The 144,179-nt window shown below is 47.2% G+C and overlaps 1 protein-coding gene and 2 long non-coding RNA genes across 7 annotated transcripts; 1 reads left to right on the top strand and 2 right to left on the bottom strand.

Moving 5' to 3' along the window:
• Positions 1 to 46,098: 46,098 nt before the first annotated feature.
• On the bottom strand, positions 46,099 to 47,950 carry LOC105278714. The gene is made up of 2 exons (XR_893816.3): positions 47,000 to 47,950; positions 46,099 to 46,851 (listed from the first exon to the last, which is right to left on the bottom strand). It is a non-coding gene; the product is annotated as an uncharacterized LOC105278714 (long non-coding RNA).
• Positions 47,951 to 54,054: 6,104 nt separating this feature from the next.
• On the bottom strand, positions 54,055 to 55,507 carry LOC113561660. The gene is made up of 2 exons (XR_003406349.1): positions 54,223 to 55,507; positions 54,055 to 54,125 (listed from the first exon to the last, which is right to left on the bottom strand). It is a non-coding gene; the product is annotated as an uncharacterized LOC113561660 (long non-coding RNA).
• Positions 55,508 to 57,891: 2,384 nt separating this feature from the next.
• Positions 57,892 to 143,939, top strand: LOC105278717 (optomotor-blind protein). Of its 5 annotated transcripts, none has more exons than XM_026968235.1 (7): positions 57,892 to 59,994; positions 68,063 to 68,384; positions 88,971 to 89,084; positions 90,782 to 90,935; positions 131,115 to 131,261; positions 131,967 to 132,043; positions 137,544 to 143,939. In XM_026968235.1, exons 1-7 carry the CDS (start codon positions 59,235 to 59,237, stop codon positions 138,358 to 138,360), a joined length of 2,391 nt encoding a protein of 796 aa, XP_026824036.1. In that variant the 5' UTR covers positions 57,892 to 59,234; the 3' UTR covers positions 138,361 to 143,939. The 5 variants fall into 5 exon arrangements, with proteins under 5 accessions (XP_026824036.1, XP_026824034.1, XP_026824035.1 ...); XM_026968233.1 differs by having other exon boundaries at positions 90,782 to 90,944; XM_026968234.1 differs by lacking the exon at positions 88,971 to 89,084 and adding an exon at positions 88,446 to 88,559.
• The last annotated feature ends 240 nt before the right edge of the window (positions 143,940 to 144,179 follow it).

Below are 144,179 nucleotides of genomic sequence, written 5' to 3'. Positions count from 1 at the left end.
GCTTGTACATTCGATCACTGACGTGTCATCACAACCGTGTGATTATGTAGCCAGTCTGTTGTAACTGTAATAAATTGTAATAACTGAATATTCTATTGTACTTTGTCAGGGGTGTCTCCGCGACCACGCTTCCTATTAATGACGGTCAACGGAGGGATCGATCACTGGTTAGCTGAATTCTCGATTTTCGCTCTTCGTGTCGTAGCCAGATAGCTTATTTCTGAATCTTCTTAACTACTTATATTTTTTTTAAACTAGAAGTGATTACTTATGATATCTTTACTTGTAATTTTGCGTATTATGAATTTTACACAATGTTGTGCAAATGTAATGCCTACAATTTATTCGTCTAACATGTTATTTTTTTATCAATATCAACGATGGACGTGCAACTTGATAGAAAAATGATGCGTCACCTTTCCTGGTGCACGTAAATTTCACCAGGCCGAAAATAACGTAATAGTTTCGCTCTCACGTTTCACGGGTGTATTTACTGGCTGCCACGGCGATTTACGGTCCTGTCTTCCTCAATCGCGCGGGCTGCTTCGCATTGCGGCTACCGGCTACCATTGTGACAACATTGTGACACTGTAATATGCCCACCGTATGCTTTTCTCTTCCTCTTGTTCTCCCCGCGTGACTCCTCTCTTCTCGGACGTTCTCGCGACGGCTTATTCGTTACACACGACCAGCAAGAAGACGACAGGCTACAATGTAGGTAAATGCACGTGGACGCACGCACGAGGTGGAGCGGCGCGAAGCTAATGGCCGACTCTGTCGTTCATGCAGCCACGCTCGGTTTCCGGTGCTGAGCTGGTCGAACACCGAACCGACAGTGCCGATCACTTCATCCCAAGTTTTATCTCAAAGATATATGTAGCCGTGAAATAAATAATTATCCCACGGCAAATACACAGATAAAAGTTTTTTTAAATTCTGATTTTCTGAGCTTTAAATTATTACATCGATTGATGGAGTCTTTATATACGCTTTCTCTCGTGTACCTTACGCATGAGGCAACTTCATTACACATAATCAATTAAAATATACATTTTCAAATTAGCAAAAACATTCTTATCGCTACGGCAAATAAATCTCGCGAGATTACACAATTCATAATTTTCGCACACGATAGTATCTCGGGAACACACTGTGTGGGGCGAGAACCATTCACGTACGCGAGTTATGCGCCTTCGGTCTGAAGGCGAGCGCGCCTCCATACGTTCTCGATTAACGCATCGGCTAGTAACTCGCGCGCACGTGCGTAATTTACGCTTATTGCCGACGCCGTTTTGAAATACGAAGTTCGACTCGCCGTCCGTCCGAATTCGGTGCCAAGGCACTAAGTAAATTCACCGCTCGATCGGGCATCCGCCGCTCGTCGGTGGAGAAACGTCCGCTCCAGGTGCTCCGGGCAATAACTTTAACTCACGTTCGCCGAGATGTTAATGCTCGAAACGCGCGCTTCGCGCAGCTGACGTGCGCGGGTCACGGTGCACTATTATCGATACTCACTGCCTTCGCGCGTTCGTAGCGAGTAGGTGAAACGATCTCACCTTGCGCGCACGCCGATTTACGACCGCCGCCGCTGGGATCCGGCTGCGACTTTATTTATATAGCGAGGAACGAGCACGGAACGGGACATGGTCCTGGCTTTCCCGTTTTGTCTGATACGCTGTCGCAATGACCGGCAACACGGCGAAATTTGCATTGGAGCGAACGTTTGTCACGACATCGCGTTGGGTCTCTCTCTCTCTCTCTCTCTCTCTCTCTCTCTCTCTCTCGGCTCCTTCGGCCGTGTGGATTACATCGGAGAAATGCTGATTGAAGTTTTGTGGTACCTGATCGAGGACAGATTCTTCTTATTAAACGTGTTAAGGAGATTAAGAAAATTAAGCAGAAACTTTGTTTTGTCATGTGTTCTTTCAGTTGAACATTTACGATTGTATTGATTAAATGTAGAATTTTACATATAGACACAAGCACATACATCATACGTCAATATAATTTGAGTCAAGATGAGCAGAAATGGTAACGTCCTACGGCAATTTTGTCATTTGCGTGCACGCATATGCAGTGCGGCCACCAGCGTAATCATTAATGGTTATTGATTGAAAGAGAGAGTTTACTCGCTACTTTTTATCATAGTTTTTCCATTTCCATTAGATTCATTTACCTCGCGCAAGATTTATTTAGACACTTTACTTTTCTTCGTAAAACTTTATTACTATTGTATCAAGATTGCAATATTTACATTTTTCAATAAATCTTTATTAAATCCGCAGCTCTTCAGAATTTTCAGATGTTATTCATATGTTATATTTATATATTACGCATCAGCATTTCGACTACAGAAATTAAGATTAAGTAGCAATCGGAAAATCACGCATTCCGACGTGCGTTCATATAAACGCAAGTACACGCGGAAAATCTCGAGACCGAGGAAACTTGTGGGGTGGCCGGTGGTGGTGGAGACAAACTTCGAGACAACGATATTTGCCGTGCACATCGGACTTACGCCACCCGACAACGGTAATAAATAATGTTCCCATCCCATCCGCGAAGCGTACTCAACTCGCGCTTCCGCGTTCGTGCGGCGCATCGATTCAATTCGTCGATGATCAAACGTTTTTCTAGATCCGGCAAAGTTCGAACCCGCTTCAATCGCACTCGTATCGTTCACGTAAACACTTCGCATAAGCGCATTAACCCTTTCGCGATGAAATCAATCTCGGCGACGCGACCCGTCCATGAAAGGGAAAACCTATAATTTTCTTATTCTACGTCGCGTTCTTTTTTTGCAACTCGTTTTCCGTGCCGCGATTCGCGCGTACAATTATCGTCGATACATCTCGGAAAATATATTAGACGTGGGATGCGTCAGAAATCGCGTGCTGCGCTCCGATTTGGCGAATTTGTAGTCGATTTTTCCTTGTCGAGATCCCCGGCTTGACGGAGGATCTAATTATGAGCTTGCTTAACGTTGAAAATAAAAGGAATTAAGGGAGATAGACAAGGGAGTGTTGGCGCACTCCATGTTGAGGATTCGCGTGGAAATAATAATCTGTCGCGAACGATTGCTTTTCGCGTGGGTCCCCGTCCAAACCGTGAATTTCCGCTAGATTACTATAATCTCGGTTATGGTTAGACTGCCATCTCGGTGGGCGAGCTGTCAGTCCGCGCGAGGAACTCCTCCTGCGCTCGTCTGCGAGGTGCACTCGCGCGCGGTGTCAACATTTAATGAATTCCAACGCGTCTCGCGTCAAGTTGGACGTAAGTATTTAGATTGAATGTAGGGAATTTCAGAGATAATTGACGTTACGGTTAACACTCGCGATCTTTCGCAACATATAAGGAGCATGAACGTGAGCCGTCGACACGGCTTGCTTTCAGATCGGCGATACCGTAATTGGAGACTGTGAAATAAATATCGTTCGAGTGCACAAGTGAGAAATCGTTACAAAATATGTAACGTAGTATTTAATATTTATTAAGGCTGAGTTTTAACAGAATTAAGCTGTGAAGCGATCAAATTAATATCGTGATTTTAATGAGGGAATTTTATGTTTGCCCGTGCAAAATATAAAATTATAATATCTCGTTATATCCACAATTTAATAGAGCTGACGACGTATTGTACACATCGATAATTGCATTCACATTATGTCGTGAAGCGCACGTTACGGTTATCAATTCTGATCAAGTCTTATATAGACAATCTTCAATATTAGATAACGTTAGAATAATTTTACATGTTCATACAAGTGCTCACGGTAAATCATTACGTTTACCGTGAAGATTAATTATTAATTTAAAGATTAGTTACTGACAACTAATAATCTAACCGAATTATTTTCTCCTCTGACCGCGTTTTATCGAATTTACTGTTTTATCGAAATTTCTCCTCGCGACTCGCTTCGTCGATACAAAAGAGCGTCCTCGACGGCGTCGGGAATTCATTCTCTCGCGGCGCAATTAATCCGTACTTTTCTTGCTTTCGCGGCCCTTGGCCACGACGATTTCCGTTTGTGTATCTCACGGATCGATGCGGGCGCATGACGAAAGCCGCGCACGGTAACCATAATCGGAGACGTGGGTGGCCACTATGATTTCTTCAGGACTATCTGCCGATCTCAATAGCCGAGTAATTCCACGTTAACTCTCTTTCCTCGGTCCCTTAATCCCCCCGGCCGCGCGTGTCCCGCCTTTCCCTCTTGCCAACCCTTCGGCGTCTCTCGGCCGAGGCGAGCGAGGCGCATTCTGACACCTACGACTGGCCATGAGACGCGCCACAGCAAAAAGTCCTGAAAGAAGCCCGGACGACGAAGCCGGTCGTCTTCGGTGCCGGTTAGGCCTCCCGTCGGCCTGGAGCCAACCAGAAACCAGAAGAACCACTCTGGTACGCTCTCATAGCCACACCTCTGCAACCAGCCCGATTCCTCTCTTCTCTCTCGAGTGCCCCCTTCCCTCGCCCACCTTACGGTAGGCCCATCTCGCTCGCACCGATCGTGTTTCTCCATCCTTTCTCTCTGATCTACCGCTGCGAGCCAGCCTCCGTGAGATTTTTTCGGAGCCCTACGACCGCCAGATGAGAGCTGGGGCCCTCTGCAGGATGAATCGATGAATTGCCTCGAAATTTGACTCGCGATCCTCCTTGTTCTTTGCTCTCGGCAACTGTTTTTTATTTTTTCACGTAAATCCGACTGTTCTTCAATTTTAAGATGACGTGATTGTAATGATTGTGAATCGGTTGACAAGATCTGAATCTTGGTGATGATTGTTTCTTTGTTTCTGATACGTTTAATTTTTCAAGTTGGTATTTTTAAATAGATTTATACATTTGATCAGAACTCCATCAACAAAGTAAGTTTAATAGTCTATGAACTCACTTGTCCACTAAGATTTGTATAGATAAGACACGCTTCTTCCAGGAGCTCATCTTTCCGTCGGCAAACGTTTCTTGTGGATTACACAACTAGCATTTTAAACAACGCAGTCAGCATTGCAACATTGCAACAAATATATGCACTAAATCATTTCAGAATTATTACATATTATTTTTTTATTTAGATCAATTAATTATAAAAAAATTACAGAAATTCTGGATACGCGAAGGGCTTTGATACTAGTTGTATCGAATATATGTGCAATATATGCTTAATATGTGTGGCGATATATACTCTGACATCTCTTTTTTACACAAAAAATATAACGCGATACTTGACATATCAAGGAGGAGAACTAAATTATTGCTAAGATTCGTACTGACATAGAATTTGCCGCGTCGCGTGTGATTGTCGTTCCTCGAGCACGGTTTTGTATCAAAGCCCCATTATTGCACAGGTGGTCGTATAGCGGGAGTATTCTAATTAGCAAGCGTTCCAATTATCCACTTCGTGTTTCTCACCGATAATTGCGACTCGTGCCGCGCGCCCGAGGAGCTCGTCACGAATTTCCATTTGCGATTGCGCAACCGCGAGAGAGCCGTGGGCCTCGTGAATATCGCGACTGTGTGATATCAGATGTATGCATTTGTTGCACCACGTACCCGACGTAAAATCGCCCCCGTTGCAGAGACCGTGCCCGTAACTAAGCGCGCGCAGTCACGCCGATAAGCGGCGCGCACTGTTCGGCTCGTTCGACGCGATTTCTTTCGTTTCCGCCCGCAATTAGTTTCGAGTTACTTTAATTGCGAGACCCGCCGCGTGCGCGTAATGAAGTTACATCGCGCGAAAAATGAGATACAAACTCGTACGGTACCGTTTTTCGTTGTAACGCGATAAGAAATCACGGCTGCATGCACGGCGCTATGCAAACTCTCATTGTTTGCATCTTTCATAGAATCAAGGGACATTTGTAAAAGAGGTGTTAAAAGAGAAATATCGACTCGGAAGTATTTTTATGATGTTAGAGCTTAATCGGAGTTGCGATAAATAGAAATAATGTCAGGGTTATTGATATCATGAAAAGTATATATTTTATTTTCGACACAAGGATTTATAATATGACATAGATTCACAAACGATCTCTCGATTCTTTTGTACCCAAGATTTCTTTTTTATCTCATCTGGATCAGTCGCACCCTTTTTTCTGTCTTTGGTGCTTCTCTGCCTCTTGTACGCTTTCAGAAAAATAAATAACATAAAAGGAATAGCAATGCGGTGGCGGAGTCTACCGCGACGGGTCGAGGTCGAGGGAAAAGAGGGTTGAAGAGAGAGAAATTAATTAGTTCTTGCGTTGCCGAAAAAAGAGTTCAAAGGAAATGGCGCAGACTGCGGAGATCTGACTTCCGACCGTGTTTTCGCCAGGGGTGTGTATAATCCCTCCTCCGCTCTTCTCTATTTCTCTTTCTTTTTCATGTATGTTTTCATATGACCAATATAAGCTTCAAAATGGCGAGAGAGTCACAAAATCGTTGCGATGCACGTCGACGGCAAGATGACTCCCTTTGCGATGACGTGTAGGAATGACTCATATTTTCTCGATAAACGCTCAGCAAGTTGCTTCATGCTAGCGAACAATTATCGGTACTAATTGATGCAAAGCGGCATTTGCGTAACTATATTTTCCGTTGCTCGCGACGAAGTAGCTCGGGAGTAATGATAATGCGCTAATCGACGTGATACGCAATTCAGTCCAATTTAAAGAAGAAGTATAAACTCACAAAATGAAGGAGCAATCGTGAAAAGATGGTTACAAATGAGACACCTTTACGATCGAACGTTATCGCTTCCGCTGAGAAGGAACATTTCCGAGGTGGAGGGTTATCGGCATTTGTCGCGGGCGTTTACGTCGCAGCGGAGTGACTTAACCGACGACAAACGTCCGTGCACCCTGCGAGTCCATCCGGAGCAGCGATCCGTGCGTTTACCCTCGACGGCAGCCGGGGTAGCGTACACCCGATAACTTTTCGTTACCGGGTGGGGGGTGTGTCTGTGCGCGCGGGTCGAAAGGGGCAAACAAATTGAAATCTGTATCTCTAATCCGATCCACTTTGTCTCCAAATAAGACCAGCCAACCCCCTCGCTTTGAGCGGACGGGTCGGTAGCGGAGGCTTTACGCGCGTCTCTCACGTCCACGCGGACGCGCGCGCGTGTGCGTGCTCTCGTGCGAGTGTATTGCAGCGCGTCGGTGTGGAAATACGTATCTAGCAGGATGCACGCACACGCGCGCACGAGCACACATACACTTTTGCACGCGACGTATAAAGGAGAGCAGAGGAGTGTACGGGCAAAGTAAACCCCACAACTAGCTCGGTTGCCGAGGCCAGCTCGAGTTATACGCAGCCAGTTTCATCCCCTTTCGCGTTCCACGGTGTCATCGTCAGAGGGTGCTGTGGTTGACACAGAATGACACCCTCCCCCGACCAACGACGGCGACGGCGGTATATACACAGCCGAGCTACTCCGTAGCGGAATAGTCGTCACCGCCAGGGGCGGACATGTAGAAGCACGAGGCGCATCCTAGATGAGAATCTTTCGATCGATCGGACACTCCAAACGACGAGCGCGACTAGTTGACTCGCCTGCCGCGCGTTGAGCGAATTTGCGAAACGCATCACATCCACTTTTCCGGTTTTCTTCCATGCGAGAGAGGAAATCATTCGAGATGATGCGTGCACAAATTGTTTTTAACGCACTGATTTAATCGGAACGCGACGTAATTAACGAATATTTTCGATGACTGCAAAGGAAAGGACTGGGAAAACATACTTGTTTTTTTATACGATGCTGTGAAACGTCAACTCTGAAATGTTTGTTCGGGAATATCAAACATAGTGTCTGGAAAATGTAAAAGCTTATTAATTCTCTTTATTTGTGTACGATAATTATTTCTATTATTTTAATGTATCTTTGTTGATATCGTGGGTATTCCTGGGGAAAGAACATTCGCGTCAAACGGTCACAAACTCTGAATATTTAATCGAATTGCAAGAAATTGTAATAGCCCCGGCGTAAAATCGTTCAATGGCAATTTAATTAAAGCATTTAAACGCATTGCCTAGATCTCCCATAAACGGCGAAAACACAACACAAAGAGCGGGGTACGGAACTCGATTAATACGTACCGATCTTTCTCACCCTCTTTTTATCTAAAACCGTGGCGTCGCGCGGAGCGGCGTCGGCCGAACAAACAAAACGGTGTTCTCATCAACCACCCTTCCTCGCGCAGCGACGTTTCCTCAACTCTCGCGGGTCGCTCCCCGCGTTTGACCCGTTAAATCTCAGTTCGAATTTAGGGGGTGGTCCCCGTAGGGGTGGAGATCGTGCTTACTAGCGAGAAAGAGAAAAGGAGGAATACGAACGCGGTGTGGCAGCTACTAAATTTCCGCGCGGAACGGAGACAGATATATATGTACGTATCCAGCGCGTGCACCCGGCGCGGGGACGAGGAGGATTTAAATTTTAAATTTTATTTGATTATATTTGAATTTAATTTCGTTACTTGTCCGGAGGGTGGTTCCCGGCCTCGGCGGCAATCTTCGCGGTACTCTCTCGTACGTACGTACGTACACATGCGCACCGGTATTTCATTCGCGTTCGCGATGCGATGCGCGTGTGCGCATTGCATCGGTGTATATCACGTCGCGCAGTGGGTGGTTTCTTTTTATTACACCCCGCGGAGGAAGACGTCAGGAATTTTCTTCGGTCGGGTTGATCGCTACGGACCTAGTAAATGCGGCTAGGCGAGTCGCGGCGAAGGAGCAGCGATCGTGAGAAGAGGGTGAGAGAGGGAGAGAAAAAGAGTAAGAGAAAAGAAGGGAAGAGAGAAAGAACATGAAAGTAATTGGAACGGCCAGGCGCATCGTCCCGGAAATTCGGGGTTGATCATAGCGAGTGACACTGCCTTCGGAACTTTTAATCTTCCGACGGAGGACCGCGACGTATTGCTGCGCCTCAGAGGGGCGATTCGCGCACAATGAATCCGCCCTCTCTGTCCGCTTGTTTCTGCATCCGCGGACATTACACGTGCGTTCGTCTAAATAATTTACCCCTGGCGATGCAGGACCTATTTTGCGGTAATACTTCGCGAGATCACTCCCCATCATCTTGCTCCGCAGCTGTTTGCGCTACGTCCATGGTAACGAAGTTACATTCACCATGGATCGAGTCGCACGGTCCCCTTGCGGCAATCTGAAATTATAAAAAAATAATTGAGAGGAGCGTAGCAACCGAGATGCGTAACTGCGCGAGCCGCGCTTTAATAAGTTACGGAACAAGTCCGCAAAGAGATCTTTGCATCACGCAGCGCGTACGCACGTTATTTATTATTTCGACGGCGAGTCGCAACGTTGAGCGATCGTCGCGAATTAAGAACGCGCTCCTTGGTACCGCATACCAAGACCGGCTAACTGGTAGCCGAGACACGCCGCAAATGCAACATTCGCAGCATCCCGCGTCCTTCCTCTCGCCGCGCGGCGCGATAAGGACGGCGATACGCAGAAGGGATATAATATAAGTTCGGTGAGCGATGCTGCAATTAGCCGCGATGTCCTTCTGCGGTGGGTTCGAGCCAGCCGGTACTACGGCTTGAGAATACGCGTCGGCGTAACACCTGGTGAGGTGAGCGAAACGCTTTCTTACGCGTCTCGCCGCGATCATTACTGCCCGAGTCATCGCGAGACGATCTACGACGCCGAGATTGCGATAACGTGGTATCGTTTGATCCTGCAACGGAGAATGATTCTTGATCCCTGATTCTTCTCTTCACATTTTTATAATACTCTTGAAATGTTCTGAGGAAAAGTTTGAATTTTTGAATATGCTACAATACTTTGTACATTTATTCTTTGCGCTACAGATTACGAATTAGAGAAAAAGATTAGTTCTGTAATGTAGAACCGGACATTATACGTTGGACGTTAATATGGCACATTGTGGCAAAATGAGAAATAGCTCTTGATATCGAGAACGAGTATGGTTATTTTCAAAAATATCGTGCATATCTTTAATGATGAATATTTAAGTTACCGCTATAAATATCATGCACGGCTCCATAACACCTTAAGTGCACGTAGTGGTCCTTAATTATGATGACAAGGCTGCAACTAGTGAAAATGCACGCAAAAGAAGATGTAGATGAAACGTTAGGATTACAGTCGGCTTGATTAATATACAAAGAACACGTAGGTGCCCCGAGATTATACTCATAGCAATCTGCAGAGCACTTTTGAATTAATCATCGTCAAGGCAAATCTGCTGATGCTATATTTGGTAGACATTATCGTATCGCCTTTTTCAATCTCTAGCTTCTAATTTGTAAATTAAAATTAACAATATCGATTTTTTTATACAATATCGTTTTTCTTCATAAAACCTAAACAATCGAATTATTGTACATAATATCTGACTTTTCGAAAATCTTTGTGCATTGCACTAATTTAGAGCTAAATTTAAATGAGCAATTGATAGTTGGTGCAAGTTACTTTGCGCGGATAAATAATGACGCCTCAATTACCATCCGTGGCGAGCTATTTGTATCGTAAGAGCCGCACTGGAAGAACAAAGCGTTCGTTGTAGACGAGTAACGTTAACTATCTCGTAGACCGGTTCTATCTCCGGTACCGTCAAACGCCATAAAATTAAATAGACGTAAATTCTCTCGACGAAACTGGCCGGGCGCCAAAATTCGCTGCCAACGTCGTCGACAACGCCACTTCGTCGTACCACTTGGACACAATGTAAAGGCGGAATTGGAATTGGCTGTGAATTCACGAACATTGTTTGCGCTTCTGTAGCGACGGCCGTTATACTGTTTTACAATCTTCTTTTTTTCTGAAAATGAAACGTATCAGTAGTTGAGGCAAGTAAAATTTATGGCGAGCTATAGGACTGTTTTGTTCGTTTACTTGCCGCGAAACTCTGATTTCGAACAAATCACTCGATTTCGATCGGTTCATAAAAGATTATGACGCCACCGCCCGAATTCTTTTCGCTCGCAGCAGTCTGCGCTCAGCAGATCTCGTCTCCTCGCCTTCCCCGCGGTATCTCCTCTAGTGCCTTACCTCATAAAGGTGGAGGAGACTCGTGGATCGACTCGATTTTTATCTAACCCAATCTTCCTCTTCCTCTTCCTCCCCGTCGTCCTCTCCCTCGCTCTCCTCCTCTCGCTCGACTCGTAGACGCTCGCGATCTCGCTTCGCAGAGCGTATGCGCGACTTTAATCTATGCTAAGTCGAGCTGTGGGGTCTCATCCTGATGCTGATGGCGGTGGTGGGTTCCAAGCCCGGACATGGAAATCCCGTGGCTGGCTTGGAATCAGCGATAATGCAGAGTCATCCTGATCTCGAGCGAGTCTAAACGGTATCCTTGTTAAAGGCGCCTCGGCTAAGCGATCCTGTGAGTCGGATTCGCCGAAAGCTCGTTGCCTTATGGATCATGCCTCTTCCGGATGCACCTCGCGAGAATTTACCAACCTGGCCTTGTCCACCAATTCGGCAATCGGAAAATTGGTTCGTCTCGCGTACGAATGTTTTATGGTAACGAGATACGCGCGTTTTAAGAAGAAATAAGATATCACGGTTAGAGACCGAGAGAACAAGTAGCTGCTTGAAAGTCCAATATGTTCAGTTCTCAAATTCAGATTCTCGAGGGATGCGGGGTGGCGCCGTTTTAAAGCGGATAAGTAGAACGGGAGGATGGGTGGCGGGTGGGAAAAAGAAATGGAAAGGAAAAAGGCAGAGGAGGTACCTTGAGAGTCCTCGTGGAGCACGTAGTCGGCCAGGGTAAGAATCATCTTGGTAATCGGAAGGGATTCTCCTCCTTCTCACGATCGAAGGCGCTACAACCTTTCTTACGCCAAGCTGCCTCACCGACGGCGACGGTGGCGGCGATGGCAGCGAAGTAATTCAGTCTTAATTAGGATTTACGTGACGGTGGAGAACAATTAAAACGCAACATAGCTGCCGCGAGGACAATCGGCCATGGCCGCGAAACTGTCGTCTCGAGTCTACAGCCTTGATTTTATCGGCCTCAAATGGAATTTGACTTTGTTCAACGTTGTTGACGTTTCCTCTTTTTCTCTCTTTCTCGTTCCTTCTACCCTCCTTTTCTCTCGGGAAGTCGATTGAAGATCGAACGATTGCCGCCGTCGCAAGTGAACCGGACGAAAAAGCGAGATGAAAACGCGACGACGAACATTACTTTTGCGCCGCGACAATTGCCTCTTTTAATTACCGAAGCAAGTGTCATTGCACCGCATCGACACGTTTCACGATGGGACGCATAATTCACGGAGTTGTTTACTTCGCTCAATTCTCCTCCTTGATAACACGATCATGAGAACCTGAATAAATTACGAATATTACTGCTGCTTGCGCTTATCACGACAGTACTATTTTCATAAAGCATAAGAGCGGAAAACGAGATAAAGGTTTAATGCTAACGAACGAGATAAAAGTTGATGTGCTGACAGTTATAATATCATGGTGTCGGTGATGTCGCGCGACTCGGGGATTGATCGTTGACCATGGTCATCGCCTGGAAGATCGAGATCGTCAGCGCGCGTTTCGAGGGTAATCTCCGAGATTAGCGATTAGACGCTTAATAATCGTCGTGAGTAGCTCGTGAGGCAGACGTGAGCACCTGCCGTGCAGGTGCAATCGCGACGGATGGCGCCACTTTCCGCCCGGATTGAAACCTGTTTTTCTATACGGCAAAAACACACGAAGACGAAGCTCGCGGAATTGCGCCTATCAGATCGCCGGGGACACACTCTGTCGTTCCGAAAGTACGCGCGATCGGACACGTTAATGCACCGATAGCGATGCCCAGCGTCGCTTGTCGCGAGAACCACGTCGGAATCGCTTGGAATCGGTTAAATATTCAGATTTCAAGAGACGGTCTGGGTGCTTTTTCGCCGCGCGGGGAGAATTATCGCTTCATTAGCTTCCTGTCGTTCATTAATCTCGCGCACAACTGCGCAGTCGGCTACCGAACGTTATAATAAAACACTCGAGACACGAACCATCATCGCGGAGACCGCTTTAGCGCGAGCGCGCAACTTTCTCAATTAAGTCAATCGAGCATCGTTGGCAGCTTCTTTCCGATCGCCGGTCCCTGCTTGATATTCCAGCGTGGCCACGTTCGCAAACAAGCCGGGACTCCGGTCCCTCGCATACGAATCTCTTCATTGCTCTCGAATAAGTCGATTTGCATAGCGCGGCGTAACTCGGGTTTTATTCGTCAAGCGATGCGAGACGATTTTCGCGGCACGTTCGATCGGCAAACTGAGCCGCGAGTTTCCGCGCGAGATTCCATGGTACCCCGATCGGTTTCCAGCCGGCGTTGTCCGCCAGGTCAGCGACCATTTTCTGGCAGCGAGGACCTAACAATCGCGGTGCAGGGCTAAGCAACGGGGTGCGGCGGGGTCGGTCGATCGCACAGGGTGGCGAGCGAGCGCGCCGCACAAACTGACATTTCCCCGCAATAAATTCCACCTGGTTAGGGAGCAAATAACCGACGTAATGCGTATGGTAGGCGCTGTAGGGAATTACGTGTTTGCGGTTATTGGCAGTCCGGAGCCTCGAAGGGCAAGAAAAGCCACTACGCGGATAGAGCGTGACAGAGAAAGAAAGATGAAGGGAGAAGAAGGAAGAGACAAGGTGAGAGAGAACGAGAAAGAGGGAGACATGAGGCAAGAAGGATGAGGAGGAGCTGCTGGCCGGGAGTACTCCCTTCTTTCACGGTGGTCCGCAGCTCCAAGTGACTCTCTTCGTCTTCATCTCCCGAGAGGGCCCCTCGCAGGAGAGAGAGAGGTCCCCGCGGCTAATATCCAACGTAACCCACCCTATTGGGTTTTCGAGCAAGGGCCCCGGCGCGTTGCGCGCCTGGTACTCTCTCTCTCCCTTTCTTCCCCCATCTTTCCCTCTGTCTCTCTTCACTGGCCGCGGCATAATAATATAGACGTCTCGTTAGCCCTCGCACACGAAGAACGGAGAGAACTAGAATTGGTTTTAGGCGCATGCATGGCTAATGAGGAGGTCCTCCCGTTTCACCGTGGGGGCCAGCTGCCCGCCGACCTTCGGGGCACCTTTTACGCGCGCGCGCACCACGGCGCTCTCATACGACTCTCTTTTCATCGATCTTCCGGATTTTCAAAATGCATATCGGTTACTCCGGCTGAATCGATAGCCCTGAAGTGCCCCGAAGCGCGGCAGATGGTCGAACATTCTGATAGAGATAATGGCTTGATTTGGTTACAGGACCAAACATTTAGATAGTAATGCCAATTACTTAAGCTAAATCCCCAATCAAATAATCTACTCGCGAATCGATATTACCAATTAACGACACGTTGAGCCATCGATGCAATTACATTTTGATGTGTCCTGCTGCCTAGAAGAACTATGTTTGGGCCCATTGGGCCCACGGTGACGTCGGTACGACGCGCATCGTCCGTTGGACCACGGTATTTAATTCGTGCTTCATAAATCGAGGGTATTCGTGCGGGCCCTCGATGTTCGTAAGTCAGGGCCCATTGGGCCTGCGGACCACCTTGTCGCGGCGCGGCAGAGCGTGGGCCCCAGACGCTACGTGCGCCACGTTACCCGGTACGACCTACCTGCCTCTCTTGTTCTTGCTCTTGTTTTCGCTCATGACCATCACCCATACCGTCCCTCCCTTCTCTCCTTTTCTTGTTTTCCCCCCTGCCGCCATCTGCTCTCATCTCCCGCGGGCTCGCGGTAGACCTCGGTGCTCTCGCAGCGGGGCCCGACGCCGCGTCGGCGCCCCGACGTCTCGTCCTTCGCGTTAGCTTCGCTTTGACCACGTTTGCTCGCCGCGAACAGCGCCGAACCTCGCGTAGGCATTCAACCTTTCCTCGTTACCCGGTCGCAGGCACGATTATGATTTGTTGACCTGGACCACCGTGCCAGAGTCGGGCCACCGCGGGGTACGATGCCGGTATTCCCGAGATCCCGGATCGTGGATATGGAAGCCGCGAAGTCGAGAGTCTTTTCTCTCGCTGGCCTTCGCGGTGGCGCGGGGAAGAACATCTCTCCTTGTCTCTCTCTCTCTCTCTAGAATTTTCTTGCACAGAAACGTTACACACGTGTGGGAATCGAGACTTTTTTGTCATTTTCTCAGTGTTATAGACATGTATGGTTAATGCGCGCGGTGTCATCGTTGGTGATCAAAATGACATAGGGAACATCCAGCGTTCAGTGTTTAATTCAACTTGCTTAATTGCATTTCGAGGCCACTAGTAAAAATAACAATTTCTTTATACATTCTTTTTACCGTTCGCGATTTCTCGCTAGAGATAAGAAGTCGCGCAGAATGTGGTTACATTATGCATTCGGTCGGATGACTTTTTCGTCGGTGTCTATAATTTGTAGATTTCTTCGAGTGGCATATTAAGCGACGCTTGCGATTTCGAGCAACATACTTATATGAACTGAATATTCATGAGGTAGGTCTCCTTGGTATTTGAAGCATACAAAAGTGAAATGAGTAAAATGAGTAAAAGTCACCTGTGCGACATTGCGGTCATTCCCATGGAGACATGCGTGAAAAATAGAGTAAAATAATTATTAATAGGAACGCTGCGCTATTGCGAAATTATTTCATAATAAATAAGCAAGGCGTTCCCGATTTTTAATTTAATCGTGCCAGTGGAGTAATTGCCGCATAGTCTATCTTTGCAATAATGTTCAACGCGTAATAGGCGGCGCATGCCTTAATAAGCCTAATTACTAATATGCACATAATTATAATTGCATACTATGTTGCGAGCGAATACCTTGCCGCCACCGCGAATAGTTCTTGTTGCAAAAGGATCTGCCTACGCCATTTCTTGAAATTTCTTGCGGTTGGACGGAGTAATGTTCATCATATGCTTGCGCGTGTAATCATTTAATAACATATCATTTGTACGCTATTATCTTATTTCGCGGGATAATGTTTTCGATGCCTCGGCGTATAAATTTATCCATCCTTATTCGATATATATATATAAACAAGAGAAAAACATATAAAATAAAGTATAATCCGATACGATAGAATCGACTACATTGTGCGTGTTAGCTAGACTTCTTATCTGAGACATTTTATGATTCCCATGACGCAAGAGAACGGGCCTGTTCTCCCTCGCACGTCTCTCGTGTCATCTTCGTTCCCGCCCCGACTCAGATGTCGGTTTTAGTGGTCACAGTGGCTACACACCCCGACGATAAACTCGAAAATTCGCCACGCTGGTGTTGGCGACTCGAAGCGCGGCTCCCCCAACGGTTCGCCAATGGAAAACCGAAGCAGAACCGTCGCGGTATTAACATGAGAACACCATGACCAACCGATTCGGCACACCATCCTCCCTCGGATCTCTTTATTACGCGAAATTCCTTTTTTGCTCGCCTGCGTCCGCTTGTCTTCGTGCGTGCTGAAAAGATTCGCGGCTGTCATGTTGGAATTATGGGTACAAAGTAATAACGCGATTGCTTGTGGGAATTTTATGTTGGAGGGTAATTGCCTCTGAAGCTCTGATGTTCCGCAATCAATAATTAAAGGATTAATTTTCGTTGTTTTTATATCTTTCTTTGTTCATTTCTGCAGTGTTAACTATACGTTTATACGTTACGTGAAGTTTCATAAGTTTCTAAGCATCATGACGCGTCGTGTCGCCACGTCGACCTGACACGCGACGATCGTCATCGTCATTCGTCGCATCGTCGAGAGGAAAAGAAGCACAGAATCCCGGTAGGGGAATGGCGAACCGGCGAGGAAGTGACCGGGGGGGAACCACGCGCGCGCGAGGACGTCACGAAGCGGAACCCAAACGTCGGCCGGAAGTCGCCGGTCACGTGGCTTAGGCAACACGCAATTGTGTCCGGCATAATAAAGCACATCGGCTCTATCTGTCCGTGGAAACGCAACACGCTCTCTCCCAGGGCAATCCAGGAGCGGCTCATTGATTTATGCCCTCCTGACAGATCTGCCGTTCGCTCTCTTTCTCTCTCGCTCTCTCGTCCTCTCGTCGCGCGCGTCGTGTCGGTATATCGAAACGTGGCTCCCATCGTGGAGCAACCCTCTCCCGACCGTCTCGATAGGGGTAGCGCCGCGTTAAGAGATCGAGCCGACCGTGAGCGGCTCCTTCCGGATGATAGAAGTTATTGGCTCTACCAGCCACAACCGACTCGTGAAGGGACGAAGGGGAATTAAACGTTGCCGAGGGTCAAACGCGATGATACACGATGCTAAACGGTGACATCGAGTGTGAGATACGTACATTTGTATCGAAGAGTAAAACTGCAAAGTGAATACGCATTAAGAACCACTCTCGGTCGATGCTGAGCGGAAGCATTGATCGCCTACGGTGGTGGTAGCAGACCTAAATTATCACGTTATGATGATACGGATGACGAGCGATGCGTACGGTTTGTTCCAGACTTGATTCTTATACTATCGAGAATCGCTATTGGAGAACAGGGCTCCGGGGGTACGGCAAGCGCGAAACCGTCAGCTTTCGTAGAGCCGCGAAAGCGAACCGTCGTTGAGAACGCAAGGAGATTAGCTGCCGGTGTGCCGGTGTTTAACCCCGCGGTAGGTTTAGCTTGGGGCGGCGGTAATAAAACCAGGCTCGCGCGAGCGAGTGTTGCGCGAGCCCTGGAAACACCGCAGCTCTCGGATAGCGTGTTGCAGAATTACGAGAAACTTCCTGAGAGATGTTGATGGTAACGAGGCTGCAAATTAACCACGCGAGACGCGTAGAAACGCACGCGCTCCACCAAGGCCGGGTATTAGGTGCGATTACGAGCGTTGTTATGGAACTAAACGTTGTAATTGGTAAGCTAAAGCATATAATAATACGGCCGGACAGAGTAATGCTATTATCTTTTGTCAAAGTTGTCTGAGAGTAATCTTCGCTTTTCTTGTCAGTTCCCTTGGCTCCGATAAAAACGAGGGAACGAAAGTTGACGAGGAAAAAAATTCAGCCTTGTAACGTTTCGGGAGGTTTAAATAGGTAGGTGTACGCAGGTTGACATACATATACGGATGATGCACGTACGTTTATATAACACGCGTTTAAACGCGCGATATGGGCGACTCAAAAACGCTCCAGGCGGTTCAGGATATTGCTAGGTGCAAGCGTTCCAAAATATAAGACCTGGCTCTCCCTCCTCCTCCCTGACATTCTATCCCCTGATGTTGCACATTGTGCATCGACCGCGCGCGCAAAGCTGCCCGCGATATTGACAGTTACGCGTTATTTGGACACGCCGGCGCGCACACGCACGCATCCGGCATTTGCATACCTGATTATACGTCCAGAGTCGATCGAATTGAGGTTCGCGCGGCTGGAAGTGAGCCAGACTGCACTTATATCTTTATGTACCTGTCGTACGCCGTACGTACTTATGTGTCGGCCGATACGCCGCGAATAATTCCCCGATGTCGTTTTTACGAGCGAGATTACGATGCGAGACATTATGCACTCCCGCCCTGCGACCGCCTTTCCGATCGAATTTCGGTGCACTTTCGACGCGCACGCACGTCGGACGTATTATTTGCCGGTGTGTTACGCGACATTTACACGTCCAGTTTTCTCGCTCGCGGCAGGCGGATGTAATCCCGATATTTCACAAATTACAGTTTCACGGCGACAGAAAACCGCACGTGTGCCCACACAAGAACGTTTAATTAGATAATATGCGCTCGCTAAATGCCGACGTTTTTTTCATCTTGCATTTTTCGTAAATGTTGCGTGCATAGACGCAATGATCGCGCCGTTTTCCAGCCGATCGCAACGTGTCTCGAGCATGATCAGCCGGAATCTCATGGATGATTGTGCGCAAAAAGGATGAGCGATTCGGCCATGGGAGTCGGAGACGGTGACACCCTTCCCCCCGTATCGTTATCCCCGGCAGTATTATTTGTTAGCAATTTTCCGAGCTGTCGGCCGGCACGACACGCCGGCGTGTGTGCGTATGCTCTCACCCCACGTGGCGAGAGCCAACCCCGCGTCTCTCGCGTCTCTTCCGATCTCGGCGCGATCGTTATTGCGGTCATTGTCATTGTAATGCCGACGGGAATAATGGATAATGCGAAAGTGGTGCGCGTGCCGGTATAACGCATCCCGGCAACTTGCCGTCAACTCGTCATAGGCGCCGGCCGCGCATTCGATATTACGTCAGAATAAATCTCCGGCTATTGAATCCGCCAACTTCCGATCCGGCGTGAAACCCTCTCTCGGCGCTATTTGTCAAGGGTTCCCTGTTCTGTGAAAGACTTTCGAGATTTGCTCTGCAATTTTCCTTGTTCTTCCTTAGATAGAGATGGATTAATTGAATCGTGATGCATTACTCGATTTCCTGAATTTACTGGAATGAATATTCCGTGATCTTCAGGAATCGTAATTTCATATGAATCTTACATCTCCCCGAATTATAGAGTTATCTCAAGATTACCGCATCAATAATAAATGCTTCGAGGAACGTGCAATTGAAATTCTTAACGCGAGATACATGATTGGATTACATCGTTCGAAAGCAGTGTCCAATACATGACTCCGTTCCGGAAACAAGGGAGTCAGCGCTAACAACGGCGAGGAGGAATCAATGCTGCGGGATCAAAGAAAGAAAAGACTGTAAAATTCAGGAAGGAACATTAAGAAGAAAGGGTGGTGTCGCCGATCCCCCTGGATGCTGGCTCGAATTAGGGGTTGAGCCAGCGGGAAGAGCTGTGTTTATTGACACAGGAAGTGATTGCTGCGCCCATGGCGCGACGAGGGGAAAGGGAGTCGCGCAACGTCGTGCCCTACGACACGAGGGGAGAGAGGAGCGCCTCGGAAGGTTCGACCCTTGGTTGACGTATTTGCACCGTAATCCCATGATAAATTGCCAAAAGGCCGCGCCGGCACGAGCGGCAAGGGATAAGCTCTATTAATTTTGCGTTATAAACTCGACTATCACGGCGACGGTCGCTCGTTCTCGCTCCTTGCGTTTAACGTGCGCCAACCTCGCATTATGGAGACGTAACGCTTCTCCACTGCATCATTTATTGCTCGTGAACAATCTCATACGATGTATTTAATTATCAATAGAAAAACTAATTATAATTTTCGGAGAGAAACGAGATTACAAATAAATGAGATAAACGATGTGCAATTGCTTTTTGATGTCTCATTGGTTTTGCTATAATTTTTTTATATTTAAAATTTTTTACATTTCTATTTAGTTTCCGCAATAGGAAGATAGACTAGCGAACGAGATGTTGACGGTGTCGTTAAAATTCACTGCGATCAGCAAAATGTCTCGCGTCCCTCGAGAACACGTAAGCCGAACACGATGCTTCGTCTTCTCGAAACGGTAAATCATCGCGCGAGTTGTAAACCGCACAGGAGGCATAGAATTAATCGCGCTTACGCTACTTTCGTCGGGATACGTACCGTCACGAGATTTATGCCCTTTCGCGAGAGCTACGGAAAACTGTTAGAAGGGAATAAAATTTTAGTGCCGACGTAAGAGTGGCGATTCCCCTGATTTACGAGCGAGAGCAAGTTCGCCGAGTAACGCGCCACGTCATTAACTGGAATGCACGTTGCAGGGTGCGTTGCCGTTTTTCAACTAATTAAATCCGTCGCCAGGTTCGTCGCGGACTCGCGTCGGTCTCTCGGAATCGGGTAACGTATCATCTGTCGAGGAAGGAAGGACCAATCGATATTCCAGCACGCGATGCCGGTATGCGCAGATGGACGAATAGATACGGTATTGATGATCTCACGGTCCCCGAGGCTCGGGCACGCTGGGTCCCATCCGCGTGACGTCGCTCCGACACGCTCTAGTCGACGACCGGGACCGTTTTTAGGCCTGATACATCGACACAATTCCGGCGCGTATCAGATGGCGCAGCGCCTGCTCTCTTATCTGCCTTAATGCCGATTAATTTATCAAGCCCTGCTCGAGATAAGCGAATTGGTTCCTTCTGTTTGGGTCGCGCGATACCCTCGTGAGACACTCGGAACGATGGCGTTTGCACGGCCAAGAGACGAGAAAGAAAAAAGAAAGAAAAGGAGAAGAGACGGTCGGAGAAACGGAGTGAAACGATCTCATGTTCAGACACGAAGAAGACGTCCGCCGCCGCTGTGCTTTGCATTTTGATCGAATAACGACGAGCGCCGTGGCACAAGACACGTCGGACATTTGTCATTCGCACCCACCGTTGATCGCTGATAAGTCTGGGCGAGACGACAAAATTTAAACGACCGACGGTCCGTATTCGATACACGTTTTAAATCGAGAAACACGTGTTCGTTGAATCGCTTGGCGTAACATGTTGACGCGTCTTACATTTAGTGCTTATAATTCCTCGCGTACTTGTCATCAATTTGGCTGCTGCGTCTGGATCTATTTAAAAATGCGCTATTTTTCCTTTCGTTTTCATATATTTCATCCGTAGTTAATTATACCGTGTGTAGTAAAACTGCAGTAAAAATATAAGAGCTTCAAAAAGCGGTAACATATCGCTGATTTTCGCGTGAGTTTTGTGACTATTTCCATATAATTTCACTCGCTTCTTGCGACGAGTATCAGTAGTTAATGTCGAGACGCGGAGCAAAGTTTTCAAGAAACAACGAGATTGTAAAACGGTTTCTTTCGTTATCCGAAGATAATATACGCTGTCGAGCATTTATGACGTTATTGCTGGCATTAAGCAAGACATGTACGGCCATGGCTCTTAAAAGTGAGCGCGGCAATGCCCCGTAAAACGCAGCGGCCGCGTTTCGAGCCGATTTTTGCGTGCCGTTCCGTGGAAATGCTGATAATTATAATTGGCGCGAAAGCACGTAACGTTCGTGTTGCCGTCGCGCCGTCGTGAATTGGAAGTCGTTGCACGCTATTGTGCGCCCGTGATCGACGACAAAAAGGAATCTCTCCCTCTCGCTCGCTTTTACTCCGAACTCGGACGATTCGTATTAATGAAACCGGAAAGCGAGCATTACGAAAAAAGACGAAGAAATGCAAGCGCAACGGATCGCTCAAGTTAAATCGCATCTCCAAGAGATCGTCGATAGCTGCCGGAGTTTTGTATGTAACTGGCGATCTCCCATGTTTCGAGAGCCAATTACCTCACTTTGCAATTAACGAGCGGTTCATTTTGCGTTTCCTGTGCGATTGAAATGGAAATTTCACAATCGCAGGCATCAAAACACACGGCGCAGCTCGATGTACAAAATACACTTTCAGCTGCAACTCCCTACCATGTGCAAACGCACATTGTGGCTAAATCGAGGCTTCAACAGCACCCTTGTCATAGTGTACATTTTTCCCATCAGATTCGAATTCCATACTCGTGCCGTTCCCTTCATTTTTCTTCCCCCGCGGCTCAACCGGCTAATACTTCATAATTAACAACTTTATCGCGATTAACAACCTCGGCATGGTCCTGCTTGCGTTACGTGCCGTTTTCGCGTGCGAGTCACTTCAACCATACGGCAGATAAGCGATCGTGGACTAATGGTGCACGCGCGCGCGAAGCTGTTCCTTTTTCCGCGCGCACAAAAATGCGTCCTTACGATCCCGGGGACACGTCGATTATATCCCCGGGAGATAATGTCCCTGTCGGAGCATGCTGGACCGAAGGCAGGAATGCAACGGGCCCGGGGACTTACATCTTTTTCCGCGGTTCGGCGCATAAATAAACGCCGTCGGACAGTTTCGGGGCCCGTTTCCAGGGGCCCCCGTCTAGGCGCCGCTCTTTTGTCTTAGCTAATAGAACACGCGTTCCTGCGCGTCCCTTTCGTAAAAATGCCCGAAATGTCCAGTCGTATAATGCTCGCTCGATCGGTCTTTCCTTCTAGATCCTGTTTCCCTTTCTTCTCGTCCTCCTCCTCCTCCTCTCGCACGACGTATCGTCTTCACTCTCTTTCTCTCCCGTTGCAACATCCTTGTACCTTCAGTTTTTTTTACCGTCGTCTCTCGGCCTCGTTCCGCCTGCCGATTTCCGCGGTGAGTCGAAGGAATCGTCCGTGATCACGCGTCGATCGCGGCTATTAATTGCTCCAAGGTCGCTCGGAAAGTGTTCGCGGGACGTTAATTAATTTATGAAAAAGAGACGAGCAAGCGTCGAGGGGGGAAAAAAAGAAAATACCCTTTGAGTCTCAATGCGCACCCGCACGCGGTTTTGCGAACTCATTGCCGATCGCCGCGCGAATTCAAATCATCTGCGTCACGCCGGATACAAGCGAAGAAGGGAGGACCGTAAACGCGACGGATATAAACGGGGAACTCTGAATTGATGAAAAATTCGACGCTCTCTGGCCTGCCTCTAAAAAGCGAGAGCGGTACCATCGATATTCCATCGATGCTCGGCGGAGCACCGCTTAAACGTCCAATCGTTAAAAGTCCCCTTTACGACGAATCCTCTTTAATTAGTCAGTCTTGAAGGGAACTGACGCCGGCTACATAAGAATCGGAATCCATGGCGGCGTTCACGCGGATCCGTCCTTAACGAGAGGAATGCAGCCAGTTAGAGGAGTGTACCTCTTCGTCGGGATTATTAATTTCTGTTCCCGTGGTCGAAACGGCTCTCCCAAGAGGCTACGGAGAGAATTGGATCGACGGCTCTTCTCCCCGAGAGTGCGACGGCGAGGGAGATAGCGTTAGGCCGTTACCGCAGGATAATGGACGAAAGGCAGCGGGACAGAGACGGAGAGGCAGAGGAAGAGGAAAAGAGAAGGAGAGATATCAGGCCGTGGAGCCCGAATAGGAAAAGAAGAGAGAAACCCGGGGAAAGAGGCGAGGAGAAATCCTGGCGCCACTCTCGGCATACCGCTCGCTCGCTTCGTTCGCTCCGGCATGGGCTGGGGATCGTCTCATCTCTCTCGCTCGCCCGTGCGCCCGCGCGCGCGTTTCTCGTCCCGCATTTCGATCCCACACTGATACTGCCGGTCTCATCCGAGTGCGCCTAACTTATTGTCTTATTATTGGACCACCTAGAGAATAAAGCCAGAGCCCGATCGCCGTGCCGCGCCGCGTCGCGCCGGTCACTTTTCCCGCCGCTTCGGGTCGACCGTGATTCGCGAAAGAGCGGCTACACGTGTGTGCGTGTGTGTGTGTCTGGAACACGCGGAAATAGAAATGGCGAGCGACATCACGTTAATTACATCGCCGCAGCGGTGGTAGCAAAAGCGGAGCGGAACGAAACTTAAAACTTCACTCGGTTCAGCCGGAATAACGATGATGGTGAACTTCTTCGCGCGATCCAGTCCAACCGGATCCAATCGCGTCCAGTTCATGACGCGACTCCGTTTTGCGGAGTCTGGCGATCGATTGAACTCGTCATCCGAACGTCACATGCCGTGACCAGAATCCTCGACTTTTCGGAGATAAATCGCACGCCGCGCCGGCGGCGGCGTCGAATCGAAGTCGCGGCGGAGATCTCCGCATGCCGGCGTACAGCGCGGACGAGACAGAGAATAGTTTAGATTCCACGACAACCTGCGGGAGAGAGGAGATTCGGTGATTTGCCGGTACGACACGATGGACACGCACTGGCGCTTGTAACCCGGGGCTTGTAGTCGGAGCTCCGACTGCTCGTCGTGCCGATAAACACTTCAGTTGGTGGGATGTCCGGGCTGACAGTCGAAGTTACGCTGATGAACCCCGAGAGGAGGCGATGAGAAGCACCGGCGAGAGAGTCAGGGAAAGAAACGGCTGGACAAGGACGACGTTCTTCGTGGATCTCCGACAAGGTTGCGGATCGCTCTTTCACAGATTTCACGAGGGAAAGAATCGAGTACCGAGCGGACATGAGGGTATTTAGGGCGACATACTGAATAAGGATCTGTGACAGGGATGCAACTCATTGTCAGTAATTCAGGAGCTCTTAGCAGCGCGATATATATATACAGGGTGTTCCGGGTTTTAACCAACAAACTGCGGGAGCATATTCTACTAGTGGAAATAAGAAAAAATTCTTATATCGAGTTTGCTTAGAAATGCTTTATTACAAAGTTATAAACCAATATTGAAAAGAAATATGAGATAAGTAACAACGGATTTTTTCACAAAAATATAAATTATCTACGCAATGATTTAGTGACGCATTTCAAAATGTTGTCCTTGCACATCGATACAAGCTAGACATCGACGTAGTACAGAATTTGTTACGGTACGACATTCCTGAAAATTTTGTTGCATCTCGGTAACTGAATTAGTAATTCGTTGCTTTAAATCTATCTGGTACTCTCCTGTTAGGAAATCTACGTTGATACTCTCGTACGGCAGCTCGTGCATTTCCGTCACAGAATCCGTACACGAAATGAATATCAGTGTATTCCTCATTTGAAAACACTTTTGGCATTCTGATAGTAATTGCTAGTTGACACGACGATTGAAATCTAACAGCTACTGTTGTGAAAGTAACAATCATACTGAATCGTTTCAACATAGTGAACATGAATACACGTGAATACACGTAACATAAACATCTTCGACCTTCCAAATTCTACACTATGTTCCGTTGTTACTTATTTCATATTTCTTTTCAATATTGGTTTATAACTTTGTAATAAAGCATTTCTAAGCAAACTCGATATAAGAATTTTTTCTTATTTCCACTAGTAGAATATGCTCCCGCAGTTTGTCGGTTAAAACCCGGGACACCCTGTATATATATATATATATATATATATTCCGATCAATGTTTCATGTATTGATTTAAAGTACTTGAGTTCTGAGATTATTACAAATATATTTTAGCAAAATTAAACGCGGATTACGTGCGGGATGGATGGACTTTTACACTTTGCGAATACGCGGGTGTAAATATTCGCACGTTTGCACAAAGGATATTGTGACTTACATTCTTTCAAAAGAAAGAAGACGGTATCGCTCACATAATACCCGAGAGTGAATGCATTAGACATCCCAAGACATTACAAAGCGAAACTCTCGGCTCCAATGTTAGCCGCGCGAGTGTGCTAATGGCTCGTGTTTATTAGAAATACAAACATCCGGGTGGAACAACAAGGCAACAATAGCAAGGGTCCGACCTGACTGAGGAAGTCATTGACGGGCATCCCCGGGCAGTTGGAGGAAGGTTTGGCGACACGTTAATGAGATTGAAACAAAAGAATCCCTCAGTTCGAACTTGAGCCCCCCGTGGAGTGGAGGAACTCCACTCCGGGGGGTTGGTGGCGCCATGAGCTGTCATCACGTGTCAAACGCTTGGCTATGATATCCAGGTAGATCCGGGATCCACCCCTGACCGATTCCGACCTAGCTACCCTTTCCCTCAGATGCATCTTCTCTCTTCGTGATGTACTAAACATTCCATCCAGCATTCGTTCCACTCAAGATTACGTGCTTAGATAATGTTCATGTCTCCGCGTTCTACTCCACCCCTTTGCGTATCCCCCAACATATCTGAAACGAATATTATTTTAATATGCAATGGTGTTTGATTTGTCTAATAAATTTTCTATTGCTTTTGTTCCTGTTTGATAGAAATCTGATATTGTGTGATTTTATCGTGTTATTAATATTATTGAAGCATTTCGCTCGAAGATACGAATGACATTCGGCAGGAAGGAAAGCGAGGAAGAGAGAGAAAGAGCGAATGGAGTAAATTGACCCCGATAACCAGCACAGTTCACGAGGTTGATACGCTCGGGGGTGACCAACGGAACGAGCGCCGTTAGCGCCAGGGAGAACAAAGATAACAACGCTACGATGGAACGAGAGAGATTTGATACGGGTTCAGGAGCAGCGAGACGGTATAGGAGGGACGGAGGAACGAAACACACGTGGCGGCTACGTGTGGTTACGCCTACCCTGAAATCTACGAAAATTACCAAGTTTCCATGGTGGTATCGTGCGTAAGAGCCTTCGGTCGAACGCATGCGCCGCTTAGGCGATCTGGTTAAGACATCTACCGGGCGTCCCGCGTCCACGGCCCAGTAATTGTCCGCCGATTGTCCGTGCGTGGATCGGTCTGGCCAGGGCAATAGTTGCCCGGCCACGTGGTATGCGCCGGACCACACACGCCGGCGCCGTACCCACACCGAAAGAAAGGGTGAACATACGAGCGGCGGCCGGTGTAAACGTATCTCAAACACCAGCCTACGTGGAAACGATAAATAAACTATAACTAACCGCCCTCCGCGAGCTGGTGACAGGTGAATGGCGAGTCCTCTTGTTAGCCCCGAAGAGAGAAGGAGGAAGAGAGCGGGTCTTCTCTCTCTCTCTCTCTCGGACGGTGAAGCGCCGATTCGCCTCTTCCTCCTCCTCATCGCGACGAAACCCTCGGACGAGCTGAGGCTGCGCCGCCGTTAGCTCCCAGCAAGAACGGTCGCCGGTTTCCTCTCCTCTCGTCGCCGCTTTTACGCGCAGCCGGGATATTGCGTCGCACGAGCGTCGGAATTATCGATGTAAGTCACGGAGAACAAAGGGTAACCTTCTCGCGGGCACCGATTCGCGATCAATCGGCGCGATCGATCATCGGAGGTTTCACCGTTATGCAGCGGGGAGGATCGCGTCTCTTTCTCGGTGTCGTGGTATGTTTCTTGATAGAGGATCCGTCGTAACATTTCCGTTACATTTTGCATTACGATCCTACGCGTATCCTCGAGATGGTAAATATTGGTAAATGATGAGTTATTTATCATTGTTTATTTTATTACTCTTGCGCAACGATGAGTGATGAGTCTCTTAAACTTTAAACTCTGGGGAACTCTTTACACTTGCGTCACAATCACAGCAAACGACCATCAGGAGGCGCCTTGGATGATGGATCTCCGGATAAACCCCCAGAAAGACCCAATTTTAGACAAATTTAGGAGCTATTCTTTCCGAAATTGGTTAAGCGTGTCGCTCGTCTACCTGGCTCGAACTCCGTTACGCTTATCCAATATTTTTTGACATTGTTGTAGTGTAGCTTAGGTATAGTCTCCATTATTGTCGACGGGAGCCCTCCGTACCAATTGGATTAAATGTATCCATTACTATTGTCGCTCTGAACAGGTTCCCCTTGCCGACCCGATGCCAGAACTTGTTATTCAGATTTCGTCAAACTCAGTTTTCTCTGGCACAATGTGCCTCTTCCCGACCAGATTATCCGTATAACTTTGCAGAGGAGGAATTAGGCAATCTCTCTCTTAAACGAGCCAGATCGAGCCGGCCTTTTGATTTTCGCCGCTGGAAGAGGACACACCAGACGAAATGCCGCCCGAAGGAGGACATCTCCTTTCTTTTCCGGCCTCTGTTTTCGAACTCGTCCGATTTCCGGTTCGTTGGAGCGCTGCGCCGGACGTTTTCGGGACGTCGAAACAAAACGACGATCCTCTATCTGGTCCGGCGCTCCGAAATTATTCTGCCTGCCATTCCCGAAAAACTTGCTGGCACGGCCGACGAAATAAGGTCTTTGTTAAGGATCGAGAGAAACTGTTGCGAAAATTCATGCATGGACTCGCAAAGAATGCGAACAGAGACGTTGCTGTACCGATCTGTAAAACTTCACAGTACCGTATCGTAATATTTAATCATCAAAGTTTATTATAGATAATCAGTTATATAATCCAAATTGTAATAAGCCTTACATAACTAGCTGTATTAGTTAAAACTTTTATATTTTTCTCATATTAAAGAAGCAAGGCTTCTTTCGCACGCACTTTCGTCAGGTACGTTCACCACGACTATCGATGTTCTGCGTGGCCGATGATGCGAGAGGTGAATGTATCCTGTCAACGCGCGCCACTTTTGCCGCTTCTCGAGCGTTTTACTTTATCGCGAGACTCCCGGTGCCCTTCGCACAATATATGTCGGCCGTCAAGCCAATCAACCATAAAGAAGCGTGCACGCATGGGGACGCGACAGTGCAGCATAATCATTACGAATGAGAGCAAGCGCGGAGGAGCAGGAGAGAGGAAGAAAGAGAAAGAGAGATAAAGAAATCAAGAGAGAGAGAAAGAACGGGTAGAAGAAAGCTGGAAGACAAACGAAGTAAAGAGAAGCAGACGGAACATCAAAGGGGAACTCCCCGCTTGCCGACGTCCAAGGAACTCGTGGAGTTCTCCGGGAGTAACGCGCGCGTGCACGCGGCCGGAGCGAGGAAAACATCGCAAACTTCAGAGAGCGATATTTCGGAGCGCGCAGATCTGCTCACGCGCGAGTCGAGAATTCGTCCGTACGGAAAGCGGCACGACGTTGACGAAATAAAAATAGAAACGCGTAAACCGGCCTTAAGCCGAGGGCGCACACGGGAGTGGTCCCTTTGTACGAGAGAAATTAGGCCTGAAACGCCGAGGAGAGGATACTCCCCGCGTGCGCGCGCGCGCGCGAGCCGAGGGTATGTATAAATGTCTTTCTTTTCCGCTCGGATCATTCGGTTAAACAGATCCTTCTCCTTGTGCACGTCCCCCGCTCCTCGACGTCTCCTCTTTTCTTCCGTGTTTTTTTTTTATCAACCGTCCGCGAAATGGTTTCTAGGACTGTTAGGACTCGGGCGCATGCTCCCTGTGTTCTGGGCATTATCCTTCGGTATACCGCTCCGGTGTAGCGAGGCGTATGGGATCAGCCGCCTGATCTAGGACCTAGTCGAAAGGATTCGACGGTTGGTTGCGGGTCCAGTTGCGCGAGTTATCCTTTAATTTGCCGCGACCGAAATGCACCAGGCCGCTTCGATACGCACGTAAGGACCTCTCCGGATCTTATAAACTATAAACGTGGTGAGTTTACGTAGGGAACTTTGCGTGCGCCCAACTACGTTGTGTTACTTTACACGAGGCGGCAAACTCGCGCGCGGAACTCGCAACTTCGCGCAACAATAAGTGAGGGCGATGTGTACAATATTGAGATTTCAGCGTCGGGGTATATTTAAGTAAAATGCAGATCGTAGGGATGTACTACTCTTTGTGAATTATAATACTCTTTGCGTATTGCAAACGCGAGAAAGTAAGAAGTACTTTACTACTGATCCACGTGCTCAATCTTGAATATAAATTACGGGCTCTAATACAATTTTCAATAATGGACAATCAATACTCGCATGTAATGTGCTGGAGGAATAACGATTTAATTCACTTGTCTCTCAAATCTTTATCGATGCTGCTCCCGATAGCCATCGCGGACGCAACCCCGTTGTTGCGTGATAGCGATAGAACTATACGAGTGAGAGAGAGAGAGAGAGAGAAAGAGAGAGAAGGAGAGCCGGAAAGGGTTGCCGATCGGAATCGGCGGGACATAAAGGGGAATCGGGGCTCAACACGGGCAGCGAATGAAATGCATGTCTCGTGCTTTTTACGTGGACCCGGGGGCCGACGACATCTTCGGCGGGGGCCCGAAAAATGAGAAGAAAAGAGACAGACGGAACGCGAGAGGACGGGGGATCCAGATAGACGGGCCGCGGCGAAGGAGGTGGGAGAAGGAGAGCGATACTTTCGAGGGCTGGAACACCCCGGAGATCCCAGATCGAGTTAAGATAATTGCTCGTTTGTTTAAACATTTGACCGACCGCCCGAGAACGCCCGCAGCTTTTTGCTCCCTTTTCGCCGTGCCCCGCGACTTGTGCACATGCACGAAGAGTGCACCCATACACACGCATCTGCACCCTGGTTCTCTTCTCTTGCGTTTCGCCTTCTTCCATGCCTGCCGTGTCTGCGAATTCTCAGTCTTATAACGCTTATTTGGGAATCGAACAAATGCGCATTTTGACTGATTTTACATTTTATTAGGAGTGTGATTTAGTTTTGAGGGTTTTGCAACAGATGGCTGTAGTGTCAGTTTGTTCCAATAGCTGCTTCCGATAACTGTTGTTTCTTACAGTGTTGACATTATCCATGACATTTAGTAGCATTATAGCAATAGATGCAATAACAGTCGTGTTTATATCATCGTAAAAATGCAACTTCCGAAACAGCATTTTCGACATGCGTTGCTTTTCTTTTTTAATCAAAAGAAAACTGCGGCTGACGGTTATAGAATTCTTGTGGAAACTTATGGTGATTCTGCCCCATCAATTAAGACGTGTGAATACTGGTTTAGACGCTTTAAAAGTGGTCATACTGATGTGAAGGACAAAGAACGCTCGGGACAACCAAGAAAGCTTAAAAATGCAGATTTGCAAGCATTATTGCACGAAAATCCAACACAATCCACTTCAGAACTTGCCAGAGCATTAAATGTTGATCGTACAACGGTTACCAAACATTTACATGAAATGGGAAAAATTCAGAAAGAAGGGAAATGGGTTCGACATGAATTATCGGAAAGTGCCATTGCGAACCGGTTGAACATTTGCATTTCGTTGATCGCCAGGCAAAAAAAGAAGAGTCTTTTGTCTCGGATTGTTACTGGGGATGAAAAGTGCATCTATTTTGATAATCCGAAACGCAGAAAATCATGGGTGGATCCAGGCGAACCATCAACATCCACTCCGAGACGCAATATTCACGGTTGAAAAGTAATGCTCTGTATTTGGTGGGATAGTGTACTATGAGCTGTTAAATCCGCATGAGACTGTCACGGCTGATCGTTATCGACACCAATTGTACAAGTTGAAGCAAGCATTGGACCAAAAACGACCACCAATTGCGAGTAAACGACGGAAAGTGATTCTTCTTCGTGACAACGCTCGACCTCACGTTGCGTTATCAATGAAACAAACACTATTAGAGCTTGAATGGGAAGTCTTACCGCACCCCGCGTATTCTCGATGCGATTATTATTTGTTCCGGTCGATGCAACACGCTTTAGAGGATACACACTTTCATAATTTCGAAGAAGTGCGAAAATTCGTCGACGAATGGATCAACTGAAAAGAAGAGTGATTTTATCGTGGTGGAATCGATCTCTTGCCAGAAAGATGGGAAAAAGTTCTAGAAAACGAAGGAAAATATTTTGATTAAGGTATTCATTCATTATCATATTTAAATACATGCGTTTTTGAGCAAAAAAAACCCTCAAAACTAAATCACACCCCTAATATATATTCCGCGAATAAACGATGAACGTAATCATGTATACGTATTGCTCAATCACAATTTGATGTTTTTTAAGTCTGTATAAGGAAGACGTGATATAATACAACTTGAAAATTTTCGATATACTTTTAACGAGACACGAAAGCATCCCGAACAGTCATTTTGCCGTTTAAAAGTTACAGCTGCAGATATCAGGGATCCAAAATTGTTCGAGTTATCCTTCGCCACGGAGAACGCGTTCGTATGTACGAATTCTGTAATGAAACGGGGCTGAGAGTGACAGAAACGTTGATGGAGGTTGTTCCGTGCGTCGGAATAAAGTCGGTTGGATGCTTCCGGCGAGCTTTGCGGGTGACACCGGTACGTAGCGACTATTCGCTAACTCTCGACATTGTTACATATCTCGTTGTCGTCTTATAATCGATACGGCAATTCACAAAATTAAGTGCCGCACGTTTAAAGAGATTTTTCAAATTAATTATTTTCAATGAAATTTTTTTGGTAGCTAAAGTATCTTTGCTTTCAAGAGAAACAACGCGAAATAATTCTGTTTCATAGTAAATTTGTATGGTGCAAAAATTTTTATTGGTTTCAATTCTCATTGTCATTTTTCGACATAAAAGCATTGTATCAGTACCTAAGCAAAGTAGATATCGAACGCGATAGCAAATCCGAGCGGTCTTGTATGCCGCTATTTGTCTTTCAGTTCCGCGAGCGAACACCGAGCATCGATATTTACCCACGCTACAATGACTTCGACGTAACCAGCTATCGACTGACAGCGAAGTTGAAGCCAATATTATGTTCCGCGGGATGATATCTCAGGGAAACCATTGAGACCATCCTGCATGATATACTTCAAACGGTATTTATAAAGGGAGGAAAATGGATGTACGCTCCGTCTCTCTTTCTCTCCTCTGGTATGTTGAAAATATGTCGAAAATTGATAACTGTTGTCGCAACTTACGCCGAATATCGGTGGAGGAAGTCAAAGGTCAAGATCACCAAGTCGCGGATTTCCATCAATCCTCGTGATGGTTCCTCGCGACCTTTCTCTCGCGCGGAAAAATAACCGGCGTAAAAAGCGTGGCGCGCCGAATTACTACTCCTTCCGCGCGCGAGTGCCGAGTGTCCTCCACGCTCTGATAAGTTCCCTTCCCGACTTGCGACCCCAACGCGGTTGCCGGCGGATTCCTCCCTCGCTCGCTCCTTGTGACTGCAGCTTCGTTCGCGACATTAAGGGAGTGGGCCACCGGGGTGCGGCGAGGAGATGGGGTGATAGATGACGGGAAAGGCGCCTCCGAGGGACGCCTAGCATCTTCCATTCCTTTACGAGGATCGGAGAGTGCTACGGTCTGCTCCGACACACATAAACACGAAGGGTGGACGCCGCCCCACCCTCGAAGGGAACATTTTCATAGACACGCACATGGGCACGCATCGATCCCCGTGTGCGAGGAAAATTGCTCGCACGTAGTCGCGGGGCGGCGAAAAGACTGAGGTCGTGCCCCGATCGATCGCCCAGCCAATATCGCCAATGCTCGTAAATCGGTAACGCCACGTTGGTCGGCTTCGCCTTCGCGATGATATCCGTTGCGTTCCGTGCCTACGTCCGCGTACGTATTCCGCATCAACTCGGAGAACTCTCCAACTCAACGTGGGAAAAGGGCTCGAGAGAAAACTCGATCGCCCGACTGATGCGATTAGTTTCAGCGATGAACAACCAGCGACGACGGGCAGGTCGCTCCCTGTTTTTCTACTTTTCATCACGAGAGGCGGAATGAACGGTGCACCGTACATACTAGTTACACGCAGCCGGTAGTAACGCGGTTACGCGTCCGTCCGGCAATGTGTACGTGTATTTTATGCCCCGTTCGTCATAGAGGCGAACACACGGTCGGCGAGCCACGTTGCCGCGGGATCCTAGAGGAATGAGAGAGGCGATCTCTCATATAACTTGACGGCGATTCAATAACGGCCGTGTCGCCCACAGGACAATACGCTGGCATCGGTTAGGTGCGCTTGGTCTGCCTCTAATGGTGAGCTAGCGTGGCCGCTCGTGTAACGTATAGCGACATAACTTCGTACACGTTAGGGTACACGCGCGTATTGTACGCTCGGCCGTTTCACGTCGCCCGCGAGAAACGCCCGCGGACACGTGTTAATCTACATGTTATATCGATTACACGTAACGGCTCTTTCTTTTTGGATCACGCTCGAGCGACAATCTTCCGATCTTCGACTGATGTCATCTCAGAATGCGCTCTACGAAAAATCGGCGCAACTTTTCTTCTCTAAGCTCTTCTTTTTACATCTCAAATGGATATCTGTGATGCTCATATCGTTGATTTGATTTCACTCGAGTGCTGCGGATCGATTCTTATTCGATTATCGCGATGAGGTATACGCACTCAACCGACGTGTGTATAGCCAACGAACGAAAAAAAACTTGTACTTGGTGTACAAGTTCAAGTCTATAGAAACTATGAAGAACGCGGAGGGATGTTAACCCTGCGCCCTCCGCAGCGTGCGTGCACACAAGGAGAGACCACAATCTATAACTCGGGGTTGCAAAAAAAAGAAAAGAACTGCAACGAGAATCTTGAATTTTAAACTTTCCAAATCTACGGAGAGTTTGTACAGTTTCCATGTGTACGCGACGGCAGTACATAGCTGTAAAGCGCTGCGTGCTGCACTCGTTACCCCCGCGGAGGGAAACTTTTGCCTTCCACGGAGGGATTATTATCGCCGAGATTACGTTCGACAGGTATTTCGAGACGCGTTTTCTAAACAAAATAGCGCGCCACCGCGATCGATTCGCGACAAGCAACGGCGGGCCTTACCGCGTTCGCGGTTTTTACTGCACGCTCTTCCGGCGCGCGCTGTTACTTTAAACGACTATTACGCTCGACGTTAAAACAAATGTACGGGCGCGCCGTAATCGATGCTCAACGGCTACTTAAATCCGAACACGAAACCTCGTTCCACGGCTCCACATGTAAATACGAGCCGGGGATTCGGGATAGCTTTTCACTCGTGCGCTATCGAGCGCAGTCACGACAGCCGGATCACGAATGGTTCACCGCAGACAGCCGAGCCGTTTATTCGCGAGCACCGTCTAGGGATGCTCGCCCCGATACCGCCAAAGTATCGCTACTTCGTTTCTCAGGTAGTTTGGCTTTCGTCCAGAACGCGTTAACTAACTTGCGGATTGCCAAGAAATGAACTTGTTATAAATTACATAAAATAATATGTGTGCTCTTTATCGCTTTTTTTCCGACGCATAAAACTCGCCACGACAAACACGCGCATACTCGGCTAGAAAAGAAAAAAAATTATAAACTGCGATATATTATCGCGTTATATCGCTCTCTCGCATGCCTGCTACTGCTTCATTATTGTCGCGTCTTACGGCGCGGCTAATCGGTCGCGATCGCGAACGTGTCCGCGCGGATTAACGGAACGCCCGCTGCCGTTGCACCCGTTATTGTTTAATACGGCGAAAACAGCGGTAGATCGTAGGGGTCGTGAGATACCCGTACGGGAGAAAGAGGCAGAGACCGACAGAGGGAAAGCGTGCGAGTGAACACCGTCCAACGCGCGCCATTACTCGCGTATAAGCGCGGAATGCTCGCCTGCATCGTTGTAATGCGCCGCCGTGGTTGCATCACACAATGCACGCCGCTACTTACGACGGTCCGCGATCTCTCCGCGATTCGCGCTATAAACTATTCGACCACAACGATCACGGATGCAAATTCCTGGCCGATGAAAGCCGAACGCGGACCCGGGATACCGGAGCCATCGCTTGCAGCTAGTATTGCGATAGAGGCCTTCCAGAGGAAGATACTCATTAGCGATCACGCCGTTATTGTTTCACTGACGAAAAATCGAAGATATTCGTCTTTACGACTCGCGCTGGTGCACGCCGCGATTCTCATTACGATAATTTAATTGGAAGTTGTGACTTGAATAATGGATATAAAGCTGCGTCGATCCGTCTCGCGTCGCGACGATGATATTTAAGTACTGATCGCTTAAATGATGGTTACGTCTCTACATCATGTGATGTTAAGTATATACATATATTATTTTTATTTTTAGTTATTATCAGAAAATAAAATACGTTTTATATATTGAAATAACCTTTACGACCTGCATGCGTGTGTAGTACTTTATTTTGTCACACACGACAGAGACGATTAATCGGTTAGAGCGGCTCGTATAAAATGCTATAAAAATTCCGTCTCGCTATGATAGAGGCAGTTGACGTTTTTGCTTTCGTCTGTCCGTCCTCTATCCTCCCTCCGTTCCTCATCCTCAGTCGGTAGAGATGGTTCCCGGAAGTCGTACTTTGAAATCGCTTCCATGGAAAATTCTTTCGATCTTAAAGACGAATCCCGCCGAGCGAATCGGGAATTATTCGAAACGACTGACAGCACGGCAGCGCGTAGAAATCACTATGTCGATGCAATTTCGCAAGCACGTAGTCGAACATAGTAGGGATCCGTTTTACAATGTGGAGACTTTTGAGTCTCGTCGAACGAATGTCCATCGCGAATCTTGATCCCGATCGACGAACATGTCATTTTAATAAATGCAAATCGAGTGTAAAGGAAGCTACGGAAAAATAATCACTGGACTCACTCAAATCAGAATATTTAATAGACGCCTTTTATTCGCATGCGTACATGAAAAATAGTCAAAAATTAATTAAAATATTACTAATTATTAGAAACCTAAAGGAAATCATATAAATAATTGTCTTTAAATAAAATACGCTAGCTTTTTGTTTCTTCATTTGTATTTTATAAGACGCAGTCCCGCTTTTCGAATTGTTTGTATGTCTGCATGAGACAGATGACCGATCCGTTTAGCGATCGAAATCAGGTATGAAAATTTCATACTCGTAGCTACTCCAACCGTTCACCTTCCAGACGATCACCTTCGCTCAATATCTAGTGTCCAATAAGGCGTCGTACGTGCCGGAACGCACACCGATACGTGCGACACTCACACCGTGACAGGCCTTCTCGAAGCACACACGTCGGAATCGTACGAGCCACCCCCGGGATGACCATCCTCCCCTGGGCGCAGCGTTTTGGGGCGTCTTTTGGCTGCCGTGCTCTCTCGTTCTCATGTGCGCGCACGCTACATCCACAAATATACATACACATACTCGCGCACACATATATTCTTACATACATAAGGCAGGGTGGGAGGTAGGGTGCTACGAGATGGTGCGACGGTTAGGGGTTGCTGGTGTGTCCAGTCCACTCCAGTGGAGCCCAGGGCAGACCGTTCGATCAATAGAGGGTAGAGGCTACACGTTTCTAGGAGGTGGACACCCTGCTCTCTCTGCCGCCCCTCGCGTATGTCGTCGACGACGATCCACCGTACCGTGCCACCTTCCGTGCGAGACCGCCGCCTCTCGTCGCTCTCACCTCGCGATTCTCTGTCGACGCTCCACGAGCGTTCGAGTACAGCTGAAAATTCGATGCAAAATTTAGTTTCTTATGGAAAAAGTCGCGAATGATCACTTTTGCGAAGAAGGACCATTCTTTTCCGCAGTTTCCATGATTGCTGGAAACATCCCTCGACGACCCGGCTGGTTAGGTGCGCCGAAACGCCGAAATCTTCGCGTAAATGACAGCGACAGCAGCAGCGACGACGAAGAGCTCGCGTATTCGCGTATCGGAGGAATCAAGGTCGTCGACCCGTGACCAATTGAAAATTACGAGGCGCTCCATACTCGCTCGGGGTCTTGATCCAATTATCCCGTGTCCCTTGTCGGGATCGGCGTGCTACGCCATTGGTCTGCGTGGTCCGGACTGCCGGGCCGTTTGTTTTGTAAGTCTAATCGCAGAACGGCTCTCCGGTGGTCCTCCTCGGCTCTTTCCTACCATCTACCGCCGCAGCGGTCTCCCTCTGCGTCATCCCCTTGCCCCTCCTCCCACTCGGACCCCGGGTCCTGCGTCCCTCGCTTCTTCGTCCCCCGTGCGACGTCGGCTGGCGGCCGCCATTTTATTTTTAAAAAACGACCACCGAGCGCACTTTCGTACGTTCGCTCGTTCGTTCATCCTCAGTGCAAGCGAGGGGTTCGACTCTCCTCTGCGTATGGTGGCGCCATGGCCAACGCTCCTAATCGCGCGCGAAGGAGGAAGAGGGACAGAGAAAAGGGAATAAGGGAGTGAGAAGAGGAGGGAATAGGAGCCAAAACCTCTGTGACTGTGCCAGCCACGAAGATGCTGCGCTGGACAAGCCCCGGGAAAACCCCTACCTTGCAATCCTACCCTCGCGAAAGCATCATCGTCGTTGTCGCAGAGTAACGAAGGATCAACTTGATAACTCGTTGACCAATCACGCAAAGTGATTTTAGGCACTGATGAATGTTCGAAAACCTGAAAGCGATTTCGTCATTTCCAGCTATTTCTTTTGAAAACCATTTTTATTTCATTCCTCTCAACATTATACTTAAGACACCGTGGTATTATCAAGGCTCGCGCAAGAACATTTCTCTTTCCCCCTCCTTTTCCTCATCGAGGTGCGCGAGCAATCGCTACAATAACACGAAACGTAGTAGCGCGAATGTAATTGCCCCGCTGAATTATTCCGGAGTACCATTATTTAGGGAGTATATAGTCCATGTGCCCAAGGTGGAAACGTCTCGCTAAGGTCGAAACGATTTGCTTTTTTTCCTGCGCTCCAGGGGTAGCCATACACGGTAGCCTCTAATGACGTTGATTATCGTACATAATGATTAGATACACGATGGATAAAGATAAAACGATACTTCGTTCTCGATCGTTAAGTATTCCTTTTCTCGTGGATTAGTTTCCACTTTAACCATTATTGTCATCATCCTGTGTGTGTGTGTGTGTGTAGTGCCCTCACGACATTAAACAAAATTTCTATCGTCTCACGACAATATTTATTAATTTTTGTCATTAAAGGCTAGCGCTTCGATTCATTCTGCTATCACAATTACTGCAATCGATTCACTGTTCTTTTGCCGTACGCCAGCCATGATTCTAATAATTCCGAGAGAATAGTAACTCGGAGGGAAAAGTACGAACTGTCGTGACTGCGTCTCATAAGAGACGCTACGGAGATTCCACGGAGCGAAACTTCGCTCGTCCTGTACACCTCTTTCACCGAAGGATTCGCCACGCTGTTTCTCCCTTCGTTCTTCAAGTATCTGGCGAGGTCCCGACCTTTGACCTCGCATTGGCTTCCTCTGTCTTCGCGCAGGATCGAGATCAAGATAAAAGGAGAGAGAAAATGTCAGGAAGACACACAAATGTTCCCCATGACGTAACAGTAGCTGTTGGATTTTCACGGAAGTTTGGTGATCGCAAAAAGGATAAGGGAAAGAACAAAGCGGAAGGGCGATTGGTAAAATATTTAAAACATTACGCGCCTCGTGAGAGTCTCAGGGCTCGTGATAAAAAATGCAAGCGCGTTTAATCGCGATTAGATCCGAGCGACACCGATGAAAAATAGCCTCATGCGGAAGAAGCAATAAAATGTTGCCGCTGCATTTTATACGTTTGCGAGTTGGAGCGCGACATTCTGTCGCGGGAATCCTCCGATCCGGAAGAATACGAAAGGAACGGAAAAGTGGGGAAAAGCGAATGCGCAAGAGAAACGCGAAAGAATATCAGCCACGAACGGTCGTCTTTTCCACAGGACTGAAGTTCTCTCGAGGGAGTTTCAGGGCTGAGCCCTCCTATCCTGGCGCCAGGGCCAGGCAGGACCTAGTAAAAGGGATAAATAAAGCAGCGCGCGCGTGTTCGTGAGGGCGAGCGTGCGTGCGCAGCTGTGGTCAGAGAGTATTAGAGGATTGACCGTAGGCGGCCTAGGGAGAGAGAGAGACAGAGAGAGCAAGAGCAGAGAGAGAGAGAGAAAGAGAGAGGGAGGAAGGGAGAGAGAGAAGGGACCCACGTGAGCCATAATGATATTGGTTCTGGATCCGTAATCACTGTTATACGGGAATTAATAATCTCTGCGGTTTTCGTTTCGCGGACGGAGTCACGTGACCACGACCAAACTCATTTTCTCAAGAATGATTGAGACATCCGCATCCGAATCTCTCGCGCGAGCAAGCCTGCTAACGCTCGTATCAGTTATTTGAATTATGTTAATAGCAAAATACGCAGTATTTGTACATAACTATGTCTGTAATTGAAAAAAATATCTCGCTTTTGATTAAAATAACGTTGATTGTAAATTTTCTCGAGAATTTGTGATTAAAAAATAATATGATGATACGAAGGTTCTGATATTGATATTTGATAGTTTTAAAATTGATTCTTAAAGTTTCCTTTTTAAAAATTCTTAAATTTTATATTTGACTTGTGTTTCGCTTTTATGAGTCGAAGATACTGTGCTCTCAATTCCACGACTGATTTCTCCAATATCCTGCATACATTTGTTCAACTGATTTGTACGCAACGCTTTTATTTTATATCTCTTGCGAGGCATTATTCGTCGCTCAGCACAAAGTTAAAACGGAAAGAACGATGGGGCAAGAAAGAATTCTGGGCGTCGAGCGGCGAAAGGACGCTTTCCAGAATTCGTAGACCGACATGAGAACCCGCGGAATGCTTTCACATAAAGACGCAACCCCATAAGACTTCATCCCCCTTTATACAGAACGTTCTCGCCCCCGAAGGAGCGAGCGCTGCTGCGCGCGTGTGCACATACGTGTATAGGAGTGTGTGCGGTCGCGTATGGGTTACCCCAGGATCGATGTTTCCTCCTTCATCTCCGGTATCGGGGTGTAGTTCGTGCGTAAAAACCAACCCCCAAGATCTTGTCCCCTCGCTCCCCGTTCCACACCGCGTTTTCGTCCGCGTTGCTTTTTTTTCGTTGGATTCCGCCAGGCGAGGATTCGTGAGATTCAACGGAGAGTTCTTGAATATTTTTTTCGTACTTTCTGACCTTTCTGTGGACTATGTCGGCGAACTTTCGTCTGACACTGCGTTTCCTGGAGTTTTACACGAGACACTCGAGGAGGAGCAGTGACCCAATTCTTACCGTCTTTCCTCGATTACGTAAATACACCGAGGAAAAGTTTCCTAATCGAAAACTTCATCAGTCAGAAGCGTAACTTAGATAAACACAGATGATAATTTCTTCGGAGTGACTTTTGAGTTTTATCTCGCGGAAGCAGTAACTTAATTGTCGCTTACGTCCATCTGTCTTAATTTCTGTCGTGATTTCGTGTGCAACGAAGAACCGAGTGTGATATAAAGTATGCGAAATTAAATCTGCTTATCCTGTCAGCTTGTTAGGTTTCAAACATGACATATATATTGTTCGAGGTCGCGATCTCATTGGGCCAAGAATACGGACGAGCGAACGCTCGCCGTTTTGCCGTGCACGAATTCCGCGGAAAACCCTCGGGCGAAACCTCAACAAAAGTTTCACAGTCGAGGAGCCAGCGACAATAGGAAGAGCAGAACACGGGAACGATTTAGCGCTGTATGCGGATGTGACTAATTTTCTGGGTTGTCCACACAACCTACCGTTTAAATCTTCCCCCATCGGTGTCCAGAAAACGTTAACCGACGCTCCAAGCAGCTCCGACCGTTGCCAAATTAACGGAACCTCGCGTCCTCGTTTATCAGACTGAGCGTATGGTACTTTGCGCGAACGTCGCACAATACTATGTCTAGAAAAACACAAAAGATAAAAGTAGATTTCGTCTGAAAATTTATGAAGAGGCACGTTGTTTAAACGAAGGCCAGTTGCTCTTAAATATCGTGTGTAGAAATTGAACTGCGAACAAGTCGGACGGGGTTCGTTTCTGCATCAGCTGTTTAATTCCTGGGTCACAGAAACAGTCCTCGTCGCCGGATGTTAAACGCGAGCGCGAATCTCGCTGCTTGCCAATTAATACGGATCTAAGTCTGAGGTTAATGAAATCCCCGGTGTCGATTTCTCGTGCTCTTTCCGACATTCAGAATTGGCAGTTCCGTGCTCCTTCCTGCTCTGGGAGCGCGCGCGCGCGCGCTCGGTATAATGATACGAAGGTACGTCAACGGAGTAAAGCTGAATTAATGACAGACGTCGAAGAAGAGCCGTGGAAACACAGGCTACGGTTTCACAATGGCCGAGGTGCAGGTTATAATGCGAATGGCAGTTGTGTATCGCGGTAGGAGTGCCCGGGATAATAAGGGGTTGTTGCCAGTAGCGGTGTTGCATGTGCGGAAAAGGGGGAGAGATTCTACGCGACAGTACGCACGGCCCAGATATGTATTCGCTGCGTGAGCGTATTCTTGAAAACTTGAAACTACATTGTCGAGATTAATGTAACTTTTAATAGCTCGGAGTAAAACTTGAACGCAACGAGAATGACAAGTTTTCCAAACGCAAGCCGAAATAAACACATTTTCTGAGCGTCATATAACAAAGGATAATTATTATAAATTTAAAATTTTTTATATCACCAGTTCGATGTTTTTCATGTATCACATCCTTTGCAGAGAAAACCATGTAAATATATTATTTATAGACAAACTGTGAAAATATATATCGTTTTTCATGAAACCACTGAAAGATTAAGTAAAACTTGTGTTCGCGCCCGAGTTGTTTAATTCAATGCGTGAAAAACTCACTTTAAATACGCACTCGCATGTTTTCAAAATAATTATTCGACGAAAATTAAAATGCATCCCGGGGTTAATCCGACGAAAGCGGCACTGCAAAGATTCGAAAGTAATCCCGAAGGCGCTTCTGTTTACATTCAGTGAACATACCACCGTTTGAAGCGGGTAACGAGGGAGGTTCTCTTGGACGTTGGAAATGTACGTACATTACACATATATGTGAAGCACTCGCGGAACAAAAGATTATGTGTTCACAGCGGACTTTGCCATCAACCACTTCATAGTTCTCTATCGAAAATATATCGTATGTGTGATGCGTGAGACTTTATCTGCATCGGGCTTTTGATCCGCGATAGTAACCAAAACAAGACAAAAATTTGAGCGATTTCCATTGCTGATCATTGACGGCAATTAACGGCAACTTTATTGCGAATTTGCAATTTGTCCCGAGCGTCGAAAACGGATTGCGAACAATTATTTGAATGCGATTGAAATTTCGCGTTTTCCGCGGTGGCGGTCGCGAGGAAATGTCGACTGACATCGATTGTACGTCAGAAATTCGATGCGATCCGCGGCGGCTGGCTCCCATCCGGGCATACCGCGCGTGCCGTGTAATTTATAATTTCCATGAAATATTCACGCGTCGCTCGCGAATGCCAGCAAAACCGCGATACTCGCGGAACTTTGCAAATCTCGCAACTCTGTGGACGTGGCTCAAAAATCATTCATTCTCGTTCTATCGCGTCAAAGTTTTAGGAAGTAATTAAATATGAAACTCGGATCTCACCTCACAGGATGCAGGTCAATTTGAACATGTTTAACAAAATAATGGTAAAATTATATAGATTCTAATTATCTAAATAAGCTTATGTCCCATGCTGAGATATTCTTTGAATATTTTCTGAACAAGCGTGCTCGCTTATATAATAATCAAGTAAAATGTTGCTAAGTCGTAAGTATAGGATATCGAACAGAATACATCCGAGTTGAAGGCACAGTTGAAAGGCACGAGTAAGCCGGTAATAAAAGTTCGGAGTTTGCGAGTGGTTATTAAATAATGATAAATTTCGCGAACTCTGGAGTTGCCACAATGCTCATTAATAATCGCCTGTGCACATTACATATACATATGTGAGCGGGGTATCTTTTTCATAACGAATTATTGGCGATTGAGCTCTTTACGGGCTGTTACATTTGGTCTGATAGATAGAAACAATCCCTAAATTCTGAAATAGCGTTCTCGGAATCATTTGATGATGAAGGAAGATTCAATTGGATGAAATTATAATCAGCCTCGGCTACTGGCAGCGAGAGAGGACGCGCGAGCGCCGCGTCGAGTACAGAATATTCCCGGCGTGATAATCACTCGCATCTATTAATTAATTAAATATTTACGAGATATCGATCGCGTCATCGGCGACGGTTCGCCGACGCGCTTTCATGGCGCGACAATCGAGAGGCCGGGACCGACGATTCCGGCGGGGTACCGGGCTCGGGGAGGCGCCCGGCCGAATTTCCATTGGTGCTCACCTCTCAGGGGTGGTTTTTGGCCGAGCTGCCCCGAAGAAAGGGCCCCTTCGCACACGACGGCACAAAACGCTCGCGTTAATACACGTACGGTTGCGCGTACGACGCTAGAAAACCCACCCTCGGGAAAAACGCGTCGCTCATAATGGAAGCGAACCCACCCCTTCCCTCCGTCCTCCTCTATCCGCCCTTCTGCGACCCCCTTTATACTGACGATGGTGCACGCGTGTGCCATTGGGAATTTCCGAAATATATATCCCCGCGCGTCCTATTGTCAGGCGAAGAATGGCCGGAATTTCATAGTTTCCTCCATCTTTTCCTACGTTTTCACAAGCGGCGCGAGGGAGATCGTGTTTCGGACTCTCTCTTTATACGACGTGGCGCGTCCCTGCCTCGCGTCCGGGCGAACCCGGGGGCTTTTTCCTTCGCGAGTTTTCTCTCGCTTCGCGAACCGCACGTATTGGGGTAAAAACGAAAATCGTAGTGGATCCGACTTGCACTGAGAAAAACGAATCTTCCTCGCGGCGAATGTTCCGTGTGCGAGCTCGAATGTGCATAGAGTTTGAGTAGTTGTTGTGATCATCTAGCGCATCGTACGTCGATTTTGCATCTCTGACGCAAATCTTCGGCGCAGCCCTTAGCTTCGGTCAGATGAAAAAATTTTCATATTCCACCTCCTCCTTTCGCTCCTTGCACTCCTTCGGGAGCGATCAGTTTCGCGACGATTTCGAAAACTGTGACGTATCACCTCCGCTTCTCCGCTGATGCATTCATTCATCCGGGAATAAAAATAACGAATATCGGGAATATTTATGTGCGTTAGTTATGCAACGATTAAACGGTTCAAAAGAGACATAGCGCATGCCGCAATACCGTAGTGACTTCAACCATTGGCATTTTCTCTCACGGTATGTATAGCGACGGAATTCCGTGCGCCGGCAGTACCGGTTCGATTGGCGGAGGGCACCGCGAATGGAGACACTCTTTAATTTATTTAGATGCCGTGAGTGCACGTCCGCGTCGTTCTCCGTAGGCTATAGATGGGACTTTAGCCGCGTAAGTGGAAAGGGTTTAAGTGAGTGCATCGCGGACGAATGGACGGCAATGCTCGCTTCGAAACGATCGAGCTTTGACAAACTGGCAAACTTTGACAGACTTAAGGACACGTCACTCGAAATCCGATTCACGAGCGATAAAACGCCCGCTTGCTTCGTCTTGCATGCTTGGATTCCGCATGAGATGATTATAGGCGAGTAAAGCATGGTAAATAGTCAAGCTTTCCTCACACAACATTGAAGGACGTAAAATAAAACGAGTAGGAACTTCGTCGCCTTAACTGCTTGCGTTACGTTATAATTCTGTAGTTTGTACTGTATGTTCAATAAAAGTTAGCACGTCTGTGCAGCGAGCGACTTTCTAAGAAAGTATTAAGTGAACTGTCTTCTGCGGGAAGATAATATTTAGATTACTATCTTTAGTCATACTATATATGGATAAGCGCGTCGATGTGATAGCGAGGAACTTGTATCAGAAGCATCTGAAGATTAAACGTATTTAAGCATTGCACGTATTCTGCCAAAAATAATAAAAGTTTGGCCATTTAAACATTACATTTACGAACAGATACGTTCCTTGCACAGTATTACCGGTTATCATTATTATTACAATTATTACAGTTACAAGCCAGTACCTGGACACGCAGTTATGCGCACTTTGCGATCCGCAGAATTCCAACTCTGAAATTTCGTTGCGAACTTAAACAACTCGATGAGCAAACCGTTCGTCGATCTCGCGAAGTTTAGTCACTTGGATGAGTCGTCGGTGGCCATCCAAGTCGTCACGGCATGTCCTCGTTCACTCGTGCGAATTCCATGACTTAAACTAGAGCACGTCTATAGCTCGAAGGACATGCTCCGCAAAACCCTGTTGGCCACGCGAGCAAGTGACTTCGGCAAGTCGTTATGCCATGCGATGTTTCTTTTTTTCACGTTTCTTCGATCGTTGATACTTCGGCAGAACGATCAACCTTCCATTTTCTCTTCCATTTTCTCGTAGAACTTTGCGACACATATATTCGACCGGCAACAAAGAAATCACTCGTGTAGGTCGTACGGCGCCTATTTAGATTCTTTCATATCTTTTTTTGTGAATGCCTGTGCATCTATAACAGGATTATCTCCGAATCGGCCGACGAAATTTTGCGTGGGTTCTCCGTATATTTAAATATTGATTCATCATCGTCATTGCGATTTGTGTGAGGAATTCGTCGTGTTATGCAGATTCAATGCCTGTAGCGTCATTTTGCTGTTCCCTCCTGCGGCTTCCTTTCCAACAGCGATTACGCTCGTAGCGTCGTTTACATCAAAAATATAAATTGTCCAAACGCGCGGAGGGAAATGATGGACTCCTGACGATTTCCGGTACGCCGCGGAGGCCCATATTAATGTAATGTGCGCCCGTCCTTCGTGGGAAGGTCTTGGTAGATCAATTAAATTTTCACGACGGAGGAAACGCGTCATTATGGCGCGACATACCACGACAAAAGAGGCCGGGCTCGATCGTTACTACGTGCGATATTGAATTATCGATGAGTGTCGTGCGTTTGGATATTCATGTGTTAGCGACAAACGGCAACATTACGTCCGATGAACGGCCGAACGAGTTCCCTCGTATTGCCCTGTCACGTTCAGCGCCGCCCAATGACCATTTTTCATGCACAGGCTTGGGCAAATATCCTGCGGGTTCCATCGTTCGCAGATTCATTCATTGTGGCGTCTCAGGTGATACTCTGTTCTGCCTAGAGCAAAATACATCGTGTCAAAATATTAATTATTCGCACACAAATCGTCTAATTTGACTTTTTGAAATTTTTTAGATTTTTGAATCGTATCGATTTTTACGTTATCGTTTACTTACTACTGATGTGTGAAAAATTGCTTGCGTACCTCTTATTATGTTACAAGGAACAATGACGTCTCTCCCCTTGTCGGCGAATCGCCACAGGATTTTGCGTCCAACTGAAGGTCCCGACGAGTCTCGAGAACGCTCACGGGTGTCAGAGCGCTGCGTAATCCGATCTGAGAAATCTATGTCGATAGGGCAATAATTAGGCTGCTTAAGAAGAGAGGAAGAGGTAGGGACGAAAGGAGTTCTCGTGTACAGAAAGCGCCGCCGCCGCTTCTGTCTCTTGAACCTCTTCCTTTCTTTCCTCGCACGCTGCCAAAAGGAGGGTCCGAAGGGACGACGAGAGGACAGTCGCCGCGGTACCGCGTTACCCTTTCATCCCTTTCGAAAGCGCGTACCGCCGTGAATAGCCCAACTAGAGATCCGGGAGAGCGCGGGATTCTAGCGCTCGCTCTCTCCCTCCTCCTTCTCCACCTCGTTTTCCTCTTCTTCCTGCCTCCCTGGTTTTTGACGCACGAGGCGCACACATCCTCTTTGAAAAAAAGGAAGACGGAGAAAAACAATCCCAGAAGCGCTTGCACTCGTACGCGCGCGTCGTCCTCGCCGCCGCCACTCGCCCTCGTCGTCTTCGTCTTCTTCGTCGCCGTCGTCGTTGGCTGCGGCCTGACGTTCCTGTGAACTACACTTCGAACCCGTATTCGTGCAAGGAGAGGGTCGGCGGAGTCGAGGGGAGGACCTCTCTCTCTCCGGTATAATGGCGGCTTCGACACAAGGCCCCAAAAGAAACCCATAGATATCGCATTGCGCGCCCGGGACTGACGGGACAAAACAGCTTGGGGGCCCCCCGAGACAACGAGCAGTGAGGTCGGACAGCGGCGGGGCGAGGCCTCCGGGGGTCCCTCGCGAGTTTCGTAGATCAGCGAGCGAGAAGAGAGACGAAACGTCGAATGGACGAGCGGAGGAGAAAAGGAGGATAGATCGAACGATAGTCTGCGCATGAGAGCGGCGGAGATGAAGAGGAGAAGAGACGAGACGACGGTAGTTGCGAGCGGCGTTTTCATGTCACGGAGGCTTCGCTCGCCGGTATTGGGAGACACGGGAGCTCGCGGGGGCCGGATGGGTCTTCCTCGCGTGCCGATCCATTAATTAACCATCGCCGTTTCTTCCTATCCTTCAGACTGCACGCCGCGAAAGCGAGAGAAAAAGAGAGAGAGAGAGAGAGAAACAAGGCCGACGTCAATCTTCCGGGAATAAATGTAATTAAAAAATGAGATTTCTAGCGTGACGAGATTGGCACCAAATCGCTTGTTTCGGATTGTTTCGTTCAATGGTATGCGGTTTTTTTTCTTAAGTTGTGAAACGTTCACAATTTTATCCGGTGCAGCAGGAAGCCGAACATTAGAAAATTTTTGTTTGTCGGTATAGGAAAATAATTCTACATGTCACCAGCAGTCACGATCGATGTCGACAGGATCGCGCGTGTCGCGATGTTTCCGTCGTAAACATCGAGCAACGTTATTATTTTCTTCAATTATGAATCGGTGCTTTTATTCAACGGATCTCTCATCGCGGCGAAATTATCCCGCCGTTTCCTCGACGCACAGCGGGCGAAACGCGTGACGACGTAGTACCGAGATAGTACCGAAGGGTGAATAGCAAAGTTGTCGTCGGTAAACTATAGCTTACTTGCATAGGTAATCAGTTTCTAAATAAAAGTCAAGTCGATAAAATGGCGATCGTGCGTATATACACCTGTGTTGTACGGCGTTGACATCTCTTCGAACTTGAATTACGACATGTAATCTTGCGACCAAGGATATCGCGTATCGGATTCTCTTTTTATATATGAACAGATCGTTTCAACGATAAAATTCTCGAAGTCTACATGTCACGATAATCTTATTAAAGAATTTGAAACTTTGATAAGTGATTCTTAGGGTAAGAACGTTGTTCCTCAGCGATTGTTTAAATATTACATAGATGCACAAAGTCCGTGAAATGCGAAATATGTACAACTTTTTATCCTCATTTTACAGAATAGCAATATGTTTGTATTGTTCATTTTCGTTACACGTTCCGTTGCAAGCTTTCGTTCATGCTCAATCGATACGTTATTTCGAGACATGTGCTGATACTCTAAAGCTCACGTCTATTTTAAGACTGTCTGGTAATAGTTAATGACATATTCTACATACGATTCGTCATGTTCGCATTGCTGCCTTTTAACCTGAAGCCCTCGCATGTCAGTCGTGGTTTCTACAGGTCAGACTGCAGGTCGCGGCCTCGTGGACCTTTCGCTTCTTGTGATGGAAAATTATTTAAACATTCTGTTGTATCTTAATCTTTTGCGATTCAGTGTATTATCACTTGTTTGTGTGTTCTTCGTATCGATCTTAATAAGTTGAGGACTATATACGAAACAACGTATTACGTATGTCATCTCAGTAGTTGTAAACTTACATCGTGTTGTTCTTGTCTATTCTTCTTGATGCAGTTGTAATTTACCTCTCAGTTATTATTGTACTTAATTTAGTATAGTCAGAATAAAGTTGGATGTTGTGAATTGAAGTTTCTCGTATTATACGCAGAATAAACTCGACTAATACTAATTTATATAAGAAGAAGTCACTTATCTGTGAGATCTTCATTTAAGTTTTAGAGCAAGAGTTAGGTTGCGAATGTGTTAACATAAATACATAAACGAAGAATCTCCTGCGCGTTCTTATTGGAGTGGAAGGCATGTCTAGTTGGTTGGTTTAAACAGTCACTTGAACGATGAGTTTAACGGGTTCCATGCGGCAATACACCTACGGCGAATTCAATCAACTGCATACCCGATAATTCAATCAGTGGCGCGAAGTTGACTCCCGGAAACACAATCGAGTCTCCGCGTTATCGGAAGTGAATTTCGAGTAGAACAATCGTGGCTCGCAGCTACGTGGACTGCGAATCGATAATTCGTTGCCGAGATCCGGCGACGGTTACGCAACATCTGTTGCGTTAATTTCGCTACAATCTGTTGGATATATCTTGCGCCGCACGAAGTGAGTGTTAATTATCTAATTATGGCAAAGCTCCGAGGTACACGCGATTAGCAGATAGTCGTGGCTATTTATTCACCACGCGTCTGCATTTCCATTCATCGCATTTCCAAGTGATGACGATTCCATTTACTTTCCATTATAATATAAAAGAGATTGTTTTGTATCTTCTCTTGATTATCGCGCAGTTTTTCCAAGATCGTTCATTCATCACATTAAAGATGACAATGTTAAAACAATGTTAAAACGCCAAGTATCTAAAGTATCAGAATAAAATCATGCGCAATTGTGGCGCGAATAGAATTTCAGTTTATTCTATTCTTACTCCGCACTTAACGCTGCTGAATTGAGGAGTCTCAAAATCGCATTACAAAAGAAACGAAAGTTCTCGAGTGAAGATCGTAACCTTCCCTGCAAAGCGAAACGAGGCCTATTGTGGATTCTCGTTTACCAAAACTATCAATTGATGCCGGGGCACAAACAGGGTGGCGCGCGGTATAACACACACTCCCAGCTGCACCCTCAAACACCGAAATCCAAACAGAGCGTATATATTTCCTCGCCCGTCCATCTGTCGTTGTGTAACGGAACACCGCCTAATAGTATTAGAAATATATATATATCTCGGACTAAACTACCCCTGTCAAACCACTCGATCGAGAACCACCCTCCCGCTTCTGGCTTTCCCGCTCTTCTACTGATCGCTACGGTCGCTACGGATTACGTCGGTAAACGTCGGGGTCCGCAGAACGAATTCTGAACTCTAGCTTCTTCCACCCCAAAATCTGCTAAACACGTCGATGGATCGGCGATATCCCATCGAGAGCTCGACACTCACCGTCCCCCCGATTTGTTATTCAGACCTATCGACGTATTTGACGCTGCGTGTTAACAAGATAATTGTGTATGAGAAAAGCATTCTTACGAGAATTATTAATTCCATTGCGGCAACAATATTCAATAAACCTATACAGGGTGTTTCACATAAGGGTAAAAACCTTTCGCCCACAGGTAGATCACGTCAGATTGAATTAAAAAATGTATAATATAGATAATTCTTAGCTAATGCATTTTTTTAATAGCACATCTCATAATGCTATTAAATCCCAAAAGTATCTAAGTCCACTGTTAGCGGTGTCTGTTCGAGTGTTCGTTCGAATGTCGCTACATGTAAAATCAATTATCGGAGTTTAAGAAACGTAACATGCAATTGACATCTCTTTTTTCTGCTTTTCGTCACATCTCATGTAGCAGCGAAGTCGGACAGGCCGGAGAATTCGAAAATCGCGACGCTCCTCGTGCGAGCAGGCGCCGTAGAGACGGCGGATACCGGTTTTTGTTTGCTTGTTTGTTGTTTGTTCCGGGCGCGTTTCGTTGCCGCGCCGGTTAGGTACTTGACTCTCCTCCCGCGTTTTCCCTCAACCGCCAATGATCTCCCTCTCTCTCTATACATGGCTTTTATCTCTCTCCCTTTTTCCTCTCTTCGTTTCCCTCCTCCGGAATCGATCCGCGCAAATTTACACGCCTGCGGCGCGCTGGAGTGACGTCGGGAATTTTCACTGTCTTTCCACACTCCTGAACCATCACCGACACCGCCTTCGTCCTCTCTCCTCCGTCGTCTGTTTGCCTTCCTTTTCTCGTCTTCGCCCTCGACGACGATGATCACCCCGAGGCAACCACCGCTCTCGTGGGGGATGGATCGGAATGCGCTCCGATTGTTTTATCCGATTGTTACGGGACCGCGAGTAACCCCGTCCCATTAAAATGCCTAATTGGTTTGTCGTCGCTCATGCGATTTTTTTTCCCGTCTATCTGTGTGACCGTCGCTGAGCTTTTATCTCGACATTTCTTCAGCAGATTTTCAGCGGCAAATTTAAACGTAACAATAATACGTACGTTGTTCACGCTTCTACTTCAATGCACGAGATTACTAGCGATCAGCCGTATCACGCAACCTTCATTAGTGTCTTCGTCGATTCCCCAGTGTGAACGAGTCACTCAACATGAAGATCCGTAATCGTACATTCGATCTTTCCGTGACTAAAGAAAATCGTACCTTTGAGAAATCTGTTCATATGAAAATTTTTATAACGTTTGTTCCTTATTACATAATGAAATTATATTTTTGATAGCGTAATAATAATTTAAATATAATACAATAGAAATAAGTACAAGAAGAAGTAATAAAAAGGTAAATAAAAGTAATATAATAGAATTAGAAAATAAATAAATGTAATAAAAATATTCTTCCAAGATGATATCTCGTGAATAATCGGTATCTCCAAACTATAATATTTGTAGTGTACGTGTATGAATAATGTTTTATAGATAATTTAAATCGCAGACTGGAGTTTAATGATACGTGCCTGTGGCATCGTCAGAGATCTCAAAGAATTCAAGTGAGATATGTATGACAAAATATCTCGAGCTTAAGAAGAGAAAATAGAGAAAAGTTGCGAAAAGTAGAGAGTAGACGGTACCGTCAACAGCACAAAATTGGCCGCGCTGCTCCTCTCTGCGAAGGAACAAGCTGCGACTTGATGAGTTTGGCGTTAAATTCAGCCGTCAGAGCTTTCAGGCTCGTTCCACCCCGTTCCTCCGGCCTTCTCGTCACCCTCGCGCGAGTTACTCCTTCGCCACTCTCTTGTCTCTTTCACGAGTTACTTGCGACGAGAGAGAGTGAGAGAACGAACCTAAGGTCGTCACGCACATGCTGCAACGACCTTTCGCGTTCAAAAGCTTTGTTTATGGGCCGAGAAGATTTATAGGCTGCGCGCCGATATACATGTAGCGGGTTGGTGTGCTCTATCTGCTTGGAATCTCGGTTCGAAACACTGGCGAGGGAAATTCATCTTGCGTATCCAGCTCGTCGCGTCGCTCTTTAGTGAAATAAAAGGCGTCGCAGAACACGATATCCGGTTGTAGGAGATAATTTAAGGAGGAGATAAGAAGGCGAGATTATGGGTGATTCCGCGGCGTTTATAAGAACAAGTTTTAAATTAGTAGTTATAAAAAAAGTACACCTCAGCGAATTTTCGCGTGGGAGTTGCTACACGCTTTAAAATAAATTAATCAGGAATATAAATTAAACATACAATCTAAATTTATAATTAGATAAACGTGCGAATATAGATGGCCATATCATAGCTAAATGTTGCAAAGAATATTAAATGATTGATGATATATTAATTTAATTAATTTGGTATTCATCACTCTTATTATTTTAATAATCTTACATTCGCACGAGTTTATTAAGCCTCGAGGTCGCGATTTCTATAATTGATATTTTTTTGTGGAATTTTAATTTTTCTGATTATTAATTCGAAATTTCTCATCTTCCGCACGCAGTTTGCTGGTTTCCAGAATTTCGCAGCCACTGTGGTTAACTAATGCGACTACGCGTATGCGATGGTTCACCGCATCGGGGGAGAAACAAATGGTCTATATCGGTGCGGCGTACTCGCGAACAGTGGTTGGTGGGCATCATTAATTATATGCGAGTTATTGGCACTATCAACGGTGGCGTTTCAAAGACCGGATATACTGCATACGTGCACTGTCCACTTCCTGTGGGCGTAACGAAATGTGATCGTAGATATAATTTGGTAGTAATATTGTCTAAAGTGGAAAGTTTTACAATGATAAACTTACAATTTTTTAAATATGTGTGATAGACAGATCTGTGATTTAGACTTTAAAGAGCACACTGCATGCATAATGTTTTTCGTTATTTTCTTTCGATGTTTCTTTAAAACACATACGATAATCCTATAGGCGTGCGATAATTCTATGGGCGTAGATATGTCATGCCTCTAGATAACTTGGACGCAAATAAAAAGTTCTATGAATTTTTGTTAATGTGTTTTTCCTAACTTTTACTATTAAGTGTCATTTTTAACCAAATATTTTATAAACAACAAGTTCGTGCGGTCTGAAACAAAACCCTGTATCATTTTGTTGAAGAACTCGGCTATCTATTAAACTTTTCAGCTCTACTTTTCACTCAACATCTGATATATCAAAGTATTACAATAGAATATGTATAAAAGATCTTGACTTAACCCAATCATTTATTCTTCCTGCACATACAAGTTGGATGTTAGATTATCGCTTGTATTTAATATCCCTAATATAAAAATTAAAATTAATATAACTCAACTTTATCAAATAATTTGGTAAGTTTCGCGAGTATATAATGCATGATAAAAAATCTTATGTTTTACTTATATCAAAGCGATGCACACACAGGTGTACTCCGGATCAGAAAATCTCCAATGTCTTTTCGTATAAACGTCTCAGCCGGAACTTTACAGTACAATTTATTTAACAATTTAACAATTTGTCTCGCAGTACCAATGTGCACACCTAGCAAGGTCTAAAGTCGCGCAGTTAGGCGCAGTGTAATTGCCCGGCAAAATCTGCGGTCTTGCGGAATGTCCATCGGCAGTGCCGATATACAATAAGCGTAGCGTATACGGAACGGTGCGCGGCGTTCGTCCGCGCAAACCCTCGGCCGATCTCCACACACGCGGCCAACCAACAGGACTACCGCGTACGCGCGCAAAAAAATCTCGTCGTGTGTGCACTGGACAGCATGCGAGCGGGCACGCGCGCGCGCGCGCGCACCGCTACGAGACGTATTATTGTGTGTGTTTAATCTCTCGTCCTGCTCTGATCGTGGTCGCGGGACGAATGCCGCGCGAGTGTCCGTCCTCGTCTCGCGGACCCCCTCCACCTTTCCCCTCGTCTTTCACCGCGCGTTTCACGTTGAGCCTGATTCCTCCCCCTCCCTATCTCTCGCGACTGCAACAGCGGTGGGGCAAACTCAGGAACGTGGGCGGTGTCAGGTCGAGTCACGCCCAATCGCGTTGCCCCTTTACCAGCCCGGCGCGCTCGTCAAATGTTTTTCGTCGCGGATTATGACGCGGTCTGCGCGATTATGACCACCTCTCTCTCTCTTTCCCACTCTCATCGTTGCTTTCACTTCTCTCTCTCTCTCTCTCTCTCTCTTCCACTCTCTCTCTCTCTCTCTCTCTTACCCGCTATCTTCCCCTGTCTCGCCGACGAGGACAAACTTTGCTCTTGCCTCAGCCGACGTCTCTCGGACACGCGAGGAGGCGACTAAGCTCGTTCTCTTTCTCGCAGCGAATTTCTTGCGGTACGTGTACCCGTAGGATTTTAGAACTCTCTTTCTCCCACCTTCTGCTTTATATATTTTCTTTTATTTCGTTGTCCTTTACGTTTCACTGCCTCTATCGGGTAGCTAACGTATAGTAGCATCGATCGTTGCCGGTACGTTTTCCTCAAATCGGCCAAAAAGAAAAAGGAGAAGAAAAAAAAAGTAGAATAGGATAGGCTGTCCATGGCGAATGTCTGACTATGTAGCAGAGTCGAAATGGAAATATATGACAGTTGCAAAATGAAAAGATGAAAAATGGCATCAAATGTAAATGTTATTTATTTTTCAGCAAATAATTTATCCATCCAAATCATACTTCAGAAATACAAATATAATATTAAAATCTAAGAAATAAATATAAATTAAATTAGGTAATTAACTTCGTAATGATACTAAAAATAATTTGAATAACTTGAAAATTTTATTTATTTAAATTAGAATATGTTAGGCAGGCTCATATTGTATTACACTAAAAATTCTTAAAAACTTTTTACGATCGTCTTTTGTCTTAAATTTTGGGATAAGAATATATATATATATATATATATATATATATATATATATAATTGGTAAGTTTTTCAAGCACTGTTACTCATGATTTTCCTTGCGCGATCAGAAAAATTAAGTTTACGAAAAGTGCAATAACGGAGAGATGCACATTGCTAATAAGTCACCGCAGCAGCAATAAATAACGAAACAACATGTACCGCCCCTTTGTTCCAGACGTTTAATCCTCCCGTTCCTCTCTCCCCATATAATTACGATTAAACCGGATCATGGCCCGGCAGACTGAGTTTCGCTCCGGGCCAACAAAAGAACGACTTCCATCGACGCGGACCCAGCGTGACGCTCACTCTTTACGACGCTCCCGAATAATGTGATTCTGGGGTATATAATTCCGCGCGCGGGTAGAAAAGCTCTCGCGGATTTGGCAACACTGTGATGCTCTGGGCGTCTCAGTAACACTCCACGGTGCGAAGGACGAGCGTCGAGCGTTTCACGACGGAGAAAAAGCGGGAGAGGTCTCGTTGGGAGAGGAAACGATGAGGGGCGGCACCCACGAGAGGCGAGACGGGAGGTGGTCGACGGAGACAGTGAGCGCGAGAGGGGAACGAGCTTAGTCACGTGATACTGTGGGGATACGAGGCAGTGGTAGGGGCATAGTGGGCGTGACTATTGATTTCCCCTTCGTCGCCACGTCGCCGCGGTTATATGTGAGACGAAGCACGCAAGCGTGAGCTTATAGGACAGAAGGAGATAGAGAGTGAGATCCGTGACGCTATACCGTGCGAATTTTGGCACGGTTCTTGAAAACTTCTCACTTCGCGGCATTTCGCGTATAACTTGCTGAATTCTCCACGCTGCCGATTGTATTGCATTACGGTGATGATAAAATGCGCAGGCTTGCCGTGTGCAAGAGAGGATAAAATACATTTTTTTCCACATACTAAATTTTGATTTTTCAAAGAGATGAATTTTACTTTTTATTATATGATTTTAAATATATCTTGAATCGCTCAAATTAAAATTTGGGTATTTTTTAAGTTAAGAATTGCGTAATATGATAAACAACATGGTAAGACACTATAACATCACTTGCGAGTATTTTACAAGAGAAATGATCTATCTATAGTTATACATTGACACGTACATATTTATTGACTACAACCAAATATCCATTATATGCGATAGTAGACCCTTATGTTATATATAATATTTTCTTATATCATGATATTATGATATTTTTTTAGTTAACACTATTAAAGTAACAATTATATGTTCAAATCCCCATTCAACATTAATTCAACATTCACACATATACAGAATAATTACATTTTATTTCTATATTTAATTTAATCTTTAAAACTGATTTTGCAGTTTTATATTTTTCATAAAAAATTATATTTGTGCCACTTGCATACAAACCACTTGAATACAATAATTACCTTACATAAGTTTTGTAAGTAATCATATCTCTCGAAAACTGTTCAAAAATCGCAATTAGTCGAAATGTGGAATGGTATTCAGGGGCATATTTTTTTTCATCACCAAACGTAGGTGTTACCCAACGTGGCAACTCAGACGCGAAAATTCTCTCGCGTCAAAACGCGAAAGCGTTAACGTTCAGCCGGTGAAGATTCGAGCGAGCTCCACTAACGACACCTCGCGACGTCAATTGCGCGCCCCCTCCTCCGTACCTCATGCCCCCGCCCTCGTTGGAAGGCAGTGACGCGGGGTGGTGTTAATGGGCGTATTCGCGGTTAACACCCTTAGTACCGACGTGGAGGGGACACGACTAGGTTCACCGACATGCGATGGAGTGTACCATGAGCGTGTATTTGTGATGCAGCGTAGTGGGGATAAGTTCGACTGAGAGGTGACGGGGAGGGCGCGTGAAGGCGCGAGCGAGACGGCCGCTGGCTCGAGCAGCGTCGGGAAAGGCGTCGAGTCCAACGCCGCTCGGATTGGCGCCGGAACGCCAATCCGGACTACGAGCGCTCATTATCGCCCCGACGACTGGTAGGGGGAAAGGTGCCGTGAGATTTCTCCCACCACCTCATCCGTCGTGCTGCTATCCAGTCTGCATTTCTGTCTCCGTTGCACTCACAGCGGCTCACCATCGGTGTCGACGGTTGGGGAAAGCCAACTCCCACCACTCTCGTAGACAGTTGTAGGGGAAGGGAGGAGGAGCCCCCGCACCGGACTCAGTCTTCGCGTCGCTGCCCTCCAGCATTCACGCCTCCCGCGTCCGTTCCGTGGCGCAGGCACACCGCGGTCTATATACACGGACGTGTACGCACGCACACGGCCACGCGGACCACCCGTATACACGCGGCCGCCGTCTCGTACACACCGCCCTGAATCCGGACGGGGACTTTAGCACACCAACACCTCCGCGGGAGGTGTGGGGGTGAGCCCCCAGAGGAGGTGTCAATCCTAGCGCTGCTCAGTGACCATCGCGGCGCCACCCAAGTAACACCTTTCGTCCGCTCTTCAGCCCCGACTGATCGTCGTCACCACCGTGTGGTCACCGCGAGTGGAAATAAACCACTCCTTTTTATCATTGCTCCGTCGTCGTCTCCGTTGGTCCACGCTTCCGTGTCGCGTACGTGCGCGTTCAACGACGTCTTACACCTCAAGCTGAACTGTCCTTTCATGAATCTGTTTCATGTAGCTCGTCGGACGATTAGCGGATGTCAGAAATTATCGTAAATTGTGAATTTAGTGTCCTGTTTTGAAGCACTTGAGAGAAGCACAGGGGAGAAGAGAGAGGACGCAGAGGATGACAAAAGCTCAACTTCAGGAATCTCTGCGAGCCAATCTGTGAGAAGTCAGTGATCAGTGATCATCAGATTTGACAGCTGTATAACTAAAAGTGACTCGCGGCTAGTGTCTCGAGAAAATGCGAGTGACTCTCATATTGAAAATCTACCGCGGAGCGTCATCATAGACGTCCGCTCGCGAGTGCTCGAACATCACGACGACACGGAGTGTCAAGTGTACAATCTCGCCACTGTTTGGTGAGGTGCAAGCGAAGGCATACGACTCGGTGATTTGCCGAATTCTCGCGGGTGACAATTCGGAAGTATAACGTTTCATGGTGGAGACGTGCTGAATCAGTCTGGATCAGTCCTGCCGGCAGGACCAACATCTGCATCGTAAGATGTCGACTGGACAACTCTTGGCGACACTCAGAGAGACTATCGTCGACGAGTTCCCGGAAATCCGCGCGAAAGAACGCGATCGTATCGAGGATCGCGATTCACGATCCTGAGCGCGATCGAAGAGTGCCTCTCTTTCGATCAGGACAAGTGTTCGTAAATATGAGGAGGAACGAGCGCGATCGTTGACCAAGAACGCACTCTTGAGCAGCAGCCTCCGTCCGACGGCTCGCGAGCGACAGCGTGCATTCCGGGTCGCGGACAGGAACGAAGAAGGGAAAGAGCAAGAGAGAAAGAGAGCACCATCCGCGCGCGAGGAGCAGCACCCGCAAGCAAGCAGGTTTGAGTCACTCGAAGAGGAATCTCGCGCGACTCGGCACCCACGCCCGTCTCGATGAGATTCGAACAAGACACGGCGTGCAGGGGTACCCACTGCGCCAGCACTCCGCAACCCTCCGCGCTGCAACAGCGATCACGGCCCGAGGAGGTGGTGGTGGAGGAGGAGGAGGACTCCTCCGCGAAGGACGTCGACGGTCAACGACGCAGACTTGGCATAGAATTGGAGGCTAACGTGGTCGAGGGTGCGAACACGGGGCCGCGTGCCGAGGCGGGGGGGCCTGGGATGGCGTACCCCGCGTCAGCGACGGCTCTGAATCAGCACTCGGCCTTCGCGAGCACGATCGCCGGCGGTACGCCGCCCACCAGCAACCCCAACGGCCACATCGGCGCCGGAACCGGACATTTACCGGCACCGGCGGCGCCGCGGCCGACGGACTTTAGCGTCTCATCGTTGCTGACCGCGGCCAGCACTCACCCACCCGGTATCTTGGGTGGTTCGTCGTCGCAAGGTAGCGGATCACCGCCACCCGGAGGACCCGGCAGCCCGGCCGCGGCGCCGGAAACTCCGCCACCCTTGTCTGCGAGTGGTCAGCAGCGCGACTTGTCGCATCCCTCTTCGGCGGTGGCGGCCGCAAGCTACTTCGGGGCTGCCGCCTTGGCGGCAGCTGGTTTCTACAATCCGGCGGGCCATCTACCGCCTACGAGCTCGCCAGGACCGACGGCAATAGCGGCGGTACATCATCTTCAGAGCAAGGGGATACTTACCGGTGCGCATCATCATCCGCACCTCAATCCGCACGGCCTCACGCCTCCAGGTGAGCAGACCGAGCGGGCTCTCCTCGCACGGCTGAAAACGCCGCGTGTGCGCGCGAACGATGATTCAGATAACTCGCCAATCGAATAAATTTGCCGGGAAAAGTCCGTTCGCAGCACGATTAGTCTCCGTCGATTTCCCATTTTCGACGGAAGTCTCGCGGCAGGAGTGTGTTTGCGTCGAGAAGAGTGCTCTTGCATTTAATTAATACGTATTCTCATCGCACGATGAGAAAGGGAGGAGACAGAAGGTGCTAGCGAATTTTACGAGCCGTACAACAACCGTACGAGCTAAACTGCAAACAAACTTGTTGCGTGCTGGCGCGAGGTAAAGCCGGCGGTGCTTATTTCGGCTACAGCCCGCGGGATACACGGTATAGTTACCGACGCGAGTATCGGGCAGATCGCTGGCTTGTTTTATGGACACGTTCGCTTTCCTCGGTTTTCGCGAACGTATCATTTTCTGCGGCTTCATTCCGAGTCGCACCTACACTTCGCCTCTAGTTTTTGTCGTCTCGCCCACGAAACGCCAAACAAGCTACATGAGGACTATCCTTAGACTCGACAGACATTTCTTGCACTCTCCAGTGCAACTTTTCGTGCCTATCTGATAAACAGTCGGAGCTGCTTGATGTCGTGCGCTCAAATAGCAATTCGCGCGATCTCGAGTTTTCTCACCAGTCGCAAATCGACGGAATGATCGCTCGACATTTTGAGAAATTCACAAATGCGCGAGTACACCTTGTTGTTCTGGCGCGATGCCATTGTCGCCACCGGAAGCGTGCTCGTTTTTTCGGAAGGACACGTTTGTGACGCGCGCGCGCTGGAAGTCTCTCGTTTGTCACTCATGTCGCCGTTTCGTTGCGGGCCTTACGCAACATCCTGATCGCGCACGGCCTGGCATGCACACGTCAAACCGCACGAGTGCAGCACGGAGGAAGAACGACGAAATGAAATATTGCGCATTTCATTCGCGCGCTCCCCGAAGGCCACAACATTTTCGAGTTCTCGCTTTTCGCAGCGAACGGTTTCTTTCTCCTTATGGTACTGCGCAGTAATTAGATGCATCTTACGAACGTCGGCCATTGTTTTCGCCTGACGATAAAGCAACGCAGGCTGTCCTTATTGATATTAAATGTCGTTAATTAGAGACGGTTTATTAGCTTGTTTGCCAAGTCGATCGGTGCCATTGCAAAGATTAACACTACTGCCACCGTATGCCGATTGCGCGACCAATCGCGCCCGTTAATTGTTTTTTCAATGATATCTATCCCCTACATGCCCGATGTCGCGGGAAGTGTCGCCAGTGTCCTGGATTTATCTGTTGTTTCCAATGGGCGAATTTCGAGGAGGAGTCATCGGAGTCGTGACCGTGATAGCATTATGACACGTCGTAACTGCGTCATAACAGAGGATCTTCTGGAATGGGAATATTCCGACAATAATTCGCGAATATTCTGCGAAAGTCATAAGACAGATCTTGGAGACCAAGAGATATTCCGATAACTTGACGTTGTTTTTTTGCCTTGAATATGTTTTTACTTAAAAACTCAGAGCACAATGAGTCACGAACATTGAACATTCTCCTATCAAGCGTAATTAACTTATTGTTATAACACCGCTGGATAGAGTTCTCTCTAAAATTCTCCTGTTTTTGCAATTTGACGTGAAAACGGATATCGTTTCCCGCGCGAGTTGGGATTGGCATGGTTTCTTTAGCTTCCGGAAGAGTTCTCGTCCCGGGAACGTTATCCACTTCGGTATCCGCGAATTGACGCGAAAAAAATTCTGGTTCGCAGCCGATCAATGATCACAATAGCGCACAAATGGCGATAACATCGAGAACGCGGCGCGGCTCTAACGCAGTCGACAGAAAAATGCACTCAGTTATACGTCGGCAATACATTATGACTTGGGCAGCGATAATGTAATCGATCTGGCATATCTCCGGCGCTAAATGAGCAGGGCGATGCGAACGGTGAACGATGGAACGCGGCTTGGTTCCTCGACATTATTTTCAGAACGCATTGTCTTGTATGCGTTTTCCAGCCAACGAGTGTATTCGTGTTATTCGCAAAGAACATGACGCCGAATATTTCGGAGCATCTCAAAAAGAGATTTGATTCATTCAGAAATTTTCGAGGTGTCCTTTCGTGACAAATTTGAAGAATTCTTGAAAAATCCTTTCTTTACCTGTACAAAGAAAAAGCGAGGAGCCTTTGTTTTCTCGCTTTTGTACGTGCGTATGCGTGTGCATGTCATGTCAATGTGCACAATGTAGCAATAGGATTGGAGAATGCAGTGCGTGAGGTATCATTTGCTTTTTACTTTGCGGCGGCAATAACAGCGGGATACCATCTGCAAATGTCGTGCCAGGTGCGTGAAAAAAAGAATCGGAGGAACGATTTCCAGAGCCGACAACGTGCTCATCGCTCGTCGTCTTATCTGACATCGCATTATTACGCGCGTCCACCTCATCCGCTACAACTAGTTATTCCCTTCGTTAGGCTAAATGATGAATTAATTCCCGACGCCGGTAGACACGCGTTACTTCGCCGCCGCTAGACGGCTCCCGCGGGTACAGACAGCTCTTTTCTTTATAATTACTTGTATAATATATACTTGCATTATACAGCTTGATATCACATTTATCTCTCGAAAATTTTTCCGGAGAACGGAAAACTAAGTATTACGTGTGGAAACGTTTAAATTGACGTGTTTGAAAATCATTTTTCTTTAATTCTGAAATGTCCCGAATGTTTTCTTTTCTTGGTGAGATCTAAAATTAATTCTAAAACTTAACAATTGTTTTCAACTACTGCAAGTGTAAACAATGTGAAAGGAGATTGATTAACTAATCAAAAATTAATTCAACAAAACTTCATTTCTGTATATGCGTTTTCGATATCGCAATTACATCAATTGTTAGAGTTTGCCGGTTCGTCATCCAGCTCTCGCAAAATCGATCCTTAGTGGCAAAAATCGACAGAGAGGAGATCTTATAATGTTCAACAGTTCAAGATACGGGACGAACTATATATACGAATACTCGTCGCACCAAATAACACTACTGATAGTGAACAGAACCACACTCGTTACAAGTTATAACTGCACTTTTCCGCTCGCGATTGACAATAATTACTCGTACGCCGCGCGTTATCTGATTGTGAACTTTCGACACGGTTTGTTCAGGACTTTCTTTCTCGGCCAGGACTGGCCGAGTTTGGCAAAGACCTCACCGGGTCTAGACAAAGAAATTCGACTGGAAAATCTGGCCTATCGCGGCTCGCGAAATAGTCACGAGATCTCAATTTATCAGCGACTGATATCGACGGGCAGACTCGTACCGGAGGCAATCGCGGATCGCAGTCGCGAGGGCGTTCGGCAAACGTTCGCTTATTTTCTGAAAGTAACAAGCGCTTTCACGTGGATAAAGCGTGTTACATGAAACAACTGTTAATCGGCCTATGATTTGTACAGTTTCTCCATCTTCATCCGTGTAGCCATGATGATTCCCGAATTGACGCAACACCGTTGCATCGACGACGGATGATCGTGATGTCTAATCGTCGCGAGCCAGAATACAACGGCAACGACGAACGATCCGTCATTGTTACCGTTTCTCACTCCCGTGATTTCTCGCGGCGCGCGCGCGACGCTCATCCTCTTCCTCTTTTCTAGCCGGGCTCGCGGCCAACTGACCATAAAGTAGCGGTGATTAATCTTGCCAAGGGCATGTGGCCGACGTTCCTTGCATTCGAAATTCGGAACGTGCAGTCGCGTGTACGTGCGCGCGTAACCCGTGTATCCCGAAGCAGTGAGCAGAAAACCAACGCCATGGCAAGGAGGGAAAAAAAGGAGCGAAAAGTGTAAAACGCGGAATGGGGCGTACGTTTTTTAAATTTCTGCCAGGCAGACGGAGCGATGATCTTGACGAAGAAATGGAAATCGCTTTGCAGACGCGCTCGGTCGGACAGAGATCGAATTCTGGAGGCTGAAATAAAATTAACGTCACACGCATACACGCGCGTACAGACACGCGTGCACAGTCTCTGTCGTTGCGGAGAGAAAATGACTCGTAGATGATTGGTCGCGTCAATTTGCTGTACGTTTCGGTTAGACACACGCATAAAAAAAAGCGCACGAGCAGTCGCGAAATCGCTGCTCGTAAAACGATGGAAATTCGGATGTGATCGTAGTGCGATTAAATACGCGGCATTGTTGTGTCTTGTTGTTGGCAATTGTATTAAGGTATTGTGCGGCGCAGAAATCGCGTTCGGTAAATCGAAAATCCGCGTTCTGCACTTTATTGGGGACTGTATGCCGCTGCTTGTTTATAATTTTCAATAATATATTACTTGTGCAGCGCGCAGACCGCGCGCGCGACCGTTGATAAATTGGTGGCAATGAAGCAATGTATTTTCAACACACAGTGCTCGATCGCGGTCCTTCCAATCGCGAGGGAGTTATTAAATTCGCCGCGCGTTTGTAACAGCGATCAAAGTTTTGCGTCATGCGTAATTAATAAGTCGAAAAAAAAGTATAAAAATCACACCCGCGACGGGTAAATCGTACCAAAACCGTACCGAAATCGGAGTGACTCGTTTGTTGTACCATACCCTAGGCCTGAAGTAGAACCCGGAGCTTCTCTAATATTATCTTCAGTTTATCTTACCCGAGCACAACGAGTAATTTTATATGTCGCAACCTGGATGTGTGCGCTTCAAGGTTGCACACTTTGCGCTAATTAATGTTTCCGCTCTCGTTAAAATTGAGGCAGAGTTCGGCAAAAGCCCGGCGGGAAGAATGTTGCGCCGGAACCGCCGGCAATATAATGAATATGCAATCCGACGCGGTCGAGGAGCGACACAGGGATCAATAAAAAAAAGGAAACGGAGAACGAGAGGAGTGGCTTAATCCACTGTTTCAACTGCTGCCGCTGTTTCAACAGGAATCTCACACTTGCGTCATATCCGAAGTTTCATTCACTTTTGATAAGAAATAACGGTCGGCGTTATATAAATGTCGCGGTACACACGAGCGGCTGGTGCCGACCGGCGAAACAGTATCAGCGGACACTTTTTTTTCGCGATACCGCAATCATTGTAAACAATCGTCTCATTCCGCTCGGTTTGGTCGTTTTTAGCACTCCGCGCGCTCCGTTCGTCGCGCGTACACCCACGTGAAAAAATATAACGTGCCACGTTAAAAAGCGCCGCGGTTAAATAACGCGCGGATCCGTCGCGCGTCGGAGCGGGCATTTCCGGTTACTGGTACGCGAATAAAAATCAAAATACGTCGAGCACACATGCGTAAGTGCTCGATAAAATTCGATTCGGCCGCGTCGGGTGGATTCGGGGCCCGGGATGCGTGTTTGATAAACGAACGAAATGCCGGAAGTTTCGCAGCTCACTAAGCGCACCTGTGCTCGTTAATACGGTGGATTTTCGCAAAAATCCTCCGATCTTCTGAACGCATTAAATGCGCGAAAATGCGTCCAAGAGTTCCATCGACGAGACGTTTTGCGCCATCGGTTTTTTACCGCTTGACGAAAGTCCGCACGACGCGATACCGCGACGTATCGTATTTATAGCTGTAAACGCAGGCAAACGGAGATATGTTTCGCGGTTGGTCTAATGCATCGCGAATGACAACGAGAAACAACGATATTTGGAAAAAAAATATTTCAAACAACGACGGAAAAAAAGGGCAAGACGCAAAGTCTCGCGTCTGAAGTAAGTGGTCTTGCAAATCTGTTATAAGAGGCACGCGGTATATTATTATCGACTTAGTGCTTGTAGCTTTACTCTAGTATTATATCCACATCACTGTCTTTACACAGATGCAAATACACCGCGCTTGACGCGAACAACAAATACGACCGTATGCAAACAAATTTCTCTTGAGCCACGCATCACGCAATTATTCATCTGCCGTACGCTGCGCGTCTCGTACTGGCTGAATTTTTGTTAAATACTGGCTTTATTTTGTTAAAATATACTCGCGCCCGCTTGATAGACGCGTACGTGAAAATCATTCTAATGTTTATTACAGAGAAATATAAAAAAAGAGAGTTGCGCGCGTAAAATCGTTGTGCCTAGAGCTGCGTATTGTTACATTTTACCGTTTTATTGCACCACAAAGTAACACATGTTTAACGCACGCGTAAATTATTGTTACGACTGTAATTTGAGATATATATTACTGTCGCGAGAGCACGACTCGCAAAAAAGATGTTATATAATATCGCGTTGTTTTTGCGTGGAGTTTATTAACGAATGCTGCTCTCTTTACATAAATAAACGCAAAAAGTGCATTTTTTATTGTTTCTATAAACAGATGCATGTATTTATGAGTATTATGCGATTATGCATCGTCGCATAAATTATATGCGACAAAATTTGTTTAGAAAGTACAAAACTTCAGAGAATACAATATTCGTGTTTTTACATGCAGGTTTTGAATTTTCTTCACGAATTTTATAAATCATGCTGGAAATAGTCATATAATGTATTATATTAGTCCAATTTGCTATAGAAATGTGTAAAGTAGCCTTGATTTTAACGGAAATCAGACATCAAGACAACATCACGCAGTGAATCCATTTAGTGCATTAGTGCTAGTGTTAATAACGGAGATAAAACTGTTAGATGCATTTAAATAATTGATTTAATTGGTACGCAGTTTTTTCATGAAAAATGATACGATAGAAAAATCGTGTTACAGTAGATTATATTTTCCTTCATGCCTTTAATAACGCTAATTAAAATACGCGTGAAAAAAGAATGTAACTGAAGATCGATATAAAGATAATAGTTATCGAGTTAAGGATTGCGTCGGAGATTTGCTGCGGTAACAATCATGAAGTCATTACGCGATAACAGGTTTTCCATTTTTTTCGGTTTGTAGATGGTAATTGATTGAAAAGGAAAGGCACTACCGGGAGCCGTATCTATGTCGTTAACTATTAACTGCATCATTACTCATAACATTTATGGACGGCGATTCACATTAATCATTCTCACTAACTTGACATTATAGCGAGCGCGATAGTGTTATTTAACCGACTAATGCAACTTCGTTCTCATGAAAACCGCCGCTGATCTGTTTGACATAAAACAAGTGTGAAACAAGAAACCTCCGGTTTTTGCGCGGTTGCAAACTTTGTGGCACGCTTCCCGTTGCGATTTTGCTTGATAATACGCTTCGAGTACTGCATACAAAAACCGAGAGAGTTTAGCGACTTAGACTCAAGTTAACAGGATTAATTACACAAGAATAACTCGTGGCGCATTATTAAATTCTAAATGTAGGTAAATCCCTCTTTGTTCTATCCAGTTGCAACTTACAAGGCTGTCGTTGCATTCAGAGTGTCAACGTGCAATAATCGATTGCTGAATACGACAAAATTACCAGATATACGTAAATCATCTCTTGATCCTCGTGTGGACGCGTCAGGTCTATTTTTAGAGACGCATCTCTGACGCAAGAATGTCTGCAGTTATTCGTGGCCACTCTTTGCAATTTCCCTAAAGACGCCCTTTTTAAATCGCGCGATGAGGATAGGGAGGAAAAGAAGACGATGAAGTTTCTAACTCGGAGCAGGGTCAGGTAAAGGGAGACGGTATCGGCGATATCGAGGGGAAGCGTGGAGAAGAATCCGCAACTTTCCTTCGGGGGGGTTGCCATCGCGAACTGCCAGGTGATTCACCCTCGCGAACTTTGAGCAGCTGTCTTTCATTCGTTTATCCGTCGCCGATCTTCGGCGTTTGCGTTGTGGATCGCCGGGTGATTACCGGCTTGCATCTTGCATTTACGCGGAATAGCGCGACCAGATGTTGCACGTCGCCCATACCGCTGATACCGATTTTCGATTTACCGTCCGCGATCGTAATCCTTTCGATCGCACACGCGGCAGATTAAATTGATCCTACCGAAAGATATCGTAGCAATAATTGTCAGATATACATCCACTGACCTTTTCATACGCTATCTTAATGACATAATCTTAAAGGGAAATTTGTAATGTTCTGCGATACTAATTCGAGGGGATACTCGACAATGTTTCAGGCCTTGGTCTGGGCCCGCACACACCAGAAGAGGCCGCCGTCCTGGCGGCGGCCGCGGCGGCGTTACACCATCATCATCAAGGCCCCGGTGGTCCAGCGATGAGGCCGTTGAGGCCACCGCTGCCACCGGGGATGCTACATACGTCGCCGCATCCCCTGGCCACCCATCATCCCCTTACGGCGCCGCATCATCCCCTCGTGCCGCCTCATCATCCAGAGGAGGACGGTGTCGTCGATGACCCTAAGGTTACGCTCGAAGGCAAAGAGCTCTGGGAGAAATTCCACAAGCTCGGGACGGAAATGGTCATCACGAAAAGTGGCCGGTAAGTGTTAGCGTCACTATTCTCTCTTGACATCGTTACCATGATTACGATCTTTTGTCGTTAATTGAACAAGAGAGGCAACCGAAAAGCGGAGCAATCAGGATGCCGATTCTACCAAGTTTCATCGCACACGCTCGTGTGCAACGCGAATAGCTGAAGCGTCCTTTGGACTTTGAAGTCCCCATTGACGGCCGGGTACGTTATCGGAGGCAACGGTTAGACGGAGTTTGGTTCGGCATGAATATAACCGACGTTTGTGAGTCAGATCTATGTTAAACGGCGATAGGCAATTTGCGAAATTTCGCGTCACTTCCCGCGTGCGTCCCGGTTGCGAGCAAAGTTATTTTTACCGTTGACCGTCAGAGATAACGAATCAAAATACGCACGTAATAGTTCCTCATATTTCTATCAATTACTTTTCTTTTGAATAAAGATTCAAAAGCCTGTTTCATACTCGGCAACGTGATTATCTATGCTGGTTGCGAGGCAGAATTTTATTGTCGACTGATATGATCGCGAATAAAAACTCTCGAACGAGCGTAGGGCCTCAAATAAACGCGAGAAAAGATCTCATGCGGGTCGTCTCGAGGAACTTATTCATCAACGTTCGCAAACGCGCGATACGGAGCCCTTAGCCCTCCGGGGATGCCAAATTAAATATAGCCTCTCTAAATGTCTGCATTGAGATAAAATCGTAATTAATTTAAAAAAGTTATGTAATTAATTTCAATACAATTATGTGCATATCACACACATGTACAGATTCCGAAAAATTTGACATCAAATCTTGATCAAGTTGCAAACTTATTCATTCTGATTCCGGCTGGATACAGGGAGAACCTCATAATTCGCGAAATGGCGACATATTGATTTCATTATCCGTAGGTGCCATGAGAAGAACGCGTCACCGGCGGGCAGTTTTATTACACGCGAATTTACGCGTGCACCCTCGACGAACTTTTACTTTTCATTATTGCGCGCGCAACCCCCGCAGTCTCTGCACGTGTACAAGGGGGTGTGCATCGCGCGGCGTTTCCCCGATGGTGTGCTGGTAGCGCCCATCGTAAAAAGACGTCACTATAAAAGTCGTCGGGTCCCTTCGTCGAGCGATTGAAACTTCTCATCGCTACCACTCTCGATGCACCCTCTCGCGCTCTCGCTTACCCTCGAGGCTTTCTCCTCTTTCTTCACAGCGCGATGTCTCAACCTCGCTCTGTTTCGCGAAGTCACGATCGTTCGAAGATGGATACTATCGTACTGTTCGTACAGCAAAGAGAGTCGAGCCCGATGTGGTAGGCGGCGAGCGAGCAAAGTGTCCGGGAAAAGAGGGGGAGAGACGGGGGAACGGAGAAAACGATGAGGCAAGTTCTTCCATGGCGATAACCGAGCTGCCGGCGAGCGAGCAGGTATATTGGTTCTGAATGGAGGCGACGGCGAACTGTAATAGCTGAGAATAGAGCACGCGCTCGCGCGACGAAAGGGTGAGCATATACGTTTGCATATTTCATGTGCGACGCGTACAGGTGCTAAAGCGCGCGCTCGCGCTTGCACGCGCGTGCGTGTGTATGGGATTAATGCCAGCCACACCGATATTGCATCTCGTCGTGCTATTCGCGCGCGTGTGTGTGGGCGTAGCAGCCGGATTAAATCTTGTATTTCTTGCCTGTACTTCATTTTCGATCTCGCGATCGCGCGCTTGTCGCGTACCGCGTTTGCCCTTCTAATTTGCGTCATTAGGGTTGCGACGTAGGGATACAGGGATGTAGGGGAGACGTAAGGATTGCTTTAGCGTCGCGGGATTCGTGATAGCACGGTTAAAGTGTTTATTGGTGTTGATTAGCAGCACGGTTTTGCAAGAGGAATATTTCACGTAAATCTGTTTCATATTAAATATTCAAACTGCCGTTGCAAGGAACACGTGCAAATCTCATAAATTAAACAATTAATGTAATAAGAAGTAATTAAAGTTGCATAAAATTCGAAACGGTTTGATACCCATAACAGTATTATTGATTGATTATTCTCTACATCTAGACATGACATTGTCAGTCAAGTTATCGGTGTTTATATTAACGTAACAAGACAGCTTACAATAGAATGATACGCTTATCGTATACCATCTTTCAATCTCAGCAACGTCTTTGATAAATGCATGCTGTTTAGTGTACGACAAATAATCAATCGTGATATTTAGTAACTCAATTTGTAGCATCTGGAGTAAGTTGAATACACGAGGAAATGGTTGTGACTTAAGAGCATGATTAATTCGTATGCGTAATGAATCAAAAGACATATAATGATCCATTATCGAAATATAATAATAATTGTAATCCTTCTCTCTTGTGCGCGCGTTAGCTGTTCTGCATCTGAAATGTATTCGACGTTTCAGGTCTTAAAAACAACGATAAACCCCACTATAGCACGGACATTCGCACGAAGAAAATTAACATGGCAACAATGTTAATTTATTACAGTACACGTACATTCGTCAGTCTTGAAAGTTTAGAGCTGACATTATAATTCAGTTTCGAGGATTGCCTCTATATGTGTATTTCAAAGATAAGCTGTAATTGAAGTAGCAAATAAAACAATGTATACTCACTGATCGCGTAAAAGAAACTGATTAAATAATTGAATAAATAAATATAAAAGATCCACCGTTTTCATCGGAATTTACAGTTGATACGTAAACAGGACTACTGACGTTTACCGTCACACAAAACGGACGAATGACGGTAAAGAAAAGGTTCAATCAGGATTGCTGAAGTGGCTAGCATTTACTGTTCTTATCAGGAGTGAACGATGACTGGTCCGATCGATTTAAGATCGTGGCACTCGCGATTCGAGCGGAGTGGCGTTAGCGCGCACCCACAGCCAATCGATCGCAATCGCGAAAACCGGCCGCGTTCTAAATCAATCTCCATCGATAAATAATAACCGTCAGGCCTCCTCCTCCTTTCCTTCCCTCCTCCTCCGTAATATCCGTCCGCTCGCGATCGGGTTTCAGCAAAACGCCGAGCGAGCAAGCGAGCGAACGCGCCGCGCCATGTCGGGCCCCTGTAACGGCCGATCATCGATAATTATACGCGTGGAAATTATGCCGGGGGGCCGGGGGCCCGCGCGTCCGACCCCGCGCTCGAACCCCGTCCGGTGGTCTACGTCTCAATACGGCGTACGCGTTTGACACGTTCGCCACACCACACGCAAAGCGCATTTACACTTGGGGCGCGCGTGATCCACTAGAGACGTCTCCCGGCCCCTTTCCCTTCTCTCATCCTCCTCCTTTCTCACCCGCAGCATCTCATCGTATATGCTGCATACACGTGTGCTTGCGTCTTACAGGGTGTCTCAGAGGACGCGCGAAACGTAGGTAGAAATTCAACGCCGATGTTTCGCAAACTTTTGACGGTAAACCATCTCGATTGACGCAGCTTTCTATTTGCGATGTTAAGTGATTAATACAAGACAAATAAAAATTCTCATCGAGGATGGAAATATTGGGAAAAACATTTCTATAGTGTCAAAGCTTAATTTGTTATAATTCCATAAATCCATAAAGTCACACCTTTTTTGTGAATGCTACAGAGCCTCATTTGTTACTGCGCATTTTTGATAGTTTTCGTGGTATCCTGTGGACACTCGTACATACGCGTGAGACGCATTGTAGATGCACGTAACAGCGAGCACGTATTGCCAGAGGGGGTGTGCGGGGTGGGGCCGGAAACAGGTGAGGGGAGGGAGAGCCTTAAGTATAGGGCTGCCTTAACGATGTTTGTTTTATACATTGGCAGCCTCTTCCCGAACCTGTAATCTTTCTAAACGAGATATTACCCGGACCCGTTGCGATACAGAAACCCCTTGGCCGAATGGGCCGTGCGGTGCGCGCCCGAGAAGCTCCCCTCGCTCCAGCAAAGAAGAGAGAGACCGAACGAGAAACGAACGGGACTGAAGAGAGGGAAGGAAGAATCGAAGGGAGGGAGAATGAGGTTTGGGCGCAGAATTTTCGCCGTGGTCGTGTTCGTTGCCCTCCGGACGAGCGCCATGAAGAGGAGGCAGGGGAGCGTTAGGTCCCTAGGGCCCGAAATTGCCTCCCCTCCGCTTCCGACTACCTCCAAATTGCCGGCCATTCACGAGTTTCACGTACGAGCGCTCGCACACATATAAGCGAACGCGTGCGCGCGTGCTCGCTCGCTCGCTCGTCACGACGCTGAATTAAAAGAGGGCGCCGATTAAAACGAGATCGCACGGAATCCATTGGCGTCCGCGCCGACGAAATCTGCGGTTCTCGAGCACGACCTCGAGGGGAACGACCCAGCGTAACGAGATGTGCCTGACAGCTTTGATTCCTCCGGATTTCTAAATCAAATAAGCGCTAGCGAGAGCCCGGGCAAACAGAACGCGAGCCGTCAGAAAGAACGTGGACCCGTGAAATCTTATGTAATCGGCTAAACGAATTTCATCTTCGTCACTTTCAGTTTCTTGGCCAACGTTGACGCGAGTCGTCGTTTCATGACATTTTAAACATCTTGTGAAACACGCGTGTACCCTCGCCAGGTGCTTTTTATTTCCTTAAAGAGAATCATAAGACAAAAAGACACTGTGTGTGGTGTCTTGAAATTTAAGCATGTACGAATTACAGAATATTGCCCGCAGGTACATATCGTATTATATGATGCTTAATTGGGCGCACTAATATTAGAGATATAAACGATATAAGCTCGCCTGTGTGTGTGCTGGTTACAGACGTGCGATGCGAATGCAGTCTGCGATCGACTCGTCTCGCGGGCTTCGCGTGACGCTAATAAGAAAGTAGTCTCTCGTGCCGGAATATTGAAACCGACAGTTCGTAACGCCGAGACGACGTTTCGGTTTCGTTCCGTTTCTAAGCGAGACGTGTGAGAGGTGAGGAATCGAGCGCGTAGATAACCGGGCTCTTTCACCTTACAAAATACTGGCCTTGCTTTACACCCTTTTGGATCACTCCTCTCTCTCTCTCTCTCTCTCTCTCTTTCTTTCTGGGTCACGCTCTTTAAGAGCGATGATATCTGCGCGAGACGACTTTAAGCCTTCTCACGTTCCGCTAGTTTTTCCGCCTGCGAAGTATCGCGTGGTTTTACGCTTTACGCTCTGGCGAAAGTCAGCTCAGGATCTCGCGATTCCCGAGACGTTTCAAAAAAAAAGGAAAAAGAGTAGAGAAAAGTAAGCGCGCAACCATGCGCATTGCGAGAGGGTTGATTTAAGATCGCCGCGGCCACCGGTTTTGGAGATTTGAGGTGTAACGCGCGATAAAAAAAGTAAAAAAAAAAAGGAAAAGAGCTAAAAAGAGGAGGGAGGCGAAAGAAAGCGAAAACGCACGTTCGCAGGGGCATTAGCGCAACGTGTATTCGCATTCGAAACCTATAATCTTTCCGTGCCAGTTAAACGATAGTTGTCCCGTGCATTCCGCGCGGCCGGTAATTACACAAATCAAGAGGGGCATGGCGTGGGGGAGGGGGTACTGGCGGGGGAATAATCGCCGCATTCTTGCATCACCGCTCATAAATATTAGCCAAAGCGTCAATTCATTACCGCGCTCGTATGTGCCGCGGGCACTTTGTCTCCAACGGCTCTATATATTGGCTCCCTGGCACCTTTCCCTCGCGCGGCCTTGCCTGCCCGCGCGCGAAACGTCGTCGTCTCGCAGAAAGAGCGACGCGAACGCGTAATTTCAGGGCGTTTCATTCACGACGCGATGCGTAACGACAGGTTGTCCCGCGCTCGCGGCTGATCTTCTCGCGACTTTATATGAGAAACAAAAAGGGAAGAAGGGAAAAATGAACGGTGTCCCTCCTAGCGGCCCTTGTCGCGTCGACGCTCGCTCGCCGGTCGACAGGCTCCTCGTGTCCCCCGACTGTTCGCGCTCGTCCCATCTCGTCTTCGCTCTTCCCGCATCCTCTTGTAATTAATTCCTTTTTCTCTGCTTTCGTGCACGATCGGTTCTGTATTTCTCTCTTCTTTTTCTTTTTTTTTTGATACACGTTGCTTTTGTTGTTTTTTATTGAATTAAGTCTTTATCGGGTCGATTTCAAAATCAAACTAGGCGTATCCCATCCGCTCGCTCGTTCATCTAATCTCTCCCAGCTCTTCGCTTGCTTCGTTCACGTTTTTCCCTTTTTTTCTCTCTCTCTCCTTCTTGTACTTCTCTTTCTGCCGGCTTTGTTTTTTTCATTTTATTCAAACACGAATGTCCTTATCTTCGACGGCACTTCGCGGCGTGTTTCAAGGCTACAAAAGCCCGTACACGCGATTACGAGATAGCGCATCGCGTCGTATCGCTTCGCACGCGAAGCTGTTTCGCGCGTGCGACGCGATGCTTGAGAGAGTGCTGAACCCGCGCTTTAAAATGATTTTCCTTGCTCGTGAGCTTCCAGCTATCCGTGAAAACCCGCACTTTTCACACCACGTGGCATTTAACGATCGACGCGAAACTCGACGCGTGTCAGTCGCATGCAAGTCACGCACCCATATTGATTGAATTTTCATCGTCGAGTTTTACCATCCGATAATTAAACTTTTCGTGAAATTAAAACGCTTTTAAGCATAGGGTTACTGATTTTTTCATAAATAAAAATATAGGAGTAAAGAACATTGTTATATTTAGGTTTATTACATAACTGATGCCTAATTATTAAAAATCTGTTTTTATATTTTTGAATATATTCTTATTGAATACCGATTGTCTCCATTTTTCTTTTTCTCTTCATTTGTATCTATTGTTAAAATTGCTATCGTTCAGTATTATTTAAATCTTCGAAACCTACTTTTAAACGGACATTTCCTGACAAATCATGAGCGTGCAAAAATTAATGCTTAAAATTAGCAGTCAATGCCGCAAACAAACTGGAAGGTTATTGCGAATGTATTAGGCATGCGGCGGGATAATGAGGCGTTAAATACGTTGCGTTGTCACAGCGATAAGTCTGCGCAATTTACCGATAAAGCGCGACATTTTACCTACCGGTCTCGTCATCCATCACGGATGCGCAGATAGCAGTTAATCGCGATTCGCTAGTGCGCGGCGGTTTTCAGGACACTTCGCAATAAGAAAAAAAAAAGGAAAAAAGAAACGCAGGCGAGGTCTCGAGGATTCTGGCGACCGTCCATAAATCTCCGTCGCAGGACGTTGCATCAAACTACCGCGCGGGACAGTTATTTATCGTATCAGTGGTATTATGCCGTCTGCGTTGGGACGCGTCGCCTTTAAGGTCGCGCCGCGAGTATGCACGGTGCGTGATGAACACCGGAATAATGCAAATCGCGCGGAATCACGAGACGCTCATACGGGTGCGGAAGCGCATCGACAGGCAACGCGGACGCGAGACGCGAGACGCCGGTCGCGATAAATCGGCGCCGCACTAAGGACAATCGCGAGGAGCTCCGTCCTGGGAAGCACCGTGAACGAATGTGCATCAACGAAAATTCATCCGTGCAGATTCACCCTTGCGAGAGATTCACATCTCCGAACGTGGCGGACAATCGACGCGCCCACGAGGCGATGCATTTGAGTATCAATGCGCATCAATGTGCACTCGATACGCTACCAACAGTGAATCCACCGTGTGATGTAACTGCGGCCGCGTTACACGTCATGTAACAATCCGTAAAAGCGCACGCTGATAACGCAAGTTACGGCCGCGGAAGCCTTGATCGACCGCGCTGATCAGCGCTGCCGCGCGTATTGATGCCCTCGGCGCGTTATCGAGCCGCCTGGAAGCTGCGCGATCGGATAGACGTTATCGGATCGGATTCCGCGCGAATATATTAATTTAAAATCGCCGCTGCGCTTCGCCGAGCGCGCACGTCGGCGGGATTAATCCCGCGATTGCGATCTGACGCGCGCACGTCTCGAACAGGTGCGAGAGCTTTATTATCCGTCAAGTAGAGGAAGAGAGAGTGCGCGCGTTACCTTATTATATCCTTCCCGCGATACGTCGAGATCGTTTCCTTCGACGTACCTGAACTCTGCGAGACACGTCGAGAGCGGAGCCGCTCTCAAATTTGCCGGGGTATATCGGTTTATATCGGTGGATCGAAAGATCGACCGTCTGCCTGTCTTTGATGTCGCCGATAAAAATGACCGATGGCCAGTCGGTGCAAAGCGCGAGGCGGCACCGTTCGCGTTCGCGAGAGACGAAACCGCAAGCGGAACGCGATAATTTGGCAAATCGGCCGTATTATCGGCGATGACGAGGTTCGACGAGGAAACGGAGAATTGCTGATTAGACGCGTAGCCACGTGCAGATCGGCTCGGGTTCGCGATAAAACGCGTAACGTTATCGGTCCTTGAACACGACACGCGCGTCCATGAAGTGTCTAATTAAGCGCTTCGCGACACATTTCCTCCTCGCGTCGCGCTTCGTGTCCGCTTCTCGACCCGCGGTACGTGTTGTATCCGCTCGTTCGCCACGAATGTGTAACGACGTGGCGCATTAATGGCCGGCTTTACGCGCGCATCGCGTATTACGTGCATTACGGGCGGTTTAAATCTTGACGGACAGCGGCGCGCCCATTTTTATAATTACGCAATGTATAATGAACTGTCGGGACCGATGCGGCCGCGGAAGGAGGATAATTATACTTTCTTGCCTCCGACAGGGAATCCTCTCCTCATTTTTCGTCCGCATATCGCTGTACAGTTGCTGTGAAGAGTATGCTGGTTAGGCTGGTTAGGTCTAGCTCAAGATTCGGTCAAGATATGTTACACTTACATATTGTATATATCCTGCATTATTAAACAATTTATAAATTTTAACATATATATGTTTAATCATGCAAATATCTTAAAATGTAAAATTTTGTGGGAATACTTCGAACAGTTAAACATGTATTGATGAATTAATTAATCTAATGAATTAATTAATCTAATGAATTAATAATATCTGTTGTTTTAATTTTTTAAATAATTAAAACTGACACTGTGTGTGTTTGCTGAAAACACACACAAACACAATAAATGGATGTCGATCGGTGGCTCATCCAAAATTTCTGAAGGTAAAAGCAGAAAGAGAGAGAAGGGGAGGGAGAATGCGATATGCGGCGCGCCAGGAAGGAAGGAAGGAAGGAAGGAAGGAGGTCGCCGCGTGGTGGTCGACGGCCAATTTCTGAATGCAAATAACGGTGGTGTCGAAAGGGGCCTCGCGGATGAAAACGCGGGGAGGTGGTAGTATGCAAATAGAAAGCTGTTACGGGCGTCTTCTTCGCCTTCGGCCTAACCTACGCCACTTGAATATGACGCGCGAGCCAACCCCTTTCTCACGGCGTGGAAAGTGTGAATTCAATATGAAACACCGGCGAGGTGGATGGAAAAAGAATCCCGAATTCGAGGATGCTGAACTCTCGTGCTTGAGTTTCTCACTTTTTCAGCAACTCGGTTTTTTGGCTCATCGTTATTTGTCCGGGAGTAAGAGAAAGAACCGTTCTTGAAAATACAGTCAATTTAAAAATTATTAATTAAATGATTTATGTATATAATTTATACAAAATAATACAATTTTTATTGGTATTTTATTGCCACTTTAGTGTAGGGGAGTCGGATGTATTTGAATATTAAACTGCGTTTAATGAACAAAATTATGCAGTATCGATCAAGCATCATGATGATACCGAGCATTATCGCGGGATGGTTCTTTGTGCGACCACTACTATACGAGCGTATCATAGACGTGGAATTAAGCCGACAACGACAAGCTGGATCTGATTAATTAGCGATCGCATGCGAGCAAATTAATCTCGCGCTTTATCTCGAGGACTTTAATAGGTACCTCGCCATTCACCAGCTGCCGCTGCACACGCTGCACGAGATGTGGTTGCTTTTCTTTCGGCAGTCCACGAAAGTTCAAAAGCTAAATATCCATGCATTGCTGCATTTTAATATCAGTTCTCCTTATCTTTTCTATTTATAATACTCTCGGTCGAACTTATCGCAAGACTGAATCGTTAATTCACACGTGGCAGAAATACAAAGAAAGATGAAAGATTGAATGCGGCGAGGCTACGTGAAGCATCAATCATTGATTTTAATAACGCGAATTTCTCTCTTACGCCGCGCGAACTCTGTCATACGTTTTACAAGGAGCATAGATTTACGACACCCGGTATATATCGATCGTGCGTCATTACGATCGAGCCGAGCTCCGAGTTTCTCACACCTGAGTTGAAGAGCCGTAGGACTAATAAGAAACCCTGTAGGGCCGGCCGCATGGCGAGATCATGGCGAGGAGAGAGAGCCTCCGCACTCACACACATACATACCCGCACGCACGTGCGGATGTGTGGCGTGCACGCACGCACGCAGTGGAGACGGGAGATATAATGATGGCCGTGGCGTGCCCTATAGCGTGTAAACCATAAGAGATAATGTAACAGTGGAAGTTTGGCTGGCGCCACTCGTTATTTATACAGTGTGGTCGGCCAGAAAGGGGTCTGTCGAGGGGGTCCCGGGAATTCTCGGGGCGGGGGGTGAAGGCCGGAGACGCCCACTAAATTATTATTTGTTCTTGGCGAGTCATAAACGCCCGGAATTATACCGGAGCTACCACGAAGTCCTCGGCCACGAGAGTCTCCTCTGCCCGCTGACCTTCGGAACAGCAGGAAGTGATGAGAGTCCACTGGCATTCGAGACACCTTGGACTCCCGTCTCGAGATTGCCTGTAGAAAGAGAGACAGAAAAAGAGAGATCCGTTTTGTGCCAAGTTCTTCATTCGCATCTTACGAGCGAATCACAATTTTTCTTGAAACTGCACATTATTAATCGGGGCATTGAAAAATTGCCGATTCTTATCGCAAGGACCACCGTAGATGCAGAGATTGTTAATTTCGCTCGAGGATCCACGAGAGAGAGAAAGAGAGAGAGGTAGGTAGGGCACGGACGAACGGTTTTCTTCTTCTGATGGATTCAGAACTGAGACAAAGGCCACCGTCGCTTTTCCGTCTCGCTTCGGGCCCGGTTAGCGGATCCGAGAGTCGTACTCGTAATAAAAAGGGACGCGCGGGGTTCGCGGTGGACGCGACGACTCCGCTCGGATATTCCGTCGATCCTCCTCTCTCGGATCCGGTTGAAAGAGTTTCTCGCTGCGGGGGTCCCGCGGGAGGAGATGCGGCCGAAGGAACGAAGGCAGAAGGAGCTCTCGAAACCCTGGCGGTGCCCGTGCGGCAACTATCGGTTTCCCTATCGCGCCCGCTCATCTCCCTTCGGGGCCCTCTACGCGGGACTCTACGGTGGAAAGGCGTATATAAAGTCGGCCTTAACTGCTTTACGACGATCGTTTGTACCGATTTGTTCGACAAGACTCTCGCACAGCCAAGAGGGGTGGACAGGGTGACGCTGGATGAGGAGGAAGAGTTGGAGAAGAAGGAGGAGGAGGAGGTAAAGGAGGATAGAGAGGAAGCTCAGAGGAGCGTTCTCTCCCTCCCTCAAGGTTCCTTCTTTTTGTCGTCAATTCTCTCTCGCTTTACGAATAGATTTGTGTCGTGTTCTTTGACGTCCCATAAAATCTTCTCTCCTCGCCTCCTACTGTTCTCCGCTCCGCGCGTTTTACCGCATTTTCCGCCGCGTTCTGTTTCCTCCTGACGTTGGAGAATCTATGTGTGCGTCGTTATGTGACGTGTGATAAAGTTTCGTGACGTAACCACGTAAGCAGATCAAAATAACTGATACGTGCTGTAATTTCGTAATATACAAGTGCGATCGGACGAATCAGGGAAGCCGGATCAACGGAGGATACTTGCGACGTGGTCGATTTTACGGTGCAGCTTGCATCCAACGTAAAATTCGAGAGGGAGGGAACAAGGGAGTTTTTTAATTTCCTCTATGGCAGCGGCGTTTTTGCGGTTTCTTAAACCCGCACTTTATGTTTCTCGGCTTATAAAGCGCGAACGATGCGACGCGACCCGTGTCCTTGCCTGTAACGGGTGTTGCTGGTGGAAACGATTCATGATCGCCTGTACAATTCCCAGAGTCTTAGGTCATTTTTATTAACTCATGATCATTGATCAGAATCAATCAAGTATGTTTCGTGCGCCACGCATTAATTCCGATAACTGAACTACTTGAATAAAAGCGGTATTAAGCTAAAAATCATTATTCGATGAATCGCGAAAACTTCTGGGACCACACTCGCGTTTTTTGCACACCACGTTCATGATTCACGTGTCACCCGTTACGTGGTCTCGGGGATCGGCGCCCGGAGATCGGCAGGAGATGGCAGACGGAGGGACGGAAGAGGAGAAGAGAGGAGATTGGCGGGCGGAGAAATAAATGGACATGCAAAAGGGACGCGAGCAAATCATCGGTGGGCTCGCGTAGCGCTTAGCGATAAAATAAATTAACTTAAAGCTACCGGGTTGCGCGGGATTCTCTCGGTGGCGTGCGCGTCCCCGTCGCGCGTAATGACACGCCGTAAATAACGATTCCCCTTTCGATTTATCGACGTGAGCGCGGGGATTCGGCTGTTCCGATGTTGCATAAAGGTAATGCGCCGGCAGTACATGCCAGTGCATACACGTTACGGTTACCCCGACCGACAACCATGTCGTCCGTCGTTACGCCTTACCGGGAGCTCGCTCTCTTCGGGCTTAATAACGAGGGCTTCTTTTTACACGGGACTCCGACCACGACCCGGAGAAATCGTAACGATTAGTCGCGCAAAGTCGTAATGTGCTTCGGCACGTCGTTCGGATTTCTCGGCGCCGCACGCACGCGGCAGAGGCGCGCGTAAGAAACGCGCACGTGAAGGGCTCGAGGCTTCTTTCTAATTGCAGTGCGAAGAAGTGCGAAGAAAAAAAGGGCGCGTTCAGTGTTTCACAGTTTAAAAATCAGTGGAGGAAAGTCACGATTATTTTTCGGATCATAAAACAATAAGGCAGAACTTAATCCTCATTTAAAAAAATTTTTTTTAAATATTTTTATGTGATTCTTGGATCGTGCATGTACAAAACTCGCGTAACGGAGAAGCGGCGTACGCGCGCGCGAGCGAGAGCGCTCCGGAGATATATCGCCTTTCGGAAGCGCGAAATCCAGCGTGCATAATCAACCGTCGTAAATAAGGCGCGATTCGCACGACGATGGCCGATGGGATAGGACGATACACCTATCGGCCGTCCGCGTCGTAAATCCGCGGTTGGTTTCATCGAACCGGCGGCGGGTGTGTATCTCCATCGAGATATCGGCGCGGCTCCGACTCGCGCAACGACGACGACGACGACTACGACGAGGACAAGGACGAAGAAGAGACGGCTGCTGTAGCAGCAACGTACACCTGTGAGTCGTCCCTTTTCTACCCTATTTGTCGTCATTACTCATCGACGATATCGTGAGAGATATTTCGCGACGAGCGAGCTGCTCTCATATATTGGGTCATTAAGTATGAAACTTTACAAATGTAAAAGCGCCATCTTTAACATTTGTTATCTCAAATTTGGCGCCAGACGTCAGTATCAGGTTAGGTTAGTGTGATAGATGTATGTTCGCTCTTCAAATGTCATATTTGTTTGTTCAAATATCTTCATTAGTTTTATTGGTGGATTCTTTTTTATAGAACTATGGAAAAGTCCAAAATTCGTGTGATTTATGAATATGAGTTCCGCCGTGGAACCACAGTGTCGGAGACAGCTCGTAATATCAACGCTGTATTTGGTGAAGGTTCAACTACTAAAGCAACGGTGGGCAATTGGTTCAAAAACTTCAGAGATGGAGATTTCAGCCTCGCTAATGAGCCACGTGGAAGACCAAAGACGAAGGTGGATAATGATCACTTGAGAGCCGTAGTAGAGTCCGATCCATCTCAAAGTACACGTGAATTGGCATCGATATTCAATGTTTCTATACCCACCATATTGTTCATTTAGCTGCAATTGATAAGATAAAGAAGTTGGACAAATGGGTCCCGCACGAATTGACCGATGCGCAGCAGGCGCAACGTCTAGAGGCTTCCCTTTCTTTGCTTTCCCGTCACAAAAATGAATCTTTTTTTTAATCGAATTGTGACCTGCGATGAAAAGTGGATACTCTACGACAATCGTAAACGCTCACATCAGTGGTTGAACGCTGATGAACCACCGAGACATCACGCGAAACCCAACATTACACAGAAGAAGCTTATGGTGACTGTTTGGTGGTCCAGGTCAGGTGTTATCTACTACAACTTTATGAAATCTGGTACATCGATAACGGCTGAAGTATATTGCAAGCAACTGGACGAAATGATGCAACAACTTGCTATTAAACAACCGAAATTGGTCAATCGGTCAATGCCAATCCTGTTGCATGATAATGCTCGACCGCACACTGCACGACTGACCGTGGCAAAGCTACGGGAGTTGGAATTGGAAACTCTCCGTCATCCACCATATTCACCAGATCTATCACCTACCGACTATCACTTCTTCTGGAATTTGGACAACTTCTTGGTGGGAAAATTCTTCAATTCTCAACAGGCAGTCGAAACAGCCTTCCGCGACTTCATCGATTCCCGTACTCCTAGCTTCTATAGTAGAGGCATAGACCAACTACCACTAAAATGGCAGAAGTGTGTAGATAACATGGGCACATACTTAGATTGAAAATAAATCATGTCCATGTGCCAAAAAATGCAAAAGTTTATGTTCTATTTGTAAAGTTTCATACTTAATGACCCAATATATCCGCTGGGATATCCTTGCTTCGGATTCACATAACTACGGTACCAGCGAACAAGATTGTTTCACGGGGAATTGCTCTCGCTCGGAAACTTCGCGCGCGAGATAAGTTCTTTCACTTTTCCTCCTCTCGTTACAAGAGCTTCCAGTAGAATAGTAGATAATCGATTGAGTGTCTTGAATAGGCTGCAATTATTATCTAATATCTAATGAGACCTTTTAATGCATTATAAATTTTATACACGTACGAGGAAATTAATAATCTACGAAACACACACAGAGACATACGCACGCGTACTCTCGTCGAACATTTGCAATCAATTGCCGGTGGATTATCACATCTCGTTACATCAATGATCGACGATCACCGCGACTATAGAAACTCGACCAGAGAGCCCTGGGAGCTTCATCGAGCGAGTCAGAGCGCCGCGTACAGTGTGTGTGTGTGTATCACATCGGTGTGCGCAGCCGTTTCCCCGACGTTTCTTCGTCTCTCGTTAACGAGGCAGAAGCCGTAGAAGCCGGCACGAAATACCGAAAGAACGCCCGGGGCCGCGTCTAGATCGGGGCCCGCCGATAGAGCCGTAACGCCGAAAATTAGCGCCGTCCAAGAAACAAATACGCGGGGGGGAACGAGGAGGAAAGAGAGAAAGGGAGATCGGCCGGTTTGTGGGACAAATAAAGACGGCTTGTGCCACATCGTCGCAAGAAAGAGAGAGAGAGAAAGAAGAGAGATGCGCGTATACACGCGCATGCCGTGTCGTGAGAGGATGCGTGCGTTCTCCGCGCGCCGGAGCTACATCGCGCCGCTAGTCTTCGTCGTCGTGCTCCTCGCACATCACCGCGGGCTCCTGAGGTTTCGTGGAAGCGATCTCTCTTCCACCTGCCATACACTGGCGGAAAGCGCAGTACCGGGGATGGATGTACTGGGTGTCCCGGAAGTGCATCTCTGTGGTTACACGAGCCGAAACTGGCAGATCACTTCCGCGTGCGGGTGGCGAAACGCGATAAGAGAGAAAGAGAGAGAAGGAGAGAGAGGTGATGTCACACGGCGAGTTAACATGATCGGGTGGCGAAATGATAAAAAATGTGTGGACCGCTGCGTTTCTGCTGCATATATAATTAATCTCCACATGCATAATTAATATTTATAATTAATTAAGCGCATCTACATATGGTAATTGTAATTAAATCACAAGACACATGAAATTAAAGTTACAGTTAATTTAACAAAATTATTATACTGTACATTGCTATCGGAAAAGACGGGCCTGTCCCATGATTGCGATCGCGCGGTTGGTTGTGAACGGAAAACAACATAAATTCCGTATCGACCGAGAAAGATCACGCAAAAACTTATTAGCGATGGCATCCGCGATACCGGTTCGCGTTGCACATCGATCGAAAGTCTCGAAAATGGGAGGTTGCACCATACGCCATATGGGAATAAAGCGTATGTGGTGCGCTCGAGCAGGACAGAAACCGAGAGAGAAAGAGAAAGAGATTGCTATGTGTAAAGCCCTTTGAACATTGTAGTCGAACGAAGAATTACAAACGAGAAACGAGCGCCGGATGATCGAACGCTGGACGAGGCAGGTGCTGCGCAAAGTTGGCCGTTTCACCGCGCTTTATTTCGCATTCCGCGCCGCTTCACCGCGCGATACCTTCGGTATCAATCATAGCGCGATATCGTCACGGTCGCGTTATCGGTTTCCAGATGCAATTGTGTCGTCGTGCACGCTACATATTTAATAGTAATAATCGCGGCACAATTGCTACTACTTGTCCGCGTGCAAGTGTGGAAAGATGTATCGCATAGCGCATGCTGGCGAGTGCTGCTGGCTCACGTGCTTCACGTTTTGTGATTCCTGTTCGCAACGTTTTTTAATGTGGTCATGAAAATCGCAGCCTCTGCCGCGTACCCTCAGTTTTGTTCCCGCGCGCGTGAGATGAGGAATTGGGAAATTATATTTTATTTCTTTGAAATCGAATGAAACGAGCCGTGGATGGATTTTATGAATTTGATTCGTAAGGAAGGCTCACACAATTTTTATTATCGGGTGGAGGGACCACTGTCGGGCTGGGTTCATATCCCAGATCCTATCAATTTCCTCGGACAGAATTTATCGCGCGTCCGCACGGATCGTTTCTTTTACGACCTAATTTTTAATATTATCGTCGGCATAGACATTGACGCGGCATCGACAATGGCAACGCGGCTCGATCTGGCACCTAATTTCTTGTTTTCAGAGGCAGTAACATAAACCGTAATGAGGATACGGGTCGTACCCGTCGCCGATAAATATTTCTGATGAGTCAGCCGCTGTGCCGCGCGACACAAGGCCCTTCTTGGGACCCCGAAAGCCCTTTCCCTAATCTGTGCATGGAAGGAGAATGGTCATTAAAATTGTACGGTGCTCGATGATGATTTCTCGGTCTCTCGAGGAATGTCACGGGTACACGTCAGAGGTACAGGTACACTGTCAGGTACACTATTTCTTGTAAGCAAAATTCTGCCTGTGTTTGAAATTTCGACGAATAATGCCTTTGCATTTCATTTTTGACTTCGCCGGGATACATACCGCGGAAGAAAACTGCTTTCACTTTCGTATACACTATACCTACATTATGAAGAAATCGAGAGAGAGCTATTAAGACATTGAACAAGGGAACATAGTTGCTTCGGGCGTTTTCGACTTATTACCACCACGTAACGAGCGACGGTCCGACCCAATCGATGCGACCCGGATACGAGTACGGGAAATACGGTAGTAGTACGTCACTTGGCAGATGGACGCAGCTGGGTTCGATCGGTGGCGAGCTTCTTATCGGGCCGTTTCGAGTTATAGTTTCGAGCAGGCGATACGTCGTTGAGAACAGCGGCAAGAGAGTAGACGTTACATGCCTGTGGCGGGAGCTCTCAAAGGCACGGTTTTATCGGGCAATTTACAGCTTTCAGCAGCCTCGTATGGCCGCTCATAATTTGTTTACTCGCATTGTCGCTCATTAGTGGCTACGTCGGTTAAGAATTATGTTCAACGGAGGAAAAGGGTCGCATCGTGACGCGAGGAGCGACACCGTGCTTCCACGATACGTGCGGCGACCGGATGGGATGTTAACGATTCGACGATTTCCACGTGATAACGTACATCCGTTCTTTATCTTTCTCTTGACTCTCCTCCGTGATCCTCATGAGTGATACCGGGAAACGACGGACGATCGCTACTCCGTGAACACGGTTTCGAGGATCGGTGTCTCCGAATTCCGTGAGTATCATGTTGGCTCGGTTTATGTGTCCCCGCGGTAATTAATTTCGGAGGCATGAATATATATCAGAGGCGGGATGGCTGTTTACACGTCTCGGGCTGACTTTTTAATCGACCGAAAACACAAGCACTGACGCACTCGTGTCCGATTAATTTGATGTGCGCGAATCAATTAAGTGCCGCGAGACGCTCGTGCTAATGTCTCGGAACCTTGCAGCGCGCTCGACTGCATTCTTGCCTTTTAATTGTTCGTAAATTAGTAAATGCCGGTGAATCGTAGGTGTTCGCTTCCCGAATTATGCGAGACGTCTCGATGACTTTACCAGCCGTTGAATCTGTATTTATAAATGTTTTCCTTGCTAACAATTTTACATTGTGAATGGCGTATGACACATTAAAATATCTTACGCATATGCACGCGGTGGACACTAAAGCAGTATCTCGATGTTACGTCAGTGGTGCTGATCGCAAGTGTCCGTTAAGTAATGGACGTCCACATCTCGCAGCATTTGCGATGCGGCGTCGACAGCGTCTCATTCGCCACGCTCTTCAGAGGAGATTCCCTCGCTTGCGTCTTCCCGCGGGATATTTTGGCTCGCATAGCGCGGATAATCCGGCTTAGTGTCCTCCTCGACGTGAATGAGAACGACGTCTCGTTTATCGCGAGCGAATGCGCCGCCAGGCCGGATTCCCGTCTCTTCCTCGCTCGCGCCGAAATTCTACGGGGGACGGAGGACGTGCCTCAACGGACAGTAGGCAGATGCTACCAGAAATCCCCACGGCATGCCGCTACCTTCCTCCACGATACCTTTGACATCGCGAGATGATCGACCGGATCTTCTCTCTGAGAAGAGTATAGCCTCCAGAATTTACGAGTTTTTTTTCTCGAAAACCGCCAATTAAACCTATCTCTTTCATTCCCTTTATCAAATTTATCAAAGAAAAATTTATTATTTATTATATGGCATTAGGGTTTTAAAATATAAAATAAAAATTATATATATCTTTAATCTTGTACATTCAGTGCGATGAAACTTGGAAGAAGTTATAAAATAATTATAATAGATTATTTAGTATTTTCTGATTTATGATTACCATTATTAGATCGTATTTATGTTCAAAATAACAAAATTCTCAGCTTATGGTAACGCTATGAGTTTGCTAGATCTTACATTAGTGCGATCTTAATGCTTAATGTCACGCTCGAGTTAGTCGGAACGCACGTATTTCCGGCGGAACCTGTTTGTTCTTTTAATCTTCTAAGGAAGTGTTTCGCGGAGCTCCGGAATCTCTCCACATTTAACGATTAACACTCATAGCTTTCGAGCAACTCCGACGTAAATCCTCCGTGTGGAATCTCGAAGCTGGACGCAGCTCGAGAAAAACGCAGATTGCGCGTCGCAACTTTCATTATACGGAGCCAGCAAACTATCCAACGGCAGCGGTTGAATCTCGTGTTTCGAGAGTCGAAAAACGCCACTGCGAGGCGGCGATTTTCCAGGTCTCTCGCGGCGCCGGTGCTCCACTTCTTCGTCGGGTGAACATGATTCCTCGAGCGCACCCTCGGCGTCCGCACCGAGACGCGCGGCCGTCCTCGGTCTCTGGTCCGGGGAACGAGGTCCGGTTTTTATTCCAGAGAACGCACCTCGGAAGCCATCGGCGCGTCCGCCGCCTGACAGCGGCCGAGATTGACTCGTGCACGTTTCTATTCCGACCTTTCAGGATTCTACCAGGTGTAGTCGACGTGACTCGCGGCCGCGCGTTCCTCGGGGTGCGCGCGATTGGCCTCAGGAGCGAGAACTCTTCGAGCTGCTCGGTGGGAAAAACGCTGAATTTTCCTGCAAATTGCGTTCGATCCTGGTCACGCGATCAGATTGAAAATTTTAACATTAATAGCAATACCAGTCTGATGTGTTTGTGTTTTAGCGAAGCAACGAGTGACCAATTATTTTCAGCACGACTGACATTTATTTTTCTTTTCTTTTAATTAATAAGACTAAATGTAAACAGTTCGAGAAATTAAGGCAAGTCACGGTTGCTGCGAGTTGCATGATAGTCTAAGTTAGTACGCTTAATCGAGTAAGCAATCTAATCGAACTGTACGTGTTGATCGGGGGTCTAGGCAGATGTTTCCTCAGATGAAGTTCCGAGTTTCCGGTCTGGATGCCAAGGCCAAGTACATCCTCCTACTGGACATTGTCGCCGCTGATGACTACAGATACAAGTTTCATAACAGGTAGAGGTTTTGCGAGAAAGGTGTAGGGAGAGAGCAAAGAGACACTTATAACAGTATAACTCATGCGCGGATAGCTCATGTTAATAATCTCGAGCATTTCCTGAAATCCATTATCTCTGGATGTGGTACCAAATTTAGCGATTTATCTTTCATTTACACATCTCTTATTTCTGTAATGTACAAAAATTGTATCAGTTATCAAGAGAGAGTTAAAAACGAAATTGATTTTGGACTTTTTTCATTTGCTCGAGATCCTTAAATCGATTATCCGCCGAAAAGCGCCGTGTTCGAAAATACAGTTTTTTTTGCACGGTTCCCCTTTTCCGCGGGAGCAATAGAGAAAGCCAGCAGTGAACGATAGAACTAATGTATGCTGTATTTGTCTTTTTGCGATTGCAAAATTGTTCGCAGACGCATGTTTCCCGCGTATAAAGTGAGGGTGTTCGGGTTAGACAAGCAGGCTAGCTACATACTTCTAATGGACATCGTGGCATCGGACGAATGCCGATATAAATTTCACAACAGGTGATACCTTTGACCCTGCGCGACCGAGGCGATTCTGGATCATTTTGTTTTCACATTACTAGTTAAAATTGTGAACGCGTTACGCTATTTGGAAAATTGAAAGAAATCTCTGACTACAACCTGAATATTTCTTACATGGAGAGTACATAACAGTTACGTTTTGGAATTATGTTTCAAAATGATGATCCTGAATCGATCCCGATCGAACTGTGCTATTTTTACCAGGAGACTCTCCTGATATAAGTGTGGAGCGTGCGCTGCGAACAATTCCTCATACTCGTCGAAAAATGGTTCACTTTTAATTCCGTGTACCTTACCGTGATCGTTTATTAAATGCGGATAATCCGTTCTGCCGTGCGTAAAAACTTGACATCTAATTTCCTGCGGTTCTCACACGGGAAATCGATTGCGAGCGGAGCTTCGAAAATTTATCCACTAATGCTTAAATATGTTTGTGCACAATCGCGAACGAAGCGACGTGTTAAATAATGAATGTTTGATTCTCTCGCAGAGGTGCCACTTACGGGATGGACCCATGGGAAATTATTTCGACGTGTATGGGGATCGCAAGCCTTCACATTAGTTGACCGAGAGATGCCTTGCGAGATGCTTTTCGTACCGCTGTATTTCTCGAAATTCCGTCGCATTATATTCCATGAGTTCCATAATTCAAAATAAAAATAATTTGAAATATCCGCGCGTTGGTGAACATTCATATTTCGGTATCGGACTGAAAGAATCATCTTTACGCATCTGCGCTCCCGTTTCCGTACTGAAGTTTCTCTTCGAAATTCAATATGGCACAAATATTTGCGCAGCTCTGCACGAAGTACTTCTTCCACGTACTTTCGCGCACTTCTCGACGGTCGCGCGAAACTTTTTCCGCAACAGTCTCAGTTCGTTCCGACAGAAGAGGGACCGGATTAGTGGTCCCCATCTCAAGGAAACTCTCGCGGGGCATCTCGGATGCCAAACGATCGAAAAGCAGACCACAATGAACGATTACATCACGCCGGCGACCGCAGCCACTTTGGAACTCGTCGAACGAGTTCTTCCTTCGGTCCTTCGCGCTCAAGTTTGACCCACCTGCGACGATGGGAGAGAGACAGAAACACGAAGGAAAAGAAACTACGAACGGTGGACACGCCTCCCTTAAAAGACAACAATCGCGCCTGGTTGATGCTCGCGGCGGGCGAAACTCTCGAGCCAACGAGAAACACTTCGGTCCTCCTTTGGCTCGTTCTAGATCATCGGTTTCGTCGTCTGAAGGATGCACAGGCGGCTCACCTATAACGGGTTACGTGCGCGGAAATTGTTAGAATCTATTCGATTATCGGAATTGGAATCGCGCGGCTAGCTCGTCTCCCATTCAAATTACAGTCGAGTCTAGATGGATGAAATGTCCGGCAAAAATTGCCCAATGAATTACGATAGGTGAATTGTAATTTAATCTACCTAGACCTTTCGTTCTGAAGTGAAGGATATAAATTAAATTCTCCGTAGAGCTTTCTTCCTGAGACGTAAATTAAATACACGATATGAAATATTTCGATGAATTGTCTTTCTTCGTGGTCTGCCTTTCGATCTCGGTGATTCGTTCTGCGTAACGATGAAGATTGTCTCGCTGCATCTTCTTCGTTATCGAGAAACTGTACGCTGAAAGATTTTTAATAAAAATTTACGTTTGTTGCAAGTAGTAGATGGATGGTAGCGGGTAAGGCAGACCCGGAGATGCCGAAGAGGATGTACATACATCCGGATTCACCCAGCAGCGGTGAACAGTGGATGCAAAAGGTCGTGAGCTTCCACAAACTCAAGCTCACTAACAACATCAGCGACAAGCACGGCTTTGTAAGTACTGTACGTAACGCCAACCAAACAATTACTTACTTACTAGTTCACTCTAAGCTTGCTTTAGTTTGCAATTAATCGCTAACTTGGACCTGCCTGAACGCGACAGGCCGATTCAAATTGCGAGACGGCCGTGATCGAAATGCATGCATGTGGCACTTACTTGCGGCGATTTCGCGACGATGACGATCGCGATCTCTTAGCAATTAGAGGAATAATAAAATTAGAAGAATAGAAAAAGAATAGAATTGGAGGAAGAGAATTTTTCCAATAACGATTCCAAAATAGAATCTCAAACTGCTCATTAAAAATGTAACGTTTTTACCGAAAAATATTAACGTGATCGTGAGAAACCGACAGCTTACTTATATCTCCGTAATCGCTGCGCCTAATCTGAAAATTTTACAATACGCCGATTTTCGCGAGCGAATAATTCGCGCATTAGTACGTGAACGAAGCCAGGCCGAGATTCGCGAGGTCGACCGAGCAACCGGAAACGGAGCAGTCGCGTTCCTTCGCAACGGACCCCGAAGGATCCCGTCAGGCGCGCGCGATCGGATTTCCGCGCGGATACCTAACCGCAGCGTAATCCTGGGATTAAGTTATCGCGATGGATTTCGCCGTCAAGTAGTTTCGCCCGGTCGCCCCCTTCTCTGCCTGGCGCTCCTCTTATTCGTCTTCTTCCTCTCTATTAGCCTCGGCCGTCTGCCCCCTTGGCCCTCTTCCTCGCTCACGTCTTTTCTCTCTCCGACGAAGGGTGCGCGCGGAAGCCAGCATTAACTAAAGAAGAAGCCTGCTCCCCCTGCCGTCCTTCCGCAGCCATAGCGGTTCTGTCTCTTTTTCTCTACTTCATCCTTTTTCCTCTTTTTTTTCTCTTTTTTGCGAATCCTTTTTGCGGCAGCTCGTCGGCGCCCTTTGAAGGATCTTGCATCGCTGGCTCGTGAAATCTAGTCCTCCTTACCCAGAGCCCACCGATGTCAATGGCTGGGCTCTCGCGCAGTGCGTGGCAGACCGACCTTTGTTAAGACCACTCTCCCACCCCCTCCCCCTTTACCTTACCCTCTCTGATATCCTTTCTCTCTCGGCGTTTATTTCTCGTCTCCCTTTATCTTCCTCCTTCTCGTAAACACTCGCATAAACGCGTCTACGCGCCGGCTGAGGAGAAAAGAGCGAACGAGTACTCGTGAGAGAGCAAGTGGGATAAACGTGGGGATGGATGAGAGAATCGAGAGGGAGAAAGAAAGAAGAGTTTAGATAGGAGGAGCGAAAAGGGGGGAGCAGCGAGCAGATTGTCGTCGAAAGGTAATGTGGCCACGACATTATGCATGGCTCACCTACATCGTACGACGGGGCAACGCGAGTGCGTCTTCCGCTTTTAAGGACTCTCTCTTTCTCTCTCTCTCTTTCTGCCTTTCTCTCAGGTCTGTCTCGACATGCAGAGAGATCGGATCCAGTTTGTGCACGAGCCCAGAAAATACCTCTCAGAAAAAATCCCTCCAACCCCTTCCTCGTCGCGGCTAATAGACGACGACCCTTTTCACCTGGCCCAACCCTTTCCAGATTTACGAAAGATCTGGCCTGGCAAAAATCCTTCGGAGGATTATGTGTTTTTTCACGCTACCTCAAAAGCAGTCGCCACGAAAGCGGCCTCGTACGAGTGGAGTACACACTTGTCAAGAGGCACGAGTACGGTTATCTATCGACACTATGGTGAAAGACATTTCTATCTTTGTGATCTCTTTGTTTTTTCGAACGAAAATTTTAAAAGCAAAGTACAAGTTGCATTATTTAACTCTTATTATTATTAATTATTATTATTATTAACTATTATTGCTAACTCTTAATTATTTTATGATCGTGCGACATAAAACGTGTTCACCTATTAAATTGAAAAAATTGTTACTTATATATTTAACAATCAGACATAAAGCAAAGTCTAGTAAACACGCTATTTCTTTTCTACGCGTATGTGAGTCCATTAGACCAGCCGTAGAGAACTGGCGGGTCAAGTTTAAAGACCCGTCTCGAGATTTGACTTCGGGTTTAACCCTAATTTTCGCAACCCTCTTCCGCTTGTTCTACTTACATTAGAGAACGTAGAGAAGCCCGCGGAGAAAGCGAGGGAAAGAAAAAGGGAAGAAAAAAATTAGCGCAAACAACTCGAAATCCTCTCGAGTCTAATCCAAGCGTCGCGCGGGGAAGGGGAAGGGGATGGCGGCGCACCGGGCCCTTTGTCGGGAAATCCCGGCGTGGCAAACAAAAACGAGACACTGCCGAGTCACGGTCCTTCGAGATGTCTTCGAAGGCAATCCCGGTGGAGGGCCCTGGCCCGCGAGTAAATATCGGTGAAAGGCCGTCGAGGACCGCAAACAGGACACTGACGGTACGTCACGAAAGCGGTCGGAGGCGTCCCGTCGTGAAGACGACAGCGGCTGAGAGGACCTCGTTGCTCCCGTTTTAAAGTGACACCGCGTGCGCTTCCTCAGACGCCAGTGAGCATTTAGGCGTGGGAATGTTTGACAGGATGAAAGCGTGCGGGGCGGACCCGTCCCTTTAAGTACACGCTGATATATTATATGCGCGGTCTCACAATGCGCCGCGCGCATTTCCTTAATAACCGATCGAAATATGGCGATATGCACTCGAGGAAACAACGCGGGAAGTAATTGACATTTATTCGCATAAAAACGGGCACAATTCTGGGAGGAGAATTTAATCTTTATATCGATAATAACACGTGGGCTTATACAGGGTGTTTCCTCTAACTGTAGCACTTAGAATATCTCTGCTTCCTTTGATGATATGAAAAAAGTCAAAGGACGAAAATTGTTCGATTCAAAGAGACTAGTACTCTGGTAAGAAAATTATTTTTTTTAATGTGACCTTTCACAAGATATCAAAGGTCATGAACATTTTTTTAAATGAGATGGTATATTTTCCTTAACGAAATGATGTAGCTTGTAAAAAAACAAATTCAACCATACAGAATATGTTGACCTTCAAATGACTTTGAACCACAAAAATCACGTTTAGGAAAAGAAACTCTATTTATTGTATGTATAACTACAAAGATATACCTTTTTTACAGATGTTCGAAATGATCACCGTTTACTTCGATACACTTTCGAATTCGATGAATAAACGATTGTTTTACGTTTTTGAGAGATTCCGGAGTAATTGCGGTGCACGCACGCTGAATTCTTTCTCGCATATCTTCAGGTGTTGTCGGAATATCGCGATAAACTTCATTTGCACGGAACATACTCAACGAATCATTTCCTGATCGCTGGATTGGACGTGGTGGAAGAATTTCTTGGCCGGCTCGATCACCAGATCTTACACCTCTTGATTTTTTTCTTTGGGGACACCTAAAAAATGAAGTTTATCGCGATATTCCGACAACACCTGAAGATATGCGAGAAAGAATTCAGCGTGCGTGCACCGCAATTACTCCGGAATCTCTCAAAAACGTAAAACAATCGTTTATTCATCGAATTCGAAAGTGTATCGAAGTAAACGGTGATCATTTCGAACATCTGTAAAAAAGGTATATCTTTGTAGTTATACATACAATAAATAGAGTTTCTTTTCCTAAACGTGATTTTTGTGGTTCAAAGTCATTTGAAGGTCAACATATTCTGTATGGTTGAATTTGTTTTTTTACAAGCTACATCATTTCGTTAAGGAAAATATACCATCTCATTTAAAAAAATGTTCATGACCTTTGATATCTTGTGAAAGGTCACATTAAAAAAATAATTTTCTTACCAGAGTACTAGTCTCTTTGAATCGAACAATTTTCGTCCTTTGACTTTTTTCATATCATCAAAGGAAGCAGAGATATTCTAAGTGCTACAGTTAGAGGAAACACCCTGTATAATATATACCGATGTCGCTTTTGAATTACGTCGCACGAGATGTGTATTTCGTTCTTTTAACTAGCTCTGGGCGCAATCCAGTGACAACTCCGAGCCTCGTCGCTCTTTATTAATTATCGGCGATCGTCTCTTTTCTCCGCGGTCAAGGCGCGTTATCGTCATTACGGATCGCCGCTAATGAAGTAGTTCGATTCGACGATCGAGCCGCCTCGCCGCGGGACACCCGAAATACTGGAAATACTGGAATAGCGAGCGACCTTCCTCCACGTTGCCGTTGATCGCCCTTAGCCACGCGTGACTCACACGAGAGCGTTCTCTCGCTTCGGTTGTGCAGCTTCTCGACAAAATGGCTGTAATTGTATCCGAGATACACTATCCTTATTCCAGATACTTTGTTCGTTTTGACAATTCTTGCAAATTTGCTAATCATTTTTTTGAAAGATTAGAGTTACTTTACACACGAGTTTGTCCCAATGATACTTATGAAATAATATATCTGCGTGAAACAAGTATTTATATCCTGAAATTTGATAACTTCAATAAAAAGCAAATGTGTTTGGTACCTGCATATTTTCCAAAAATGCAATAAAATGAAAATTAAGCTTCTATTTATGAAATACATTTTATTCGATTCAGACGTGAATAAAATAATATAATTCGCAGCGATCTTTCGGTTTTCCTTCCTCATCCATCTCGTCCCACTGTGACCCACATTCGTCGAATGACATTCTAACGAATCGTCCGGCAAGGATGCAGCCGAGGAACTATTTTGTAGGCGCGAAATTTCGATATCGTTCGATACGTGCTCGACATATCGCTCGGAATTCCGTCCGAAAGCAATTTCCAATTTTCACCCGGCCCGCAGCGCACACATATCCACTGCACATCCATATCCGTGCCCGCGCGCGAGCGAGCGAGCGTGCAAAAAAATACATGGAGAAAGCGGGGGGGGGGGGAGAATTCCTTTTCCAATTTTCCGAAAAAATTGAAATCGGGAACAATCGGTCTGTCGGACAGAGAGCGACCGAAACTCGATCAAATGTGCCTCGCAGCTTTAATTATCCAGCGCCCAGCGGCGTAGCTTACAGAAGCACGGTCGAGCGGCGCTCGTGATTTGTTTAGTAATGGATACGTGCGCCTATGGTAGTGTTCGTTAGTTGACATTCAGTGATAGACCGATACCGGGATGCAGCTTATCCGAGATAGATGCTGTTCCCCGCCGCTGTTGTGCCCGCCGATGATTTTTCTTTCGCGGGCATTTGCATTTTCGCAGGAGCGCGGCCGGCCATGTTCTAACATAATATTTAGTACGATTTGCGTTTTTATGCGACGCGGTAGTTTGTCGTCAGCCTCGAGTGTTTGCTGGAAAAATAATAATGATCTCGAACGTGCATACACGTGCGCACTTCTCTTCCACAATGGTTTACGCGTGTACTCGCGCCGCGTAGGACGCGCGGTTTTGCGTAAACTCATCTCGCATCTCGAGATGATGCATTCGAGTATCATCGATCGAATATCATCAGTCGGGATATATTAGACCGTCGCCTCGCGGCGCGGCCGGTGCGTGCGTCGCGTGCACGCGCACGCACGATCGTTCATTACGATGGCATCGCGTGTCCCGAGGCGTCGTGTATGCGTGCATGTAAGCTTCGAACTCTCGGCGGTAGCTCGGGGGCCATTTTGCTGTCCGCCGTGCGAGGAACACCGATTCGATACGTGTCGCGGACATTAAAGCGCCGTGGATGCCGCGATGCCGTTGGATTAGTCACGAAAATCGCGCCTGCGAGATTACCGCGCGTTTCCTCTGCATTTCCCCCGTATTTCCACCCGCACGCCCGGATGTTCACACGCGGAAATCCGTACGATTGCTGCACGATTGCGGGATGCATGCGAGATGCGCGCGAGGTGCTCTTGCATGTCACCAGCTTCAGGATACGTGACTCTCCAATAGCAAATTCAAACAATGTTTACTTTTGTTTTTGATTAGCTTATCAACTAGAAAAACTTTATTCGAGAAGGTGATTTCTTTTCTCATTTATCCTGTGTATGATTTATTGCTTTATGTAATTTTTTGTTCTAATTTATCATCATTATCAATGGCATCACAATTTAATTACCATAATCTCCTTGAATCTAATTTATCATTTGATCAGAATTATTAGTAGTTATTTACAGCAAATTAATCAAGGCGAGATCTTTTAAAAGAGCATTTACGTTCACACGCCGTTAACGATTACGATCGTCGCGGCCTTTGCAATCTGTAAATTATTACAGTCTGAACAGATCGTTCAGGTTTTATAAGTACGCATTTTGTCGTTATTTATTGCGCATAAATTTATTGGCGTTTAATATTCTCTGCGTGTCCGATAACATGGTATCCGTTCACTATACACGTCACGATCCGTGTTGCTTTGTTCTCGACACCACTCGTATTTACCGAATTATCGGCGAGGAGTACCTTTATGCTCTATCCACACGCGCACCATGTCTCCGGGTTTTTCAAGTTTAGTAATGCAACTCGTCCACGCCTTTGCTTTCAGCAGCGTGCATCCTCCTTTGCCTTTGATGTTGTCGCTTTGTAACTTGCACGTCGATACCCTCATCGAACGTTTTATCGGATAATGTGTTAAAAAATATCACTGTGCGGTAAATAACATCGCAACTGATATCGATTTGATGCGTTTCCCCACGTACTTGTCTCGTGTGATGACGAGGACGGAAGTCTCGGACAATTTTCCCATATTGGTCCTTCCTCGCAATTTCCAGTTTTTGTCTCGGCGAGTAGCGTCAAGCAACCTGGCGTCAGGCGTCACGCCCGTCTTCAGACTCGATGCAAAAAGAGGGCTCGTTTCGCACGCAGGCATTACTAAATCATTTGCTCGCGGCTGCGTTTCGCACGCACTCCGCAAATTTCCCTGGGGGCTCGCCCTCCGGCAACAATCGAGCGCGAATTCTACTATGAATTCTAGTCGAAGTGCGGGTAGAACGCCAGTCCCCCGTCCCATCACGCGTTATCGCCCATCGGGGGTTGGATATTTGGGTACGATCGAAAGAAACTTTCCGCATGGCCTTTGTCTTCCGAGACAAACTACGCTCTAGTAATCGCTCCGTTCTCTCGCGCGCCCGTCGTGTCTCGAATCAGTTTCGCAGCTACCGAAGGCGTGCCGGTGTAAATTCCTGAATTCTCGATGAAGCTGCGAAGCAGCACGGACACCCGCTAATCGCCGAGTTGCACCGTAGCGTGATCGAAAAATCCTATATCGAAAATATACCGTTCACTCTCGGGCACCCTATACTTTCGACGTCGTGCATCGCTCGTTCGTTCGGCTTCAACGCTTACTTAAGACACCCCGACTTAACGAGCGCTCGCGCTCATTTGCAGCTTTGTGGCGGAACGGGGTGTCACGCACATAATCGCACATACACATACAAATAACTTGATTTATCCCTGAAAATTTTACGGTTCCCGAGAAAGCAAGACAAAACCGGCGCACGCCATGGTGTCTGTTTCCTGCCCCATGCATCCAACGGAGGAGGAACGGCCCACGGATTAAACGGCGATTAAACGATCGTGCATTTCGTATCAAGACATCACCGTGCATCATTCGTGGCGGCCGGTGCACGAAGATCGCGGCGCGGTGCCGGGCAATTTGTGTCCGTCGAGCGAGAAACGGGCGTGGAATCCGGTCAGCCACGGTGGCTCCTGATCGTTATAATAAATGGGATAATGACATAACGGGCGCGTCGGGATCGAGAGCACGCCCGGGTCCTAACGTCGTAATTATTACTTTCGGTTCGCCCGCCCCGACGTTCCCGGTCTCGCGCGGACTTTCCTCGCGAGGACCTCGCAACGCGGACACTTTCCTCTGCAAGATTACGCTCGCGGGTGAAAAGACCCATCGTCTGCGCGTGTTTGTGGGTGGACGATGGTAGTCTACACCCACGCACAACTTGGGAGCGCAAAACCACGTTTCCTCGCGCGTAATCCGTGCAAACGAGGCGCGTAATGTTGTGTAGACAGACTCGCGAGGTAAGTACGCTCGAGGTGAGCTGCTTCCGCTCTCAAAGCAAACTCTCCTCGCTCGATGGAACTAAACTTTTCACGGACTACGTGTGTTTATTGGAAGAGCGAGAATGTGCGAGATGGAAGTGGGTAACTGTGATAATAGTTATAATACTTGCGCATAAGTGAAGAAGTTGATGAACGGAGAGGCGTTCGCCAACTGTCGACCACTTCCTGCTTCGTTCATCAACGTGTTCGCTCGTGATACGGTTTCAACCCTCATGCGCGGTGTTCCTCAGTAATAATGCAGGTTCAATAAGCTCTAGGTGCGGCATAAAAAGATCAATACGAAGCAACTGCATACCAAGCATAAGTAAACTGAAAATATATAAGCACACGTGTGTATCCGCGGAAAGCGCGAGTTGAACACGAATCATTAGCGCGCAGATTCCAGCAGGAAAGAAAAGCGCAAACACTCGAGTACCGTAACATGCGCGGAACAGCATAATATCGCGCTGTGAACGCGGAGCGCGATCGCGCGATCATTCCACGATAAAATTACGGCGGTGGTAATCCGTTCGTGGGGATCCGTTATCTCCTTTTTCGCGCCAACTCTATGCCCGCGCTAACTAACAGCCTTCCTTTCCACCGTCGTTAATCAACTGCCGTGTACACCGCACTTGTCTGCAGAATGGCCAACCAACCGCCTTCCATTTTTCCCGTCTTAATGCGGGGTTCGCGCGGGTGGCACTCGACGGGCAATTTAGCGTGCACTCGCGAGACGACGGGAAATCACGACGCGAATTTCGTCCCCGCTAAATTGGAGCCGCGGGTGTCTCTCGTCGTCGAGAGGCAAGTAAGTTCGGCATTCGGAATTCGGATCGATAGAGAAACGCACGGTAGAGAACGCTGCCGCGTTCTCGTTGCTGCGGAATCGTTAACGATCCTCGAATCTGAATAATAAGCGCACCCATTGATCAATCTACCTTTTTTCGGTAAGTTTTCTCGAAGGGGATATTCACGTGATATTTCCAGCCATTACTTCTGCGGTATTTTTCTCCCGTACCTTCGTCTGCTCGTGTATTCTTCTTTTCCGTGTCACAAACGCCACTTTGCCGCTTTGCAGCTGATTTGTGAATCGTCACGTGGATACGTGTCATATGTCATCTGTTTTCCGACTGAGTGAGAGTTTCACGAGCGAGCGCATACGGTGACTTCCAGGTTCGCCTAGTTTTGCAGCTGTCGCGGAATTGGTGTTCTTCCAAGCTGGCGATTTTTTACGCGCGACTCGCGCGTCCGCGTATCTCGGCAGACACCAAGTCCGAGCAAGCCGCGAGCGTGACAGCTGTCACTCAGCGACATGCATCATACACGAGGTTGGCATATTATTCCAACTAGTGGCGTCCATTCTGCAAGGTCGATTATTTCGCGCGCGCGTGCATGTATGTATGCATGTGCTAGAACTTACCGACTGCTCGTTCCGACAGTGAAACCAGCTATTCTACTTTCAGTAATCTAATCGGACCGATGAATTTTCTAGAAGCGCTCGCTACCGGCGACATTGAATAATCGAGCGTTTTAATCCGATACCGCGCGTAATCGCGCGAGCTTCGTTACCGCAATCACAACTCGGCGTCCGTGCCAATCGCTGAGCAGCTTTTGCCATAAACCATTATTCACTCGTAATTCCACTAATGCGATTAGCTGCACTCTCATACATCGTTTTGTCGCGCTTCCGTTTTTTACTTTCAAGATCAGAGATCGATGAGCCATAATAGAAGAAGCATTATCAGCTGTCGCCACTCTTGAGAATTGCTTAAATTGGCGTGGAATGGAATTAGCGATTAAATTAGGGTAAGATGAAGGAGCGTATGAAACTCGTGCCTCGCGGCATTCGCTCTCCGATTGCGCCAGTGTAGATGCGATCGTGAGAGGAAGCCATAAATTGATCTTAACGGAAAGAGACGGGAGTTCCGGGCGAGGTTGAAACGAGATAGGAACGAGTTTCGTTGGGGTCACCGATGGATTTCCACGGTAAGCTTTCTTCGTCGCTCTGTGTGTGCGCGTGTAGGGGTAACGGCGCCGAAGGGCGCGCAGGGAGATAGAGTAGGTCGGTTTAATAGAATCGAACAGGCGGTAAGGCGATCCCGAACGATCTGTCTTTTGCCGCTGAGCGGCCCAATCGAAACCCTCCTGGCGACGTCTGACGCGACATTTCCTCACCCCGCTCACCTCACCCCTACCTCTTAACATCGGCAAACAACCCTCGTACAACGTCCCTAACGGACGTCCGCGCGCTGTTTCGTGGGGTAAGACGCGCCCTCGCGACCCAGAAGTGATGGATCCCCCGTGATACTCCTTGTAGCGGCACGAAAGATGGCGACGACAGACGTCGTTTTATTTGAGAACAAGTTGCTGCTAGTAGCTTTCCCGGATACGCGAATAAGACATCTAGAAAACTCGAGGGAGGAAAAAACCGGCCGGAGCGTGAAAAGGAGCGCAAATTGCGAGAGTATGGAAAGTGTCCGAGAGTTCATTCGTGTCCGTCTCGTTGGAATCCTTTTAGGTTTGATTGTCAACAAGATTAAAATTAATGTCGCATTATTCCCGGAGCATCCCCTTCCGCGCCTCTTTGACGCTTCTCTCCTAAACTCACTTTTTCCTTTTTTCCTCGGTGAGCCGCGGCGAGGAGAGGAGAAAATTCGGGAGATAAAGGGACGTTAACGAGGCACGCTGGAAAAAGCAGGAAGGGAGCACGGTATTCTTATTCTTGGTAGGTAGTTTCACGACGGGCACGGTGCAGCGTTTGCTCACTTTTTTCTCCTCCGCGGTTAGACATCGTCGTCGCGCGCGGTAGAAGCGGAACGAAGAAAGTAAAATTAAAAGGTACGTCGCGCGGCGCGGCAGGGAAGAGGTTGGCTGGCAAGCGGTTTAAATAAAAAGCTACAGTTTTCGACTTTCTCTCTCTCTCTCTCTCTTCCTTTTTTCATCTTTTTTTCCGGCGAATGAGCGTTCTTCCGTTTCCGCGGGCGAAACTCGCGACGGGAAAGAAGTGGGAACACGTGCGGTTATTATTCGCGCGGCGGAGAGCCGTTTTCGTATTTTCCTCGATGCGATAGCGCGCGGATTTAACCCTGAAAATAGCGCACCCAAGTTAAAAGCACGTGCGTCCTCCCCTTAACTGCAATAAACTGCGCAACGCATTTGCGTTTTACTCGTATTCAGGCAGTTACATTTTCAACCCAATTTCAACTTCATATACTTTGACACGTGGATATAATACATCGAATACATTTGCAAGAGCACAGGATACGTCAAGCAAGTCAAGGATACGCGGAGCGGACTCTGCGCGGAATAAATGCTCGCCACACTCGAAACTGCTAGAAATCAAGTTAGAAAAAAAATAGGTATGTTGTTTCGTGCACGTCCGTGGTATCCGACCGGATAATTGCGCGCACGGCGGGTCAGATTATTTGCCGTGTCTCCAAATTCGCCAAAATTCACATTTCCGCTCCGCAGTCCGCTGGAGCGGCGAAATGAACGCCGCGCGATTTCGACAGACGGATTTTCCGCGCGGTACCCTGTGAAATTTTCGGCGTCGGCCGCGGGATATCATTTCCATGGCCTTACCGGGGGCGAAGTAAATTTCATCGGCATTTCCTCCGAGGGCAGCAGAGAGAGGAGAACGGGAATAGGAGGCTGGTATTATTGTTTTTTTTTCTTTTTTTTTGTTTCAAATTTTTCCATCGCCACTGCAAACGCGAACGAGCATCCACCTCCTCCTCCCCCTCTTGCTCCTGTTGTTCCCACGTGCGCGTGAGCGCGCGTTATACGGGGTGTGTCGAATCCGAACGCGCCCCGAGTCTCGCAGCAAATTGAAAAAAAAATTGGATACCGCCCGGCCGTTGAGCTCTCTCTATTGCCATTCCATTAAAAAATACCGGCGGCGGCTAACGGTGCGTCGGCGTCGCGTTGCATACCGCGCGCGTTCCTGCGCGCACGCGAACGCTGAATGCATCTAAGCGTACGTACGTACATGCAATTTTCTATCGTACGCGTAAAACCGGTCCCGGAGACGGTAACGTTGTTTGCTTGTCAAGTATTCGACAGCTCGCAATAGACATTCTCGGGATACGATGCGTGTTGACAACACAGTGTGGCGGGCAGTATAATTCTGAATTAATTATTGTGTATTATTACGTTGCTGTAAACTAAAACGCATGTTGGCATTGCGTAGCACTACATGTTTGACACTATATACTTTCCATTGTCACGAGGATACCGATAGAATTCATGAAATAAAAAAATCAAAGTGAAAATGATTGTAATATATGCGTATGCTATACTTGTAAAATTAAAATCATAATTAAATATTTACTATAATGTAAAAAATATATATACGTTTACACACACAGGCACGTGCACAGGAAATCAATCTCGCCTAGGCGCACTGTAAATTGACTCTCTTCTTGCACATCGCGTTTTGTTTTTATACTGAATATCTAACAATCGATTCTGCGAGCGATGGCATACATAATTCCGACGACACGGACGAATTATTACGTAACACGGCGTGGAATTACATCACAGGTTACCTACTCCCGAGATCGGATTGCTTGTAATAAGAGATATTCATGTGTAATATTTCAAGCGTTGCTACAACGCTTGCCAGTCGACAAACAATCAGAGTATTCGTCGATTCATCCATCTTCGACTGTGTGCACGTCTTCCGGCCCAATTTCGGAAGTAGATTCCGTAGTTTATCCGCGAATAACTTTTTCCTTTTTCTTTTCTCCATAAAATCCAGTAGCTAGTCAAAACGCGAATGTTTCAACAAATTTAAAATAATCGCCACTGTAATCGTTACATTTTTTGTGAAAAACTACAAGTTTTATGTACTTTCGGAATTTTGTTTTCGCGACGAGGATGTCTATACGCGTCCACGACGAGGCCGTGCGTAGGGACGAGACCGTTTTCGGCCCTTCGTCGATCGCGGGCGACTGTGAAACGGCTCTCCGCCATGCAGTTCGTCCTACATACGTGCACGCGCGCGCAAAGGGCAGGTGTGAGCGCGTGTTAGTGGCGCACGCATCAGCAGCGGACGCACACACGTACTCCGCGGAAACGTGTGTACGTGTACCTGCGTATACCGCGAGTATATCGTCGAGGGAAAAGAAGGGGGAGCATCGTGGTCGTCGCCGTCGTCGTCGTCGTTGTCGTCTTCTTCGTCGTCGCGTCGTGGAGCATACGCGCGTCGGGCAAAGCAAGTCGAAGGGCGTTTCTAGAGGCGGTCGTCGTCCCCACCAGAACGAGGAATATTACGCGGGGAAGGGGCACGGAGGGAGCATATAGCATATCGTATATCCTGGTGGAAGGGCCGCGTCCCTCCCCGACAACGAAAATGCTCAGAACAGGCTTTTATATGCGCGCGCGGCCGATGCATCACGAACGAGAAAGGGAGAAAGGGAGATCAAGAGAGAGAGAGAGAGAGAGAGAGAGATGGAAAAGGAAAGAGACGAGATAGAGATACATAGATCTAGTCGATTAATTCACTAATGGATGAACGTGATGACCTATGTCTAATGTCTGAAATCGTCAGCGGTCCCGCGATTTTTCTCTACGCATCTTCAGCCCTCTGAAAATTTATCCGATAAATATAATATCATAAAATTTTCTCAAGTTTCGGATCTGATTCCGTAAACTCATACAATATCCAAGTTTAATCCTAAGCAGCGATCGAGCTACTTAGTCTATTCGTATCTTCCACTTTTCTTGATGTATAATAAGTATTCTTTTTCTTCATATATAAATATATATATTATTTAAAGGAATAAATTAGATTATACTCTCTTATCACGCAGGAATAAAATGGCGAAAATGCCATCTCGAGTTGGTTCTTATTTGGGAATTTTTCCGTACTTTCCGCCTGCATCCAGAAAATGGCACGGTTTTTAAAAGTTCGACCCTAGGGATGTTTAGTGCATTACGATAGCGCGATGTTGTCGCAGAGTAAATATTAATTAGCGTTACACTTCACGTTCATTTCGTTCTGTACGCGAAGTGCGGTGTTAACGCGAATAAACACATTTTCGCCCGGCGGCAGTCGCACCTTCCGGGATTTCGGCTGCCGCCGGTTAATTAAACGACGTGACACGAAGGTAGGAGGTAGTCCGCTCGCTGCGAATCGGAATTCCACATTGCCCCCGGAAAAAGGAAAAATTACGCGAAAACGCATGCCGAGTGCAAGAGTACGTTTAACAACGGAACCGATTATCACGTTTACGTAATTCATTTCGCTCGCAGCTTATCGGGAAATCGAAACCATTCGTACACACCGAAACGGGATAAAGCAGTGCGAAAGGCAAATGCGTTTTATCGTCGTTTCGTCGCCAATCGGCTTTTCTATCGGCTATCGTTATTATTGACACGCGTACGTGCACCTTTGCGCTGTCACGCCGGTTCGCGCCGCGTCAATAAACGTCACATTTATCGGACAATTTATCTAATCACCTCGTGACGCATCGGCTTCGAACATTTCTTCTTGAATTGGCTGTCATTAAAGCTTAACGAGTCTGTAATTACTCGCCGCCGTGCCGCAACGATCGTGCTGGAAACACCGAGCCGAACAAAAGCGACAGTGCCGGGCGATGTAAAAGTCGCGTTCGATTTCACGACGCCGCGGCCGATCGGAAAGCTCAATGAACACGCAGAATAAAAATATCCCGAATGGACACGAGAATGGACAATTTTCTACACTCGATGAAAACATTCGCAGTTTCCGATAGGTCGAGTGAAATATTATCGCGCGATATGTTTAAATTGTTCCCGATTCGCAATCACCGGATCTCTCGGTAATCGTGGGTCGCATGTACGCGGGGCTTCATTCCGTATTTACATTTAAAATTACCGTGACAAAATTGGCCGCTACAGGCGAAAAAGGACGATCCCGAAAAATTGATGCGATAAAATCCGCGAGCGCGCCTTTTTTCACAGAAAGCTCCGCGGTTGGCAAAAACAGAAGCGGATGTCGCATACTGGGTGGAAAAAAGGGTAAAAAAAGAGAACGACAGCACAGAATACAAAACTGGCGATCTACGCCGAACAGATTGCAGTTATACTCGATTCAATCGTCCGGGTTTTCTCCTCTCTTTGTAACACTGACAGAATAGAGTAAGGCGCTGCAATTCAGATTAAGAAATGAATGAAATGTCTTATTTCAATCCTTCAAAGCTGTTTCATAATCCACCATGCGCCATTAGCTCGCGAGAGGATAAAACCAATGATGATTGCGTCGACTTTTTATTTGATTCCGCATCCTCATTCCATCTCCTCATCAGACGCGCGCGCCTAATTGAAGAAATGTATGCTTCCGGTTAAGAGTTAACGACGTCAGTCAAGAAAAATAACGCGATGACACTGTGTTCAATTACTTTTGTAAGATATAAAAGATAAGTCGTGGGGAGGCAGCGAGGAGGAACAGCCCTCTGTCGCTCATCGCCACCGCCGAAGCGTGAGACTCCTCGTTCTCGTTTGACGCCGACTGAACCGGCGCGACATCGCGAAACTGTGACACGGCCTTTCGTTTTTTTTTTTTTTCGTCGTCACATTAGGTTGCCGTTCTCGCGGACACGTTGCGCAACGTCGACCTCGATTTAGCACCACGTGCGCGAATCCAGAAGCCTCGCGGTTTACAATAAAGCAAGCGCTTTATCTTGTAATCGATAACTATCCGCATCCGGAGGGATCTAGAGTGAGTTTAAAATCGCGAATCGCGTTTTGGTAACGTAGATCCGAAAGTGTTTTAAACTGAGTTGTACTTGTGACGAAAAAAGGTTCAGAGAGTATACAAGAAAAGAACGTTTTAGGGAAGGTAATTCGAGCCGGTGGACGACTATCGAGTTGGGGCGGCTTTTGTCTTACGGTAGCCATTGATAATTACCAGAGATAGGTGAAATTGGAGGAGGGTCCCCTTTTAGAGACCGCCGAGTGGCAGGTCACAAGGGAATGGTGGAAAATTCAAGCAAAGAAGGGACAGCTGGATGCTTCGAAGGATTTGGCTAACAATACCAATTTACGGGGATTACTTCCAGAAAACCAGAAAAACTTAAAATGACTTAACTACAGTTGCAAAGTGCAAATGAATTCCGGAATCAGCAGAACGGTGCCGGACGCCGCGAGAGTCGTTTCCTACGGTTTCCAAAGATTCTTGAGGGTCCCGCAAACACGGTAAACAGCTCTTTGTCACGAAACGTCTTCGCGTCTTATCCTTCTTGCACAATTCTTCTCGCTCGCCGGCCAATTTTTTGCTGATTTACGGCGCGGCGCGAAGATCAACTGTATCCTGGCAAACTCCCAGGACACCCGTCACTCGTGTCGCTCTGCGAGAAAGAGACAGAAAGAGATCGTTACACGAAGTAACCAGGAGTAATAACCGTTAGGCGATCCTCAACGACCTCGAAATTACTGACCGCGCGCCACTTTTCTATCGTCGCCGTGGGCGACGCCTTCGCGGTTTCTCGCAGCTCGTTCCCATTTTCCCCATTAATCTCCACAGTGCTTCCCGACTGAAATTTTATGAGCCTCGAAGAGATTGTTCGCACTTTTTGCCTCGCGCCGCGCGCCGGTGCTCGGCCGCGCGACCACTCGACCGGTCAGGAAGTTGTAATTACCCGATACGGCTGGGCTCGCGGGCGATCGCAGTAATCGGGGACCACCCTGACTCCGAGAGATCGTCGAATCTCGGCTGGTTACAGCGGCTCGGATATCCGTCCGCGATCCGCCAATAGAAACTGGCATTACGCTCGTTAGTGATAGAAGCGGTCGCGCGCGTGACTCCACATTAGATAGTATGCCGATCCTCTTATCTAGACGTACGGTGAACTTGTACATTGTTGACAGATAATCAGAAACTAATGAGAGACCGCTCATTTATTATATAAAAAACTCCTTCACTATACCACGTATCTTTAACATGTACTATATTTCAATTTTTTATTTCCTGTTGGCTGCTTTATGATTTCTTCTCAGCTGCTTTTGGAAGCTAAGAAGAAATATTTTTGTCACGATACAAAGACACGTGTTTCTAGAAAAATTACTACATTACTACACAGAACGCTCCCTTGTCCGCATTTTTGCGAGCTTGCACCTTGGTTAACGTTGCACATGCGGGAGCAAAGGAAGGTGCGTGTTATGTCGAGCTCCGATAATGCACAAAAAGAAGAAATTGCAGAGTATCGAGCTATCCAAAGTATACGGTTATACGTGGCGCAAATGCGGTTCACGGTAGCAAACAGTTCGCCTCTGCAAACGCATAGGTACACATCAGCTATACCCTTAATTCCGCGACTGTAATTTTCCTGACAAAGGGAGGCACTCGAAAAGGCGAAACACCGGCGTGTTTCCCTCAACACGAGGTTTAAAGTGAGCAAACAGGCGTCACAGCGATGCCTCTATAATTAACTGTCAGCGGCGAATTTTCGACATCGAAGGCGATACAGCGAGCCTTCGAATTTAACTGATACTTTGTATTTTATCATTAAATTTAGATCCATGCCAATTAATTAGTAGCGGCACAACCACTCTTCTTATTTTCTACGTTCGATCGAGAACGATCATTTTCTCAACGTGTTAAACAGCCGAGGTATTCGATTTTTCATATTCGCCAAACGTAAAAGATTGACCGATGAAATTTAAACGAGCAACTCTTTCTACAGAACACCTTCTCGATATACCTGCTCGAAGCAATCCAGAAAACGGTGGTCCATTCATAACCCATAGACGCCTGTGGCTAATCATGGGTTCGTGGCGCCAGCCACGACGGTCATCAATTTCATGGGAAATCGCCCGTCAATTTTGTATTTTGACGTGGGTCTGGCCCAGCGCAGCGCGCGCGCGCGTGTGCCTCTTCTCGAGGTTCATTGATGACATTCCTCCGTTTCGTCGACTTCTGCATATTTTACATGCGCGTTCGGAAAGATTCTTTGGCTTTCTCTTGTTCTCGAAACATGATAGAATGCAAGCGTCAAGAACTCGTATGAATATCGTACTAATATGATTATGTCTTTATTGATAAAGTGTGCAGTTCCAGAGCGTCAGAGCTGATGCCTTCCTGCATCCTGTCATATTGCATGAATGCTTACTTGGAAAAAATATTTCGACATTTTTTGATACTTGTTTTAGTTATATTTTAGTTATGTTTTAATGATATTTATAATTTATAGATACAATTTAAAAATATTCAAAAACAATCATACCATACATGCGTATTCATAGTTTTATACGTATTACATGCATATAGTATATACATACATTTATATTATTCGGCATTTATCCATTTATTTTTTTTCTCAGTCTCTTTCCCTTTCTTCCGGAAATTTTTGCGAACTTTATGGAAACGCGATCCATACACGCAGTTTCAAGCGGACGAAAATTGGAGGCAATCTTCGGCAATCCCAAATAATTCACGGGGCGTGGAGCGACTCGACGCATCTCGAATGCGGGGGAGCAAGCGAATAAATAATATCAAAGCGGGAAAAGAGAAGGAGCGCGACATATGGCTCGTGCACCGATCGGAAAGCGCGATAAAGATCTACCGAGTTCTATCGTATTACGGGGAACTATCTCTTACGGGGCTTTTATGGGGGGGTTTCGGGATTACGGTCCACCGCAGGAACCTCCAGGGGGATCGTAGATCCATGATACGATACATCAAGAGGGTATAACTGTCGCATCTCTGATCCCTCCGCGATTTGGTCGCTTTATCCCGAAACAAATCGACCTTCTTTGCGTTCTTTCTTATGCCCGATTTCGCGTGAAAAAAATCACGCTGAAGCGTATCATATCGCGAGCATGACGCGTAGCATCGTCCTAACGATCCGTCATCCCATGTGGAATTTATTATATCGCTTCGTGTCGTCCTAGCTCACGATTATAAGAGCATGCGGTTAAAAACGTCGCATCTTTTTTCTCTTGATTGCGTTTCACAGAGTTCCATGAATTAAATTGAGAAACGTTGCTCCATATTATCGAGGAACAGATTTCGGTCGCCTTTTCTGGCGGTCGTCGGAGTACCATTTCGTGTTCCGTGTCGGTTGATGCGTGTCCCGGCGCTTCGGCTACCGCTCGGGGATCGAGCGAGTAAAGGGCGAGAGAGGATCGTCGTCGCGAGGCGGCTTTCAGGCGCGCGTCGGGCAACGCGATGCCGCAATGCTACGTTAAGCGGCCGATCGCCGGTGCATCGACACCGAGAGAGGTGCTCGGGAAAAAGGAAAAGGGGAAAAAACATACCTAACCGCCGGAATAACGCGCGTACGCCGAGATATCCCACGATACGCGCGCGCGGTGGCCGCCGAGGATGAGTCACAAGGCGGGTATTCCGCTCGTGTATCGCGTAAGAGTACCGGTACTCGGCCGCCGCTTTAACAGCCCCGGCATTTAACGTGCCGGTCGGGTTCGGCAGGCTAAATACCGGTACTTAGGCGGGAGCCTACCGCGCGCGGATTCTGCGTAGAGAAAGAAAGAAAGAAAGCAAGAAAGGGACGGGCCGAGGGAGAGAGATATACGTTTTTCGAAATGACTCGGATCAGACGCGGCAAGAGGAACTCGTTCTCGTTTCCAGACGCGGAATTTTCGAGGCGCGTCGCGGCCAAACGCGAGCAAACGAACGAACGAGCGAGTAAGAGAGGGAGAGAGACGGCAGATGGGCATCGCATCCCTATTATATACCCCGCGGATCATTATGCTTCGACGTATTTCCATAACGACTCGTTAGGTACAACGTGATCGTGAAGGCGCGCGTGTTTCAACCACGTACCTACCTGGGCGAACACCCTGCGCCGTGGGTGGCACCCCCGTGGGAAAAAGCGATCCTCCCGCCGTACGGATAGGGTCGCCGTCGTCGCCATTCCTCCCCCTTTCCTCGGGCTCCTTTCCACACCGGTCTTCTTCCTTTTTCCGATTCGTCGCCGACTGCGTTTCCCGACCGCGACGATCGTTACTGCCAATTTGCGCATGTTATCCCGAGAGATTTTAATTAAGGAGGAACGAGCTCGTGTGCGTTCCGCGTTGCGGCGATGCAACGAGCGCTGCCTGGGCCCCGCCGATCGTGCACGTCCGGCTTTTGCAGTGAGAAATTGATGCGTTTTAATTAATCCCGATATCGGTTAATTTAGATTCTCATCTACACGCCGGCGCGTCGAGGCTAATCGCATAGTTATTGGAAAGAATTGACGTTGTTGAGGGCATAATAATGGCGAATTCCAGCGTAACAGATAGCGGATTATCGGAATTTTAATCCGGGATAGCGTAACGTAAATTACTTTTACAAGAACATAATAGAGATCGGACTCGCTGCGGAAATGAGTGTTGGAGCGCTGATCGGGCTTTGCGAACGTATCCTACCTTGAACACTAGTCATTGTCATTTAGATAAAATGTGCCGTCAATTTCCCTACGACAACCTTGCGATGTTATCTTAATTCCTACGACATTAGCATTGCCTCGTACATATCGCACACATCTCACATACGTGCACAAGAAAACGCGTGCAACACTTTCGACGTCGCGGTGATCCGTAAACGATTAAAAATACGCATAAAAATCATAGATCTATCTCAAAGAAGAAAGAACCAAGTTCATTTATGTGTAGCCAGAAAGGAAGAGAAAGAAAAAGAACATCGCTATCGCAAGCTCGAATTTTTTCCATTTCCCATTCACCGAGCATCTGCAGTAATTGCTGCAATACGTACGGACCACCGTCAGTGGGAGGAAAAGTAAAGAGAGGAAGAGATTTAGGGGGCGTGAGGTAGTTTCCGACACGCCGTTATTGCAACGACGCGTACTACTCGTTCGAGGCGAGAAAAACCGGCGAGCGGTAGCCGGTGTACACCGTGCGAGAGGGACTTAAGGAACGTCAGGTCACAGAGACGACGCTTTATCGCTGGTCTTGGCGGCGCGATGAAAGGCTGCGCCTTATCTACGGGGTGTCCGGGCCTCTATCTCTACGCGGTAAAGGATTCCCGTGTTCCTCCCGAGATAGATCTTATTTATGTGGGCCCTTTCTCGGCTACCGATTAAATCGACGTACGCCCCTGCTCGCAGCGGTTGCCGCTGCTGCTGCTGGTGCTGGTGTTGTTGCTGTTACTGCTGCGTCTGTCCCCCAGGCATCCAGATCCCGTTTCCATCTTCCAGGAAAGACGGCGCGCATAGCCTGAGCCGCAGAATCCTGGAATCGTGTCTACGAATACCCCGACGTGGCCGCGAATAAAAATGCCGCCCTTGTGATATCGCAAGGAAAACGCCGACTGATCGCATTTCGTAGTCGTTTGCGGTGGTGAGTAGGCTCGGTATAGTCGCGCGATGAATTATGCGTTTTGAAGTTTGTAAAGTACGCTAATGTGTTGGATAAACGTTGGCGGCGAAAATAAATGCGAAATCATCATTACAGATTGGGAAAACAAAGAGTAATAAAACTGTGTTGTAAAAATAAATATACAGACTACTAGGGTCGCGTGAGGGTATTCTGGAGAGACAAAATCTTGATTCTCTAGATGTTGGAAAAGAAATCGTGTATTCTGGTGGGCCATTTGCAAGTGTAACTTTCTTCGTCATTCATCGAGCGAGACTCAGCCTTCTTTTTGTTACTTTTATTAGCGACATCTTGTCGTGTCGCTTGACAAACGCGATGACAGTACACGGTGCATGCAAAACGCCTTCGACAGCGACACATTACGCTATTGTATGTAAACGTTTTCAACAGGAATACCTGCCAGACGTGTTATAGAATCGTCTTTTTAGCAGGCGATACCTAAATATATCACAAGAAATAGTCGTCGTTATTACGCCTACTATACTTTTCAACGCCATCAGTATAAAACTTTCCCTTAATGTTGCTAACGTATTTACACTTTTGGTCTTTCTTCATTTTATCTATAGTTACGCAAAGTTCCCAGTATGAGTTCCATTTTTACCCTTTCCTTGGTGAATGTATAAAGATGCAACTTGCTTGCTTATATTCACTGAGCTTATATCTACATTCGCGCAAACTTATTTTAAACAAATGTATAGGCGAATAAATAAAATAGCGTTATATGCACTAAGGTAATATCTCTCGCAGAAATCTGATTGCTAGAAAACACTCCAAGACATTAAATGATAAATCTCCCGTCAAAGTAAACATCCTACGTGATTAACTGAAAATGGGAAAACCGAGACGTCTAATGGAACGATACTCGGAATTTCGACAGAAATGACAGATGTGGAAATTTTCACGGAATAGCAGCGAAGACGCAGAAGCAGGACCATTCCTCCAAGGTCCTGGAACCCCCAACTCATTCTACCACACAGCATCTTCTCGTCCTTCTTCTTGGCCCGTCTGCTCCTTCACCCCCCTCTTTCTCACCCGCAAGTCGTTGTATACCTGGTCGCAGCTAGTTAAGGGCCGGCCGAAACTTTGAACAGTTAAAACAAAGCCTTGTGACCGAGGCAGTCCGACAGCTCCGAGAGAAAGAGAGAAAGAACGGCAGAGATGGAGGGTAAGGGAGAGGAGTTAGAATCGGAGGCCGGTCGCCCAGAGCCGGAGCCGGTGAGCTCATCTAAATCACAAATCTCAGCCTCCATCAGCACACCTCCAGCGATAGAGTCCACGGTTAATAACCATCCCCGGGTGTCTCGGTGTGCGCCCGGCTCGAATCGGTATGCGAGCGTGTTGGTGCACACTGCGTCTTCGTCGCCTCTTGGACTCGCCGGAGGAGAGGATAGAAAACGAAGACGTGTTGATTGGTGTGCGAGGCGGGTTCATGTCACGGATGCAAGTCGGATCAGTGTGGTCGTGCAGCATCGTGGCCTCCCTCACGGACACGCTCGTCGGCCCTCCTCGTATTGGTATAACCACGGACCCCCCGCGACATGGCGCCAGGGTGCTCCGCCTTCCTCCGAGGTGCTCACGATCGCGCGCCCATGTAACCCCCTGTCGTAGTCGTCGTGTAAGTCCCCTCGGTCACCTGAACCGCCGCGCCGGACCCCGGCATGCACACCACCGTGTCGATGGAAATTTACATGGGCTTTTTTACAAAGTAGTGGTAGATTTAATCAGCTCCGTCGCTATAAGGCCTTACCGGCCTCGGTTAGTTACGTTTTTATGCGCTCGCCTCGATGGAAGCCAGCGTCGCGGTGTTCCCGGGATTCGCCGTGTGCAATGAGGCGACGTCAAATTTTTGCCGGCTCCGATTCCAATCGCTTGATCGACCGTGAATACTCTATGTCTCGTCAATGCAGAGATCTTGTTCGAATTAAAAATGCAAGTTATGAATGAACAGTTGATTTCCTTTTTTTAAAACAGTATAGTAATGATTGATTGCATAATTGTAAAAGAGTGTCATTCTAACGTGTTGTTTTCACGTAAATCTATTCTATAGGCTCGACATCCGCGGCTTTTTCGAATTCCTCGGTACATCACGCGATGCCGTATCAATTTTAACGGCCAGTATCCACCACGTTTGCATATAAAGTACCGGGCCACACCAGGGTGGCGGAGAGAATAAGGTGTACGTTATCGCACACGCGGAGGTTACAGGTTGGAGCAACACTTCGTCCGTCATACTTATTCAAAGTGGAAGATTCCCCGGCCTCCAGGCGACTTCCTCCGTCGGTCGCACCTGAGGGCTCCCTTCGTAGGTGCGAGTACCGTATTATAGCCCGCTGTAATAACGAGCGTGGCGGTTCTGCTGCACGAACAAGCCTCCCTCGTGCCGAGGCAACTCGTGTTCCCTCCCTCCTGACTAGGTGCTCTACATACGCGCGATCGGCAATAACTCGCGGCTCATCTCGTATGCACTTGCAAATTCGTTGTGGGTACTTATGACTACATTATACCGGCCGCGGATCAAACTCAACCTGCTATTTCGAAAGAACGCTTTATATCGCGCACCTACGGCAGCTATGCATATCGTATCGGGAATCGATCAGCTTTTTCTTGCGAAGTGATGCTCCTTCTCTGCTTCGGATGGCTCCCAGTAAGACCGTTTGCGCCAAATAATTACATGAATTCCCAGGATTTCAAGACGAGGATGTTTCTACGCGATTGTCGCAGCAACGAAGGATTACCGCGAAAGATCCGTATGAAAGTGAATCGGCGTGGCGTCATCCGTGATGCGTGAAAAACGTGCGTAATAAATATAGAAGGAAAGGAGACAGAGGGGGAACCCGAAATCACGCGAAATCCGTAGATCATTAAACACACATCGTGGACCAGAGGTCAGCCGTCACTGGCGCCCCTCATCTCTGATCCCACAGATCGGTCCACCTTGGTAAGGCAGCGGGGAGAAGGCAGATCACGCCGTCACGAAGGAGCAAAAGAAAGAAAGAAGACACGACATCTTTGTTTGGTGGAGGCTCGGGGTGGCCCAGACCCCGTCGGCCCGTTAGGGTGGTCGAGGGGGAGACCCCGTAGATGAGGGGTTTTGGAGGTTAAACAAACATGTGATTACCGACTGCCTACAGCTGGCTACATTATATCTGCCTACCAAGGTAACCATCTATCGTTCCTCTCTCCCTTCCTCTCTCTCATCCCTTCGAATCCATCATCCGGTGTTCTCTGCCAAGTTTCTTCTCCCTGTCTCTCTCCTTCGCCCTCCCTCCCGCTTTCTGTCTTCGCCTCTCTTCTCTCATCGTCTTTCCCGGGCATCGCCGTTCATACCCGGCCAAGTCCAGAGAAAAAGAGAAAGAGAGGGAAATGGAGGAGGCAGCGAACCGTGGCCGGAGGCTATATAGCACGCCATCATCTTCCGTGGAAGATGAAGGAGGATGAGAAGGAGGAGGAACCGGAGGTGCTTGGAGCCTGGGGAGAAAGAGGGAAACGTATCTGTCTTTTTGAGTAGCCACCTAAGAACGATCCTGACCCGTGGCCGACGATCGAACCATTTTTAATCTGTTGCCACGCTTGTTCTTTTCTGACAATTAATTTCCTGTTTCATAAATCGTGTGTCGTCCGCGCGTTATCCATGTCACGTATTCGTCGCCGTTATCGTAACGTGTGAGATCGCATCACAAGGCGAGTTTCGAGGAGTTTCCACGCGAGTTCTTAATTACGCGATCTTAAATCGACGTCTTTAATTCCATAACACTCCAATCATTAGGACTTTTATACTATTTTATACTTTTCGTTCGGCTATCGTCGTAAATTTTACTATTTAGGCCTCTCACGTGAAATGAAACTTAAATAGTGCGCGCCGCGAGCCAGTCGACCGCAAACCGAGCAGAAGTAAAATAATTGCGTTACATAAATTATATCCTCGGGGCATTTATTTTCCACGCACCACCAGGAATCTGCGCACAGCTCTACGAAGAAATCACGCTTATCGTGCCCGATCGCATTTAACGCTAATTACAGCAAAATCTGTCATTCCTTCGCGCGTGTCTCATTAAGAACCGCCGGCAGCGCTGCGGGCAGCGTAAATCTCGTCATTATGTCTTGCATTTTCTTGACGAAACTGCGAGGTTCTGTGGGCGCGCGAAGTGGCTGCGGCTCGAGCAGCGACCGTTTAATTACTTCGTGGCACGTACGTCTACCGCACACATAGACGTACGCATACGGAATCACGTTTGCTCACATGTACTCGCACGCACGCACCTATGCGATGGTGTATGGTAGCATCTCATAGTCGGCATTACAAAAGTGCAGCCTTTGACGCACGTGATGGTGAGCTCTTATACGTGTCCGCCCTCTTTGCTGAAGCCTCGTGCTTCAAGAAGACTTTTCACTTTCTTGAAGCACAAATTCATCTCTGATCGTTTAGCATCTTTTGCCGCCATCCTGAAATGATAATGCTCGTCTTTCAGCGTCACCGTACTTTGTAAGAATGCTCTCTTAAATTGTACGTCGATGTATATATATTGCTTTCATTCATAGATCCAATTGCGAGATGAAACGTCGCTTCAACTAGTCATTAGATGCTGGAATTTAATAAAGTATTCGTCCTCTTTTCCTTCCTTTTCGCTTTTATAGAATTTATTAAAGCGTAGTAATACCTTCTCTAAATAAAATAGCGACGATGTGTAGTGCTTTAGCGACTCTAAAGCTGACTAGCTAAATAAAGCTGCCCAGACTAATCGTTCGAAAGAATTGTCTCGCGTCCCCGACGAAGAGAGTCGGCCATATTGAAAAATTGAGTTGAGATGATAAAACGCAATTCGAAGGGTTTGTGGTCGGTGGCAAGAGAGAAAAAGAGAGAAAGAAGGACAGAGAAGATCTAGAGTAGGGGGCGGTAGGACGCGCTTAATAGGTCCGCTTCGTCGGGACGGCTTCCTGCTTAACGCCGAGCCACTCGCCCACGTCCGCTCGTTCCACACAATTGCAGGTCGCCCCTTATTTCTTGTGTCTCTGCTGTTCTCTCTTTCTCTACCCTCGGCCCGCGTCGCATCAATCCGCCAATCATAATTTCTATCAGAGCCACCTCCGGGTGACGATAGTCCGACAATCGCTAGATTGCCCGGACGCCTTTTGTCTCCCTCAGTCTTCAGCCATAATGCACTCGAGCAATTTTGCCACGCGCATCACGGCTACCATCATCGTCGTCGTCGTCGTTGGTGCTCTCCTATTTCGACTCCATCACGCTTGACAATATTACGCATTGCGCTTAACATCGCGTGCGATTAAACTCCAACTTTGATGCAAGTTTCAAGCTACTGAGTTTCGCCACGATTGTATAATCACGCGTATTTCAGGTTTAGCATTATCGATATTAAAATGTTTAACATTACACGTTTCGTTGAATGCTCATTACCATCAGGCAGAAGAAAATCGCGAACAAAAAGACCAGGATATACGTTTCTTTTCTGAAAAAGAAAACTTGTCTCGTGGAAAGAAGGTCTGGTAACCCTAGGTGCGACATGTAGCGTTCTATAAACTTCGCACGAGCTCTCTTCGCGAAACCCGAGCCGCAGAAAAACGTAGCCGGCGCTTCAACCCTCGCCGAAGAAAACGTACGTGTCTCTCTCTTTCTCTCTTCTCTTTCTCACGACGTCTTCGACCGAGCCGACTCGGTTGACTCGCGTGATGTGCGCGTAGATTGCACGCGCGCTCGCGCCCGGTTTTTCTTCTTCGCACGAATCACGTTCTCTCCCCTCTGGCGTTTCCTTCTCTTTTTATTTCCTCTACCTCCTCCCCCGTTTCTCGCGATTCTTTCCCTTCTCCTCGCGGCGTCTTTTTCGGCGCGGCAGAGCGGCGTTTGCGTCCCAAGCAGGAAAGCGGAGCGGCGCGCACAAGCGGCGCCTTTGAGCAAATTGAAAACACCCGTCGGATTCGGCTAATTACCGAAACATAATGAGCGCCCTCTCCTCCTCGCGTCTTCCGCCGTCCGTCTTCTCTCATTCTTCCCGCAAGAGACGTCTCTCCCAGGCTCGATTCCTTCACCCTTTTACCAGCTTGGCGCCACCAGATCGCCAAACACACGAAACGTCATCGAGATTCGCGGATTCCGTCTTCCTCCGTGACGGGAGGGAATGGGAGAGTTGTTCCTCGACCACTAGATATTACGATCCATCGCAGAACTTGGCTTTTAACCGCGACTTCTCATCACTCACGACGTTACTTTATCGCTGCGTGTGCGTCAAATTTTTATTTTATATATAATTTCTATCTCAGGCTGTGTTTTGCGTACTTATTAGGAAGTAAATGAATGCCACTCGTTCCGGAATATATACAACTAAGCATACGTTGCACGATTAAAATATGCGCTATATGCGAACGAACGCGATATAACGTCGGTGCGATACAGATGGAGGTAAATCGGTTTAACGACCGTACTTGAATCCAGTCCGTTCCTCGTCATTTTGTTGCGATACCTAACGAGCTGACATCTCGGGACAGATGTTACACGGCTATCGCGAGCGCTCCTAAAATCGTTCTCCAAGGGGGACCACCTTCGTCGGCGGCGAATCTCGGCGTCGCGACGATGTCGTCGTTGGTGGTGCATCTGTTGCGAATTACGGGGACCTATAAAAAGGCGCTACTTTTCGCCGAAAGCATCGCGAGTCCTTGAGCAGCAAGTAGAGCGAGTCACGTATGCAACGTTCGACATTGCAAGTCTTGAAAGGCTTCTCGAGCGACGACATCATGTCAAATCCATCACCTACTCGCATCATTCTCCATGCGTTGCTTTGGAAATGACTATTATAAAATCATGAAGATGCAAACAAACAAGTATCGGGCTAACTACGACTCACACAGATCAGCATGATCTCTCTCAAATGCCAAGGACCTCGGTTCTGACAAAAGATCAACAGATGCAATAAATATGTCAAGATAACTCCAAGAAATCGCGCGAGATTTGTCTCGATCGCGAGGTCCATCGTGTTCGTTCCCTCTCGGGAGCGAGATTTCTGCATGGTTCTTCCGTCGACCAAAGTGGCCGAAGCGGGGTAGAAATTTGTGTTACGACCGCGAGAGCGTGTCGCGGGTACACGGGCTCCCCTGACATCACAGGCGCCGCCGCGCAAACTCTACTAATGGACGTTCGACGACGGACGAACCGAGCACTGGGACTGGACACGATCGGGATACAACGGGGAACGGAAGAAAGGGGGCTCCTTACTGTTTGTCGTTTGAATGTTTTAGGACCTCTGCTTAACTAACTTACTTACTGCCTCTGTGGGAGACGAGCCGCTGCCGTGTTTGCACGGAACATTTCTTCTTTCCCTCTCCCTTGCCCCCCTTGCCTTGGACATCGTACCGATGTCCCGGCCGTCTCCCGTCCGTCCGTCCGTCTGTTGTCTTGTCCTTCTCCTCTTTCACTCTTCCTGAAACCGCGGACACCTCCTGCGTCTACGCTCTACGTTACAGCAGACGATTCTCTATGACGGATGCTTCCGCAAACACACGTATCTGTTTGTGCTCTCGGCCGGCTGCGGACACCAGCCAGTATTTTTTGGTGTGCGCAACGGGCGGCAGTTAAAAATCGACGCGCCACTATCGCCTACTATTTTTCTACCGATTTTCGTGTTCAAATTTGCTTCCGGGTACGCCGCGCCGCCGGTTTGCTCAGTCGGCGTTATATTAACGGCATACCGAGGACCCAGGGATTTATCTGGCGGCGGATCACACTGCATATTTTTTTCTCTTTCTCTTTTTGTCTCTTTTTCTTTTATATATATATATATATATATATATATATATATATATATATGCACATATGTATTGTCATAGAAAGGCATAGCAAGCAGTTTACACAAATTCTCCGACATGTTCTACGCACGGCGTTTGCATATCAAGACACACGTGAAACAGTCAGTTAAACATACGACGTTCTGTTCCAACGCGCGCCGGTTTCAGGAATCGGATCGGAGCTATCGAGAAAACAGGTGAAAGTTCAAGAGTATTCTGAACATTGAGGCGTTTCACTGACGTGGTCAATCGTGCGATGCAACAGCCGATCGAAGTTCGTTGTCGACACGCATCCGCGATGGATCCCACGCATTTACGTGTGTATGCATGCATCGCTCCGAATTATTGAGACAGATTGTGATAGAGTGTTCTGTACTCCGGGGTTATCCGGGGACCACTTCACCAGGGGTCACGGATAACCGGGACCGATAATTTGAGGCAACCTCGCTCGGCCGGAGGTTGGAACGAAGGAAAAAGGGGAGGGCAGACGATTGGTGCGGGGAAAAAATGTCGAAGCGTTGACGGGTTCCGAGAGGCTTAATGCACGCGTTAATTCTCGATTATTGCGCTGCCCCGGCCATTTATCTGCTTTATGACCGGCGAGCTATCCATATTTACGATTTTCGAACGGTCCTTCTCGAAAGTCATTTTCGTGGCTGGTCTCCCTTGCGGCGAGCCGCTTTACGCTTTTCTCACGATGATCGTTCCTAATCGATAATGGCCCATATAGGATGTCAGCGTTATCGATTATGATACGCTTCCGCGTCACTAGATTGTAACAGCGCACAATAAAATATGACATTTGTACGACTGAGGTTGATCAACGATATAAATGAGCAAAAACTTCGAGCTACAACAAAAAAGTGTACCCTTCTTACGCAATTAGTATGTGATTGTAGGCTGTTAGTTCGTGGAGGGGACTAGTTTAATGCTAATAAATTGGGGTCGCTAGGATAACGATAAAGTAATGCGAGTGGAAAGGGTTTGTACGTCCCCGGGGTGAAACACTTCATGCGTGCCGTCGACATATGTTTCTCCCGTGACACGATCATTTAATTCCATTTCTTCAAGTAAAATCAGGAGAGCGAGCGTGACGCGAGCTAATACTTCAAGAGGATTGCATCGTCCCGCTTCACGCGAGATGTCAGATGCTCGGTGTGGTTTTTATTGATTGTGCGTTAATCAATCATTTAGTTTTTCCCGCGCATATGTCAGTAACGCATTAGTTAAACAAATTTCACGGAAATGCGTACACGAATTATTCAATAGAATTGGCATGCGTAATTATAATATTATAATGCGCAAAAGATTTTCTCTAATTTTTCACATTTATTTCGGAAAGAAAATAACGATATTCTCCATTTTTCTACAATTTGAAGATGCGACTGGTACCGCAGATTATAACAGCAAGGTACGTTAATAAACTTTTTGGAGTTGCCGCATTCAGAAGGGGAGGCCATCTCTAATGCTTCTCTCGATACATTCACAATATCTCTCCGGCGTTGCTGCGGTTCGATATAATCGATGTGCATTCCGTATTCCACGCGGGCACGGTCTCTCCAAAGCGTGGTGCTTTCGACGGGAAAAATAGCGGCGACGGTCAGTATCCCTTCGCGCAGCGTTACAAACCCTCATTCGTATTCCAAAAAACGAAGGGACGCGCGATTACCAGATAGGGTGGTCGGCGGCGCGGTCGCGGCGGCGACTCTCGTATTCTTTGGGACAATGAAGCCGACTCTGGAAAACGAAGGGGGTTGCTGTCGCTGCCAGCCACGATCCTGGGGGTTGGTTTCGCCGAGTTTTCAATCTTCTCTTTCCTTCTTCCTTTTATTCTCCTTTTGCTCTTGTTTTCTCTTTCCCTGGCATTTTCCATCTTTTTTCCTGCCCTTTTCCTTTTTTTACATTTGACCCCGCGACGACGAAATCACAGGGTCGTGACACCTCGACTGGAAACGAATCCGACGGCTGTCGCCGCAGCGGGGACGCGATGAAAAAAAAGGAGAAGATGAGAGGAGGAGAGTCCGATAATCGGTTTCAATCAGCACCATTGTCGGTCAGCGTAATCCGCCAGGCTGAGGCATCAAAAAAGAGAGGAGTAGCGACCAAAGTCGGAGAGTGAGAGCTACGCTGGCTCAGCGGGAAAAGCTCGCTCCTGGTGAACACACGTATAGCCTCGTCTAGTCTTTAGCCAATATTTAACGTTCTATATTTAACGAATCGTCTAGATTCTATGTCCAACGAGATCGATAAATATACGAGAGCGATACCGCGCTCGTCGTCAACGCACCGAGCCATTACTCTAACAGGAAAGTTAGAATTCCAGATATGTTTACAGGTGTACGTATATGGATTGTCATATTCTCGTTTTTCCTTGTCATTGTTGACACATCAGCACATTTCCAATCCGCTATTCTTCCATTAGAAATCGGTTACCTTTCCGCGACGACGTAAAAGCAATAAAAATATGTTGTATCCGTAATAACCATAATAACAGCAGTGATCCGCACATATGAGGCGTTTATCGAGGGAAAAAGAACGCGGGAGGGAGTTCATCCCGAATTCAATCCGTTACGTCATTAAAGCGGGCGGCGAAAGAAAGAGCAGTCGGTGGAATTTATCTCGTTTGTCGCATGCGGCGATAACGGTCGGGCTTTGCGACACTGTCCGGGTCCGCGCGGAGAGCGTTTCGAATCACTCGTGTATCCCGTGTTCGAGGGTCTCAAAGGGTTGAGGCGCCGCTCGTAAAGCTCCTCGAGCACAGGTGCAATTAGCGCGATATGCAAACAGCCACAAAAGAACAGCGACGGTGAGAACGCGGATCCGATCGGTCGCGCGGTTTCGCCACGCGGCGCGTCGTCGAAGGATATCGAGACACTTGAATACTCAAGGACCGTTTTCCCGTTAAAGGAAAAATTCGAGGCCTTCGGTCTTGTATATTTCACGGCGCATCGAGCATCGCCGGCAATTTCACACTTGCGACCCGGTGCGGACGCCCCTCGCGGCGCGCGCGTTTCCCGTCTTTTCCGCAGCCGCGTATTTTCAGCGCGAGAGATACCGCGCGCTCCTCGTCAAAGAGCTTTTTTCCCTATCACCCCTCGGGCAAGAGAAAGAGAGAGGAGAGGGAATGACGCTTCTTTATACTCGCGGCCGTGCCTGTAAGCAGTCTGATTTCCGTTTAACGTTTCCCTCCGTTGCTTTTTTTCCCGTATCAACTGCGAAGGGGATCAAGGGAAAGGACGCTTCTCGCGTGTACCTTCTCTCTAAGCCTTGACAATTCTCGCTTAAATAAGCCCTCATGTACCACTCTCGTGTAAATGCAGAAATGCCTACATCAAACGCATTTATCCTGGATTTCTCTGCGATTCTGTAAATGCTGTAAATCCAAATGCGGGCGTTCTGTTGGAGATTTCTTCACCCGTTGGACGCGACAATCAAGTATTTAGAGAAAAAAAGCTTCATTATCACACACATTGATAATTTATCAGATTGGAAGATAATGCTTTGAGTGTTAATTTAATTGTATAAGCTCTCTGCGATTTTTCGCGTGATAAAGTACGGGAGGCTTAAAGTGTTCTGTAACGATTGAATTTCTGTGTCTACCTCTCCTCAACGAACCGGACTTGGTTCGCGAAGTTTATCAGAAATTACCATGACGGCGCGGTGGCACTGGCTGGCGACAGTACCTATTTGCTTTCATTCAGTGATCAAAGAACGGCGTTAAGTCGATAATCCTTATCTCTTCGCGCGCACAGTGGGTCCATTCAGCTCGGCCCGTGGAACTTATGCGCAATTTGACTTGAGGACACCGGAATTGAAATATCGCTCTGAACGCGTCGGCTCGCTCGACGCTAATCGCGCGCCTTAAATCTTTTTCGCTCAGACCATTTATTTTCTCTGCCACTACGTTGACACCGATAAACGCAACTTATCGATCAACGTGCGAACTATACTTTTGTCAGATAGCATAAGTGATACGGGAGATAGATTCGTTAAATGTGTATTTCGGTCTATAAACAACTTCAAGCATGCAAAGTTTCATGTTTAAATATCCGAAACGTAGCATTACCGATGGGATGTGCTCTTCGTCGTCTTGTCGAGCGGATAAATCCGGGTGAGTGCGGTACGTCACCGTGACGTCTGTCATATTTCATCGAGCAACAGCGGTTTACAAAGTAGCCGCGGAAATTGGTACGAATTCGCGTAGAAGGAAAGAAAGAACACGATCTAAAGGAGTGTTCCTCGTGTTCGCTCGACCATCCCGCCGGCCTGCTATTGGCTTCTCGGTTTACGTGCAAGTCGGCCATAATGCCCGAACCGGATGATGGAAAAGCCACCCTCGATTCGGGCCAATTAGCTTCCGGGCGAGTAAGTGGCAGAGAAACCCCCCAAGGATCCATTTCTCTCCGACACCCCCGCCCCCTCCTCCTCCTCCCGTTCCCTCTGTCCTACTAGCTCCGGGTAACGTTCCAACCACCACGATTCGAATTGACCCAACTTCGTCGGCAAAGTGAGGCCGACGAGCGAGACCGTCACCGCGTCGCGTCGTCGAGCCGTCTGTAAGCCCCAAGTTCATCGTCTAATTCGTTCTCAGAACCCTGAAGACAGTCTGTCACGCTCCCACGCGTCGCTTCCCCGAACTCAGATTGATTCGAGCTAATTGACTTCCTCGAAATTATGCGCCTAATCGCAAACTCGGAGGTAACATCTGCGGAGGATAGCGCGAACTGGAAACGCGATTAGGTTTCCAGCCGATCAGAACGCGTCTTGACTTTGAGGTCTCTTTCGTACGCGACGCGATTGCTCGCGGAAAGTTGGATTACTTTTGATTCTACTGATTTCACATGGTTCGTGCTTTGTCCTCGTGCAGGATAATAGACGCGCTTTTAGTCAACGTGATATTATGTACACTTTTTTTCCAACGGTTTACACGCGTTCAGGAAACTCAGTTTCAATTTTTACGCTAAATTTTAACTTTGGATAAAATTTTATGAGTTCTTTTATGATTTTTATATTCCTTTTATGTACGGTTCAGCGGTTTTTAAATATTTGTTAAAGAGAATTTACAGTAATCATATAGTTTCAGTATATTTCGTAGTGAGCATAATTTTTTACGATTTTGATAATCTGATTTTTTAAATTGTCGCGTTCGATACACGAAATAGAGAAATTCAATCTCGTGCCATTAGGAAATACAACTATAAATGCAACGAGAAAATACCGCTGAGAAAACCGCTTCTATTTTTATTCCGCGTGACGAGGGTCCTGAGATGGGCCAGTCGCGTTCGCGTCCGGAACACGTCCTCCTACACGGCGGGTCCTCCGCCCAGGGATAGAAAAATCCACCCCTTTTTCAGGCGGTCGATACCAGGACGACCAACCTTACCACCACCTTCCCTTTCTGCTCCCGTGCGTTCCACCCTCGTCGCCTTCTCGTGTTTTCTTCGTCGCACCTCTACGTGGCGGGCGACGCTCTCTCACTCGCACCCTCGCCTTCGGCGAAAAGTTCCGCTTCTCCGCCGTTTTCTGCCGAGGTGGCGCCACGTTCGGCGTCAAGAACCACCCTTTCGTCCTCCTCGCCGCCCTCGCGAATACATACGCGAACCACCCTTCCGCCTCTTCCGTTCGATACCCTTTACATCTTTCTCTCGATGTCATTATTCGTACAATTCAGATCCGGTTGAATCTTGAATGTATGCACTGAGAGTGCACTCGTGTGCGCGTGTGCGTAAGTGGCGGAACTCATGCGCTTGTTCACCCCGCAAACTAGATTGCACACGGTTACTCGATGTACTGACGGCTAAGTAATCCCTGGATCGGCGAACTTCTTGATCCTCAAAGTGAAAAGCATCGGCTTTTTTCTCTCCTCGACTACTCTCTCTTTCTTTTAACCCCTAACTTTTAGTTCGTGGTTCTGGGCTTCGCGGTGTGTCGACGCGCATTCCACTCCCTTGGCTTTTCCTTCCTCGCTGCGGCGAAAGAACTCTGCGATTAGCGGCACCGATGCTTCTTCGAGGCTAAAGTTCTTATTTCCAGTCTCTCACTGAGGCAAGATCTTTTCAGCCCAAGCGATTTGTTTGTTCTTCTGTACGATTAATTGGCCAAGCACTCGGAGAGGACAGTAATAGCGAGATTTCTTTGCGTTCCTTCGGAGAGTTGAAAAATCGTAAGAGTTAATTATTCCGTCTCTATCTCTTCAGCGTGTCGACTTTTTTGATCCTTTACGCCGCCAGTTTAATTTGCCTAATTTTCGCTCTCTTTCGCGTATCGCGCGTGAATGTTACGGCTGTTTACGTAAAAGCCTGAGAGAGGCCGGAGTAAACCGATCTTCAAATTATTACCGAGCGTATAAACCTTTTTATTGATCCACACATTAAAAATATACATCACGTCGCGGCTCGAGAGCGGCGCGCCTAAAAAGAGATCTCTGGATTCCGTGATCCTGATGAGCGCGAGGACGGGGTGATCGGGTACGGGGGAGGTGCAGGGGAGAGGTGCGCGAAGGAGACGCGAGAAGGAGAAACGCAAGGGCGGCGTGTACAGGTTCGTGATTCGAAGTAGGTGGGCCCCAGGTAGCCAGGACAGATAACACCCGGAGATTACCGCGGACAGAGTCATTAGCAGCGTCGGCTTCTGTGTCGGCCAAGATATTCTCTCACTTTCTTCCCCTGTCGTTCTCCTTCTCCGGCGTTCCCCTCCGCTATCCCCGCGACCGTCTCCTTCGCCGTGCGGTTTTATCTGGCCGGTCAATTCACGCGGCACGATATACACACCGGACCGCTTCAGATCCTACCACTTGCTTCTCATCGGCCGACTATCTTCTTCTATTCTCCCCTTTTCTCTCTCTCTCTCTCTCTCTCTCTTCCACCCTTTATTTTTTTTTCTTTACTTCTCACTCACTCGCCGCCTCTTCCTCTTTTTCTCTCGCGCGTTGGGCACATCTTGCGATACATATACTAGCCCCTCTCTCTCCTCACTTCTCCTAGGTCCATATTCTCCTCCTCCCCTCTTGCCTTTGCACTCTTTCTTTTTATCCCCCTTTCGCCGACATGTTCGACGGGCAAAACGCACCGCGAGAGACGCGCATTCGCCGCGCTCGAGCGAGCCTAGATTAGAGTCCGGAGAAATACTAATTGCTCCGATCGGCGTTCGCACATATTTTCCACGGCGCCAGAGGCGTGTCGAGGCCGAAGGTCCACGAGAAACGAGATAGGGACGACGAGGGGACCGCCGGGGGCGTCGCGCGAGAGACCGGAAGGGGGACCAAGTGGCGGCGAGTGAAAAAGAGAGGAAAAAGAAAAAGGAGTGGCATTCAGCTTTGATAGGCTAATGACAAACGCCTAGATTGCCGGCTTATCACCCGGCCAGCGCTAATTATTTCTCCTTTGTGCCGCGCCGCGCATAATGGCGTCCGCGCGCGAGAAGGAGCGAGGATCCGCTCTTTCCGTCTTACGTGTGGTCATGCGATTTACACGTACCGAGCGTGTCGGCGAATTTTATTTGTTACGATGGCGACGACGACGACGACGACGACGACGACGGTGGTGGCGGCGGCGGCGGTGGTGGCGGTGGCGGCGGCAGCGGCAGACGTGAATTTCTCGCCGCGGATTGGATGGCGTCACGCGTTATGGTCGGTCTTCCATTTATGCCTCTCCACGCACTTCGGTGATTATCGAGCCGACTCTGTTCGCCGACATGGTGGACCTTTGGCCCCGGTGTCCCCCGACGTACACGTCCGCCGACTGTTTCTGCTTTTCCGCGCTAGACGTGAACCGACGCGAATCTTCCGCAACAGTAACGGCAAACGCGCTGATTTATGCCCGAATTTTGCATTTTTTTTATTTTACAATTCCTCTATCTTGCCGCTCTGTGTTTCCCCTGTCTTATAGACGCCGAGATCGGATTCAAAAGAATAACAACTATATTTTAATATTATGACGTTAATCAAAGTTACGTGACATTGAGTGCTGTAGGATCTGAATCGCAGATTGTGCTATCAATGTTTATATGTTTCAAGTACATTTAGTCTACTTGAAATGTTAGATTTTTAATATGAGACTTGCTATGAGATTTTATTTTCATCATTACATTCATATATGCATATAATTTTCATGAATTTGAAATTTATTTTCAAAGAGCGCGTTTCAATGTGACGCTTTTCCAGGGACACTGTAACACTTTGATCATTAAGGAGTGATTTTATTGCTCCAGGAATTTCATGTTAGCGCTATTAAGAACTTTTGTCGTTTTCGGTATTCGAAACTTTTCCGGATAACGTATTTACCTCGTCGGATAACGCTTTTACGAGTCAAGGTGCTATTTCATGCTGACGCTCGACGCTCATTTTTAGCGTCAAAACAAGTCACGTGATCAAAATTAACGCTGGACAATGGTCAATTTTGATCACGTGATCTGTTTTGATGCTAAAAATGAGCGTCGAGCGTCAGCATGAAATAGCACCTTCACGATCTCTTTGGTCGTGCCGTCTTCTCCCGCGCTTATCGACTGAATGACTAGTTTGCCATTCACTAAAAGTACGCGTTGCATCCGCGTACTCGTTTCTCAAACATTTTTCAACCGCGAAACTTCCCTCCCGAGTACACGATAATTATCTGTATCCCGTGGGCGAAACGTTGGTCGCATAAACAGATTTAGCAGCCCACGGCAACGCGTCTGTTCCCGTTCGATGGAATGTCCTTTGCACGCTCGTTAGTTGCCATTCCCGCGGCACAACGATGCTCCGAGGTATCTGCATAAAACGGAAGGAGGAGCGATCGGTAGAGAGATGCGCGATGGGATGACAAAGGAATAAAAGAGTGAAAGCAGAGCAAATATCAGCCTCGTGCCGGGATCGGGATCATAGGAACACTTTTTAATCGGCTCACGCTTTTCGACCGTTTCTTTCTCAAATTGGAAACTTCTCACTTGTTCTACATGATGTGCTGCTATATACATCTCACTTTTGATGGATTGAAAGTAAAATATTTATAAAGTATCTGCCACATCATTTTTTCCATGACAAATTGTTCGATGAATTTAAACATGATCTTTGATTAACGAAAATTTGTAGGATTTGGGAGGGAGTGGAAATCGAGTTTACAGCCTGACTTCTATTCTCGAGAAGAATGCTTGCATCATCACGTAACGATGTGGTAGTTCGTTATAGAATGCGGTGAAAATTTTAAGACTACCACGAACGAGCCCTCGGCATGTCTGGCTGGGTTTCTAGTTCATAGACCCACTCGTTGTTAACATTTTAAGAAGTTCATGCGGGCGAAACTTGAATTGTGATTTTATGGTTTTTTCTTTCTTTTCATAAGAATTGACTTGCAATTTCGCGCATACAGGTTTAGCTTTCACGACTGCTTTCCTAAACCTGATTTAATGCTAAATACTCTTCTTCTTGATGATTGAGAATTCTTGGATTTGATCTAAGATAGACCGCAGCAATGTTGGATAATGAATGTTTCCTTTGACGAAGGTGAAGAACTTTTACTTGATTGAAAAGGAACGCCATGATCGCGGTGGCAGATGAACCGGTTCCGCAAGACGCACCGAAATTAATCTCGCTCCATTCCTCGCGCGATGTAGTTACGATATACGAATGATAAGCGCGGTATCGATGTGTTTTATTTGGCGAAGTGGCAGCGAGAGGGACTACGGATTCCATTGAATTAATAAGAGAATTCGATTGAACCCCCGGTGCGGCCGATATCCAGAATACGGTCGGCCATGTTTCGGAGCACGCCTATCGATCACTATGTGCGCCTCGCGATAACCACTGTATAAATTATGCCGATGGCGATTGAGGCCGACCCTGCGATATAGCGGAAGGACGAGCGGAAGCGGCCTGTCGCTGGGTTCGAGAATCCATCTTCGTGAATTCGGACGGCAGAATCGAGCGCGATGACACGATTTCCGATTGTATCGATCGTCCGCGTTCACGACGACGCCTGGTAATTTGCTCGTTGCCGCTCACGTATCAATCTCTCTCTCTTTCTCTCTTCTTACGCGTGCTGCCCATTCGCTATGTTCATTTTGCATGTCGGAGCATATTCTGCGACGGCTTTGGATCGCAATAAAAGCAACGAGGGAAAATTTGTTCGGACGCGCGATGCGAGTCATCTCGCGGACGAGTCGCACGCGCGTGTCCGCGCGCACGTTTAACAAGATCGATGGGCGTCCGCTGCGTAACGCAGGCTTTAATCGCGGGATGGAGTGGACAATTTATCGCAATCGGGAAGTTATCTCGTTATCCTGATAATTTGACAAATTTCGATTATACGCTAAACAGTAGCAGTTGAGCGGTAACTGCTCGTGCTAAATCCGGCACGCGCACACTCGTGAGATGGGATAAACACGCGGCACTTTATCACAGTCATCTCTGTAAATTAGCAAGCAGCCGCTAAATAAAGGGAATATCGGAAATGTCTTGGACAAATAATTGCATTTCCAATGTAGATACGCGGCTATGTGATCGTCATCGTCAGCGGCGCCGTAAAACAACCGGTCGCCGCTCGAAAAGCTCGTTTGTAGACTTTGTATCGATCAGCTCGGCATGATGCATCAATGTAATAGCCGCTTTGCCAAGCTCGTTCCTCCTCGAGCCGCGCGGGACTTTATAAAATCCTAGCACGAAGATTAATTAATGGCGAGAGAGAAGGTAAAAGTAACGTGCCGGCGCACGCTCACGCGTGATTAACGGCAACACCTTCTTGACACTTTTTTAATCTGACGTGTCTCTCGATATTTTTCTTCGTGCAAAATTGCTCTCACGTGCCTCGCGCCGCTTCTGTGCCTTAATTCTGCGCCGTGTTGTAGATCACTCTCAGACCATGCTCGTAATGACCATTCGCGAAGATCCCCGAGCTCGGTGATAAGATCATTAGAGTAATAAAATCCGAGATTTATTTTTCACGTAGCCCGAGGGCACTCGAAAAAAGTGCAGTTAAGAAGAAAGACTCGTTTCTCATGCACTTTGTACTTTCTCTTGAACCCATGGCCTGGAAGAGACTCGATAAGGGATTGCGTCACCGAGCAACTTGGTCTGAGAGTGCGAACGAAGCGAAGTAATTGCAAACGCTCCTTTCCGCCTCTAGTATAAAACAATCTGTCCCAATGTATGTGCTCCCTTCCTTATTGCAGACGATACTGAACTCGATGCACAAGTATCAGCCGAGGTTTCACCTCGTGCGAGCCAACGACATCCTGAAGCTTCCTTACTCGACGTTCAGGAGTTACGTTTTCAAGGAGACGGAGTTCATCGCCGTGACGGCCTATCAAAACGAAAAGGTAAGCGACCACCGGATTTTCTCATGAGCCGAACAGATCTTGCGTCAGACCAACTTCAAGATAGATTGAAGCGATCTTTCGAAAAAGTTGAGAAGGATGGAGCTTATATATTTTATGACATCCGCAGTACACTTACGGAAAACTTAAATAAAACGTATCTCGTTCTGCGTTTGATCTCGTGAAACTTATCGGTGTGGAAACATGGCCCGGAACTCTTTTGGTTCCTTAAAAGTTCGTCACCTTACTGCGGAGGAAGTCGTAAAGCTCACGCGCGAGAATTCGTTAGGAAGAAACAATCTCGCGTTATGATCTCCGGGCGAACGGGGCATTTTGGCTTCTGGCCTTCTCTTAATTAATATTCCTCCGCGCTCTTGCGTTGATAAAGCCACCACGAAGGCGAAGGCTGTTTTCGTAGAATTACGACTCTTCCCGGTACGCATTATTTTTCAGTGGTGAATGAATCGCTCACACTCACGCACGTGGTTGTAAGAAGAGACCGGGCCTTGTACAGATTTTTGGTAGGCCGGTCATGTGTACGCGACTGTATACTTCTATCTTAATTATCGCGCCTTCTCGGTATGCCGAGCAAAGACGGCAACGAAAAGAATATTGCTCGTCTAAATTTGCCAGATTAACAAGACATTTCTCATCTCTTCGTTTCTCTATATTGTATATGCTGAAACATGCTATTTATTTTATGCGTAGATCACCCAGCTGAAGATCGATAACAACCCTTTCGCGAAAGGATTTCGAGATACCGGCGCGGGGAAGCGCGAGAAGAAGTGAGTATCGCTTTCAAAACTGCATTTTAAGCGCAATGTATTTTTATATATTCACATGTTAACGCTTTCCTGAGCATGATGCTAGTATTGCAATTTATATCAAGTATACATACAAACCATTTGCAATGTATTTGTTCAAATGAGTTAATTGATGTTCATATGTTTATCGTGTTTTCGTAAAATATTTAAGGAGCATCATGTAGTATCAATAAATGTCAGGAAAGAGTTAAAACGAGCGGATTTCAAAGCGGGTTAAGTATTTTCGTAGGCTAAGTAGTTTTTGCGCGGGAAAAAATCATACAGCTATTTTGCATCAATGCGGAGCGGATTAAAAACTGCCCTAAATGCAAAGTAGCCTCTCTCTGTGAATCGTGCTTGGTGAAGAGCAAAGAGCGCGCGAATCTGTCTTCGGGTCGACCTAATTGATCGTAGACCTTTCGAGCTTCCCCTCGATCGGCGCTATTATGCCGACCTTAGGGTCACCCCAAAGCTAAGGGTTGGTTTCACAGGGCTCATTTGCACTCCGCATCGCCGGCAGTGCCGTCCATTTGTATTCAATATTGCGGGTTTATGAGCTTATGTCAGCGAGCGCACCCTCGGGGTGATGCTGGCCCGCCGTTGCCCTGGACCAGACTGCCATGGAAACCCATTTCGATCTCGTTGGTCGCGGGGTGAAAACTCAAGTGGATTTTGATGAAATTAAGTCGCGCTATGCATGATAATTTAAACAGTCCATAATCCTCGTTATCGTCGTTACCGATAAAATTACGCAAATCGATTTGACTCGAGACGAAATCAAAAGCGAGAAATTTAAAGAGATTATAAAGAAGAGCGACTCTTTGTGCTTCTGTCTGTTCCCTCTTTTTTTGAAATGACTAACGCGAGATTTTCTTGAAGCATAATTAATGAAAAGAGCTATTTCGTTTGCGTGGTGTCAATGCATCTCCTAACGGAAAACGCGTTACGGGAAGAAAAAAAGATGCATAAGCGCCGCAGGACAGAAAATTTTCGGAAAATTGTGGCGAGCTGCGACGTCGAGCGGATAAAGAAAGGGCGAGGTTAATCGAGAAAATATGCAAAGCAGGGGGCGCGTCGCCGCGGCACCGCCTAATTAGAATAAGGGTTAGTTTTGGCTTATGGTTTCGGTTAAGGGTGGTTGGATGCCATCAGGAAGCCACGGGGAAACTAGGAAGAGCGAGAGAGAGAGAGCACAGCAGGGCTACCCAGCACGGAGAATGAGACAGACAGAGAGAAAGGGACGTATCACGAGAGGGAAAGAGAGTAGCGCTGCGAGAGAGGGATCGGGGTTGGAACATAGCCAATCATCGGATTAGCATACTGATGCTCAGGGGCGGCGCTGTCGCTAACGTGGAGGGTGCCACTTGGCGGCTTTGAATTTTATATTGGCCCTACAGGTCGCGTTTTGCGGCTGCACAAAGACTGCATTTCGTGGGCGCGGACGGTCTCCGATCGTCGAAGCGCGAAACCGCTTTCCTCGATCGCACGCGTCGCTCTTTTTACGCGCTATCTTCGATCGCAGATCAGTGTGCAAATGTAGTGGACCGCTAATGCCGACAGCGGGAGTGAAGGATGAAGGAACGGCAAGAAGTGACCGCATACCGCGAGAATCTCACCGTCGTTGAAAGTTTAAACACAATTCAGACGACTTGATTCAAGCAAAACCGTTACGTAATCCCGCGTGGCTGTCCCGAAAATCGCCACGCACGGAACGACGACGTTGAACGGCGCTGACAGCCGGTGCATTGTTTCGTTAATTTTTTAACAACGCGCGGCGTCTCGTCACGAGATGTAACGCCACTCGAGCGTGATGGCTTGATTCGCCACGCCGCTTAAAAATGGGAAAAAAGGAAGAGAGAACGAGAGAAGCGCTCCGGTGCGCCGAGTTGTTTGTGTCACGTCATTTATCATCATGTACACCGCGGAAAGATCGCATTGCGATACGCGATGAATTAAACCGTCCGTTCTCGTGAAACTTCCCACGATCGCGTTAATACATGTAATGCGGATGATATGTATTTCTTAGCGGTCCATTAACACAGGTGTTTCATTAATAGTCCTTCCATGACACCGGTCATTGTCTCCAAGCTCGGTATTCACGATCGATATTATATTCACCTCCTCCACACGTGCTGATCTCTTGATTAACAAGCGAAACGAGACGCGTCGGGAAATCTGCACGAAAGTTCCGGCGAGTTTCATACAACTTTTGCGGTTGATTATATTATCTGTAGAGCGAAAATCGCTGAGATTCCAGCGCATTCTCCACGTCAGAACGAAGCGTTGCTCGAAGGTGTAATTGCAGCTGGACTAGCGCTTTTTCTTCCCCTCCTAATCTTCGTTAAAAAATATCCACGTTACCACATTGGGTAACGTTGAACGATTATATCTCATTGCATAATCTAAAAATTAGCGCTAGAGTAATATGCGGTTGACGATACTTCGACCATGCCTTTTTGTTTGCAGTACAGCGAAGTGTGTTAACATTTGTGTTTCTTGTCGTTGACCCCGGTCCGAGTGTCATCGTCGGTAATGCCAAAAATGTCGCTTGTCAGCTGTCGCCGAAGGCCGCGACCATAACATATTTGCAAAGATATACCTCGAGTAGAGTATCGGGCCCCCTCGTCCTGCCCACCAGGTTCCCGCAGATAACGGTCGGACTTTTCGCAGAAGCATCTGCCGCGATTCCGTCTCTCGTAATCGCGCCAAACCGAAATACCCGATTCCGCAACCTAATCCAGAATTAATTGGCGCGCGAACGGATCCTTTCATCGAGCTCGAACAAAATTTCCTGGAACGCTGTTAATCACGCAAAGGAAACTCGATGGTACGTTACCGTCGACAATCGAGTCGAATGACGGGTCGGCGGGGTTACTGAGGGAAGAGCGGGCAGCGGGGCAGCGAGGGAGGGAGGAGCAAGGGGCAAATCTAATGCATCTCGTGCAGGCTGAACAAACCTAAGCCTCGTGTAAGTCTCGACTATAGCCGTTCGCACAACGGGAGGCTTACCGGTGCCTTAATGCCGTGTAATGCGATCAGTTCACTAACACAGAGCCGCTCACGCTTTCGCTCGTCCGAGGTGCATCCTCGCCCGGCGCACGCTTCTCTACTGGTCGCTACTACATCCGTGACATGCACTCGTTGCAGCCCCCGAAAGGGTGTGCAGTCTCTCTGGTTTCTGTACGTAAGTGCGAGAGCGCGTGAAATCAATAGTTCGCCGTGTGCACCCGGCATAGGATTCTCGAATATGAGCACCCCTCGTCCTGCGCTCGCGAGAAACATCCATTTTTATTGTCACTTACTAGCTCCCTATTGAGATCGGGATTGTTAGGAATTTAGTTTTTAGGATTGTGAACAAAGAGAGATAATTTTTTTCTCTTGCTCGAGCAAAGGATTTCTGCTAATTGCAGAATTCGCTGTTTTTCTGTCAATGCGATTTAATTTGTTTTTCTATCTGTTATACGATGTCTATGGAAATAAATGAACTCGAGAAGCGAGTGAAAATATTTGCCCTCGATTAGTTGAATACGATTTAACCGCCGTGTGAGACGCTTGATTTCTTTTACGCAGGTAGGCACCGTCATACGTTAATGTACACGGTTTAATAAATCGCTCTGGGATACGCGGCGGTTCGCGGAGCTCGGGCGAGAGGAACACGAGTTGCCCTGAGGAAATCGCGCGAATAGATCGGCGCATCGCGGATCGATACGGTCTCCCGCGCCCGGTATCGCTGTGGCATCGTGAAAAATGATCGTGACTCCGAGTCGCGATGCAGGCGGCCAGACGTCAGCGCGATAAATCACGCTCGATTCCGCACACCGTAGCCTCGCGGTTCGCGGAAAAAGGTTCTTTGCGTCGTACCGCGGCGCGGGGCGCGATATAACCGCGCCGCGCGTATATCTTGAGCGTTCTATCGACACGCCGCGGTCGTTTATGCGAGCCGGCTCATACGTACCCGCGCGCACGTACACAGGCGCGAATTGCACGCTCTCGCTCGTCCGGTTATAAGTGCAAATAGCCGCGAGTGGCATAAACTTGAGCGCACGTGAAGGCAACGCACGCGCGAGCAAGCGAGCGCGAACACTTGCCGCGCGCATAGGAAAGGCGTTGAAGGCGCAATTAAGATAATTAATCTAATACCCCGTGGCCGTGCCTCAAGGCGATACAGCTACCGGCACTCGCATAAATCCTCAGGGCCTCGTTTATTGCATCGCACCGATTGGCCCCGCGTGAATTATTATCGTGGACGAACGAGACGCTCCGACCGCGCCGAGACTGCCGCCTGCATCGGGCCTTTTGACTTTCTCGACACAATACTCTCCTCTGTCTCCCGGTTCGCGACCGCGCGCGCGCGTCCTCGCGATCTGATGCGAACCGCGCCGCTGACGGATGTTTCATCCGCGTGGAAATCCGCGCTGCAAGTTTCTTCTTCCTCCTTTTTTTTCGTGAATTACGCGACACAATTCTGCGGAAATTCGATGGAACGTGAACATTTTTATTTAACATAACTGCTCAAAGTATGGAGATGCATCAAATAGACAAATAGATCATGCTTCACTCCTGGTAGCATCTTTTTGCAGCATCACTTTTGGCAGAACTTACGTCAAGCCTGCTGAAAGTCGCTCTGTCGTTTTGTTTCGTATTACAGAGATTCAAATTGTGTTGATATTAATAGTTAATTCTAATTATACACTCTTATAAGATCTTGCAATAAGCTCTGTGTAATATTCTTGCGGAACTAATGTTATGTGACTTGGTCTATTTGTATTTTCAGTTTTTCACACGCTGAGTACCGATTCAACAATAAATCACTCGGCGTGCACACTGCAAAAACATCAAGGTATTACGTTAGTATAGATCGAAATCGCCGATCGGTTCTCGCAACATTCCGGATAAAAGATACCTTTTTACGCGCGGTTTTATCGCAGTTTTCCGCAGATTGAGATATACATACATATACAGCGTGTTAACAAAAACGAGCAAAAATATACAGCGAACGGTTTAGCGTTAAAATTGCCGCTACCAAGGAGTGAGGTAACTTTATCACCGGCCCTCTCGTTAGACTCTCGGAACCAATTATGGTGTACCGTAATCATTGGGCATTCGCACGTCTCAAAAGATTGTCAGTTTACAAACTCGTCGATAAATCATATCGAAATAGGCGGAACCCATTTACCCGGTGGCCGCGCAACTCCGCTAGCCTTCTCTGACGATTGATAACTCACTAGCCACGCCTTTCCATAAATCAATAATCAATCTAGCAGCATGAAGGCACTGCGCTTTCTCGCAATCCCGCGCCATCCGACGGTAGAGTCGTCTTAACTTACGATTCACTTCCTGCGAAGTGAAATCAGCGCAGTATAATTCAATTGAACGTAATAAAGAGGCTTTAGGAGAACTTTACGCGGTGAAATGCAATATAGACAGTAAAGTAAGTGCGCGGGAACCTCCCAAGATTGCTAACTCCGCGTCGTTGTTGCAGAAGGCAGGCGCTACTGACAGTATCGGGCGGCGGTTCCCGTTTAACAGCGGGCGGACCAGCGTCACCGGACAAACGGCGCTCATCCAACTCCGCCAATGACCTGCTGGACGATGAGGACAAGCTGCTCGACGTGGTCGGACCTGACACGCCGCATCCGGCCCATCATCATCGGGAACGGGAGCATTCCCGCGAGAGGGATGATCGTGCGAGCGAACGAGGCGAGGGCAGCGAGTCGTCCGGATCTGAGAGCGGCGGTGGTGCGGGTCCAACCGGGTCCGAAGGTCCACGGCCGGATGTCTCCGTCGGGCCGCCGCTTCACCCGCCGCTGCTGCCGTATTTGTACCCGCCGGTACCTGGACTCTATCCCGGTCCCGGTCACCTGATACCGCCCAGTCCCCTGGGACTGCACGGCGGCGTGACACCTGGTATGCTTTTCAACGCCCAATTGGCCCTGGCGGCCTCCCAGCATCCGGCGTTGTTCGCGCACTATCCCCATCCCCTGACCAGTCCTCTGCACCAGCTAGGAAAAGGGCACAGATACGCGCCCTATCCGTTACCGGCACCTTCGCACGGTTCGGCTTTCGAGACCGTGACACCCGGCAGCAGGACCCTGAGTCCGAGGTCGCCGCCACCGAGGCCGCCGACTGACTCACCGACGCCTACCGGCGGTGGTGGTTTGACCTCGACGACACCCAGCTCAGCCGGTGAGCTCAAGTCGATCGAGAACATGGTGAACGGGCTGCAGGAGAAGCGACGGAGAAGCCCGAGTCTAACGCCTGGTCATCGAGGCGACGACGCCGGCGGGGGGAGTCCGTGACAGGAGAACGAGCCTGTGAGCAGCACGAAGGACGACGACCCTGACGAGGATGACGAGTGCGCCGATGAGTCCGGCGGCGACCCGGAGGACCTCTCTGCCGACGAGAGGGAGCCGGACTCCACGTCGGAGCCGTCGTAGCGGCAGGAACGTCGGCTGGTCGGCACTGGGTTTCTCCTGCCGCCTCGTCCACGGATCGCCCTCGTCGCTCCCGTGCTCGAAGGGCCGGCCAACCGGTCGGCCGGTCGTACCCTGGGGTTCTCGCTGGACGCGCCGGACGGGAGCGGGGAAGGCCGGACTCTCATACTACAAAGTGCAATTTTATTTCAGGAAGCGGCGTCGCGCGCTCGGATAATCGTGCCCGCACTCGCGCCAGCCGCGACGCCTCTCGTGCTTTCGGGACGGAACCGTGCGAGTTGCTCGCATGTTTCCTGCATCTGTAAATAGAAACGCGTGATTCCGACGTGTTGAGCGCGATCGCGCACCTGTAGGCGTGTGCGTCCCTGTTAAAAGGACCGCGAGGCGGGCTGTGTTGGACTCTCGACGGACGCTGCGCCGATCGCGCGTTATTGTAAATTAAAACGAGATGCAAGGGTGAGAGTGCGTGACGGGAGATGACGAATGCGAGTGAAAAAGGAAGCGAGAACGAGCGAATGAAAGAAAGAGAAAGAGAGGGTACCTGTGTTCTGTATGAATCTACGTTCTACCTGTACGTTAGATCTTAAGAGAAGGAAGAACAGAGAACGCGCGCGCGTGCGCGCGATATTGCAATATAAGAGCACCTCCTACTATTTGCAGTCCCTGTACATATGTACCCTAGTGATATTATATTATATTATATATTATATTATATATAAATAGTATATATAAATATAAATAACACATCTACACTCTCTGTACTAATTATTAAATATATTATTATATATTATGAAACGATTAGGAGACGTAAACGCATAAACGCACGCTGCCCGATTTACGAAACTCGAAAACGCAAAGAAAAGAAATTCCGAATCCGAAGAATGTCGGGGAGTCGGCGATCTGCAAAACTCGGAAAGCTCGGCGCGGCGTAAAACCGCGGATCGCGCTTCATCGAGGAACAGCGCTGCATCCGAATCCTCTTGTTCTCATTATTCCACATCGCCGTCACCCGGAGACTCGCGTCCTTTAAGAGTGCGTCGGAGGTAAGATCGTCGGTCGAAATGAGTCATCCCTTTATATCCTCGTCATGATCATCGGTCGTCCGATCAATCGTACTTTTTCTTACGAACCGTGAGGGAAAAGTCATTTCGTATTGTCGACGATCTTCCCCGTGATTTTACAATCTCCTTCGATCTTTTACTCATAGATTGGGATGGATTGGGCTTACGGTTGTTGCTGACGATGGTTTTCCACTTCATGAAATTACAAACGGTTAGTTTAAGGAAACACAATATTTCCTCATGTTATATTCAGATACTGCATAATTCAGATATGGACTATTTTTATTTTGTTACATTTGTTAAAAGTTCTCAATTTTTCAGGACTGAAATGTTTTATTTTACTGCAACTCGATCGTACATTCAGCAGAATACCTCACTGTGCCGATCAAAAGTCCAACCCGGTCCCGAATTTGTATAAAAATAGTAGCGATCGGTGTAGATAATTATTAAACATATAATATAACGTCGAGCAATTTACAATCAACCGCGCGAGTCACTTTAGGGAGCGGAGGGAGCGCAATCGCGAATACGTACGCGTATACGTAACACAATGGAGGCGGTCTAAAGAGAGAAACGTGATGTCCGGGATGGGAGATAACGGTGATTCGAGGCGAAATCGCGCGGGATGCCTGCGGCAGAACGTAGCATGGCGATTTTAAAGTAAAGAAACGTCTGAGAATGGGATTCCCGCGATGCTCGAGAACGGGAGAGACCGTTATCGTTTCGCGCGCGCTGCGACGATAAGGATGCACCTCACGTCCGAAACGACCGGCAGCGATCGAAAGGTCAGCTCGATGCCTGGCATTGTCTGACATCTTTACGTCGATCATCTCGTCGTGCGATCCAAGTTCGGCTTCCCGCGCGAATTCTAAAGCATACCGTCGCGATTCGGCTTATCACCGTCGCGTCTCTTACGCGTTTTCGATCCTGCAGCAATGTATCGCAAAATGGAGAAGATACGAGCGGATCTTCTATAGTCGAGAGATGTTTGTCGATCAGCCAAATTTGTCAACTATTGTTTGCCGCAATGGCGAAAGGTAAGTTAGCAGCGACTAAACAAAGCGATCGGTCACTCGAAAAGTTAAACAAAACAATTAACAGTTAGCATTACTTGTCTGATATAAACGTAACCTTTCGAATGCTGTTATTTTCTTACAGTTCTATTACAGTACTACTATTGCAGTTCTTATCCGTAGAGTTCGTTTGGGATTTTGTCGATTTATTGCCAATCAAAGTTTTTACGCGATTTATGCACAGGAACGAGTAAAATATGATGCAATCGACGGGTGTTTTTTAACACCGAAACGCGTTAATTAAAACGGGAGATGTATTAAGTCTTGGAAGTTCTGATCAGCTTCTCTCCATTTTGCGATATTCATGGAGCAACGTTGTAATGTGTTTGTAAATCCGAATTAATGGGGAGCGGAAAATATCATGAAATTCGAAAGCAATAATCGAACAGAGCCGTGAGTGCAACTATCGCGGATGAAACTTATAATTGGTTCGGCTGTTTTGAATAGAATACCGCGGTCGAGCGCCAAGACGAGTAAAAATTGCTACCGGTCCAATTGGCGAAATTCATGAGGAAGATTTTCGGGTGATTCCAGATGGGTATCGTCGAGTAACAGAGGCCCACTGTGCTTTAGGCAAGCATTTATTCATACAGAAGGAGTGGCATATAGCGAAAAGCTATTCGAATCAATTAACATTACCTAATCGGAGAGTTATTATTGATAACGATATTATTCTCGAAAATGACGATGTTTCCTATAAAGTTTTATAATGTTCACGATACATTTAGTTGTTACCGATTGCGCATAATAGGTCTTGATCCGTTTTAGATTTGCGCGTGAGATTTATGAATTTTAACAAATTCTGGTATATCTGGCGAGCGTTTTGTATATATTTACGTTGTTCCAATCTGTATGCATTCAGCGCTAAATTTGGTTTCTTCCACCTTCAATTCTGATCCTGAATATTAGTACGAAGAATTCGATCAAAGTACGCGGACGTGAGGTGAGAGTTGCCACATTTAGTGCTGAGTGTAAGCACGAACCAATATGCCGAAGATGCAGAAGTAGAAACTGATCGATATGTACAGATGCACAATTGAACAGGCAAGTGGATGAAGAAGGCTTGTCACATCCTTACGCAAGTTAAGTTATTTGTACGGATAAATGTTATTCTTTATTGTATCATACGTATCATACGTAATACGTATTATGAATTTAGTGCTGTGATGGTTCTTAGTGAAATTAGCTTGTGGATAAAGAGTCCATGTACAATATTAAGTCACATTAAAGCCGCGAGCATAATTAATTTAACGTTAAAGCTTTGTAAGCGTTGTTGTATCAAATATTTTCTTCGTCCATCTGCTCTTTCAATTAAAACGCGTCGATTGCGCTACGTTCGGCGAGTTTATTGGAATTGTAAGGCAGCTAACAGTCGGAGACTTTCGCAAGATTGAAATCGCGTCTCAGTTCCCTCGAATCTTTGGGAATTTGCTCAACCCTCGCATAATTATTGTGGCTTCCTTCGGGGTGCGCACACGGTCCTACGCTCGAAGTGACGCGAGCCTCACATCGACGAGAAAATAAGAAAATAGCAATAAAAAGTAAAAAAAAATGAAAAGAAAGTTCATGAAAAAAGAAGAACGGGCGGCCCGGGCGTGGCCGTGCGCGTCAAAAGCGGATCTAACTTCTTAACACGAGAATCGTGATATTCCGTGGCTTGTATTGTATATTGTACACTCCTTAGTTCCTCTGTTCCCCGTTCCGACTCCGTTCCCATCTTGCCCCGCCATCGAAGTCCCTCCGAAAAAATCCACGTGATTTAAGAATTATACATATATATATATATATATATTAATTTAAAAATACAAGAATACACTCTGTGTATACTCTCATTTCTCTCACATTCCACCTTACATGGCGCGCGATTTTACGAGATGCAAGAAGCACGCGAATAATTTGCATATCACGTGTACGATGTTTCCAGCGTTAACATCAAATGACCGATAATCCGCGCGTGATTGCGGATAAACAAACGTAACGCACCACGAATTTACCGTTGCACGATTAGATTGTATTATGCGGATAGAGCTGCAACATTACCTCTTAAACTTTAAGAGATAAACTTAAACTTTAAGACTTAAAGAATGTCGTCCGCACGTCAATCGCGTCGTTGGAGATCGTCAGCGTTGCGCTTGTTAATTTTCTCCTCGTCATAATTTTAATTTTTAATGCCCGCTAATAATCCCATCAACTAATTTTAATACCAGGCAAGTAAGCCGGAAAAAATGATCTCGCTCTATCGTATTGGGAAATCGCTCACTGGGGTTACTATGAATGATAATGATTCGTATTAAACAGATTCCGAACGCGGTCGTGGAATATACGCCGCGCAGCCAGTCGACCGATACGCGTTTTATAACGAAGAAACTTTTGATTCCGCCGCCTCTTTAATGAAAGAAACCGTTTCCTTTTTGCCGGAAGATAAGCGCGCAGGAAGGCGCATCGGTGGCGCAGGAATTTTAATCTTTCGGCCGATCGGCCCGGCGATTGTAGTAATTACGGTTTGCCAGTGTGAAGATACGACACGCGCTCCTCTTTCCATCGCAAAATAAAGTAATGGAAGCGTCAAGACCACCGAACGTTTCAGAATCGGTTGAGAAAGCAAAGTAAGATTTGAAAAAGCCTGGTATGTTAGATATGTATTCTTACTCTTATTAATTAATTCCTAGAAACATTCGCGATGATGCTTTACATGATGCTACAATTTAAATATTCCTTGATTTTTAAGACAAGTTATGTCACACTCGTGATAATATGTTGCACGAGAGTGTACTCCGGGAACGTGCAAATTGATGAAATATCGGAGTAATTAACGTTTCTCTCTTTTTTTTTAAATTCCAGAGTAAATTCGTCGATAAATTCGCATTTCCGTATCGTCTCGCGGTGCGGAGGCAAATTCCGATGATTGCGTAGATAAAAAGCTAATGGATACGGCCTTTTTTAAGACAAACAGACCACGATTCCTTGCGGTGAGACAATTCAGGGCATTACATAGCTAATTAGTCAGCCGTACATAAGTTTCGCCACATTTTAACTCAAACTGCTGTCGCTTTTGTATACATCTGCGACGTTATTTCGCAGTTTATACGTGATTAATTATACAGTTTTCAGCGACAAAATGCCCGCCAAATAGACTAGAAGGGGTACCAAGTGAGTATCAATGCAGATCAGACTAAACAGGCTAAAAGCGAGAAAGTGTCGAATTTGGTTTAAATTAGTATTTATAGTATTTCTTCTTCAGATAACTTTAAACATTGTGTATGTGTGTACATATATACTTAATTACTGTATGTATAAACTCGGTTTCGAAGAAAGGTTCCTTTTTTTTACCAAGAGTATATTTGCCCCGATGTTGTTATCAGAAGTCGAGGCATTCATGGTTCCCCGATTATCCCTGCAATTTAGAATGTTTGCGTTTTGCGGCAGCTTTCGTGACGCGTAAGCTCTTTCGCAGAACGACAAGTAAATTAATATAAATGTAAGAAAGGCAAAATTAGAGGAGGAGAAGGAGGAGACAAAAAGGACGATTGTGGCAGGCGGCGGTGACTTT

This window comes from Ooceraea biroi, chromosome 3 (assembly GCF_003672135.1).
Source record: "Ooceraea biroi isolate clonal line C1 chromosome 3, Obir_v5.4, whole genome shotgun sequence".
NCBI classification, from domain to species: Eukaryota; Metazoa; Arthropoda; class Insecta; order Hymenoptera; family Formicidae; genus Ooceraea; species Ooceraea biroi.
The sequence above is the reverse complement of the archived record's forward strand: the minus strand, read 5'-3'. Positions and strand labels throughout refer to the sequence as shown.

What these genes read in the sequence shown, in the direction of transcription:
- LOC105278717 (XM_026968233.1), top strand. Translation starts at nt 59,235, where the DNA reads ATGAGATTCGAACAAGACACGGCGTGCAGGGGTACCCACTGCGCCAGC. An exon ending in AGCACGGCTTTGTAAGTACT is followed by an intron (nt 90,945 to 131,114) that starts GTACGTAACGCC and finishes TCCTTATTGCAG; the next exon opens with ACGATACTGAACTCGATGCA. An exon ending in GCGGGGAAGCGCGAGAAGAA is followed by an intron (nt 132,044 to 137,543) that starts GTGAGTATCGCT and finishes TCGTTGTTGCAG; the next exon opens with AAGGCAGGCGCTACTGACAG.